Source organism: Agelaius tricolor, unplaced genomic scaffold (assembly GCF_023055355.1).
Source record: "Agelaius tricolor isolate 1412-34295 unplaced genomic scaffold, bAgeTri1.0.p SCAF_12, whole genome shotgun sequence".
In the NCBI taxonomy this organism is placed as follows: Eukaryota; Metazoa; Chordata; class Aves; order Passeriformes; family Icteridae; genus Agelaius; species Agelaius tricolor.
The window spans coordinates 14,692,930-14,828,074 of NW_027269272.1; the positions used below are offsets into that span (position 1 = coordinate 14,692,930).

Sequence of the window (135,145 nt, forward strand, 5' to 3'; positions counted from 1 at the left end):
TAAAACTATGAATAGTTAAAAGATTGTATGAGTCTTTATTCTTCCCTGGCGACCCTGCTTTGGTGGGAACTCTGCATCTCTCATCTCTGTGCCAGAGCAACCAAGGACCCCTGCTGCACCCTAGTCTGCTACTGGCACTAGAAAGAGCAAGGATGATGTTTGGGAAAGCAGCAAAAGCTGACCAGGCAGAAAAAGCGTGTGTGACCATCGTGTTTTCCACACCTGGCACCTCCCAAAATAATGAGTCATTTCCCAAAATCATCAGCCTGCCTTAGAAAAGTTACCTTTGCAGTTGTTCCCTTTTTTAGTTTTAGCTTGTACTGTGGCTCTTGTATAACAACTGGTGTTCCCTTTGCTTGGTCTCAGAAGAATAAAATGATAAATTGAGAGGCTCAGAGCAAGTTGCAGTGGGAGGAAAGAGGGGGTAGCACTGAAGTTGGGTCTGGAGAGAACCTTCTTCCCGCTTGATCTTGTGCAATAAATCACCCTTACACAGCTTAGTACAGATATATCTTTGTGTGTGCAGCCTCTGGCCTGGGCTCCTTTTGGAGGTATGATAGGTTTCAAGGCAGAACAACTTGCCTCCAGTGCTTAGCACCAGCATTTTCAAACACCTCTGTCCCTGTGCTGGGCATGGGTGCACATCTGTTTTTATTAACTAACCGAATTCCTTCATTTTCTCTTCTCTGTTTCCTGCATTTCTCTGTTTCAGATCCTCTGAGCCTGCCCACTGGAGGATAGGCAATGCTCTTTCCTGTTGCTTGAGATCTGGACTTTTACAAGTCCATGCCTCATGGCAGCAAAATGCTGAGGAAAAGGAACTAACTTGATACCTCTTGATCTGTTTCAGTCACCCTAGAAGTAATGCTTTAGTTTTCTTAACATACTTACTGGAAGAACAGGTTTGCCTTTCCTGACCTCACTCCTAAAATATTTCTTGTGTAACTTCTTAAAAAGTAGCAAAGTACAAGGAAATAGTAGTGGAATGGGAATGAATCACAAGGCTAATCAGCAAATGCAGCCCCAAAAAAAAAAAAAAAAAAAAAAAAAAAAAGAAAAAAAAGAAGAGGTGGCAAAACTCTCAGTGTTGTTTTCCTGCCAGCTTCCTTTTGGCTCTGATTTAAAGGTCAGAGACTGACATCAGTGGGAAACTCCAGTTTTCCCCACGAGTGAGTAAATAATCTCAGTGATGTCTCCCAAAGCTATATGGCGAGGTCAGAAGACATTCTATGAGGATATTCTCAAGAATGAATAAAGCTCCTGGTTACAGATCCTACCTGGCTGAATCCTGACACACAGTCAGTGTACAAATCCACCTGCACAAGCTGGGGCCCCTTTTTCCAGTGCCAGAGCTTGATTTATTTTCTACAGCTTATGTGGAGATCACTGCTGGACACTTAGCTCAGACTGGTTGCTAAGAGTGTTAACAACAGCAATGGCTATTTTGTTTCTTATTTGGACACACTCCTGGTTTCCAGTGATTCCATAATCTCTTGAAGAAAAATACTCCCCTCTTGCCCTCTCCTGAAAATTTTGTGCCAGCAGCGCTTGCTTGCACCTACCAGAGTTATGCTCTGGAGTCATATTGTGTCAAACACTTGTAAGATTGAACTTTTTCTTTCTTGCATTTTTGACTGAATTCTGCATGAACCCTCACAATTGCAAAACTGCAACAACAGAATGGAGGGAGGAGGGATAAAGTGTTACCTGCTAACCCCAGAGAGGGAGGAGCTCCCTACTTCAAACATCATCAGAATTATAAGGAAGGTGTGTACTTAGAGCACTTCCTCAATGCAGAAGTTCAAGCACACTATGCTGAAGACCTGTCCTGAGGGTGCTGTAGAAAGTCTCCAGAGGGTCATTTCATGGGGGAAAATCCTGCCAAGAACCATTATGCACAGCTTAACCAGGGAGAAGAGAATGAGATGGTGAGTTGTGTCTCTGTCTAGGTCTTTCTTAGCTTGAAGCAGAAGTGGCACGTGTTCTGCAATAAAATGCTACAGACTGTAATTGAGTTATTGCTAGTTGGGATGTTTCTTTGGCAGAAACATACAGTTAGAAAGGGATATAATTTTTTTTTTTAGCAGAAAGAAAATAAGGTTGACTGTGTCCATTGGATTTAACTGGTTATCCCCTCCAACAGGGGATGATGGCTCAACAGATTATTCATGTGGTGTTACAAATCTAAATGGAGATGGTTTAATATGAGCTTGAGGCATGGGCCAGACTGGCATCCCCAACCATTTGACAGCTGGGTCTCCAGGATCAGCTCCAGTTAGAGAACAGGAAACCTTGGCTTTCTCCAAAACATAACACCTGTTATGTTTGCATTAATTACTGACAAATGCAGTCTGTTGAATTGCCAACCCTATCTCAGAAGCTGGGATTCCTAAATACTGAAATACTATATTTCTTTCCAGAGTTTCCCAGGGAGAAATGAGTTTGCATGCATTTTGTAACATCTGGAAATAAGTCCAATGTTTACAGCAAATCTCTGGTCTCCTGCATGGCAATGCTCTTAAATAGTAAAGCCAGTACACGATTGAAGTGAATTCAGTGCTTCTGAGCTGCTTTGGCATTACTGTGTGTTATGAGTCAGCTATTCACATGGATTCTGTCCCTCTAATAGATTCTGCTGAAGATGTCAGATCCACGATGCAGCTGTACAAAAACAGGTCTTAGGCATATCTGGTAAATGCAGTGCTTCTCAAAATTCATGTGTGGCAGAGCCACTGGAGCACTGCTGTGAGTGCCTGCAGGATCTCAATAGCAAAGCTATTGAAACACAGTCACTTCCAAGTTGACACAACTGTTCACTTTCAGAAATCCTGGAGAAGTCTTCAAGATGTCCTCACTGACATTATTGTTCTAGTGAAAGAGACTGTGTCACATGCAAACATAGATGGATACCTGTTATCTTGCAAAGAAAAATGTAGATTTTCAGACAGCCTTCTCAGCCATCCAGGGAAGGGGAGATGCCCCATTTTGCGTAATGCAACCCTGGGGAATGCAGGAGAGAGTCACCCAGCACCATGAAGTGAGCAGTGCAGGAAGCACAAGGCAGTGGCTCCGCGGGTGGGGACTAATTAGCTCCGTGCAATGCAGAACCCGACTGGCTCCGCCGGCCAGTTACTAAACCTGCTGGCAGCACCCCGCTCCTGGCTCTAGCCCTGGTGCTGATGTGCCACTGCTCCCCAGCTCCAAACAGCTGCTGGGTTTGTGCCTCTGCTCCACCCTGCCCTGTCCTTCTAGGACTATAAACACCCTGTTGTGCTCTCACCACTATCGGTGCTGTCTCTAGCAATGCCAGAATTGAGCTGGAGCTAATTAGGTTTAAGTGGATTGTCTGGTGCTGTGCACAGTCACACTATTGTACCCTGCGCGTTCACTTCCAGCTGTGCACTGCTGGGACACCCAAGCTGTGCTTGTATGAAGCCAGTTATCCCAAAGATGTTTTTGTTTCTCACCAGTATCATACTGAGCCCATGTGTCCTGAATCTGGTGCTCAAGGATCTGTGAATCTGAGGTTTTCCATGCACAGCTACTGTGTGTGCCCAGTGTTGAGTCAGTCTTCACTATGAGTCCAGAGTGTCTGGTAGTTGCCATGCTCTCCATGCCTGCAGTGAGTAGGATCAGTGCTCATTCACCTGGGGTTTCCAAATGGAAATCGAAGAAAAAAGACTTGTCAAGCACTTGAGTTGAAAATGCTATTAAAACCGTAGCCAAATTATGCTAATTTAGGCAGGAATGCATGTGTGTTTGTTACATAGATGCAAGAGAGAAAAAAAGTACGAGACAGAGGAAGATGTCCCTGAGGATGTATGAGGTACTGTAAGACAAGAAAAAAAGCAATGTGTGTATAGAAAAAAGAGAACAGCTAATATGTGTATTTGTGTGAAAGGAAAAAATTAAGTAGTATGTAAATGGGAGTAGTTGTGAAGAAAGAGAAGTCTTTAAGTAGAGGAGTGAAGAAGAATATGTGAAGTAAAGAGAAGTTAAATTTTTTTAAATTCAAAGCCATAAAAAATATTTTTGATGCTGTTTTCAACAGTCAGTTTAATCTACCTGAACTAAATTATTAACAAGCAGTTTCTGATTTTTCAAACAAGATCAGATCTCTAACAGCTGATGCTGTGCAAGTGCCAGTTCTTCCAGAGTGGAATAGTTCAAGTAATTTGAAAGAATGTAAGCAATTCACTTGAACTCTGGATGTGCAATGCTTCCCTCTGTTGAACCAGCTGTCCTGTTTGCTGAGGAAATTTGGGGAACTCTAACAAAAGGAAATGCTTTGAAGCTTTCTTCTGTTATTTCCACTTCTTGGTACAGCTGAGGTGCTAGATAGTCCTGGATTTAAGAGTAATCACTCTGACTTAGGAAATCTAACCTGTATATCCTTGTGTATGTCTTTGGGATTACTTTACAATTGCTGCAGAACATTTGCTTGAATTAAAATTCACTATTTTGCTATGCAGCTAAAACTTAGCAAAGTATAGTCAGAGCATGAAATAAACTCTTTCTCCATAACCATTTATAGTACCAGAAAGATCTTAGTAGTGTGAGAGAACTCTGGGCACAGCAGCTTGCCTCAGAGAGGGCTAATAGTATGCTTCCCTTCAGAAAAATCTGCTTGAAGATTTTGAGAAGAAGTACATTTACTGTGGAATACAAAGAGGAAGTAAAACCACAGCTTTATGCTCTCTGCCAATTTGATGTTCTTCTCTGCACAGCTTGGGAATATTCATTCCCTTTGCACAAAACCTAAAGTGTGAACCTTAAGTCTTGCAATGCAAAAGATTGTGATAGACTTTGACAGGCTGCTGCTTTGGGAAGGATTTTCCAGCAGCCTGTCCTAAGCATATGTTCCCCCATTTCTTGGGCTGAAGGAATGGAAGAACTGCAGTCAATCAACTGGTGCACCCCAGTTTACTGCTGCATCTTGGCAGCTGTCTGCGTCCTTTGAGAGGCCACAATTCTGAAGGGAATCTGGTACAGGAATTTTATATACTTTGAATTTGAAAAATGTAACTTGAAAAATCGAAATAAAATCTGAAAGGTACAATCCTGTTCCTAATGGAACAATAGCAAATGTCACTACTGGTATCAGAGAGAACAGGGACAAACCTCTGATGAAACAGGTTCTGGTTGGTAAGACTGAGATTCAGTTATTAAATTGCTTGTGAAACTTAGCCAGTCTTTCAAGTCTAATCCTATTAACTGTTGTTATAGCAACAGGTTGCTCATAATAGGGTACCTGGTGTTGGGGTTGCCAGAAATATGACCATTCACAGCCACCATTTAGGTTCCCTGATGGTAGCTACAGGCTTTGTTTTTACCAAAGAAAAAGGTGCTTGAGTTTGTTTGACATTTGCATTTAAATTCTGCTGTGCAGATGACCTGGCAGTTAGAGGCAATTTTTATTTTGAGCATAAGTAACAAAGACTTGCTGGACACTAGAGTGATAAGCCCTTGAATGCTGTCTTTGTATGATTGTAAAAGCAGCTAAGAACCTTACTTGCCACTGAGCAGGTCTGGCAGCCTTTTCTGTCCAATAATCCTGGCCGCTTCTTAGACCCTTCACTCACAAGTCAAACCATTTTGTTACAGTCACTTTGTTACCGTCATTTTGTTACAGTTACTGTGACTGTTGTGAGTCTCAAGAGAAAAAGGATGTTAATAGATGAAGACAGAAAATTTTACTGTACACTACACTTTATTAAAAATTTTTCTATAGAGATGAGATGAAACTGTATACCAGCCAATTCTGTAGATGGTGTTACCTCCTATGAGGAGTCTTACAGACAGCTAATCTTCGTTTTATTTTCCACCATTTCCTAGTCTGATGCACTCAAGAACCCAGATTTTTGACTGTGAACTGTTTTATATGCCAAATGCACTCATTTAACTCCAAAAACTTGTTCATGCATTAGAAAAGTTGTCAAGGTGCAAATCTGTATTCATCAGATCCTCTTCAAAAGAAGCATGTCTGCATGAGTGCAACGAAATGAAACACAGCAAAAGTTATTTCCTTAACAACATAAAACTAACCTGACAGCCATGTTCTTGCTGCAGTCCTCTCAGCAGGACTTCTGCCAGCCTTGAAACTATTGTTTGCCATAGTGGACATGCATTTGCTTGGAGATCTTTTTAGCAGAGGCTGAGTGAATCAAGAATTCCTAAACCCTGATTACTATAAGTCATTCATGTGCCTAAACAAACCTGCACCATGTGTGTGCCTGTTCCTCCCTTCTTCATGCAGATTGTGGATATACTGCTGTTATGGGTCTAATAGTCACCTTTTTTGTGGAAGATAATAGTTTTAAGAATTTTTATAAAGAATTTCATTTTGACTTATCTGATGAGTGAGAAGTTTCTGCTTTAACAAGGAGTTATTAATGTATTATTTTTTTTTATGAATGCAGCATTCATTGCTATAATCCTTCCAGCTGAAAGCACAGGGCCAGAAAAAACTCCTCAACCTAACAGAACATTCTGTACTGAAGTTAAGCTTGAAAGGTTCTGGCTCAGAGAACTTTGGCACAAGTCAAAGTTGGAGCTCAGTCTATTTCCCTGCCTAGCTTTACTTCTCAGTGACGTGGCCCAGGTGACCCACTCCAGACATTTCCAAACTGTGGGAAATAATTTGCTTTGGCAGTAGATTCCTTCATGGACATCCAGATGCATCAGTTTACATCTGATATTTATTCTTTCCCAGATGTAGAACTCCTAAACAGCTGTATTCAGAAATGTCACACTCATCAAGACGTGAACCAACAAACCTGAACCAAAATGTCTGTTCATACGGCAATTCATGCCCTTGAAGGGTCAGAACAGCTCAATGGTATCCCTCTGTCTATCTGTCTCTCTGTCTCTCTCAGGAAAGTCCCTTGTGAGAAGCAGCAAGATCCAGCACACAGCATAATGAATATCTTAAAGAGCATGTCTTTTCTTCCAAGATGAGCTGTTTTCCTTGTTTCCCTCTCTTCTGTATTTCAAGATGAGGAATACTGATGCATGCTTGGTTCTGGGGAGTGTCTTGCAATCTATGGATTCAAATCACTTTTTGAGTTGAAACTAATCTGGAAAAAAGGCCTTAAAATATATGGTGGCATAGGGGGACTCAGATACATGTCTTCATATATTGGTTTGTGGTTTCCTAGGTAAAAATTCAGAGAAATACAGTTTGCTCTAGTTTTGTGGTTATGTTGTTGTGTCAGACTTGGGAAACCATTGAACATTTCAGTGAAGAACACTGCCAACTCCAGCACAGATGATCCCAAATGACTGCCAAACATGGGCAGAGAATTCACCCTCTCTCTTCTTAATTCTATTAGTACAGCCTTACTGACTCCTCAGACATTGGGTGTAAGAAACAAAAACTGAAAATTAAAGGAGTGATTCACGGGCAGAAGCTAGATGCACATGGCAGCAATCCTGCTCTTCCCCACCCTGATATTCATGCCCATCCCAATTTGAAAATACTATTCCAGTTATTCCAGGTCCAGCCATATACTGAAGGAAGTCTGAAGGCGTGTTCTTTTAACAGTTCTTCCCTTAGGTGTCTCTGTCTTCTTGGGAGATCCTTTGCCTTGCTTACAAGCTGTGAGGCCTGGATCCAAGCTAGTAAGCAATCTGGATCCTGCTAGTAAGCAATTGCTGAGAAGAGTAAGTTCACATTGTCCTGTGTATTATTCTGTATGCGGGTGCTGACCCTATTTCTTTAACCTTTTTGATCAGGTTATAGCTAGAGAGAGTTGAATGGAGACCCTTTACCTTGTTATAGGAGCATGTGAATATTAATTGCACAACTGCTACACCAACTGCCTCCTAGCAAGCTTGCCTGTTTGCTGTCCTCCATGGGCTTCCTTCTATCTGCTCCAAAGTTGTCTTATTATCTTGGCTGCTCAGAGATTATGGAAGCCTTTGAAAATGCAGTGTGTTTATCTCACAGGTGGTATAACCAGGTCCTCTGCAGTGCAGGCCACTTTCCTGTGTTGTTTACCATAATTTTTCCTCACAGTTGCCAATTTCTTCCCCTTAGAAATCTCTTGGAGATTGCCTAGGATGACAGAGTCTGTCTTTTGGAGAATGCCACAGAGCAGGTGTGCCGAGGCAGCATGTGGAACCACTGGGCAGGGCCTGCATTTCACATAACAAGCAAAGACTCCAGCACAGAACCAGGAATTATGCATTAGTCATCCTTACAATTACATTGCCTTTTCTTCTCACCTTATAAATGGATCTTGCAATATCTGTGGCTGTAGATATCTGATCCTCAGAAGCAGATTACACAGTTGCTGCAGATAGAAGAAGGAATTGAGGAACCTTAACCCTTATGCCAGCAAATTCTCCTGGTCAACTGATGTAATTGCAGCCATGGAATCTCCCATCTTAGCTTAGGCTGCATCTTCTCTATAAGGGCACTGTATATGTTTGATTTCACATTTACTGAGTCCCTGATAGCAGTACTGAGAGGAAATTTGGCCATGGTACCAAGACCTGCAGCTCTTTAAATGTAGTGCTGACAGACATGTTTTGGGCAAGTCACCTTGCCTCACTGTAACAATTTCCCCAGCTTTAAAAATGGAATAATAATACCTACTCATACAACTAAAATGAGTTGCTTCCTTTGGCCTTCTAAACAGGTAAAGCATTCTGCAAGGGTTCATTAGATGTTCTTTCTAACAGTTGTTGTTATTATTACTATTATTATTATTGTCATCATCGTCGTCATCATCATCATCATCATCATTAGATGTTAGGCCAATAGCACATTGACAAGCTCCAAATCCCCATACTGGAGCTGTCATGGAAGAGGGTAACAGCTCCAAAAGCTGTGTCTGTGCCAAGTTGTGCACAGCAGCTCCAGCTGGTGCAGGCACACAGTGCCATTCAGCACCAATCAGACACACTGGCTGAGTCTCTGAAGTGTATGTGCATTAGTGCAGATCACTGCTAGAGCAGAGATCACTTCTAAGGCAGCAGCTCTGCGCTGATCCCTCACCATCCCCTGGTGCAGATGTACGTAAGCTCTTCAGCTGTCTGACCCTTAAAAAACCTGATGGTCAAATCTGAATTCCTGACATGGAATAAAGGTTTGAACCTCTATATTTTGTTATCATTCCTGCTCATGCACACACAAAACAATGTCTCATGCTGAGTTTCACAACTACATAAGAATAGTGGTCAGGCTATAGCAATCTGGATTTTATGAAGGTGGATGAAAATTCACTTGAAGATGCAAATTTTTGATAATCATGCTTAGGATACTTAAAGTAGCCAAATACAAGTTCCATGGCTTGTTTTTCACAGTACCATACCTAACAGTAGCTATGGCAGAGCAGGGAGTGACAGGAAGGTGTAGAATTCCATGCATTTCTTTAGGAGGAATAGTAATAATTTTTGTCTTCTTTTTGCTGTACAGGAGATATTTGGCTACAAAACTCAAGGCTGTCGAAGGGCCTTGTGCATTGCTGGATACATCTTGTCCTGTGGGGCTCTGAGGCTGCTGTTTTACTGGAAGCCAGAGTGGGATGTGTGGATAAACTGTATCCAGTGCAGCTTGGAAGAAGCCGATATTGTTCTGCTTAGAACAACGGTAGGTTCCTACTTTAATCTTTTAATTAGTCCCTAGTAGGTGGCTATTTGGAAGGTGAGTTAACTGTAAGGTATCCAGTTGGCTGAAATCTCTTACATTGCTGGTTTCCAGCAATAATATCTTATGTGTACCATTGTTGATCTAAAGAACTTCAAAATATCCCACAAATTATGTGTGTGATGATGATGGGAATGGAGTGTAACAGCTGATCAGACAAGGTGAAAGACATTGGACTGAAACAACCTGTAATATCTGTGGTTTCAAGACTGTTCTCAGTCCTTCTTCCTCCCTTCTATCATCCCTGTGCTTTCTACATTGTAGCCTTGTGCTCCAGATTCTAAAGCGTCTGTCTGTTTGGCAGTAACCAGCAGGTCCCATTTCCATCACTTGGCTGTTCTGGCAAAGATGTCCCTCTCTGCCAAAATTTATCTACTGGGCCAAATTAAAGATTTGTCTAGCAATGTCCCAGCAGTGTCCAAGTGTGTCATGAGGGATACAGAAGTACACAGAAGAGGCCAAGCCTACACTGCTTGTTTTCTTGGCTCTGTGTTTCCGTTTCCCATCAGCCTTTCCCATGTCCAATAAGCTTGCAATCCTGCAGTTAATGCTTTCAGAGCTGGCACATTTTGCTGTAGTTTCCCGATACAGGTCACTCCCTGTTGAGGACTGTACTGAAGCACTGCAACATATGCAAACCCTTGGTTTTATTTCACTAAAGAAGTAAACTGAGACTTGGATCTAAATACCAGCTGAGCCTGAATACCCCAGGAGCTGGCAGAGTTGGTTTACTTCCAGAAATTTGATCTGTTCTGCTTCAAAGATTTCTGAACAATGGCATTTTCAATGTTTGCAATTGCAAAATGGATCACTTACTGCCTCTGTGTTTGAGCTGCCTTCTTAAATGAGCACAGCAGTGTGTAGTTAAAATCCCAGGTTTTGAAAATCACAGATCTGCCTGTTGAATACTTTATAATGAAACAATCTGCATCCGAATAGTCTGGGGGTATGTTTTTTCTTTTATTAAAAACATCGTATTAGGCTTAATATCCCTTCTTAATCTTCAATTCAGTTTGCATTTTTAATTGCCTATTCTTGTGTGTAATTTTAAAAAGATGTACCATGCCAAGCACTTTTCAAATAAATGAGTTTTTAAATGATCCTTTGTGTAATTAAACAGGAATTGAATCATATTGTATGTTCTTGTTATCAAGAAGCTTTCTCAAATGTGCTCCAAGTGTTTGAAAATTTAAGATTTCCTTCATAATAATTTGTGTTAAAATGACAGTTTTGTTTTGTTGTGCTACATTATGATTATATCAGTTCTCAAATGTGATGGCTACTGCTAATGAGGATACAAGTAATCTCATCAGCTTGATCCTTGGAATTATCTTTTGCTTCACATAAAACCTTAATTCTTAAGTCATCATTATCTCTGCATTTGCAATATAAGAGCCTATTAACTCACTTTTGTTATTGAATTTTGATTCACTTTAGTTCAAATGATGAGCACCTGTGTTATTCACTGGTTCCCATCTCAATCTGCATCCCAATGTCTACTCATTCTGAAATCTAAATTAAAGATAAATATCAGAAAATGAATGCCATTTTACTCAGAAAACCAGTTTAAGAAGAAAAGTGGGCAAATAAGATATATAAACATTATTAAAGTTCTTTTTTTTAACAATTAAATTGTTCCAAAGGGCTCATATTTGGTACAGAAATCATTTTTACTCTTCCCTTTTCCAATTAAAGGTTCATAACTGCAAAACTGATCACACACAGAATGTAAGTCAGTCTCATGGTTGGCCTTAATGCATGTAGTTCAGTGTTTGTGACTGAAACTTAGCATGAGGCTACTCAATACAGTAGTTCCTCTAATCTCTCAGACTGTACTACCAACCCGTGTCATCAGGCAGTTCTAATGTTCAACATGCTTTAAAAAAAAAGGGAAGGTCATGAACTCAGTTTGTGGTAAAAGCTTGTCTAAGGTGCCATAAGTGCTGACACTTCTTCCAATGAAGTGTTAACTCAGGAGTGGCTGTTAAAGTGCTGGCACTAAACATCAATTTTGCAGCACAGCACTGTGTTCCTTTTGATCTTCCCTTTACAGCACGGTCACTGCATCTCAGATTGCCCTTGCTGTTTGCCTGCCCTAGATCTTGACCTGGGTGTTCACATTCCATCCTTATCAGCCAAACACCAGACCTGTGGTCACTGAAGTGTTTGCAGTTCTCCGATTTTGACAGGACAGTGGTTCTGTTCCTGTTCTAATGATTTTTCTCTAAATCACAGCTGTTGGGAGGCTTCTGTTGGCTAATCCTTAAAAAAAGCCAGAGTAGTGCTCTAGAAATGCTGCTGTAATCATTGACTCCAAGGTGAAAGTGAATTTGGTCTGTGTTTGGGGCAAATTGTGACATTTTTCTTCTATACCCACTTAGGATGATTTTCGGACTTATTCTCGTAAGACTGTGACATGGATCTCTGTGTCTGCATTTATCAAAAGTAGATCAGACTATCCAGCCACTGAGGAAGACTCAATCTTCAGCAAAGCCATAATGAAGCCAAGTTTGCTAGTAAGTAAAGTACTCTCTGCAGCATCTGGGAGATGATGGCAAATCTCAGCCATGCTTCATGGAGTAAAAGTGAGCTGTGAAAAGAAAAGAACTGTATTCAACTGTACTCACCTCTGTAAAAATCCTCTTATTCTGAGGGGAGTTTTGAAATGAGAATTCTCACTATTTCTAAGAGAAAACATGTTATAAGTAGGAGAGCTTCAGGAGACTGGGATTTGCAGTGGGGAATCAGTTCCAAATAAAAAAAAACATTCTTGGCATAGGAATCAGGGAATTTAGAGGTGACTGTGTGTCTGAAAGGAAACTGTGCAGAACTGAATGCAGCTGCCCCAGTAACATGAAAACAGGGATGAATGCAAATAGGGAATAGAACAGAAAAGTGTCTGAGCTGGATCAGTATTTCCAGAAATGTTTCATCAACACATTTTGCTTCTTTGCCTTTCTATGCACCAATTTCTTCTTTAAAGTGCATTTGCTAGAGTTGGGTTAACAGGAGTCACTGTTGATAGTTCTTGCAAAAATGTATCCTGGTCTCTGCCAGTCCCATAGATTTGAGAACCCAGTGAGACAGTGGGGAGAAGATAGATGATGGATTGATCCAAGCAGATCTCAATGTCCCTCATCAGCTGAGTAAATGTAATTATCCCATGTCTAAAACATGTACCAGACAGTTCAGCTATGTGCCTTGCTTAGCATTACATGTTCAGTTTGTGTGAGCAATAGGAATCCAAAATGATACATTTGCTAAATATGGCTCTTGATTATAGATACTAGAGCACTGCACTAAGGAATCCAGATAAGAGCTATTTTCCCTTTCAGGAAATAAATTTCTATCTTACTAAAATTACTTTTAATATCTACAACGATTTTTAGTAAATATTTTCAATATAAACCTAACTTTAGCTGAGCAAAGCTGTTGCTATTTCTACTGTGGACATATGCTAATGTACATAGGAAAGTTTAGTGCCAACTAATTTAATCAACTGGCACAATATGAAAAAGGTGGAGACAGGTCTGTAACATTCTTTTGAGGATCAAATTACTAACAAAAAAAGGCCAAATATAGCCTCAAATAATAGGCCCTTTGAACACCATTTTCATATCAATCAAAACATCTAGATAGAAAGGATCAGATTTCAAAGCAGCAAAGAGAGAACATTTTAATCTCTCTGTAGCAATTCAAAATCCCCTACTTATAATTCAATTTCAAAGTGCTTTTTCCATTTAAGCTACCTGAGTGCACAGAGTTCTGCGTAGTGCCCAAGAGCTGTCCAAGGACCTCTTCCGATAGGGAGCTGAGCCCTTTGCTTCCTCCTCCAGATTTTAGCATTGCAGATATTGCAGCTCCTATTGCATGAAATCCTAACTTCAGATTTCTTGTTAAGTTAATGACTGTGGTTATAGCTCCATTTTGAGTTGGTGGATGAGCTGAGTCTAGATTTCATTGGCCTATAATAATGTTTATTGCTCTGGGCAGGGAGAGTTCCCTGGAGCTGATTTCTTTATCACTCATGTGTACAGGTGTATATCCCTGCCTTCTACCAGCTGATAGTGAGTGCCATTATCTTTAATAGGCTTTGTTATTGTTGTGCTAGACAGGACAGACTTCTCTTGCAAGTTATAAATGACAGCGTGTGTTCCTAATGTATAACTGCTCTGCAAGGGCTTAACATTAGCAGTGACTCAGTATCCTGGGATGGCCTTTCTTGTCTGTTGGCACATCTATTTAGCTGAAAGACTCAGCAACATGCTTGGAAATAGCCCAAAGCCCCCTGCTTTCCCCAAAACTAGACAGAAGACAAGGGAGCTGTTGGCTTTTTCAGCTGCTTGTGTAGCCACCATGGCATCAGTGATCTCTTACATTCATTCTATGAGATCGGAGTGAAGATTATTTCTTTCTTCAGAAAGAACACTGCCTTGTACTTGCTTGACCTAAAGATCTGTAAAGCTTTCTGGAACCCACACTGTTCTCCAATTATAGATTGGGGATCCCAATCTGTAATTCATCTAGGTTGTCAGTGAATGCAATCCTGTCTTCTCTCCCTCCTTGCCCCCATAAAATTTCCCTTATCTGTACTTGAGCCCAGTGAGGATGCCCAGTTGAGCTCTGTGAGCATATTTTTTGTTTGCTGTGTTGCATGCTTTGTTGTCCCTGTCTTCTTTTCCAGGTGAAAACTATCCAAGTGCAAAAAATCTGCTATGTCTGGAATGCCTATGCAAAACAGTTCCAGAAAGCTGGGTGAGTTCACTGCACTGCTTGCACAAGTCTCTGAAGAAGTCAAGTGTCTTAATGAATAACATCCTAAGGAATATACTCCCTTTCTATTTTAGAGTCCTAGAAGACCACTACACGTGCTCAGCTATACATGATAAATTTGGTTCTGGTCTCACCTGCAATGAACAGAATGTCAGGTACTCATTGTAAAACATGAACACTCAACATATGGATTTCAAAGATATGTAAATTTGATCTGTTGGTGTACTTCCCATGAGTTTTTTGTGTATTTATAATTAATATGCACATAATTTTAGATGAAACAGCCATGTATGGAAATATTGAATGAAAAGGGCTAGAGAATGTTGTTTTTTCCTTGTCAAAGTTTTTGAAGCGTGTCAGTATTCATCACTATTATTGTTCTCAATCAGGAAATAACTGTGTTCTGTAACTAACTTTAAGCAGTTCTTATTTGGAGTAAGAGAAAGTCTCTGTGGAAGAGTGCAGATAAGTTGTGTGTTTGCTTCTTCTCTGGAGCTCCAAATCGACTAGTTCTAGTCATTGAACTTATTCTCATAAACTACTGTATCATTAAGCAAGTTACAGAACATGTATTTATGAAATAGAGGAATAAATAATCTTCAGTTGATTGAATACTGAAAATCCAGCTCCTGACCTTAGCTCATGTTAAATCTTACATTCCAATCATTCTTAACTTTTTGCAAAATTATTTGGGTTTGGATCATTTAGTTTTAGATGCAGAATTCCTTTGTTTATGGTGTCGCAAAGCAATTCTTTTATGATGGATACATTTGCCTAATAGGTTGTGTTGCACCTCTTGTCTGCATAAGTAAATGTCACTGGTACAGCCATCTTTTCTGACATAAGCACTGTAGGGACATTTAAATTTCTTTTCTTGAAAAAATATACTCCTGGCCTTTAAACTGGGATCAACAGAAGCTCTCAGGACTACTGAAATCTGTATTTTCTTGAGCAAGTGACACTCTCACTGTTTTATCTGTAAGTGATGTATCTTTATCCCATACAGGAGAGTTATCTGTGGGCCAAACACTATTGATGTTCCAGTGATCCCTATTTGGAAACTACTAATCAAAGAGGTTAAGCATTTCTGTTGCTTTTATTTTAAGCTACTTGGGAGGCCATATGTGCATATAATTGATTCTATATCAGATTTAACTTCCCACTACTCACTCTTCAAGCACATTTCTTTTTCAAATCCTGTTGAAAGCTGTTCCATGAAATCATCATAAGTTCTTTCATTCTCCCTTTTTCCTGTCCTTGATCTCCATACCTGTGTGTCTGCTTGGTATTTCTATGTATCTGTGTCCTGGGAGCTCATTCTATTTGCCTTCTGAGGGCCATTGAAGGTTTCCAAGCTGCACTGGAGATCAAACCTTCCAGACAAGGGCTGTCTCTTAATTAACAGAGGTTAAGTGAACAGCAGTACCTGGTACATGCCTATAGCTGCAGAGAGTTCCAATGAGCTCATGAATTTGGGCACAGCACCACACAAAGCACCAATATCTCTTTCAAACAGGAACAGCCTTTAAGTGGCCTAAGCAGGATGTTTGTGGCAGTGTGCTTATGGAATGTGAGCTCCATGCTCACAGCACAATCTGCTCTTCTCTCACCTTTGTTACATTTCTTGTAGGAAGCAAACAAAACAAGGATGGGACTGAGTCATTCACGTCCCAAATAATATCCTATTGGTCCATATTATTTGACCCTTCTGTCAGATGAAGATGGTCTGATCTGATTAGACTAAAGTGACTGCTGAGAAAATTACTAAGGGGGTCAGAAGTCACAATACTCAATGTCTCTTATTCCAGACCTTTTCTAACAGGTTGGACTGTCTAAGTATATTGGGGCCATTTAAATGTGGCCAGCTCTTTACCACTGCTGTCTCTCCAAACAGGTTCTAAATCCATTTTACGTGTTCCAGCTGTTCAGTGTGTGTCTGTGGTTTGCTGAAGATTACATGGAGTATGCCATTGCCATCATTTTCATGTCTCTCCTCTCAATATTTTTGACCATATATGATCTTAGAAAGGTGAGACACCTCACATTTTCCACAAGGCAGATTTACTTTTAATGTCTGTGACAGGCCAGCATGTTACAACACGCACACAGTGCTACAAGACTTACTCAGAGGCTTACTCTTGTGACATTGTGTAGTAGCAGGTGCAATGGCCTGGCCTCCTAGTCATCATAATCTCTGTGTGGTACCTTACCCACATCCTCCCTTCCCCATTCCAGTGCTTCACCTGGTAACATTTTGTTACATTCTCTGTAATTAGGGTGGGGGATTTCTTTCTCTCTGGTGGTAGAGTTCCTGGTAGAGCTGGAGCCCAGTTTCTGAAGGCTCTCATAACCACAAATAACAAAAGGAAGTGATTGTTAGTGGACAAATTGCATCATGTAAGTAAGATGTTACACTTTTGTTTGTTCTTCTTTAATTTATAGCAATCCATTAAACTGCACAGACTGGTTGAGTCTCATAACAACATCATGGTCACAGTCTGCAGAAATAAGGAAGGTGACTCCTCTATGCTTCTTTTTTATAATGTGTTTTGTTTCTATAGCAATTTACATAAAGCATGTATAGTAACAGACTTATTTTAAGTGGTTTTCATCTTCTGTTTCTCAGCTCAGTTAACTCACTTCTGCACATAGAGTTAATTTGACTTGGAAATATGTTGTGGCATATCAAACATATTAATAATTGAGTGCAGCCTTAGATGAAAATTGTCAGGAAAATGAAGTCATTTTTCTTAAAGTAGTGCTGACATAGCCAACAACATACCCATTAAATGGCTGTGAGTCCACCTAATTGCTCCATGCAAAGTCTGTTCATTGTAAAGGTATCTAGAGCACAATCCAAAGAAATGAAGTCAAATAAAGAAATTTAGATCCAAGGCTCTTCAGTTAGGTCAGTGAAATGGAACAGTAACCAGTGTTTGGGATCTTGGGTAGATAAGGAGGAATTCTAGAATTGGAACTGATGCCTAGGCTTTTCTTAAATATTGGAGGTTGTATACATAGGTCCTACTGTAGTCCTTTTTTATCAGCCACTACAAAGAATTCTATTTAGCAATTAGTTCCTTGTATTTTTTCCCCTTGCTACAGAGAAATATATGAAGCAAAAAGTTTGCATTACTTTTCATTTTCAGGTTTCCAAGAGTTGGAATCACACTATCTTGTTCCTGGAGATTTGCTGATTTTGAAAGAGGGCAAAACCCTTTTGCCTTGTGATGCCATCCTGGTCAGCGGGCAGTGCACTGTAAATGAAAGCATGCTGACAGGTACAGCCATCCCTCCCAGGCTGGCCACCTGAACACCATCATTGCCCCATGGCTTCAGCCAGTGACACAGGACAGAGTTATCATGCACATCCCTTTCTGTGAGACAGTCCATAGCTGCCCGAGAAGGGGATTCTTTTGGTTCCATATAATAGAGATTGAATTGTTGTTAATTGTCTAAACAGACAATATGGACTTTAGGAGGGGCAATTTATCCTTTCTTACATTCATGGGGTGCAACATTTAGGAAGAGGTGATCTGATTAGAAGGGAAAGAGTGGACAGTGAAGAGGAGTGAGCAGGACAGGAGAAGAAAATGGATATGAAGCAAAGTTGTTCCTACACAGGGCCCACAGTCCACCTGGCTGCAGGGGTTTCTGTCACTTACTGGATGTCTCATCACTGCAACATCTCCTGTGGAGTGTCTGTCTAGCCCTCCAGACACTTAGCCTCACATTCCTGTGATAGCAGTGGAGGACACACCAGGTGGGAGAGGTTACTGGAAGGCAGGATTTTTGGTGCAGAAGGAGGTCACAGTTCCATTTCTTGTCTTTAAATTTGGTCTTGGTCTGAATCAAACTGAAACTTGACAGTTCTGAAATTTCATATAAATGAGAAATTCCAGAAACACATTTCATTTAGAAAATTTCAGCTGTCACAAAACCATTCTTCTTCACCTTACTGTCTGCTTTGACATAAATAGGATATTTGTCACCTGTCAAGCACTGAGCTAAAGGATCTCCTTTTTACTAGAGAGGGAGAATAGAGGATATCATGTTCCCATCTGCTTGAGGGAATGTGTAGTGACCTGCAGATGAGGTTCAAATTAGGTGAACAACTCGTGGCCGTTCAAAGGCAGTCATGCAACACCAGTTCATGCCTCTTTTCAAGTCTCTACATCTACAGCCAGGGTTTGGAGTCCTTGGACTGCTTTCAGTTCTCAGACTTACTGAAGTTAAGCTGTACTGATGCAGAGGAAAACTCTTCTCTGGCAGTCTGTTCATTTCCTAGGCTTTAAGCTCTATTCACTCTGAAGATGTCAAAATATAAAAATAAAAATTCTGTCAACTGGTTTCTCTAGTAAATACCTTTAACTTACCATCTAGATATCTGGGTACTTATTTGAAAGTCAGGAGGCTGTTATTAAGTGTACTGCAGTTTTCCTCATCTGAACTAATCTTCCCTAGGAGAAAGTATTCCAGTAACAAAGATCCACCTACCACAAGCCGATAACTTCAAGCCCTGGAGAGTGTACTGTGCAGAGGATTACAGAAAACATGTCCTCTTCTGTGGAACAGAGGTCATCCAGACCAAGGCAGATGACAGAGGAATAGTGAAAGCTGTGGTGCTGCAGACTGGTCAGTCAACACTTGAGTTCACTTTTCCTTCCATGATTTTTTTCCACTGGAACAGTCTGACAAAGTGTCAAATCACATTAAGTTAAAGAAACGAATCCATATTTACAACAGACAGATGGAGAATCATTATCCTGGGCTGGGCTAAGTTATTATGTATTGTTTCTTTTTGCTTGGCATAACTTCTAAAAAACTTCCAGCATATAATTACAAAGAATTTTGCTTTACTTCTGAGACATTGAAAAAATCCCCCCCCCCCAAGACAAAAATTACTCTTTTCTCTATTCTGCAGATAAGGTCACAAAATGAAATACCTGGGCTTTACTTCATAAGTTGCAGAAATTATGAATAATTTTGAAGCCCCCCCCCCCCCCCCCATTCTTTGCAGAGAATATTAAAAAATATTTTCCCTTTGTAATGATTTTGTCTTTCCAGGTTTCAACACAGCCAAGGGGGATCTGGTGAGGTCCATTCTCTACCCTAAACCCATGAACTTCAAGCTGTACAGGGATGCCATGAGGTTCCTGATGTGCCTCATAGCATTTGCAGCCATTGGAATGATCTACACAGTGTGTGTATTTGCACTTAATGGGGTGAGTTATTAATGCAGGAGAAATGGTTCACCTGAAACCCTTTTAAAACAGTTCACTCATTCTCGTGGATCAAAGTCAATGGGAGAACAGTTATACACTGTAAACAGTAGTTCTGCAAATTTTAAAGCCTAATTGATTTAGAACTTTTTCAGAAGCTTTCAAGAAATCATTTCATGCCATGATAATTATCTGCCAATGTCAAGTCCAAGTCATGAGTTGTAAGGTTGATTCTGTAATTCAGCTTTTGAATAATTTTTCTCCTGAGGCATAATCTACAATCAGTTGGCTCAGAAGATTATTTCCCCTTAGGATATCAAACAAAGTGTGTTTAAGAACATACTCTTGTGTCTGCTTTGCAGTTTTTCCTTTTTTTTTTTTAATTTAACTTCCCCATTGTAATATGTAAAATACATGCTGATGCTATCTCAATTGCTGAAATTGTCTTGTCAATCTTTTAAGATTGAATCATAGGATATACTAAAGGCTTTTTCTTCTGTGAGGGTTTATCTAAAGGTGGGTGGTAAGTACTTCCTTCTAACATAAAATAGATACAAAATATGATCAAACTGGTGTGTTTTGTGGTCTGAGACAATATCAATGAAGGGAGAACCAGACCTTGACAGAAATTCAGCACATCAAACACAGCATGATTTGTGGTCAAAGTCCCAAGCTCAGAAGCAGTAATAGTAAATCTCTATGATGGTTTGCAAGTACTTCTGAACTGCAACTTTACTTTAGTTTGCCGTGTCTCAGTCCTGGGACTCCAATTTGAAAAGCATTCAATTCTTTAGCATTCCTATCAACTGCCCAGAATAACGGTGTCCACACTTAGCGTCCTGGCAGTTGGTTTTACACTGACCTCTAAGCTCCCAAATTATAGATTGCTTTTACAAAGGTAACTGTTACTTCCATGTCTCTTCCTGCAGGTAAAAGCAATTTTCTTTCACAACTCCTAGAACATAAGGGCAGAAGAAATCATTAGCTCATACATTCTTCCCTCATTTTCAGCACCATTCCATATGTCTCACCTGTCACCTTAACATGGAGTCCAGAGCTGTGCCTATAGGCATTTGGATGAATGCCCATATAAATAGCAGATTCCTGTGTGCTGTGTAATGGGAAAATAGGTTTGAATGAGGGTGCAATGATCTAGCTGGCATGTTTGAACACATGTGTTTTGGAGGAGACTGTGAACCTGGCAGGTTCGTTTGCATAGAGAATGGATGAAGGCCTGGAGGCTGCTCTTTAGCAGTGATGAAGTTTTAAAGCCTCTGGTTAAATCAAGCCTATTAATTTCTTATGGAGATGAATATGTGGTGAACCACGAGCAGAAAACAGCATAGCCTGGAGCACCTGCAGAGGAGGGGAGGAGCAATGAAATGGGCTCAGTGCAAGCAGCACTTCTTCCCACTCTCTTCCTGATAACTGTCCTTGTTATTATGTCAGGAGGAGACAGGAGAAGTGGTGAAGAAGGCTTTGGATGTTATCACTATTGCCGTACCACCAGCTCTGCCAGCTGCCTTGACAACAGGAATCATTTATACCCAGCAGAGGTTGAAGAAAAAGGGCATCTTTTGCATCAGCCCACAGAGGATCAACATGTGTGGACAGCTGAATCTTGTCTGCTTTGACAAAGTAATGGCTGTGTGGTGGTTATGCCCTCATTGGTAATGGAGCTTTGCTGGGAGTGGGAGGCTGGGGTTTGATGAGCATTTCCATTGTATTTTAGAAACAAAATGACCAGTGGTCTGTACTTCAGTTCTTCTTGTCTGAACAGAAGCTGTGGCAATTTCTTGTTTTTCTTGTAATCTAGGAACTGTCTGGTAGCGCTTTTGCTCTGCACCATGCTGGTATTTTTTGGACAGTAACTTCTTAAAAGAAGTCTTGTTTTTTATTTCTATTGGAGCTTTTATGTGGGAAGTTAATTTAAATGTGCATTTTAACTTAGACCGGCACCTTAACAGAAGATGGCCTGGATCTTTGGGGCTTGCTGCCCTCTGAAAGAAACTGGTAAGGCTCCTTGACACACCAATGGCATCTACATTTGCTTAGTGATTGGATTCTTCTACTAGACAAAGGACCAAATCTGGAAGACAGTTATTGTTAAACAGTTAAGCAGTTGAAGTTCCCCATGTTTAGATTTTAAATCTTATTTCTATATCCTCTGGAAAATTAATTGTTTGCCTTATCCCAGGGGTCCTGCTCCAGATGAAAAGATACAGCCACTGTTGCCAGCATTTGGCACAGCATGTCTGGGCAGACACTGTTCAGTTGAAAACCTGGGTTAGGTCTCAAAGCTGCAGTGTAACCCGAACCCTTTATGACAGGAAGTCACTCTTACCCACAAGATTGATACTCTGTTCTTTCAGTGGCCTTGATTTTGCGCATTTACATTTCCAGAAATGTGCATACACAGACTTGCTCAAATTTATATCAGCTTCAGAACTCAAAGAATCTTTGCACAAGCCTCAAGGAAGATATTTTATAATAATCTGTTCTTCTCTCCATCCCATTGGATTCCCTAACTAGGCATCACACACCTGGTTTGAGCATGTGTATCCCAGCCTTTATAGGTACATGAAAAGCAGTTCATGTGGGAGGAAAGTCCCCAGAACATCCATGTTCAGGATGGGACTTTAACTGCCCCCAGTTTAGGATTTTTTTTCTATTATTCTTGTGTTGTTTGGTGTTCTCTGAGAGTAACTTTTATGCTCTCTTTTGCTTTAGCTTTCAGAATATTCACAGTTTCCCTGCAGACCATGGCCTGCCTTGGGGCCCACTGTTCAAAGCACTGGCAGTTTGTCATTCATTAGTTGTTTGGGAAGGCAAGATCCAAGGAGACCCACTGGATGTGAAAATGTTCGAGGCTACTAACTGGGTAAAGCGGTGATTTATTGTTATGCAAACAGTGGGGAGATCACCTTGCCATCTCAGGTTTAGCCAGGCATCTGTTAAAGTTATGAAAAACTCAGGAATTCTGTTAAATACCTCCTGTGAAACAGGAATAATTGACTTTCTTTTGAAATGAAAAAATATTTTTGTTCCTCACAATCATGTTGTGATGATAAAAAAATCCAGATGATTTGTGGAATATTTCAAGAACAGAGCTTTCTACATTAATACAAATCATTGTGTATTATTTTCTCATTGAGTCTATGTTATATCTAAAGATTTTCCTTTATTTAATTCTGTTGTAATGAATAAAGGATTTATTGTCTGTGAGAGGACATTGTCTATTTGCTGTGCAAGGGTACAGCAGTGTCCTAGTGAACCTGGTGAGGCTTTCTACTCGATTGCTAAGAGAGGCAGTGGATTTTCCATTATTGGAAGTGTTTAGTTTGACATCAGACAGACCCCTCCCAGGAATGAATAAGGTACCTTGTTTAGAGACAAGGAAAAGCTCTAAATGGATCCTTAAGGTTCCTTTCAGCTGTACTGGCGTTTCAGTCTGAAATATTTTTGTCTTTCAATACACAGGTGATAGATGATTCCAGCGGACACCAGAATGAAGGTCAAGGATCCACACATGCCACTGTTGTTAGACCTGGACTTCAAGCCACCACTGTAAGTTACTTGCAAGATTCACATCCATGTTCAAGTTAGACTGTTAGTGTAAGGGTTACCTTTCAGTATAGGAAAGCTTGGGTGTCCTTGTCCAAGAGAGCTCTTCCCCACTTTGTCTTTCCTGTACTGCCTGCAGAGAGATTGCCTTGCTCTATCTGATTGCAGACGCCTGGGGGAGCTTGCTGCTCACACCGGAAACAGGGGGATGCTGGATTAGAGATTGTCCAGCTCAGGGATGTACCTGTCCTCATGGCTTGAGACTCAGTCTGAATTCAGCTGAGTGGGGAATGCAGTGGAGTCTGCTGGCTGATCTCAGGGCCTTACTGGTGGCATACACTGGTGGGACACTTTCTGACAACCATTTTCCCTTTGCAAGACCAGTGTAAGACCTAACAGAGTCTTATTAAAGAAACAGGACTAGTAAATTCCTTTCAGTGAGTTACATTTTGTAGTCTGCTAAAATTGTCAATAAACTTTTCCTACTGCTTAAGCTAAATATTTCTGCACAAATTTAATCTCATCTTTATGTACCAGTCATTTCTAAGTGTGACAAATTAACCCATTATACATGGTTAGCATCTTACTATGGCTGAAAGGACAGACCTAAAATCCTTTGGTCTGAGTTCAAAATCCTTGCTAGAGTATATAATCCACTTGCTTTTCTCCTAGGCCCCTGTGGAAGGAATTACCATTTTACATCAGTTCCCATTTTCCTCAGCCTTGCAAAGAATGTCTGTCATTGCCCAGGAAATTGGTGGGGACCCACAGGCCTTCATAAAAGGGGCTCCTGAAACAGTAGCCATGCTGTGCAGAGCAGAAACAGGTAACAAACATTTATAAATGTATCCTAGAAACAGATATATATATAAGTGACTTTGGATGGTGCAATGAAATAGAAGGCCAAAATGAGATTTCTGTCTAAGACTTTATACTAAAGCCTGAAAAGTGTCTCTGTTGTTTTCCAAGTCTAAGGCTAATCTCTCACACAACCCTCCTCAACAAAGAAGGATTTTGAGAGAGATAAGAGATAAAAGTAACTACCAACTCCTATACAAGATGTACAGTCTCTGTCAGAATAGATATTTGGAAAAGTTGTCTACAGGTCCGCCTCCCTCAAAAATGTGGGGTTTTTTTCTCCAGATCTTGGGAGGGCATCTAGAGAAGCAGAGATCCTTCATGACACCCCGGAAAAAGGTAAATCTTTGCAGTTGAGGACTCACGTTCAGAATGATAAAGGAGAGGCAAAGATTTTCTTATTGAATAAAATTTCCTTTCTTTGAACAAAACCTCCCTTCTTTGACATGCTTGGCCTATCAGTAGACTCTAGGTGTACAGGTCCTCTGGGACATAAAGCTTCCATGCTACAAGGCTTCCTTTCATTAGAAAGCAGTTCAATGCTGTGATAAACTGCATTTTCCTCTTTTGCACAGTCCCATCGAACTTTGAAAGCAAGCTTCTGCTCTACACAGCCCAGGGCTTTCGGGTCATTGGCCTGGCCTGTAAATCTCTGCCGGCAGGGAAGCCGCCTGCTGCTCTAACAAGGTGAGCCATAAAAACCACAGCTCCTGGCCACGTTCAGTCATGGGCCAGGGGTGCCTCACAAAGCACCATCACCACATCACCCCTGCCAACAGCAGAATCATAGTACAGAGTTTTGTTAGATTCAGGCCGGTGGGAATCTGATTTAAATCTGGATATAGGCCTGGGACAAGATAGAGGGCACTCCTATGGCACATGCACAGAATCCTTACATATTTGTTCAATTTTGAAACTCTGGATTAACATAGGAAGCATAAGCCTATAACACTCTGAACACTAGCACATGCTCCCTCTTCATTCCATCATTTACACTAGTCTCCTTGCAGATTTACCCATGCTTTCAATTGAAGAGAAGTATTTTAAAAAAATTTTTCTCATCCACACTCTTCAATTCAGCAAAGAAAGTAGATGACCCCCAGTAGTGATCTCCAGCTCAGTCAAAGGCAGGAAAAGGCATGCCAAGGGCAACACAGAACTGCCAAGACGTGGCTTTCTCCACAGCTTTCTCCTTGGAACCAGCCTTGGCCCAAGGCTGCTTTTACTGCTCTGCCTAGGGTTAGGGTATTGAAAACCACAAAGCCCAGAGCAAACTGTCTTCTGCTGTTCTGTTAGTTCACTCATTTAGCTTTCTCAGTTTTACCCTGTTTAGTTTCTATTGAAGTTAGCAAACTCTTCTATTATGCTTGTGGTATTAGTTTTGTAAAAACTGTGCTTCACAAAGAAGCCTCAAGGTGAGGCTCACTTGCTTTTTCACAGGGTTTTTTGCTTTGCTGAAAGAGTTGATGACACTGAGGTAGAGTGCAAGTGGTTACATAAATCTTGTCACAGGTGTCATAACAGACCTTTCCACCCAACGAACAAATGTGTGTGAAATGGCCCAGATTTTGCAGTTGCCTATGCAGTTACAGCATGTGTGATGTTTATGCTGACTAGAGAAAGAAGAAAGCTTGTGGAAAGCAGTGACCATTCAGGCACCACCTGACTCAGCTATTCTGAGTGCCATGCAAGTGTTTGGCATCTCCTTGGTGTCTAAAATGAATGCTTGAAAGCTTTTCTTCTTTTCAGATTCTTCAGAGTCGACCTGTGTCCCTGAGAGACTTCTAGTTCATGACTCAGGGGTGGGGTGTCTACTCAATTCTGTTATCAGAAATACATATGTTCAACTGTAAAAAAGCAATAGCACAGGTGAAAAGAGAAATGTAGGGGAAAACAGAATTGGAGGAAATTGGGGAAAACAAATTGCCGCAGGATGTTTGCTCTTACTGTGAAGAGGAGCAGACACATTAACTAAGGTGTGTTTCTTTGTTGTACAGTCCTCAAATGAGAAGGTCTAGGATGCAGGGACTTTTCAGATCAGACCACCACATTTTGGGAGTCCTGCAGGAAATTCAAGGTTCTGGTACTGAATTAGCACTGCTGCTATTGAAATAGCACCACAAAAGACAGACATCCTGGGTCTGCAGAAAACAGACAAATTATTTTAATTCTTTTGAGTTAGGTGGGATGGTTGATAGTTGTAACTGGCTATCACCAAATCCAATGGTGATAAAAGGAAAATAAATAATTAAATCTGTCTGTCTCTTTTTAACTGTTAGGGAGGAGGTAGAATCTGATCTGACATTCCTGGGCCTGCTGATAATGGAGAATCGATTAAAGAGGGAGACAAAGCCTGTTCTGGAAGAGCTCAGTGCTGCCCGCATCAGGACTGTTATGGTCACAGGTATCTAAAAAAGGTGGATTGTTTTTGTGGTCACTGGCCCACACAGGGAGTCCAACAATGTTCAAGTGAAAAGTCTTCTGTTGTCAACACCACTGGTTGGAAGGCATGGATATTTAATCCAAGAAGCATCTGTGTTTTAAAAATGGCATAAGGTGAACCATGTTGTCCCTGGTAACTTCACCAGGCCATGTCTGATTCTAATAAAGGCTTGTCATGCAAGATCCTTTTTTAATAGGGCCGCCTGAAATGAGCAGAAACAGGGCATGCGTGCCCAGGACAAATCTCCAAACCTTTTGACATCTGTTAACTCATGCCTACCATTGCCTGTCTATCTTTTTTTCTTTTTTCTTCTTCTTGAAGGGCTATTCTATCCAAATCCAAACCAGGGTTTGGATAAAATAACCCCAAGTTTTTCCATTGTCCAAAGACTTGGGCCTCACCCCTTTCAGCCCACGTACACCAAAGCCAATCAATGAGAATCAAGGATACCAGCAGCAATTTAGCACTGAACCCCTTACTGTTTTTGTTTAAAACAAGTAATCCAGGAGCACATTACCCATATGGATTTCTTTGAGCTGAATATGAAAATACCTCATGTCCAGATCAAAGTGATTCTTTTTCAAATGAAAATATGTTTATGGATTGAGACAAACCTTATCTGCAAAGTTTTAATCTTTATAAAAAACTTTGTTATGCACAGACACTGAAATTTTAGTAATTCTGCTGGATATATTTGAAAACTCAGAATTCAGGCTAATGAATAAACAATTCCTCACTGCAGAAATGTTTAGATAACACTTCCTTTGATTTTTGTAGGGGACAACATTCAGACAGCTATAACAGTTGCCAAAAATGCTGGCATGATAGCTCCAACACACAGAGTGATTCTTGTGGAAGCAAATGAAGTGCCTGGATCTTTTTCAGCATCTATAACCTGGAAATCCCTAGAAGAAAACAAAATTGAAGACTACAGAAGCCTGGTGAGTATATCAGAAGCAGGTTTTGTGCACCAGGAAAACAAACTAGGATGGAATGCTTTAAACAAGGAGTGGGATTGTGGTAGTATAACAGAGAACTGCCATTCACCAGCAGAATATGTGCTAGAAGAGTGTTTATGAGAGGGGATCTTTATAAAAATGTGCTCCCCTAGAGCTTACTTCCTAGCATTTTATCCTGTGAACACATTTTTGCTAACTGCCTAGCTGGGTTTGAGACCAGCTTTGCAGAAATATCAGAAAGATTTGTCTCTAGCCCTCATGCTTAGCTGATGCCAGTTTAAATGCTTGCTTTTCCTGCAAGACAAATTTGATGGTATAATGTGGACCTAAAATCTGTGGAGCTGCATTGAACGAACCAGCCCTGTTCAAGCAGGTAGAGTGTTAGCAGTGTTAGCACTTTCCCAGACCTGCAGAATAAAAACACGGACCCACTGTTGAGAAATTGCATATACACAGTGAATCATAGGCAAGCCAGCCTAAGAAATTTATTTCATCAAGCATCTCCACAGAGAAGCTGGGAAAAAGGCCAGTTACTTTCTCCCTGAAGAGTTAGTCTGAAGGTGCTGAGCCTTCTCTGGGAGGTACAGAGTCGGGCAGATGGTAGGGAATAGCTGCAGTGGTCCCTCAGCCTGAGCAACTTCTGTCTTGTGTTTCACTGCACAAAGACTTCCTTAGATGTGGTACACATCTGCTGGCTTTAGTCCCTCTCACTTCCAGTGCAGCCCACCAGATTGGCACTGTTGCCTGAATTCTGCCAAATGCAACAATCCATTTGATCGAACTCATGCCACAAAAACCCAGTTAACACTGAAACTACTGATTGTATGCCTCAATCCCTTTACAAATCCAAGCAAAGGCCATGGGCCTTGAATCCAAGTTTCCCAGAGCCTTCAAAAGTATCCTCTTCACAGTATGCCCTTTGCTTTGTCTGTAGTAGTGTCTGTGTAAATGCAGAGTAGCTTTTGAGGGTCTGGGCACAGAACTCATTCTGTCTCTTTTTATAGGAGGATGACACTCAGACTGAGCCAGGAATCAGGCTGGCATTGGGATCAGGCCAGTATCATTTTGCCATGAGTGGAAAATCTTACCAAATTGTAGCACACCATTTCAGACACTTACTTCCAAAGGTAAGATCTGGATTATGTATCTGGAATGCCATTGCCATTCAGGAGATATGAATTGTCCTGGTACAATTAGCTGAAGAGATGTGTATCAGGACATCTTTGGGAATAATTGTAACCCTGAAATACTTATAGGCTGGATGAATCTCTGATATTATTATATGGGGAAGGATCTGAAAATCCCTGTATTTTTCTCTGCACATAAGAGAAGCAGGCATGCCTTAAGGTGTGAGGACATGATTTGAAACATTTGTGCCCAAATCCCTACCCCTTGCACAGCACTGGCTCTGATCTGTTTTGGAAAACAGGACAAAATGTGATATTACACATGGTGCAATTCAGCATAGCTGGTCTGTTCCATGGACAGACTATCATGAATTCTCACAAATTCTCTTCTTATAATTCCCTGCCTGGCAGCCTGTGTTCATCAGGTAACTCAAATGGCATACCAAGCCTCTTGTCCTTATTGTCATTGTTACTTTTTCAAAATATTAATTAAGATCCCCTTTACCTTTGTTTATCAGCCTTTTCCTCCTTCCAGAGTGTAGAATCAATTTTTTATAAATGTGATATTTGGTGATTTTAATTCAGATTATTACTGAAATCACTTACTTCAAATTTTTTAAAAATAATTTCCTATTTTTCTCCTTACAGCTCTTGCTGAATGGAACAGTTTTTGCTAGAATGTCTCCTAGCCAGAAATCCAGTCTTGTAGAAGAATTTCAAAAGCTGGAGTAAGTTCCTAATTAATTTGAAAGTGTTTGTTGAATTTACAGGCTTGTAAAGAGTCTAGTAAGAGCTAGCTTTTGTTTAGCATAGAGTTTCATGGAACTGCACAAAACTGAAACCCTCACCCATCTGCAAGTTGGCAATTAAATTCCAAAAGTCTGTTAAAAAAGAGACACCGAACTCAATTCTGGTTTGGCAACCTGTCAGAGATCAAATACTTCCATGGTCCTGGATTTTGTTTGTTCATATCATCCTTAATCTTTACTTCTCTCTGGGCCTGAAGGATTGACACTTGTCTTCCCAAGATTTATAAGAATCTCTCCCAGCACTGCAGCTTCTCTGAGCTTGCTGTCTTTTTACTGTGCTACTGCTGGCTCAATGTTGTGATGGGTTAGAAAATGTGTCAGGGCAGTCTGGATTGTTCACAGTCACAGTGATATAAATAAATAAATAAATATAAAGAGAGAGAGAGGCAGATATGTTTCTGAATCCAAGCATCTTGTTTCCTGTTGCTCAGCTGTTCCCCAAGTCTTTTGAAGACCCTCACCCTTATTTCACATAGCTAGCCTCAGGCCTTGTCCTAGAGCAAGGTGAGCTTTAGATTTGAGCATTTCAGATTATCAACCTGGTGTGTGAAGTTGTGAGCACCTCAACTACTGTCTGACCAGACAGGCTTTAAATTTCCAGAAAGGCTTTTAACAAAAATCTTCTATGACTTGCATAAATGACTTGCTTGGAGCAGGGTCTGATTCCTCATTTGCCTTATCACTTTATTTTTTAGTTACTTTGTGGGCATGTGTGGAGATGGAGCCAACGACTGTGGGGTAAGTGAAATTTTTTTACAGTATATTTTAAAAATGAGAAATGATTTGAAACATTTCATTTCAAACATTCAAATGCCAGTAGAATATTCCAAACTGAGCACATGCTGGAGATGGGAGTGTACCACTTATTCACAGAGCAGCTGTACTATCACCAGTATTGATTTAGACCTGATCCCACTGTGTGGTCCTTATCATGCAAGAGCTGTCCTAGGCAGAGATTTTTGCAGTTTGTTATCTCAAAGACTGGCTCATTTTCCTTGCTAAAACCACCAGAAGATTCTCCTGGGGGGAGCAAGCAGAGAACCCAGACTACCTGCATAAAGTGTGGGAACAAACAAGTGCTAAAAAAGGAGGCAGAGCCAAACATGTCTTTTGCAGCAGGTAGTGGATGGCTATGGGTCTGTGGAAAATGAACTTTCCCATGCTCTCATCCCCATTCTTTCCCTGGACTCGGCATCTCACTGGAGGAACCCTCGGGGTGGAACACACCCAGGGAGTGAAGAGGGACTGCTGTCACAGAACACATCCTGTAATAAGGGGTCACTGCTTGGCTGACATGTAAGATGCTGTGTCTTCCTGGTGAGCACTGAGGAGGAATGTGACTTTCAGGCTTTGAAAGTGGCACATGCAGGGATATCCCTGTCGGAGCAGGAGGCATCTGTGGCTTCACCTTTCACATCCCGAACGCCCAGCATAGCCTGTGTTCCAGAGCTAATCAGGTAGGCATGGGGTTTTCTTTCCTATTTCATAAAGAAGGAAGTTCCCACTCCTCTCAAACATTAGGCTTGGGTGTTCCCATCAAGTCACAATATGCATATCTAGAGAAAAAAAGTCTTTCACCTTGAAATTGCCATTTGCCTAATCCCAATCTGAAATTCCTTTAAGATACATTAATTATCACAAGAGGAAGACATTTACAGTTGAGCTTTGTCATCAAAAGTATTTTAAATGCAAAAGAAATAACAAAATTAACAATGGTCCATAAAGCTGAAACAAATGTCCACCAGCCAACCTGTAAATGAATTTTAGGTCCTACCTCTGATACCCTATGCCAGTAAAATATGGCATCTCTTATGCCAGGATCCTGGTTTTTCTTACTGGGGCGTTTGAGTAGCCAGGGAGAGAGCATTATCCTGACTGGATATTGTATGTTCACTGTAGGAGGAAAAGACTTGTTAGTTCTGAACTCAATGAGCAGCTGCTTGGCTCTGTAAGTTTTTCCTCATACAGAGTTTGCTACCTACACTATTAATGTCAGCAGAAAAAGTTGCTGGGGTAAATTGTAGTCTACAGGTGACAGGAATCAAGCCCATTTCATTGGACAAGACCTCTGCAAGTGAAGATTTTACTTTTATTTAGGTCAGATTTTATTTATTTCACCTCCCAGCAAGATACTGGTAAAGGCCTCTCTGCTTGTGACATGTGCCTTGTTTTTCAACAGCCTTTTGGGAGCACTGGCACCAGGACAGACCCACCACCTAATTGCTGTACTTTATTTATGTCTTCACACAGGGAAGGCCGTGCTGCTCTTGTCACTTCCTTCTGCATGTTCAAGTACATGGCACTGTACAGCATCATTCAGTACCTCGGTGTTCTCCTGCTTTACTGGGTATGTATTGGGAATACATTGGCTGGAAGTGGATAAGCTTCTATTTCCTTGTAGGAGAAATAGGGCGTAAAAGCCACGTGAGACTGGGAGATGGAGATTTACCTTTACCTGAGCTGCAGAATTCTGTGGTGTGATCATACGGTCCTCCAGTAGAAAACTGGCAAGATTCTTCCCATTAACTTCAGCCAGAGGGCTCGAGATCCAAGCTGGGCAGAAAGAAAGCTGAGATACTGAATGGTGTTTTGGATGAGGGCATATGTCTGTGAAAAGGAAGAATCTGGTGTAAGCATATGCTGTTAGAATTTATTCAGCATTTAAAACATGAATTAACTTGACAGTAAGCAAATCCCCTGGAGTGCCTTAAACCACTTTTGCATGGCTTTTTCCCAGATGGAGAGGAGGGCTTTGTGTTCAGAAGTAACCCAGCAGTGAGAAAGCAGTCTCTTCAAATATTCTTCTCTTTTATTGCCTGGAGTGAACTGAAAGTGTAGTTAGTCCAAACAATGTGCAAAATGAGAATATTCACCACAGGCCCAATGGTGAGGAAGCTATTGGCAGGGTGGTGAAAGGTGTGGTCTCCTTAGCTGCAGAGTAGCATTTCAGAACAAACAGAGCAGGAGCTCCATGGATATAATACGGCTTTCTGGAGATGATATAAACATGCCCATGGCAAATGTCTGATTTGTGATATTTTTTTCTTTGTTTTCCTCTTTTCAGCAACTAAACTCCTTTGGGAATTACCAATTTTTGTTCCAAGATCTGGCTATTACCACTGTAATTGGTGTGACAAGTAAGCCCCTTAGACATCCTATATATTAATGAGAGAATCATCTCAAATACTTTTCTCCTCCTTGGAAATACATAATTGTAGATAGAGAAGGGAAGAAAAGAGAGGCCAAGCTTTCTGCAGACTAAACTTCCTCTATGTAGAATACAGGATGTTTGGATTAGTAGAAGAGGGGTCTTGTTTGAGAAAAGCCCTAAATATGGAAAGTACTTAGTGGTGCATTTGCTGAGCACGTAGGTTGTTGGTAACTGGGCTGCTATCTTTAGGACCAAGGAGTAAACCCACACCAAGTGCAGTGGAAAGTCTATTCAGGCACTTTCCTGTTGACTTAGCAAGGCAGATTAAGAAGACACCTGACTCCATGGCCAAATGAAAAAGTAGGGATTAGCTTTTATCAGCTTACATTTGAAGCTATGTAAACCCGAGTCCTGAAAGAAAAGAGAGGTGAAAATTGAGAAGAAAGAAATGACAGATGTCAGACACTACAGAGCAGGGAGCTGTAAGCCAAGAATAAGAGGGGAAACCAGCGCTGAGGCAGAAAGACAATTTTATTGGGACAGAATAAGTGCAGGGGAAGTTTTAGAAGCAGGAATGGAAATGACAGGGCCATGAAAAGCATACAGCAAAACCACATCCTGGTATGTTCCATCCTTGCTGGAACACAGACAGCAGGAAAAGACTTTGATGAAATCAAGCCTAAAAGGTCAGCCACAACAACACTGCATGCCAAAAGCTACATTGCTGTAAGTAGTTTATCTGGAATTGCATCAAAGCTTTGTGCCTAACTCTTTTACTCAAAGTCTGGATAATTTTTTTAAACTTAAGAAGAGAGGTAAACCTGTTGTGTCAGGTAATGCTGTCCTTCTCCAGCTCAAATAACCTGGTTAGGTGTTTAGTTCAGGAGGATGAACAGAACACGGGCAGCAAAAAATCCCAAGCCACAGCTGACATGTGACAGAAAGAGTATAAAAGAGCATATGTCCATAATCTTGGGCCTGACAGTAGCCAAATAAAATAAAAAGCCAACATTTTATTTTTAAAAAATACCTCATGATAGATGACATTAGTTAACCTCTTCTGTGTCAATACGATTTTGTAAGAAAACAATTCTGTGTTTTGTACTTGATACAATCTTCGTATGTTTTATGAAGAATATTACAGACTGCAAAAGTGCCATTGATACAGTCAGTATTACACAGCATCACTGTTTGTATTTTGGACACACTAGTAAACACATATGTGCATATTTCAGTGAGTTTCACACGTGCCTATCCAAAGCTGGTCCCCTACAGGCCTCCAAGCCAGCTCACCTCACCCCCACTGCTGCTCTCTGTTGTGCTTAACATCCTCTTCAGCCTCAGCATGCAGATCTTCGGGTTTGTGGTGGTCCAGGAGCAGCCTTGGTATTCCCAGACCGACATACACAGGTAGGATCCCTTTCTGGGACTCTGGATACCACAGGGTTGACCTAGTGGGGCAGTTCTGTGTGAAATTATTGATCAGCTGATGCAGGCCAGATGAGCAGCTGCAGCCAGCTGCAGAGAGGGTGCAAACACTTTAACCAGTGCTGTCTGAGGTCCCTAAGCTCTCCAGCGACCTGCCACACTCAGTTCATATGGTGAGAATGCTTCTGCTGAGCACAGAGAGGAGGATTTGATTGCAGGAGAGAACAGGTCTGAGCTCAAGCTCCAACAAGTTCAGCAAACTCAACCAGTGGTGAGATTGTGGGCATTGCCAATGACCCATACCATGCCTGTGAGGGAGGATTCCTGATAGTTAATAGTGGAAGCTGGGGGAAATACCCAGGACAATGATCATTCCCTGAGCAGTGTGACACTCTTTTTCAGTGCCTGCCTGTCAGTGAACAACCGTGAGAGGAATTCATCCTCCAGCCTGGGGCTCCACGGAGTGAGAGATGGAGCCCATGAGCAAACAGACAATGGCTTCAAGAGCTATGAAAACACCACAGTGTGGCTGCTAAGTACCATCAATTGCCTCATTGTAGCACTAGTGTTTTCCAAGGGAAAGCCTTTCAGGCAACCCATCTACACCAACTGTAAGTATGGGGAGAGAAATTATATATAAGTCCACTTATATAAGAAGGTCAGTTTAATAGGGAAAAATTAAACTTGACCAAAATTATGTCAGCCAAAAAATCAGGAGAGAGACTGTCGTGTGAAGGGAAGATGAGCACATATGTTTGTGACAGTTCCAGAAAATTCAGTGAGTCATGGAAGAGCTGTTCTTTTTCTCTTTGGGACAAATACTGCAGCATGCTCTTAGACAAAACTCTCTTCAGCTCTATTTTATTATTTTTACTGAAGAGTTAAAATAATGCAGCAGGTTTCATGGCTTTGATGTTTCGGTATAGTAATAGTGAGGAGGGGACATTCCTTGTAGAGAGCAGAAAAGTGGGTCATCAGTCTCCCAGAACAAGGCAAAACACAAATGAGTAGGTGGAGGATGAAGTTTGGGGCGTGCCAGCTGAAGAGAAAATTAATTTACTTATCATTGGAACATTTACCTACAGATGGAGAAGACAATAGGTTCTCCATTACTTAGATTCTTTAGATTCTGATCAAGACCAAAGTCTCGACATCACTGAAGTTGAAGGCAGCATTCCGAACCATATTAAGAAGATCAAGACTATATCCTGGCCATTTTTCTGAATCACACAATATACTGTGATCAGAGAGACTCACTGGAAAGCTATAAAGCTTCTCAGATATAGAAGGTCAAATCAATTGCTCAAAATACCCATTTGGCATTTTAAATCTGTGGCTACAATGCTTGTCCCACACTCGTGTATATCCACTTGATTTAGTAAAGCTGGGGTTATACTCTGTTCATTTTTCTCTTGCTGAAAATTCCTTTATATCTCATGGATTCTTTTGATGACTGTGTAACCCAGAAAATACAGTAAAGGCAAACAGCTGAAAATGCTCATAAACCTGTGGGTTTCTTTCTTTGCTCTTATCCCTTCAGATATGTTCATACTGGTGCTCATAGGGCAGCTGGGCATTTGCCTCTTCTTGATGTTTGCTGACATTGATGATCTCTACTCCAAGATGGATGTGAGTATTGTTCCAAAGGGGATTTTCTTCCTACTGCCAGTCCATTATAAGCACACTGGGATTATTTCAACAAAAGGCACAGACTTTTGCAGGAAGATACGGCATCTCTAAAAACAAATCATATTTAAAGAGGTGGATTTTAGATGATAGGATTGTAGAAACTTCTGGAAATACAGTGACTCCAAACTGTGCATCTGTGCATTCAGTGGGACAGCCACACATGTAATTTTGATTGTTTCAGCACATTGTCCAAGCAAAAGAAGATAACATCACTAAGCTTTTGTGTGGTATCTTGGTGGCTTGTGAAGCCAGGAGCAGAACAGGGCTGGGCTCTGTGAGTTTAAAATAAAGCACCATGTTCTTGTGTTTCTCAAGCTGTGCTACTCTGAACAAAGGTCCTCTTGCCAAAATCTGCCAGTTGGCACTCAGAGCAGCTCTCAGTTCCAGTCCCCAACCTTTTCAGGCTCCCCATTTAAATTTTAGGTAGCCTGCAGTTTCCCAAAGTAGGATTTGGGTTTAGAACAATTGTAGGGAAAGAATAGTGGGGCTGCCATGGCAAGAGAGGATCTGTCTTGATCCTTGATTAATAAATACCAATAAGGCTGGACTTATGTCATCTGGCAGAATGCAAGCTGGGAGTTGTCTTGTGCAAATCCATTCCAAGGGCAATGTGAGGGAAGGATAAGATCTACATCAGCTGAAGGACAAGGTTGTCAGTGGAGCTCACAATTAGTTTGTTGAGGCTGGGAGGTGTTAACCTCCTCTACTGAGACACTCTCACAGTCTTGCTGTAGGAGTCACAGGAACAAAACATGAAAAGCACCACACAGCTATTTTTTTCCGTACATTTGCAATCAGAGCAGTGGCCTTGAGTCACAAGTGCTGAACATAATGCTTCCAGTCCTGTATGTTTGCATGTCAGTTAGCAAGTCGGTTTAGATATGGGATTAATGGAATTTGTAAAAAAAAAAAAGTTAGTCAAAGGGTCCAGGTCTCGATTTTAAATGTCAAACAGCCCACTTCTCACTCTTGCCTGTAACTATTTGCAGAGCCCGGCTCAGCAGGCAAACCCAGTTAGAGAACCTGCCACGAGATGGCACTTTAAAGCAAGTCATCGTCCTGTTGTGGACTGTGGTGGCACAGGACATTTTTCAGCGCTGCAGCTGCAAGGGGATAAAATGCATTTGGGGAGAACTGCAAAACTCCCAGCCCAAGAAGTCTGGAGGGAATTCACTGGAATCGCTGAGAACATAAAATGAGGGAGTAGCAATAAAAACCTCTGCAATAGCCTAGCCCTGGAGAAACTGCTGATCCAAACAGTGGATCTGAGCTGCATCTCCAAAAGCAGGAAGAAAGCCAGTCCCATCACTGGGAAGCTGGAACTGGGTTTGGGGCTGAAATACTCAGTTTGAACTATTTCTTAATATTAGAAAGTAAAAAGGCAGTTAGATTTTCTCTTGCAGTTCTAAAGAATGGTTTTCTCTACTGCATCATAGATTTAAAAGTATCTTTATCAGTAATTCCTCAAGACAAATAGCAGTATTAGCTTATCAGCAGGGTAAGCCAGTTTGGGAGTTTGGCTTTTTATGACATGAAGCTGCTGAAGATCTGGAACATAAGTCATGTAAGGGGTGGCTGAGGGAGCTGTGTTTGTTTAGTCTCAGGAAAAGGAGGCACAGGGGAGATCTTAATTCTACAGTTACCTGACAGGAGGTTGTAGCAAGGTGGGTGTCACTTTTTTTCTCCCATGTAACAAGTGATAGAGAGGAAATGGCCTCAGGTTGTGCCAAGGAAAGTTTAGACTAGACATTGAGGAAAATTTTTAACTGAAAGGGTTACAGACAGGAACAGACTGCTCAGGGAAGTGGTTGAGCCATCATCCCTGGAAGTATTTAAAAGAAGTGTAATTGTGGCACTGCAGTGGACTTGGCAGTGCCAGGCTTATAGTTAGGCTTAACGACCTTTAGGATTTTTCCCAACCTAAATGATTCTGTGTTCTATTGCACATGTGCCCACCAGTGTTTACTGTGGATTCATTGCTGAATAGCTTCTCCTGCTTTTTCCCCAGCTCGTTTGCACCCCTACCACGTGGCGAATCTCCATGGTGGGAATGCTTGCAGTCACACTGGCTGTGTCCTTCCTTGTCGAGGTGAGTGTGCATCCTTAGATGTGCTGGTCAGCACTACTGGAGAGATAAAATTGTCAAGTCTTGCTCTTTCTCCCTCCTCCTCAGCTCATTTTGGGAATATCTAGTAAAACAGGAGTAATTGCTGCTACCTCACCCTTGCTCCCTTTTCTTAAAGCACTCCATCTGAATGATAAGGGAATGCAAGGCATAGCCACCTTTTCTTTCCTCGGGTGAGTGGGAACCCTGCCCCAGGTTAGAAAAATATGGGCAGTCTGTGGTGTTTTCTGCTCAGATCCTGAAGAGTCTCAGGAGGAGCTGGTCACAGTTCTCTGGGGAGAACTCTGGTGGAGCTGGTGTGAAATGTGGTCAATAAAATGCTGTTTATGGGACATGGATGAGCAGGGCAGGTGGGAGATCTGGGTCTCCATTGTTTGCCCTATACTTGTATTCTGGATGAAGAGTAAATGGCTGTCCAGGTCCTCTTAAACCCTCTTTTTGCTTTTACCTTTACAGGAAGCAGTCATTGAGAACAGACCCCTGTGGAAGCTTCTGAAAAAGACATTCCGGTACCACTCAAAGAGCCACTACAAGAGGCTGCAGCAGGTGTTGGAGCAGGACTCAGCCTGGCCACCTCTGAATGAAACCTTCTTCTCAGATTCTGTGGCAGTAACAGTAGAAGGAAATATGGGAGGCCATAGCAATCCAACATTTGACAGCAATGAGGACTCGCTCTGAAAGAAACTGCAGTGAGCACGTCCAGGACAGTTGAATTTGATCTTAAAAGACTCAGTGACTTAAAAAGAGGAAGGGCTGACTCATTACTGCTCTCCCATCCTAGAAGTAACCAGCTCTTGCTTACATCTAAATTAACTGGAAGCACAAAATCTTCTGCAGTAACATAAAGCCACAATGATGTTTCTCTGTCCCCTTGCCCATATACAAATGGCTCCCAGCTGAGTATTGGTAAAGTATTTGTGGTTGAAACACCCCATTGCTGCGTCCCTCTGTTGAACTGCATTATGGGGTCCCTAAGGGTGGGAGGTGCTCCAGATGAAAAGTAGCTAATTGCAATAGCAGCACTCCCCTGGGCAGATCTCCTTTGAGAAAACAAGTAGAACTTACTCCTGATAGAGGCTGCTGAGCATAGGTGTCTCTGGGATTCTTCGTGGAGTTTCAGATACTGCTACTCGGTGTCTTGCTTCTTTTTGGAAGTTTTAACCCTTCTGGCAATACTTGGCTTCCAGAGCTGAAAGGAGCTACAAACAGCCAAAGCTTTCTGGAAGTGTCCACTCCCAGCACCGTTGTGCTTTTCCCATGATGGGAGCAAGAAGCACTCTCTTGCTAGCTCACTGGTACCAGGAAACCTGTTTGCACTCTTAGTTTTTAGCAAGTGATATTTGCATTTTATGGGTAAAAAATTGTTGACCTGCAAAACAGAATGATTTCATTATTTGGTTTTTTGGCAGGAGGTATTTTTTCAGGATGTCCATTAAACTGTAGAATGGAATGTATTAATTACAAATTATGATCCTTCAAGGACATGCTGTCCCTTGTGGGGTGAGCTTTCTTTACCAGGGCAGGTTCTGCACAGCTGGCTGCCTCCTGGCATCAGTTTTACCAGCGCCAGAAGAAGCAAATATTGAAGAGCTTATTAACCTCAAGGACCTAAGGCTTGAAATAAAAGATGTGGAGCCAGTTAGGCCTCAAAATAATTTTTTAAAAAATCTGTGGCATGCTTTTAAGTTGAACCATCTGAGGTTTAGTCTCTGGTTTCTCCGTAATTGTAGATGCAATTCAATCATCAGCTCATATCCCTCATCTGTTAACCTTTGATATAGAGTTCTGCTCACTTTGCTGTGCTGTATTTGCCATACATAAATGCAACAATACTTCACATTCCTGCAAGTATTACCTACTAAGAAAAAAAGTAGCTTCTACCTGCACATACTCTCTTATCCCACTGATGTTAATCTGCCTTTCTCCTCACTGCATTTTGCAATTTTTGTCCCCAGCTGGATAAAACAACAAGATAGTCAATCAGTAGGGCTTTGGACCAAGAGGAACTCTTCCTTCCTTGGATAAGATGTGCAGAGGAGCTGTGCCTTTAGAGTTGACTTCACAGCTTGTTTTCCACTCTTGGAGCTAACCCATGTTTTTACTGGGTGGGGCTGAGAAGCACTTTATTACTGGAGACTGTATTTTCCCACCATTGTATGCTAAAGCACTCATGTGCTGCCACAAAAAGCCAGGAAAGAGGCAAGCTGGGAATCAATTGGGAAAGACTTATTTGGGTTTTAGATTTAAAAATCAGCTTGGGGAACAGAGAGAAAATCCGAAGAAATCATTAATTGTTTTGAGTCAACATACCTGCACCAGAGTAGAGTCTGAAAATAATCTAGCCTGAACCTAAAAATAACTAAGAAAATAAAAAATAATAGCTAAGAATAAAAATAAAATACCCAACAAACTTAAACAAACAATATTTCAACTTGAAAAAAAATTTATTTGACTCAAAGCAATTTTGTCATCTTTTTTTGACAAGTTTGACATAAGCAACTGGAGTAAATACCTTCCTACCCACAGTAGTTTACCTAATTGTAAATGCCTGTCACACAAAGCCACACAACTTGACACAAACTAGAAATATTTCATAATAATTCCTCGAAATGTCTCCCAGGTTTTCATGGGTTCCCAGTTCACAGCAAAAGCCTCGGGAAGGGGAAGGCTAGATGCTCTCTGCGTTCCTTACAGCTGGAGGCACCAAAGAGCAGCTTTAGTGAGGTACTCCTGACATCCTGTCTTTTAGGTACAGTAACATTTTCTGAAGACAAAGTTCACTGTCCTGTTACAAACTCCCTGACAAAACTAATATGTTGCTGCATGTGATACAGTGACAGCAGCAGTAGCATTGCAGTAGCATCTGCAGCAAGGCATGGGATTTATGTTTAGATATCACTGACGCTATAAAATCATCAAGTCTTGGTAAGCCTGTGGTAATTGTTGGGTTGAGGAGATAAAGAACTGCTTGCCTGCAGCTGAAATACAGCCTTACCTGCAAGAGAGCCAGGTAATGTTTAACCTCTGCCACTCTAAGCACTGTGATCACCTCTGCTCCTTTTCAAAGAGGTCAGTGAGTCAGGCCAGCACTTGGGGGGACAGTTATGAAGATTTCACCTGGGTGCTTTGGGATGGGGTGGCTGATACTTCATAGACATAATCCATGGTGGAGAGCTGGTGAACCTCTTTTTTGGCTATTAGCACACATTCCTGGCAGAAGGTTGCAGGGAATGATAGGAAGCTAAGGAGGTGTTGCATGCTTGTAACAGCTAAATATTTCCCTTATGGTGACTGAGTCTCTTCCTGGAGAGCAGTACTGCCAAAGACTGATGTCCTTCTCCTCTGCTGTTGGCCCTCATTCCTGACAGAACTTTTCCTGTGAACAGGGACATCTTGCATCCTGACTGAGCAGCAACACAGACCTGGAATGCTTGTGCTTTTTGCAGCTGCTGGAACCACAGCCAAATCACAACTGCCCTTTCATGGAGGCTCTTGCTAATGATCTTTATTTTAGTCCAGCTAAGGCACACTTGTTCCTCTTTAACAGCCTTGGTTTAGTAGTCCAGAAACTAAAAATCACCAGAGAAATGCTGCTGCTGGGATTGCTTGCGGCCTCAACAGCAAAGCACAGAGGGAAATATTTGCAAAATTGATATTTTTAATTTCTTTTTCACCTCATAACTTCCTTTTCTCCCACGACATAGACATGGGATGTGTTTTCCTGAATAAATAAGGAAATACTGCAGGACTGATCTTCCTCTAGAGAGGACAAAACAAATACATCTTGTGGATAAGAGGGGAAATAGTTATGGATACTTACTTGCTGAGTGTGGATATAGAAATGCCAGGCATGTGTTTCTGTATGCAGGATATTGTCATGCTATCTGTGTTCACTTTACTGGGCTATGGATGCCACATGAGTGTCCTTAAAATGGGAGACACCTATGAATGCTGGGACTCTAGACCAGTATGTTCCTGAACTTTTACTGAAGTATTTTTGAAACCCTACAAAATTCATGAAAATTCCAGGGCTCTTGAAAAGGGTTAGATTTGATGTTACCAACCTTTCAGTGCCCTCTGGAGAGAGGTTTTGAAGAGAACTCCAGTGTGGCACTCTGAAAAATTTATTTAATTTAAACTTTGCATTTTCATCCAAGGCTGAAACCTCATGTTTGAAATACTAATGGTAGTGCCTGGAGGCAGACTGGTCCTCATAAGCTTGTGGTAGTTCAGTCCAGATACAACTTCAATGTCCAAGGGCTGGCACCCTGATTTAGTGTCTTTCTCTTTGTTCTAGTGAATGTTGAAGAATGCATTAAATTTTCAGTGAGGGACCAAATTTGTCAGATGAATAATTCATTTAAGTTCCAATCCTTATGCAGAAAACACTTTCAATGGCTATTTTAGTTCCACTAGCTCTCCAGAATAGTCTGTCACTAGTTCAGAGAATCCGAATGGTGAGTAAATCTCCAAAAAAACATCATTTAAACGTTTTGCTGTTATTTAAGTTCCACAATAATAAAAATTGTGCTCTCAGATATCCGTGGGGCTTGTGGCCTGTTTTAACATAAAACATAAAAGTGAGTGATGACTGTTGTCATAAGGCTGACAGAATGTAGAGCAGCTAAAAGTATGCAAGTACAAGGAAATCAAACCATTATTTTAGCAGTAGTCTAAGGCTGACTACTGCTGACCTCACAGACCATCAGGTTTTCTTTCTTCCAAATAAATATCATATCCACAGTGACTTTCTTAAATCATAAAAGATCAAAGATTTTTATGCTAACTCAGTCTTCTCCCTCCCCCATATTTGTGTACTGTGTCCTGAGTAGCAGTTCTGTATCATCAGAAATGCTGCCTCTGTTAGATGGCTCTGCTGGGAAATCACACGACTTACAGGCAGGACTTACAGTCATGACAAAGTCTGACGTTCAACATAGTTGCTGCCAAAGAGAATTGTCTGCCAACATTTTCTAGCTACAGACATGTGTGAGCTGATAAGCTGTTCCCTAGCCAGGAGGAACAACCCTGTCCTGAGGTGCCCCTTGCACAGCATCACCAGCCAGGCAAGGGGATTCCTGACTCCTGATATGTTTTATTAATCTTTAGGAAGACATAAGGCTTAGAGGTCAACACTGAGAGTTGCAATTGCTGAAGATGGCATGGTGTGATTAGAGGTGGTGGAGGGAGTGAAGGGATGGCAGCTCTGAGGTGCACTGACCTGTTTGTCAAGATCACGTGCTGCTTAGAGCCAGGCACAACTTATGTTGCCTCCAAATTCACTGCTAAAATCATTGTTTCTGAGCTGAATTACTGAGCAAGGGCAAGATTCAGCCTTTTGAGATGTTCCTTGGGAAGCTGAAGTGCTGTCTGTGTAGTGCTGCCCAGGAGAACTTTTATTGCTGCCTCTCACTGATCTTGGCAAAGTCCATGTGAAAAGCTGAGGCTTTTACCTGCACAGGTGTGTTGGCTGCACATCACATTTTTGTATCTCCAGTATCTGTAGGATGAGTAGCATTCCCATGCTGAACAAGTGCTCAGAGATGTCAGTGTACCTCTGTACTTAGAGTACTCACATCCATCATTATGCAATTGCAATTTTTAAATCAAGATAAGGCATTCTGTCTAATGGACTTGCAATGACAATTAACTTCATCATTACCTCAGGAGATCCAGCTGTATGAATTAAATTGCAATAACTGCCAAAGCTCAGACACCCAGCTAAATTAGAATTTCTGTATTTCTTCTTGCAGGCAGTTTTGTAATGATAGTCTTTACAGCTTGGTGGTTCTGTTGATATCCTGCAACTGTTGAGCACAAATAAACCTTCTACTAAGGGACTGCAGACAGCAAGGCTGCATTTAAGTGTGCTGACTCTGGCATGAAGCAGGAATTGCTCCTTGAAGGCCAAGGAAGATACAGGGGCATGAATTGGAATCAAACAGAAAACTGGATCCATGTTCCCACCACAGCTTGTTCTATGTTAACTCAATGAACTCACATCCAGACTTTTATTGAGTGATGTAGCACCTCCCTAAGTAACTCTGAGTTCAGTTTTTTTGCTGTTAGCACAGAACTATAACTTTCTGTTTCTTGTTGACTACTGGTGTCTTGCTGCAGTCACTTTCCCATCCACAGCAGCCTCCCAAGCTGCACCACCTCGCTGAGGAGCATAACAAAGTTCAGGTTACCATCTGCACCAAGAGCGGAGCGTCACCTGCATCTTGTTTTCCTCACCACCCTGTATAATGAACTAACATGTTGAAATGTATCTGGAATTGCACACCAAAGGAGGAATGGGGCAGAGGGAGGTGAAGTGCGCAAGGCAGCAAGAAGTGTGGTTACAGCCTGTATGATGCAGTAATGATGCATCTGTATCTGCAGCATCTGTCATTATACAGTGGAAACCGGTAATTTGTGTTAAGAGTCTAGAACAGCTTGGAAATTTAATTTCACAGACAAACAACTGGATAACAATTCTGGCCTTCCAAGACCTGCTTCCTGCTTCCTGGCTCTGCTATAGGCTGATTACACAAAAATCTTGTCAAGCAGTTTGCAAGTGGTTTTTAAGGAGTCTAGACACATGGCTCCCATCTAGGTATGTGCTTTCTTTCCTAGCCTCAGTTCCTCACCCATGCTCACTTGGAGAGAGAGGTTTAAAGGGCTGATCTTTGAGCTGTTGTTTTTCAGCCAGTATTATTTCTAAGAAGCACTGGTTTAAAATAATACAGTGGAGAAGGCTGCTAATACTGTGTATGTCTTGAGACTTTACCTGCCCAAAACTTGTGCATAAGTAAAGTTCATTTTTGTATGTATGGTCTACAGGAATCTTGTTACTTACTCCCTGGAGACACATTCTTTTAGGTGGAAAAATGTTCTGTCTCCCCTGTGATGCTGTCCTGATTGATGGAAGCTGCACTGTGAATGAAGGGATGTTCTCAGGAGCAGCACAGGAGATAGAAATGCAAGGGTTCTCTGAAAGGAAGGTGTCTCTATCTGCTCTGACAGCAAATTATTTACTATTTATTAGTGTAGTTTGCAGCAGAAGGGAGAAAAACTGTGACTTGAGTAATTCACAGTTGTCTTAAGCTTTTGGACACTGTCAAGGTGTAATATGACTTTCTTATCCACATTAAAAACAAGTAGCAGTTATGTACTCTTAGGAGTAGAAAGTGAAAATGTATACATAAGTAAATGGAGTTACTTGACAGAATATGTATTTCTTTAGTTTTTGGATTCTGCTGTTGCAGCAGTTCAGCTCAAGCACACAGAGCAGGGAGGCCAGTGTTGGCCCTAAACATCAAGACACGGCAAGGCATAAACTTGGTTCAGGGACAAAATGTTCCCAACCTCCTCATACATAATGTACAGAACCTATTGTACCATGGATGGGAGGAGGCAAGAGAAGGAAAGGAGCTGCTCTTCTCTCTGCCATGCCCCAGCCTGGGGTGGTTCTGGATCTCTACAGTTAACTACCTTGTCATTTCTTCTCCTTCCTTGTCAACCTTTTTCTCAAGAGAGCTACCCAAGTGTTTTTGGGGAGGCAGAGTGTGATGGGTGTCACTGCTTCCTACTCAGCTCCTTCCCTCTAAGGAAGACACCTGGGCACTGCTGTGGCAGGTGTAGCCACGAAGGAGGCTGCTAATTCAAGGCAAACAGAACTCAGCAGCAGCCTGAGCGCTTTTAATTACCCTGAGGGCATTAGGAGAATGTGCACAGGGCTGTTCAATTATGTCATTCTCAGCACAGTTAATAAATATTCTTAATCTAGTCAATAAACCTTTCATCTTGTAAATGTTAGGATAATGCTCCTTCTGTTGAAATTAAGTCTTGCTGATTTTGGTGCTTGTCAAATACCACCTACCTTCTGCAAAATCCATGAGACCACAGATCAGAGCTGCAAAGGTCACATGTCTTTAGGGACTTTCCTAAACCCTGGCAGGCTAGATCTCAATTCCAAGCCTAAAGATCATTGAAATAATAAGAAAAACCATATAAACATGAAAGTTGATTATATTAAACATTTACTATTTAATTCGTATTGCAAAATACAATAACAGACTTCAGCACTTCAGTGCATGTGATGCCAAGCTCAAAGTGTTAATCTTTTCCAGAGGCCAGGACAAATCATACACCCCATATCAACTCCCAGGATCATTAGTAGTTATTAGTACACCAGATACTTCAACACCACAGAGATAATTATGCCATAATGAATGAAAGAAGAAACTCATTGCAAGAGGAGAATAATCACATTCCCAATACTTCTTAAGAAAGCAGAGAGGAAATTACTATCTGATGCAAATTAATGAGATGAAATTAATAAGTGTCAACCAATAAAGAACTCCTCCAGTGGGACCAGACTGCAGGCACGTAGTACAATCTCTTCTTGGCCCTCCTGCAGTGCTCTGGTGAGGCCCCACTGAGGAGGTGCATGTTGAACAGGCTCACAGGGCACCACCACCAAAGGGCAGGCAGCTCAAGCAGTGCCAGAGGGATTTTCACCAAGGGTACCCTTGCAGGCAGTGTCTCACATAAGCAGCAGAACAAAACTGGATCCGTGTGCCAGAATAAATTCATATAATTAAATCCATCCTCTGGAAGGCATCACAACATAAAGCTCTTTTTGTAGATGTGTCCAATGTGCATCCAGCTCAGAAGGTGCTGGTAATCTCTTGCCAAGAACACGAGGAGGAGCTACTGCTGTGTGCATGGATCTCATTAGTCTATTTGCATAATTACCCTTTCCTAAATGTTCACATTTTTAAATGTATTGTAAGACTAGCTGTCAGCTAAGCTTAAAACTGTGAGCAGTAAAGGAATTTAATTCTACTTACAAAATATCCTATTTTATGTTTAATAAGATATAAATATTTGTTGGTTTTATGTGATGTTTAGCAGCTTCACAGTGTCTCTGAAGTATTAATTAATTAATAAGCCAATTATGATCAGGCTGAGAACAAGGTATAATGTGCTGGAAACAGAAGAGGCTTTGATGGCCCAGAGGCACAACAGGTCCTGGATTCATTGTGCTTTGTAATAGAGCTGCTTGCTTCCAGATTAATTTCACTGTGCCTGTGCTAGTAACAGGGGATGCTAGTGGTGATCAAACATAAATACATCTATTTAAAGTTCTCCTTAACAGGCCAGACTAAATGGTGATGGGCCTTGTTGTGGTGTGGCAGACACACCTTGTCAGCCAGCAGCTCCTTAGGGGGGAATTAACTTCCATTATGACATTACAGTGTCTTCACCCAGCTCAGCCTTGAGTGTCTTCAGTCTGAACTGCATGCCCAGGAGGGAACAAACCTCAAGGCTGGGCTGAAAGACAAAAGAAAGAAACAGAAAGAAGTTTCTTTCACAGAAAGAGTCTGGGGCATGAATCTCGGAGTTATGCTGAGGCATAGTGTCAAAAGGGTCTAATCAACTTACCCATTTTTAACACCAAGGTGGGAGGGACAAAGTGCCTGTGGCTATGCAAATATAAAATCTACATCTGGAAGTGAAGCTGGGGCTCCTTGTGGCTTTCAAACTGCTCCAGGATGACTGGGAGCAGGCTAGCAGTGCTTGTCCAGCCCTGTGAGTGAGCAGCACCAGCCCAAGCAGATGCACTCCCTTTCCACACTGCAGCCTCACAACCCTTCTCCAAGGGCACATCACCAGGATATTTTGAGAACCCTGTTGTGAGTTGTTTCCTCTCCAATAGCATGGTTTCTTCTCACACAGCAGTTGCTAAATAAGATTCCTGTCACAGCCCACCAGAGTGTTCTCCCATCTCAGTTACTTCACATCAAGATAAACTCATGAGAATTAATCATTGAGTACTATTTGGCACTCTTAAAAGCAGTCCCACCAACAATATGCTTTCAATATTCAAGTTTCAGAAAATCCCTAGGTTTCCATCCTCTGCCTGGGGAGCTGTATGTGAAGGCATGGAGACCTGTCACATACTGGTTGTTTTGGATAAGGACATTCAGGGAAATCCCCTGGATCTGAAAGGGTTTTGAGTGACTTAGGGCTGCCTGCATTTGCTCTCTTAATTTGACTTGGAAACACTGGAGTCTAAGGCAGGGGAGGGAGATTCTGGTTGTTGCTTGCTGAAAAATAATCAGACCACACTATGGTCTTCACCTTCAAAGGCCCTTGAGAAGCTCTGTGTTCTGACAGCTGAAAATCTATACCCAACCAGCTTCTTCCAAGCAGAAGGAGCAGGATTTCTTGTAACAACACCAGGAAGACTGTGCTATGGCAACAATGAAATCAGTCTTGTTTCAAAGGCTGCTCTGTTCCCATGACAATGTCACTGTAACTCATCAAATTTCAGTTTCCAGTTTTCCAGGACTGTAGATTTAGAAATATTGCATTAATATGTGTTTATTAAGAGAAAGGCTGGGACAAACACTGGAAAACAAGTGAAATATAAAGAAAAACACCTGAGATATAAAGATTCCTGAGGAGTATGCTGAGATGCCAGTTGTTGAGACGATGGTTCATAAACTTGAAATCAGTGGTCTGATTACACAGCTAGAAGACAGAGAATGTGAGTTTGTCAAAAACAAAACAGTCACCTGTTATTAATAATTCACTTTATCAAGAAAGATGCAAAGTTCAGGATGGAATTAGTTTGGGTAATCAATGACCCAGAAAATATCTCACTTTCCTGACCTCTTCTGGTTTCCTGTGGAAGGAATTGCAATCCTACCTCAATTCTCATTTTCTTCTGGGCTGTGAAGAATAGCCATTGTTTCACAGAAGATCAGGGAGGAGCAGTACAACATGTACAATGAAAGTACTACCAGAAATATTTGCAGACAAAACACCCATGTGGAGTTTCTACAGTCATACAAAAAGCGCAACTTTATAGTGGTTTTGACCTTAATCAAAACTTTAATCAGAGCTTATGTTGGAGCTGAAATCCTAAAAGGATTTCCACTGGCCCCACTGCAACTGCATATATGTGATTCCTCCCACAAACAAGCCTTGGGCTCATTAAATGTCATTAGTTAATTCTACAAACAAGTTTTCATTGCTTGTAAGTTAAAGATGCACAGAGCCCAGCAACTAGAGAGATGCACAGCCAGAAGTTCAGCTGCTGTCTATCTCTTAGCTGACTTGCATCTGCTGAAGATTTAGTGCATAAGTAATATTGATATGTCAAAATATCCAGAGCAGATGTAGGATCACAGTAATTGCCTGTGTCACATCAAGTGTGTTGTGCTGCACAAGTTCCTAAATATCCTCCTAACTTACTGCCTTGTAAATTCAGCATTGAGTTACTGACCCAGCTAGTAAAGGCTTTAAATCTTAGCAGTGCAAAGCTCACTGTGGACATGGAAATTACTGTTATTAAGGATAATTGATGTTAATACTCAAGCCAAGGCTTCTGTCCTCTTGCTGCAATAAGCACAGGCTTTTCTTTTTTGTCTATCAAGAATATTATAGGCTTGTACTCAAATTTGTCTGCAAATTTGAAACTCAGGTCACTCCTGTGACTCACTGAATATCTCAAAATAATCCCAAGCAAACACAGGACCAGTGATCTGTGGCTCTGTGGTCTGTTATTTTAGGTGTCACTGACCTGCAAAGAGGTGAAGAATTCCTCAATGCAAGAAAGACAACCGGTTTCATAACCCGGAATGATAACAAAGAAGATGTGTTTGTTCATCAGTCTGCTATAAAAGAGAATAGTCCCAAGAAATACCTCCACAGTCTAGGAGATGGAGAAATTGTGGAATTTAATATAATACAAGGAAGAAAAGGCCCCCAAGCAGCCGATGTGATGGGACCTGGTGGAGTTCCAGTGCAAGGTAGTAAACATGCACCAGACTACAAACCTGTGAGATATTATCCACATCATAGAAGTCTTCCACACACCTACCAAAGAAATAGAACCCAAAACCAACAGCCATCAAGCCCCAGCAACAGTCTAAAAGCAAGAAGAGCACAGAACACAGGTGAGCTGTCCTGCATCCAAAAGCCCATGCCGATAATGAAAGAACCTTCCAGTCCGATAAGTCCCACTTTTTCTAATACCCTTCCCCAATTCCTGTGGCCTTCCTGCCTACCTCCCACTTTCTCCTTTTCCTTTCCATTGTCCTATTACCCCTTTTTTATGTTCCCACAAATTCCTACCACCCTTTCCCCTCTCCCATGGTCTCCCTCCACTAATCCCCTCCCCCAGAGTTCCTTTGTAATACCAGAGGGAGCGTGATTAGGAGGGAAAGAAAGGAAAGTTTCCCTAAAGTAACCATTTTTTCTTAAAGTAATGATTTCTATTTGGAGTTTCCAAGAGGCAAACTACCACCTACACTACCTTGGGCAGAGTCTATCACAGCTGACCACTTTACCACAGGAGACAGAGAAACAGCCCCTGCTGAAGAAACTTTCTCCTGACTCAGTTTCCTGAAGAACCGTGCTAAGAAAACCCCGCATCCCTCCTGCCAGCTCTAAGACACCCCAAAAAGTCTGCTTGGACATTGGGGACTCAGAATTGTTTACATTTTGAAAATTGTCTTATAGGCGCTTTTGATTGTTTTTGTCATTTTGAGTTAATTCAGTTGATCCTTCAGAAAAGCTTTCTTAATAATGTAAAAAATGGGGAGTTGTGAAGGCCCTGGAGGGGCTTCTCCTAAGTCACACCTCATTGGCTGCTTTCCCTATTCCTGTGCCTGAACAGAGGTGTTCCTGAGGCTCTCCCTCCCTTTTCCCTGATTGGGCCTCACCTTGATACTGCCTGGAGACCAAGGTCAGCTGGGAGGCCCCTGGGGGAGAGAGCTGGACCTTGGGGGGGTGTGGGTCTGAGAGCAGAACATCTCACTGAATTATACATCTATGGATATTATGCAAAAGTCTTTTTTGCTTCTTCACCCTGGACTTTACTAGCAGCAATTTAGGCTGTAACAGATTAGATTTATGTGAACCCACCTGCAAACACAGTAAAGAGAGTGAGGTGAGACCCTAGAGTCAGGCTCAGGGCTGCACGATGCTGCGGCTTCAGCCCAAGTTTTCATCTTCTGATGTGAACCAGATTCACATGGCTGACATCCCTGCAAAAGCCTCTCCATTTAGGGAGGGGCTGCATCAGTCCTGGCTGTGCCTCAGAGCACATACATTGATATTTTTTTCAACTTTTGAGAAAAGAACAGCCTTGACTGTACTCATTGCCAGCTGTAAAACCACCTGACTGGTATAGCTGCAAAAAAATTTTTGATTGCATTTCCAGGAATCCAAGAAGGAGTTTCAGTTTCAGTTTGGTTATATCATGTTTTCCTGTATTAAAACTAAAAAAAAATTGGGAAGGATGTAATAACAAAGGATAGCAGAAAAACAACAGGAATTCTCGGCTGGATGATTTCAAACATTGAAAAACTTATGTTTAACAAAAGCAAAGAATTAATTATTTTTCTTTTTCTCAAGCTTCAAAGTTTTCACTTCAACTCTTCTGATTCCCTCTCTGATGGGGCTGCCAGGGCAGTGAGTGAGCAAGTGGCTGCCTGGTGCTTTGCTGCTGGCTGGGGCTAAACCTGGACAACCTGTTCAGAGCAGACAAAACCAGCCAGCCTCTCACACACAGCTCTTCTGCTCTCACCTGTCCCTGCAGTCCAGGCAGTTGCCTGTAAGAAAAGCAGCACAGACTCTGTGTCTCACAGGTGGGATGCAGCTAATCTGCTTCCAAACATTCAAGGCAGATGCTCCAGGTAAAGGACAATAAAGCACACTTAGCCTGAAGAGTTTTCTTCCAAGACAATGCACACATCAGCTTTGTGACAAGGAAATGGTGTGGCTCAAGTACACCTGGAGATGAAGCATAGGTGCTGCACAGCTCATTCTTCACATCCCTCACCCCCAGCACTGCAGGGACCCTGGCTTTGCCTTCCTGCTGGCTGGGGGAAGATTGATCTGGTGCTGGGACTGTGAATGCACTGGAATCAACATTTGGTCACTGAAGTGACTTTGCCCCAGCTCTGGCAGGCAAAGTCCCCTTGCTGTCCTTGCAATTCTTTAAGCCTCAATGTTTTTTTAGAAGCTGAAAGAGCAGAATCCTAGAATGGGTTGGATTGGAAGGGACCATAAAAATCTCCTGGCATGCTTATTCAGGTCCAATGCCAGCAACCACTGCACTTACAGGGTGATGGGAGAAAACTTCAATGGTACAGTGGAACAAACAGCTGATAGAGAGAGACCCCACTGGGTTTTCCTGTCAGACCTCCCCACACTGGGGGGTCTGCTGCTCCCAAAGGGAGTCAGAAGAGCCTGGGAAAAGTACACTTTATAGGCAGGGCAAAAGTGAGTAAAACTCCATCATGCCAAAATTAGAGCATGCCTGTAAATCACTGACTTTGTTTCTCAATGGGATAGCAGGGAGAAGCAAGGCTGTACTGCTGAACCTGCACACAAAACTATATTCAGATAAAAGAGGATTTTAGGACAATATGATTTTGTATTGCAGACATTTTATTAAGGATTGTTTATTGTTTACAGTAAGGTTGGCACAGTTGCAAGGAATCCTTGATGGCAGGTGTTGTAAAGCTGGCCAGTGACCGCTGTACCCAGGGACTCTGCCTGACTTGGTCTGAGCCCTTCCTGAGAGCCCATCAGTAGCACTACCTCCTGGATGTGCTCTCAGACAATGCCATCCCAACAAGAGCAGCTCCAGCAAGAATGATACCTCCTACAGCTGCTAGAGCACTGCCAGCAGCTGCTTTTCTGGCCTATAAAAGGGAAAACAAGACAGGTTTTGGAAACATGAAGGGCATTTATATTTACAACGCTCTAGGATGATAATCTAGAAAAGGCAGGGATATTCAGGGTAATAAATCAGTGAGAGCCATGTGCCCCATTAGCAGAAGGGGCAGCACCCAGGTTTGTACCCCAGGAGGTGGCACTCAGTGAGAGGGCACTGCCAGGTGCAGACAGAGCACAGGGACCCTGCAGGGGAGGCAGCGCTGCTTTGGAGCCCACGCCGGGCACTCGGCTGTCCCCTGCAGGCTGCAGGCTGTGTCCCAGCGCCGGCTCACAGCCAGCAGCCAGGAGCTGCTCTGGGAGGCACCCGGCGCTCACCCCTGGCACTCACCTGGTCTGAGACTCCGTCTCCGTAGCGGAGCATTGTCACAAAGTGCTCACAGTTGCTGGTAAGCACATCATATGGCACCTCCCTGTCAATGCACAGCTCGGCACGCTGGATGATCTCCTCCACAGGGAAAGGAGTGCGGAACAGGTCATACTTGTTGTTGACACGCCATTTACAATTTTTCACCACATCCTTCAGGAGCTGCTTCTTCACCTTGGCTCTTGTGGCACGTATTGATGAGCTGCTAAGCAAAATGGATGAGGCTTCTTCATCTGCGAAACCCAAGGAGGAGATAAGGCAGTCAGGCAGACCCTCTCTGGCCCCTCCAGGACTTTAGATGGGTTTCTGCCTGCTCCTGGAAAGGACAGCTACACACACAGCATCCACCCACAGCCCATGGAGGGAGACAGGGCTCTTGGGGCATTCCATCACCCGCTCTGCACCTTGCCAGGCGGCACAAGCCTTACCTGTCACATGAATGACATATCCATTCCCCACGTAGAGGGCCCAGTGCTGGTAAAGTGGCCGGTCTATCTCGATCAGGTCTCCAGGCTGGGGTTTGCAATTGTCCTGTCCCATGCCGGGCTGGTGCAGTCAGGCCGTGCAGGCGCAGCTGGGCTGGCTGAGCGCAGGGCAGAGCGCAGCGGGCAGGCGAGGGCTGTGCAGGGGCAGCTGGCGGGAGCGCAGGCACGGAGGGTGTCAGTGGCGGGCGCCGAGGGCAGCGGCTGCCGGAGCGGGGGCCCCGCTGGGCCGGAGCCGGCTCGGGGCCGCTGCCGGCGCAGGGCGAGGGAGCGAACGGCCCCGCTCGCAGGCAGCGCATCCGCCCGGGGCCGGGCCGGGGTCCGGCTGCTGCCGCCGTGCCCGGCTGCCCCCGCCCGCCCGCCTGCCGTGCCCGCGCTCCCCTCCCGGCCCCGCTCCGCTCGGGGCTCCGCCGGGAGCTCCGGGCCCGCTCCGGGGCCGGGACGCGGCTGCCCGGGGCTGCCCCGGTGCCGAGCCGTGCCCGGGCCCTGCGGCACCTCCGGCCGCCCGGCAGAGCCCGGAGGGGCCGCATCCTGCTGGAAACGCCCGCTCGCATCCCCCGAGCTCCGCTCACCTCAGCATCTGTCCCGCTGCTGCCGTGGCCCGGCTCAAAGTTCCCTCTACCCGCTATAAATAGGGAGCACCGTGCGCGTGGGTGTAACCCGCAGGGCTCGCTGCCGGCTTTGGCCCGGAGCCAGCCCGTCGGGGCACACCCGCCGCCTGCTCCAGGCTCTGCTCTCGAGGTTGCTGCCAAAACCACCGCTGGATGAAAAAGCTCGGTGGTTGCTGCCAAAACCACCGCTTCTGGTCCTGCCACCATGGAAGCTGGGCCACCTCTTCTCTGCCAGATGCCCCTGCCCTCAAGGGGTGCTTCGGTTCCACGGCAGGAAACAACCCTGACACCGCTTCTGTACAAGTGGCAGGATATCATCTTGTAAAAGAGCAGCTCCAGGATCAGGTTTATAGTCTGGCTTGTGTGCCAGTCAACCAAACCCAGAGAGGATGTAAATGGCCAGTGCAAACGGCCTTGTGTAAATGCAAAAAACTTTGCAGCAACAACTTGATGGATTAGATTTACATTATCCCACCTACAAACAGAGTGAAGAGGACCAGGTGAAGCCCTTGAGCCAGGCTCAGGGCTGCACAATGCTGGGGCTTCCCTGTCTTGTACTGAATCAGTCCAGGTTTTCATCCTCTGATGTGCACTAGATTCAGATTGTTTAATGTCCTATAAATTCCATTCTTTTTAGGGACTCACTGTGCCTGTGCTGGGTGTGCCCCACAGCACAGGCAATGAGAGTTCTCTCAGCTGTTAGGAAAAGAGCAGCCTTGACTCTACTCCATGGCAACTTGAGCAGGTCTCAGGTCTTGCCAGCATTTCCTAGAAAGGCTCAGAAGTGCAGAATGTAGCAACTGATGGATTTTGCTGCTCCTCCTCACACTCTCACCTTATGGTTTGGGCAGTGTTCCACCAAATCCTGTCAATGCACCCACCAGGCTCAAGGAAAGGCATCCCACAATGAACAACATCACCCTGACTGCAAAAGATGCCTGGTACAACTGCCAACTTCTGCATTCTATGAAATGTTGCAGCTTTCACAAACAGCAAGACAATTCCCCAGATAAAATAATGCCAATTCTCTTTATTGTAGGATGAAGTAGAGATGTGAGAGGTCCATATGCTGCCCTCAAACGGTGCTCACTTGTCAGGGTGTGCAGAGAGAATGCTCTGAGAGCAGGAAAGTTCAGAAGTTCTGTATAACCACCTCAATAGCTTAGCCATGACAGAGGTTTTGATTCCATTTCCAGGAATCCAGAAATGAGTTTCAGTTTCAGTTTGATTGTAAGGTGTTTCCCTGTGTTAAAACTAAGAACTTTGTTCAGATGTAGTAACAAAGGGCAGTACAAAATACAACTGGAAACTTTGCCTTGGCTATTTCAAACACTGAAAAACTGCTGCTTAAAACAGCAATGAATTGATTCCTTGTTTTGCTTTGTTGCATGCAAAGCTTTTGGTTTACCTACTAAACCAACTTTTCCTCAAGTCACAAGTTTTTAATTTCAACTCTTCTGATTCCCTCTCTGATGGGGCTGCCAGGGCAGTGAGTGAGCAAGTGGCTGCCTGGTGCTTTGCTGCTGGCTGGGGTTAAACCTGGACAACCTGTTCAGAGCAGACAAAACCAGCCAGGCTCTCACACACAGCTCTTCTGCTCTCACCTGTCCCTGCAGTCCAGGCAGTTGCCTGTAAGAAAAGCAGCACAGACTCTGTGTCTCACAGGTGGGATGCAGCTAACCTGCTTCCAAACACTCAAGGCAGATGCTCCAGGTAAAGGACAATAAAGCACACTTAGCCTGAAGAGTTTTCTTCCAAGACAATGCACACATCAGCTTTGTGACAAGGAAATGGTGTGGCTCAGTACATTTGTAAACACTTTGTAGGCAGGGAAAAACCATGCATAACACCATCATGCCAAAACCAGAGCACTCCTGAGAAACTCTGAAGGGTATAGCTTATAAAACCTGACCCTTCCTCCGAGCTCCCAGGAGTTTCTCAGTTTAAGCAGCACAAGTACAGATTCAAGACACTGCACATGCCCTGCCTGCTCCTTTGCAGACATTGCAGCCAGGGCTTTCCTACCTACATTGACTCTCAGCTGGAAAACCCTCAATAGTACTTTTTTGACTTTTTTGGAAAGTTGAGGTTAAAATCACAGATATACAGAAAAAGCCTACAGGAACCAATTGATGAAAAGGGATGAAAAGCCTGCACCAGTGCAAATGTGCCCAGACTACCACAAAAATCATCATAGGCAAGGAAATAAAAGTAGAAATGTCAACCAGGCTAATGCTGCCAGAGGTCACTTTAAATGGTGCCAATCCTGACTTTTTATTTCTTAATGATATAGCAGGAAAAACCAAGGCTGAACAGTTGAACTTGGATGCAAAGTTAGATAAAAGAAGATTTTTTGGCAATTAAAGTTTGTATTTCTGACAATTTATTTAATTAAATATTAATTGTTTATTGTTATATTAGTATTATTTAATGATTACAGCAAAGGTGGCAGAGTTGCTAGGAAGCCTTGATAGCAGGAACATCAAAAGCTGACCAGTGAATGCTGTGGCCAGGAGATCCCCCTGCCTTGCTCTGAGCTCTTCCTGACAGCCCATCAGTAGTACTTTTTCTCTCTCTTGGATGAGTCCCCAAACAAGCCCTTCACAACAACGGTGGCAAGACCAGCAAGAATGAAACCTCCTACAGCTGCTGTAGTACCAATTACTGCTTTTGTGACCTATAAAAGGGAAAGTAAAACACAGGCTGGAAATATGAGGAGCACATATGTTTAGTCCCCACCCAGCAGGATAATCTAGAACAGGCAGGGATAATCACGGTAAATAAATCAGAGAGAGGCCCACCTCCTAGGGCCCCCAAAAACAGAAGGGGCAGCACCCAGGTTTGTACCCCAGGAGGTGGCACTCAGTGAGAGGGCACTGCCAGGTGCAGACAGAGCACAGGGAGCCTGCAGGGGAGGCAGCGCTGCTTTGGAGCCCACGCCGGGCACTCGGCTGTCCCCTGCAGGCTGCAGGCTGTGTCCCAGCGCCGGCTCACAGCCAGCAGCCAGGAGCTGCTCTGGGAGGCACCCGGCGCTCACCCCTGGCACTCACCTGGTCTGAGACTCCTTCTCCATAGCGGAGCATTGTCACAAAGTGCTCACAGTTGCTGGTAAGCACATCATATGGCACCTCCCTGTCAATCCATTGCTCAGCACGCCGGATGATCTCCTTCACAGGGAAAGGAGTGCGGGAGCGGTCATACTTGTTGTTGACACGCCATTTATGATTTTCCACCACCACCTTCAGGAGCTGCTTCTTCACCTTGGCCTTTTTAGTGAATACTGATGTGGTGCTCACCAACAGAGATGGGGCTCCTTCATCTGGGGAAGTCAGGGAAGAGATAAGGCAGGCAGGTAGACCATCTCTGGCCTCTCCACAACCTCAGATGGGTTTCCTCTGCTCCTGGACAGGTCATCCACACACACAGAGTCTACCAGCAGCAGCACATGGAAGGAGACAGGGCTCTTGGGGCATCTCAACATCCACTCTGCACCTTGCCAGGCGGCACAAGCCTTACCTACAGGTGTGACGTTGATGACATATCCATCCCCAACGTAGAGGGCCCAGTGCTGGTAACCTGGCCGGTCGATCTCGATCAGGTCCCCGGGCTGGGGGTCGCGGCTGCCTTCTGCCATGTTGGGATGGTGCAGTCAGGCCGTGCAGGCGCAGCTGGGCTGGCCGAGCGCAGGGCAGAGCGCAGCAGGCAGGCGAGGGCCGTGCAGGGGCAGCTGGCGGGAGCGCAGGCACGGAGGGTGTCAGTGGCGGGCGCCGGGGGCAGCGGCTGCCGGAGCGGGGGCCCCGCTGGGCCGGAGCCGGCTCGGGGCCGCTGCCGCCGCCGGCGCAGGGCGAGGGAGCGAACGGCCCCGCTCGCAGGCAGCGCATCCGCCCGGGGCCGGGCCGGGGTCCGGCTGCTGCCGCCGTGCCCGGCTGCCCCCGCCCGCCCGCCCGCCGTGCCCGCGCTCCCCTCCCGGCCCCGCTCCGCTCGGGGCTCCGCCGGGAGCTCCGGGCCCGCTCCGGTGCCGGGACGCGGCTGCCCGGGGCTGCCCCGGTGCCGAGCCGTGCCCGGGCCCTGCGGCACCTCCGGCCGCCCGGCAGAGCCCGGAGGGGCCGCATCCTGCTGGAAACGCCCGCTCGCATCCCCCGAGCTCCGCTCACCCCGGCGCCTGCTGCTGCCGTGGCCGAGCTCCCGGCCCGCTGCTCCCGCTATAAATAGGATGAAGATGGCGCTCGCTCCGATCCTGTCGGGCTCACGGGCGAAGCTGACCGAGAGCTACCCCATCCCTCTCCTCTTCCATCTCGTCCCGTCCCACCGCCACCGCCTTCTCCCTCCCACCGTCCCTCCCATCCGGACGCTCCGCTCCCGAGATTGTTTCGAAAGCCACTGGTTTAGTGGAGTATCCGATCCTGTCCCCGAGGAGGACGAGCCATTGCCACTTTCCCGGAGCCTTCCGCAGCTCCTCGAGTCCCTCCAGCCGCGGGCTGGGTCCGGTCCCGCTCGGCCGAGCGGTGAGTGAGCACCCCTCAGCAGGAAACCTTTCGAGAGAAAAATGGGGTGCTGCCGTTCTACTTCTTCACCGTGATGAGAAACAAAGGAGGTGGAGCTCTGAGTGAAATAATTTTAGGGCAAAGGGATTTTTAGGATGTGTTTTTATAACGTGGCCTGCGCATTTCCTTTGGGACAGCAAAGGAATTTCATGATTGTGCCCTGCCAAGGTCCCGGTCCAAGAAATATGCACAGCTGAGCCCGTACAGCCATCTCCTTTACTGCTGCTGGCACAGCGTGCTAAAACGAATGAGAAAAGTGTCCTCTGGGTAAGTTGAACTAAGCAGTATTTAAAGCCTTGCATTTCAGAAGTCAGGCAAGCAAGCTGGTTGATATAAAAGATGAGAGCAGTGGAAGATTTGCCATCTTTCTGTCTTCCAGTGACGTGGTTAATTCAGAGGAGCATTGAACAACAGTTCTGCTTTCTCTATCATCCCCTTCTTTAAATCTGAACTGTTTGCAGAGATTTGCAGAGGAAATTTAATCACCAAGGCAATTCTTGTGGTATGGAAAAAACCCCAAACATATACATGGAAACCCAGATATCTGCTTTACCTGGGCACAGCAGGGTCCTGTTGCTTAGGGGAGCCTGGGCTGGGATCCTGCAGGGGGAGGACTGGCCTGTGCTCTCACCCAGGGCAAAGGGAGGTGAGTGTGGTCAGCACTGCTTGGCAGTCACAGAATCATGCTGTGGCAGGCACGAGAGTGCAATAGAAACTGCCACTGAACAGGCAGCAAAGATGGTATTATAAACACAGTGAAATTCCAGCATAAAGTTGACAGTTCATTTGTGCACGAGTAGGCTTCTCTCACTGATTCATTTTTATTGTGTAATGAGGTTGAAAGGCCCTTTCTATTCATACTCTTTCCAAAATAGATGTAGCCTGTGTGTATGGACAGCTGCTGTGCTTTTGAATAGCCCAGAATAACCTAACTCACCACAGAGACTGCAAATACTTCTCTGGCTAACAGTACACATGGGTTTAGGGACACAAGGGAAAGGAAAAAGGGCAATTAAATAATAACAAGCATTACAGAAGAAAAAACAGCAAGTCCTGTTAAGGAAATCCTTCTGTCCAACCATCCAGGACCCACTCTGGCAGTCTCACTTGCTGCATTTGAGCTGGGATTGAGGCCCTGTCAGAGTCCCTTTGAGGTGTCCCCCTTGACTCCCTGTACACTTCACACTCACACATCCAAAGTTTTCTCACCTGCACAGCCCCACGTTTGCCATAGCAGAGTCTCAAACATCTGGATCCTTAAAATGAATTAATCATGGTGCAACAACAAAACAACAGCTTGAGCTTTATGTCTCAAAGCTCCACTCATAGCCCTGCTAATCTGTTCTGGGCTTGGACAAGGCTCAGGCAATGCTTCAGTCCCTGAGCTTTGTGAGTGGTCTGTCATGGGGTGGGTCTCACACACAGCATGTAGGTAGGCATTGCTGCAAATACCTTTGGTCTCCTGATGTAGGGGAGTCCTAGGTATGGTCTGGGGCTGAGTTGATGCAGAACTCCTCTCACATTCATCAGTGTGGCAGCTTCTGAGTTTGCAAAGACCCCCATGGAGATGTTATGACACGATCTCATTCTTCAGAAAGTTTTTGTTAAGTTATACTCTTATTTAGTCCCCACAGACTGGGCACTGATGACAAGCCTGCTTCTTGTCCCCTTCACTCTAAGAGGAGAATGGAGCTCATCCTTTTTATTACATCTGTCCTCAGGTGAGCTCAGTGTCTTGTTTCTTTCTCTCCCCAGTTGGACATGCCTTGCCAGAAGAGGGGTAAAGAGCTGTGTCCATGTCGGTCAACTAATCCCCACCCCATGGAAGGATTTGTGTAAGATCTCATGAAGATCTGCCTGGGATGCTATAAATAGTTCATAGAATCATAGAATGGTTTGGGTTGGAAGGAACCTAAAGATCATCCCATTCCAATCCCCTGCCATGGGCAGGGACACCTTTCATTAGACCAGATTGCTCCAAGCTCTGTCCAACCTGGCCCTGAACACTTTCAGGGACAGGGCATCCACAACTTCTCTGGATAACCCATTCCAGTGCCTCACTGCCCTCATAGTAAGGAATTTCTTTCTAAGATCTAACCTAAACCTGCTTTCAGATATCTAACCTTTACCTACTCTCTTTCAGTCTGAATTCTGACCATCAGCCTATGGTTTGTACATGTCTCCAAGGTGTGGATGTCATGTTGTGCAGCACATTTGTACCATCAAGGTCTGTCTGGAATTTATGCTTTTCAAACTTCCTTTGAAGACAACAGTCTCCTCCGTCAGTTAGAACATATTTCATTTTGGGCCTACAATGTAAGATCTGAGAGCTATTTTAAATGAACAGTTACAAAGGTTTTCAACAAATGCAATGATAAATTTATTATTATTTCTTCTCAAAATATTAGAAATATGATTAAATACAGAGTAAAAAGTATGACAAATTATTAGGAATAATATTGTTAACTATAGAGGTGCATTTGGGGATTCATTTTGATCAAATGCACTGTTCACAATGCAGCCATAATCTTGCTCACGTACTCTGGCATCCAATGTGTCCCTGGACCCTTTCAAAGAAGAATCCCTTGTTATAACAACTGTATCCACCTTTCTCTTCCTTCTGTACAATGGGGAAAAAAAAAAGAAAAGAACAACCTATTTTAATTTCAATTCTTATTTATAGTGAGAGATCAAACAATGCTGTGAGCATGAACAGAACTGGGTTTTGGAGAAGCTAGAGTTTTATGATAAGGGATGCATATGCCCTGTGTAAAAGAAATGGAATGTGTTCACTCCTGATAAAAAAAGTTAAGTTTTTCCTCACATTCCTCAGAAGAGATCCCCAATGCTGTGGCTCCTTTCTGCTCTTGCAGGTATGTGACTGGTGAGAGTTTTGAGGTTTACAGGAGCTAAAAGAGGTGTCTTTGCTGAATGTAGCAAAGCTGGGAAAAGCCTTACCTGAACAGGTACACTGTAGAGGAGATGAGAATGACAATAACAGCTACTCCTGCCACAACTCCGATGACAATGGCAATGGTGTGGTCTGAATCCTCTGTGGTAGGGTCTTCAGCTGAAGAACAAACAAGAGCCCTGTCACTGAAAGCTAACCATGCTGTGAACAGAAATGGTTTTTCTCCACCCTTTTCTGTCTGTTTGTTATTTTTTGTGTTCTCTGTGGCTTTCTGGAGTGGTGTCAGACCCAGGTCCTGTGTGCTGTACCAAGCCCTGCTGTCCTGCTTTCTGGTACCTCTCCACTGGATTTCTGACCCTTCTCTCTGCTTGGAGGACCACAGGCTCTCACCCACTGGGTTACTAACCTACATCATGAAAATGAAGAGTGAGCCCAGTTCTTCTCCACAACAACATCCATTTTAGAAAATGATGTGTTTAATGCAGACAGAGAAATACAGAATAGTTTTATTACCTATTTTTTCAGCCTCACAGTTTGGTCCTGTGTAGAGTTCTGAACATTCACAGAAGTGGAGGGAGGTGCTGTTGGAAGTTTCAGAGCAAATGCCATCATTCTTACAAGGATTTGGCATACATGGGCCACCTGGGAAAAAAGGAGAAACACTTGACTCTCAGACAATCCAACCATGAAGAGAACTGTTCTTGCTTAGATTATGCTGACTCCTAATGCTGCACATCCCCTGTATTTTAGCATGTTTCTTGTATCTGACAACATGAATAAGGGAAAGAAACACTGTTTCTCCAGTGAAGCAACAGAGCAAGATGCCTTGCATGGTTTTCTTCTGTACACTCTCTCTTGCAACTACCCCTAACCCAATGATGCTCTTTAAAATTGGTCAAGACTTCATAGCATCAAAGACAATGTGATAGTGGTTGACTCACTCCTGTAGCATCCACGAGTGTAGTTTGAAATGTCACAGATTTCTCCAGACCCACACACTTCATCAGAGCAGAAAACAGTGGAGCTTTCTGTGCACTGGCATTTCTGAGAGCAGTCATCAGTGGTGAATATTTCTCCAATCTGAAAGAACAGGAGTTAGATGTTAAAAAAGATCAAATAAAATCAGCCAGAAAAAACATGAATGTAGCCCTGGAACCTTCATTATGCTCTCTCTGATGCTTTCCTGATGAATGGCAATAGGGCAGATTGATTTTTTAAAGTAGTTTGTAAAAAAAACAAAGCAAGAAGCTTATTAATGCAGCTCTCTGAAACTTGAGGATGGCTCAAGAAAGCAAGCAAAAGAAGAGTTTGGGGCATGTGATCCTATCCCCAGGCAGGGTACATGTGCAACCAAAAATAGGCAACTGTTGCTTGGGATGAGTGGCAGATGAACCACATCGTACCTCCAAGGCAATGTGGAAATGCTGTCTGCCACTTCAGAATTTCAGAGGGAGACCAAGAGATCTTGACCTCTCTTCCCTTTCTCCAGAAACCAGGATTTTATTAAACAATTTCTCTTTGTTTCTAATGTTTCTACCGCAAAATTATATGCTGAGGATTATGAGAAGATGGTCAAAATAACTAACAAGAGAAAATACTGTTTAGTGGGAGCTGTCTGACCCACAGAGAGACCGTACCTCATAGTATTTGTTAAGGTATGTGCAGCCACACTGTTTGTAAGGCACACATTCAAAGCCACTAAGAACATAACCAGGGAGACATTCACAGCCTTCAACACAGGGTGATTCACACTCAGAGGGGCTGGCCAGGTCGTTGCAGGATGCTGGACATGCAGACATGCACGAGCTGTACTTGCTGTTGGGAGGACATGACATACCTGTAAAAATAAGGAGTCCAGTTATACCAGGCTGCTGTGTGTTACTTCCTTACGGAATTCCCTTTCTGATCCATTGTGTAGGAGGCAATATGATAAATACACACAAAGATGTGCATGCATATATAATAGCTCTGAAGTTGTAAGTAAGGCACTCCAAAGCCAGGAAATGCATCATCCAAGCTATTTGTATACTGCACTCTTGTTCCTGGTATACACTGCTCTCAAAACAACTTCTCACACGTTCAGGGTTGCCATCCCTGCAAGTGCCAGAGTTGTTCCACAACTGTGGGAACTTTGTTTCACCAGAAATACAAAGTCATATAACCATAGCAGACACAGGGAAAACATGGTTTGATGAATCTCCAAATTTAAATATAAAATGAGGAAAAATAAGAAAAAATTGAGATGATTATAAGTCTTATTTCAGCATTTTTTTAGTCTGAGAGTTTTGAGTTTTCAGTTGAATCTTTTTTTTTAATCTTGAAAAAGATAATTTAAATATTTTGTAGCAATTTTGTAGATTTAAAGAGAGTGTGAAATGCAATGTTTTGCCTTCAGATTTGTAGCTTGTGATGGTCTCCAAAATTGAAACTTTTTGTCCTATTTGGAATGGAGACATCTTTTTGCTCACAAAACTTCTGATGGCAGGGAGTTGACAGCTCTGATTTCCCAAGTATCTCTCAAAGCTGGGGTTTAAATGCAAAAGTCAGCATAGGACACAGAGGAGAGGCCAGAAAAACAAGTGTGCTTAATTGTGAATGAGTGAGTGAAGTGTGAATCAACATGTTTTTATTCCCTGAGAAGATATGATAAAGGAAAAGGCTTAAACTTCAGATTTTGAGTCCTGTAGGTAGAATCTCTACTTTCTGTTTCTTCCTGTGCTTACCACAGTCTGTCTGCTGCCTCCAGCCATCCATGCTGACTCCCTGCTGCTGGCAAGCCAGCACATATTCCTCCAGACTGCGACACAAGATCTCATCTCCTTCCACACAGCTATCGAACAGGCAGCTCCTATGAGCAACATGAGAAAACATTAATTCCCAGTATATTTGTTATTGGTGGTTTTCATCTGCTTTTCTGCCTGACTCTGAGTTAGTTTTGTTTTCCAACAAAACTATCTGGCTGACAGGAAACAGAGGAATACCCCAAGCACGTGATTGGAAAGATCAGGTCATTTGTTGTGCAGCTGCTGCTGCTATGTGAGGTGTCCAAATAGGATCATATCATCATTAAAGTTGGAAAAGGCCTCTAAGATCATCAAGCCCAACCTTTAACCTAACTCTACCAGGCCCACTACTAAACTGTGACCCTAAATTGAAAGTTTTCCTCATATGCAATCTAATAAAGTAATAAACAGTTACCTGACTTAACACAGTAAGTTCTTTGCCCTCTGCTTCTGTTACAGGATACATCTTGCTTATACAGCACTTTTTAGTCCTGCTAAGTCTTACAGCTGAACTACATGCCTCTTTCAATACATGACTACCCTCCCCATGTCCATCTGTCTTGAATGTTGACACAGAATTCTGTTTTATCCAGTGTTTGTCTGCCAGTACTACTTTCTCAGTTTTGCTCATCATTTGAGTATTCACGGCCTGATTTTCAGAGGCACTGAGATCCAAGATGAATGGAATCAGCAAATATTCAGGACCTCAGAAGAATCAAGGCAACCACTAAGCAGGTAGAGCAGGATGCCCAACCAAATTCTAGAGTGAGGAGAAAAGTAGGCTTATGTTAAGAATATGGATAGTGGTCCACTTTATTTGGCTTAAAGTACTGTAACATTCTTCTCCCAGATAAGAGGGACTTTGGGGTGAGCATTATCTGTCTTTAAATATTAGGCACAACCATGTAACTAAAGAAAACTGGCAGCTACTTGGCAAAGTTGTGACTGATGATGGATGAAGCATGAAAGATGAACGTGGGGATGAATACAGCTCAGAATTAGGTGTGTTGGAATTGTATATGTAGGAGGCAGAGCTACCTTGAAACACAGCAGAGGGAACTTTCTTGAAGATATCAGGTTAGTTAATCTTCACTAATCTGGTTTTTGCACTTCTCCATGAAAAATTCATAAGTGTCACTGTCAGCTTCAGCCTTTGGCTATGGCACAATACAAATTTTATGAAGCTAGAACTGCTACCCAATAGACCCAGGTTCTAAAATCTCACTGAATGTGGATGAGAACTGTAAGCACATTGGAAATTCTAGGCTCAACACTGCTGCTTTATCTGGGTGGGAAAAGAGGAAAACTACTTTGTAGAACTAGCAGAGAAGTGAAACACTGAATAGATGAAAGAAAGATAATCACAGCTATTTAAAAATAAATAAAGGGATGTAAATATATCAGTAATGGAATCACTGGGCCCAGTTCTTCAAAGATACTATCCTTAGCTCCTATTAATAGCCTGGAGACTCCAGATGACTGAAGATAGTTCTTGTCAGAAGATATTGCCAAAATTATTTTGGAAGTGGGGAGGACAACTGTCTGCAGTAGACACTTACGTGAAATAGAAATCTGGTTGGACTGCAGAATGACACTTGGCAAAAGGACCATTCAAGCCAGTCAGGATTTGACACTTTGAAGTTGTGTTTTGCTGCTCCAGCTGATTTTCATTGCAGCCTTGGAAAAGCCCTGGATCTGGCTCCTCCTCAGATTCATTTTCTGAGTTGACATCTCGTCTGTAAATGAAGTAATTATGAAATCATCAGTGTTCTGTGAGCATCCAGCATTCATGGTACTATGCTCTGAGCAACACTGCAAGAATACTTCTGCCTTGTGGTGTAAATGTAAGATAAATGTATTTATCTTTCATGTTTTATCCTGAATGGGAAGGAGATATAGCAAATCAAAGATGTACTGAACACTTCCTACCATCTCAGAGATTTATGGATATTTAAAGTAAATGGGATATCTGTGGTTATCTCTTTGCAAACTCTGAATGATACATGTCTTATCCATTTCTTCCTCCATCCCATCTATTCAACAAAAGTTGAATGTTAGTCAGAAGGATGCAGCTGGAATAAAGCTCTGTTTCTTGGATATATGCTCACTTTCACTGAACAACTCACTGTATGCCTGAAATGCCAGAATTTTCCTATGGGCACAGACTCCAGGGCCCCTTTATGCTCAACACTGCCCTGTATACTGTTTTCTGCTATTCTAGCAGGCAAATTTTGTTGCCAAAATATATCTAGACAGCTAATACAGTTCCATTTACTTTCTGAAAAAGCAATGTGTTAATGGCTAAGCAATTTCCAAAGGGCTTTCAAAGCAACAGGGATAAAGGAAGGAGGGAAACCTCAAGGAAGCAAGAAAAACCTTTTTGAATGTTGTGTATGGACTAATTATCACAGAATTTTCCTGACCACAAATATTATGCTCATGTATGGTGAAAAGAACGTCCTTACTTTTTGTGTACGAGCAAAAAACAAAATAGACAGCCATGAAAGCAAGAAAATCAGACTCTTCAATAACCTTTTATGGGAGGAACTGTGAATTTATGTCGATGGATTTCAAAGCTACATTCATGTTCCAGAGGAAAGACTGACATTGAATCAGGATTTGCACTCACTCAGGCCCATCTAGCACACGTATTTATCTTTGTCAGGAACCACGAGTTTGGCAAAGATGTTATTCACCCCTGTGCCCTAACAGTTGTAATGGCTGTAACTCCAAAGAGGGATACTGAACTGGAGTCTTGCACTGACAGTTCAGCCCTCTTTTGGCCAAACTGATAGTTCACCTTAGTGATGAGCAGGAAAAGTCCATACACACAAACAATGGGAAGAAGAAAGATTAGAGAAATGAGACAGTGTAGTTACTGGAGGTTAACTACGACTTAATTCGCTCACTTCTAGTGGCAGTGCTTGCTGTGGATATTAAATAGAAAATCAAGTACCTGAGACGAGAGCTTCTTTTCAGAGGAACTTTCCAGCTTTCACCAAATACATTCACATTCCTCACCCAAACACCATCTGGATTTTTGAAGTCATTTCTGTATCTCCCATCAAAGTCACCACACAAGCCTTCCACTCTGCCTCTGTAGGTGGTAGCCAGCTTTATGTCTAGACAAAGTCAGAGGGAAAAAAAGCTGTTACACAGAAATTGTTGCCACTGAGTGTATGGAGGAGGTAGAAATCATGTCAAGTGCCAGATGTCATGATTCAGATTGCAGGTGGTAATATGACATGGCTTTAATATGCAGCATAAGGGCATAGCCCTGAACATATCTGTTCATACAGGTATTCACAGTTTCTGTGCTCTGCAATGTGGATCACGAAAAAGTAATTTTTCACAAGTTTTTCTATAGCATGATATCACTGCCTGGGTGCTCTTAGTGCATGCTTACTGCTTTGCAACAAAGGGAATGCATCACCCACTTTTTGCCCTTCACTTACAATCCACTTGATCACTGAGAAATGGAATTTCTATAGACAGACATTTGCTTTCTGCACTTGGAATTTCAGGGTTTGGAAAGATGCCCATGTAAATACAGAGCCTGGCACTTGCACCATGTACTCAGAAATACTACAGCTATATGCTGTTGTAAATCAGGAGTAGTTCTGCTTTGAACAGAGGAAGTACCATGTGTCCAGCTGACATGAGTGACTTGTGTATAGGCCCTGTGAAGTCCTGACAAACACTAAAGAATGGGATTATCTGGAGTAGGCCTGAGAGGAAGCATGCAAAATGATACACTCACAGTCTATAGCTTCAGGATCTCAGTCCTACAACTCCTCTGGCTGGGTTCAGCTGGCATGGGGCAGATCCAGATTTTGCCCCATCATCCCAATTAACAATTTAAAGTGATTTGCTATTGTTCTTATCATTCAGACCTTACTTAACATGAAACAACTATATGACAGTCTATATCTCATTTCTCCTAAGTTCAGTGGGATCCAGATAGAGAAATGCCAGTTTAATGTTTTTTCTGGCTACTGGGAAACACTTCTTTCTGGTATTTTCTGGCTATTTTCTGGTATTTTATAGAACAAAAGACCATAAGAGCAAAGAGTGAAGATTTCAAGTTTTGCCTTGGGTTTAGACCTCCTCTGGAATGAGAACATTTTTGGGGGCTGTGCATAAATATTTCTGCAAAGTTTTATAGCATCACTTACCTGCATTTTGACTGCCATCAAAGCTCAGGTATAAGCCAAAATCTGTCTCCAGGTAAATTCTTGTTGTCCTCTGATAGATACGAATACCTTCATGAGGTCGAACAGGGGGCCTCACTCTCACACCATCCAACTAACAAGGAATGAAAAAAATAAAATTCATTATAAATATGGCAAATTAAAATCTGATTTCTGTACAGGTCAATGATACAATCCAACACTTCTCTGGTTTTAGGATAAATATATTGGATAATTTAACAGCATTTATTTTTTTAAGTTAACAAAATCATGTATTGAGGAAAGTGATCTGAACACAGTACTTTCATATCATCCAAAGAAATATCTATTATTTAGCTAAAAATGTAATATAGCAGCTATGCATGCTCTTACACACCAATAAAGAGGAAGGAAATTAAATTATCCTAGCATAAAACAAACCTTTCCTTACCACTGATAAAAATTGGTGTGGCTTTATTGTAAGCCTTGGGATATTTGGAGTTTCATTGCTAAAACTATATCTATTGATTTATTTGTTTGATGTAGAATTGTATCTCTCATAGCTATGGAGAAAAAAGACTCCACATGACTGAAAATCTCATTTGTGGTTGCCTCACGGTGCTGTTGTAATAATACAGTTCACTTTAATACTTTAATTTTTCAAAAAAAATGTCCATCACTCAAAAGTGTTTTACTCCAAGGGCCTTCCTTGTGCTCTGCAGTCAGGGAGGGACTTACCAGAATTTGCTTGTTCTGCCTGAATCGCACTGTGTGGTTGTAAACATTGATGAGCATCTCTTTCAGGTAGGTAATGTGTCGACTTCCACGTAAAGGATAGTTCACGCCCTCAATGCTGAACTGTGTCAGAGTGTCAGGTAGGTCAGGGGTGCTCTGAGCCAGAATATACGTGTATTTCCCTTGGAAGTGGTGTACCAGCCTGTCAAAGGTGATGTAGTGTGGGTCGCCCATGACCTGGCATCTCCCAAAACCTGCAAGGGAAGAGCTTCATTACTCTCCAGTCTAAGTGTGCATGTGCCAGACGACATGCCTGGAGTGGTCCAAACTGTTAGATAAAAATGATTGCTGCTAGCATGCAGGTCTGAAAGCAAAGATGGGTGCTCAGGCTGCACTCTAGTGAATAGAAACTCAAATGGAGAGATGGACAGAGAAACTCATTCCTCTGCTGAGAACCACTGTGAGCCAACTGAGCTGAAGCAGAACATTAGGGTTTATAGAATTTATTGAGTCTAAGTTGTGCACATTGGCACTCTGCAGAGGAATGACTCTGACACAAGCACAGCTTGAACTGGCCTAATAAGAGAAGTTGTTTTCATAACTTCTGCCATGTGTTGTTACATAATTGAAAAGCAATGTTTGATTTTGGCTGACTCAGTGCTGTCACTGATTTCTGCTGACGTTACTAAATTGATCATTGGGTTTACCAGACCTAACAATCAGATACAGTGACTATCATCTATGTACTCTCCTCAACCACTGAGCACACAGTAAACCATTATTCCAGGAGCAAGGCATAGGAAGGCCTATTACATTATGTATCCTTAAAACTGCTGGGGTGCCTCTGCTCAGATATTTTGCCAAAATGAACTGGGGACACTGAATTTGCCTTATGCTTTTGTATTGATCCTCAATACAGTAGGACTGATGCCATGCTATTCTTCAAAACTGAAGTCTAGGGACACTATGAAAGAAGCTCTCTCTTAATTAACCCAACCTACCTAGAGAATATGGGATTAACTTTGCCTAGCCAACACAAATGTTGAATGAAAAGCACCAAAGTCCTCTGACTGGCCTATCATATATCTGTCCAGATCTGCTCTGTCCTGGTTTTGCTTATTAGTTTTTGTGTTGTTGTTTGTTTTTTTTGTTTTTGTTTTTGTATTTTTTTTTTCTGTTCTCAAATCAACATGCAATGGAAAAAACAAGGTTATTGTGATGGGATTCACAAACTGGGTTCAGTAGATACAGTGGGATTTTTAAAAAAGAAATTTCAGTCAAACTAGTCAGATTGAACTGTCAAATTTCTAGTTATAAGTAAATTATACCGAGGTATCCATTTCCCTCTACAAATTTTCTACATGGAATAGGAACCTTCTGTTATGAGAACTGAGGTCTTTTGTTATTCGATAACATGTTGTCAACAAAACAGCCAGAGTTTCCTTCTTTCCCAGTGAAAGAATGAAATTCCATGAAAGAAAGTATGTACACCCACATCCTCCCTCCTTCTGCAGCCCTCAAGTGAACCCAAGTGAAGACCTGCTTGCACATACCTGTTGGATTGCACTTGTGTTTTCCATCTTTGATCACGCAGGTTTCTCTAGAATCACAGCTGTAGCTCCTGCAACTGATGACACCGTTCTTCTGGCACTGGCATCTTTTGGTGCAGTGTGGAGTTAGCCATGTCTCCCCAGCCTGGACACAAGTTGTGTTAATAACACATTATCAAGGTGCTCAGCTTTGCAGTGCAATGGAAGTTCAAAAGACAAGGATGTGGACATTATCTAGGTGCAACCTTGCCCAGTTGGCAATTCCACGACTGCTTGGTTAAGTGTAGTCTCACCAAGAGCCTGTGAGAGGGGATCTCAGTCCATTTATCTTACTGTCTTCAACATAAGAATTTGAACACAAAACTGGACTAGGACAGACTGCCTGAATAATTCTGATCAATTGACTGTTTTAAAATAGGCTTCAGTTTTGGCCTCAGGCACAAAGTACCAAACAAGCGTCTGTATCTCCTAATACCCAAGGCAGCAGCTTTTACTAATCAGATGAAAGGTATTTAAGAGGTAGATCCTGAAGTCTTTGATCTCTCTCTCTCTCATACTAAGATGGGCAGGAGACCAATTTTCTACAAGTTCTGAAGTCAGATTTGCTCCTTAAACTACTTACACTGTAGTAATTGTTGTCATCATCCCTGCAGCCACAACTGCTGAGAGGCACACAGTTGCCATTGCTGAGCACATAATTATCATCACATTCACAGCCCTCTGTGCACTCTTCTGTCTTCTCACAAAGGGAAGAGGCAAAAATGTCACTGCATGTTGATGGGCAGGGAGAGACACAGTCTTTGTAGTGGCTCCGGGATGGGCAGGGCAATGCTGTGGGGAAGAACAGAGTCAGCCTTATTAAATACACTTACAAAGTGCACTGCAAACACTGAAAGCTACACCTTGGCCTATGGAATGGTAGTACAGAACTGCCTTTTAATAGCTGATTTTTATCATCAGCTGGTTTTTATTTTAATGTTTTACTTAAAAAAACCCTAAACAACAAAACAACAAAAACTGTAACAAAGAATGCTCTCTGGAACTGCTTATTCAGTTTTATTACAGGTATGACTGAACCACCTGGCTCCAGATTTAGTATTCCAGTTCAGCTGCACTTTGGGCACTGCTAGAAATGAGACTCTAAAAGGCAAATTCCTTAAAATATTCAACCTTCCATTGATGCAAACCAGATGTAAATTTAGCTTAACTACAGACATGCAAGAGCAGCAGATATGCACATGTCAGACTGCAGGTTCATCTAGCTCTAAACCCTATTTCTGCCAATGACTAGACATGCATAAGGGGACAGGCCAAGAAACAGTGTAACATGAGAAAAGGTTTGTTAGTCCAGTATTTTCCTTCACTCTTGGCAAGGAGGCAACTAGGGATTTCTGATGGATCTCTTAAACATTCATCTGACTTGCTTTTTAACCACTTAACTCTTTTGTTCTCCACAACATTGTTTGATAATCCCACAATGCAATACTAAATTGTAAAGTAAGGTCACACAGGAAAACCACACAGGAAAACATCATCTATACTAGTTGTTAGATCATTTGTAGCTTTGCTGAATGGGTGGAGTGAAGCATATACCCTGGAAATTAATCTGAGAACAGGGTCTATAATAAATAACTGGGCAAATTGACAGTTTTTGTTCAAATCACAGTGAGTGGGATTGAGCCCTGTGTCCTAACACAGTATCCCTCTTTCTTTTAGTCTTCTGGTTATATTATTTCTCCATTTTAGGCTGACTACAATATCTCATTTTGCTACCAATGCCATTCTAACTCCACATTAATATCCATAACTTGTCTAGTTCTGGGTTATCGCTGTGTTTATCTGAATCTGAACTCAGTTCAGTGCAGCAGTGGAATCCTGATAGTAGAATTGCATTTTGTGATAACTTAGATTCAATTTTCTTTTACTTGTTCAATGAATTCTGCTGATTTTTTCCTGCTATCAGTAATTCAGGTTTCAGTTTTTTCACTTGCTTGTGTACTTACGACAGAATGTGCTATTTCTCCATTTAATGGTGATTCCATGATTCTTGCAGGTGTCCACATAGACTTGAACTATATCACAGAGAGCAGACTTCATACCATCATACTGGCACATATCATAGATGCAGATCTCTATGAAGTCATCAGGGTTGACTAGACTATGGCACACTTTGAACTTGTCTGATTTTAGAACATTGCACTGTCTTTCAATGACTTGTTTATTCTCAGCAGTGCAAGGAGGCTCATCATCTTCTCTTAAGTCTGGCAAACAACTGCAAGAAAGCACAGACAAAGCTGCTATAAGACAGACTGAAACTGAGAAGTTTCTTTCCAATGAAAAGTAGAAAATGCTGGAGACTCTGATTTCCTTCTCTCAATGGATGAAAGACTGAGCAGAAGTAGACCTGCCTGACAACCCCCATGCTGTGTCTGACACCTATCACTCTCACTGAACTTGACCCTGACTAGAGGACTGACTTCACAGCTTGACCTTGGATCTGTCTCATCACTATAAATTTCTGTGTGGTGACCTGAACTGAGCTAGGCTGACCTTAGCTTCCTTCTGTGGGACTTCCCTGCTTGCCTGCTCGAGTAGAGTGGGATGGACCCTGGCTGCTGAGGCCACAGTTTTTTCAGCTGTGTTGTCACATATGTATGGCTCCCTGTCAGCCAGGGAGCAGCTGGCCCTCACCATTCCCCAGTACCATTATCTTGCTCTGGGTGTTATCAGTGTGAAATAAACAGAGTCTACACTGTGGACTGCCCCAAAGACTCATTCTCCATGTGTGTATGTAGATTGATAGAACAGCTGTGATATTCCTGTGCAGTGGTTTCCTGTGAGAAAGGGTTTCCTGTGGGGATGGCTGTTTTCTGAGCTACAAATTCAAGAAGAGAAAAGTCTGGTATACAGTGCTTATATGTTACAAAGTAGCAGACAGTCAAAACAATTGAAAACAATTCACCGTGTTCCTGAAGCAAGATGGGAGGTATGAAAATTATTTAACATTTACCCCTTATCACTGTCTTCCTCCACTTCCCAGCTATTTCCAAACTGTGGGGCAGTGACAGCTGTACCATTGGTCAAGGACAGATCATCTTCACGATTACCATTGAAATTGCCACACATGCCATGCACCTGCAGATGGAAAAGAACCATATTCTAAGCATGACCTCTTTGCATCAACTTCCCCGATAACTTCTTATTGTTGCCTATGAAATAATGTGACCAAATCACCACCAACAACCAATCCTGTGCCAGACATTTCAGACATTCTGACTGTACCCATGGAGAAACAGAACAGAAATTACAGTAAATCTGTGATTCCCTAGGGCTTCAAGCTGTTTATTTCTCTAAGTTGGAAGTATTCCCCTAGACAGGTAATTTTCTTTAACTACCCCCTTGGAACACAAAGAAACTGTTGTGAATAGAAAAAAAACCAGAAAGGAAAAAAATTACATTTGGTACAATACAGCTACAAAGAAAGATGCAACAGCAAAACACAAGAATAAAAGAAACTAGAAGTAAATGCACAAACCAGCAGTTTTCAGTTTTGAAACAACTCCTGATGTTTGTTAAATCTTACCTGTGAGAAATAAGAGCGTGGGAGGGTGATTTCCAGATGGTGATTGCCATCATATTTCACTATCACACCAAAGTCAGTTTCCACTACTATAAATCTGCCAACATTTCCAATGGACACGCCTTGCAGTCGGTTCTGCACTGGAGTGTAGACTCTCTCGTTGTTCAGCTGGAGAGATGTGTCATTTGTCAGTATGGACATTCTTTCATGAAAACTCACAGTCTATATTCCTAGCGGTGCTGAAAATTTCTCTGTGACAGTTTAAGCTCTTTACATTTCCACCATTGCATACTCCAACTATGGGTGGCAGGAATCAGCCTTTTAGCTGAGGAGGGCTGGGCAGGACTCCTATGCTGTGCCTTTAACAGGGAGCTGGAAAGATCCCTGGTTGTGAACAAGCTCTTTCTCACTCTTGGGGCAGATTCCCTGCCATGGCTCCCCATGTTTTTCTAGGCTGATACATTATAATTTGCTCTCTATAGATGACTGGGTTGATAAAAACTGTTAAAGTGGGGAGTCTCATATTTTAATTCAGGCAACAATTCCCCAGTCTGAAGACCCTGGGTTTAATCTCTAAGATAAGGACAATAGGTCCATAAACCCAAACCAGAAGCCTTGGGAACTAGTGAGAAATTTCCTCATGACATCCACTTTATGGGGGTGCCCACAATTGTTAAGCATATGCATATATGTTCCTTAGGACATATATGAAGATCCTTTTTCCTACAGCTATTCTAAGCGAGCTAATTTTAAGATATTTTTTTCCAGAAAAAAGAGCCACTTTTTTCTGGAAAAAAACACCACTTACCAGGATTCCTTGGTTTTTCTGAAGGGTGATTCGTACACCATACACATCTATGTAGACTTCTTTCAGGTATGTGGCCCCTCTTAGTCCTCTGTCTTCATTCTTGCCAAGTATGGTTATAGGAATGACATTGGTGGCAGTGTTGACAACCTCAACCAAAGTGTAGGTGCAGGTTCCCACAAAAGTGTACTTCATTCCATCAAAAGTGAAATAATGGGGATCTCCTACCACTTGACATATTGCTTGACCTGAAGGCAAAAAAAATAATCTAAGAGTTTTGTACCGGATTTCACCATGGACACAGGTGACCAAAGCAGTTTGCATTAGTATAGCAACCTCATCCTGATCCTTATTATATGGGCAAACTTTCAGAGAGGCATCTCAGGTTCATGCCAATGACATTTATTTATAAATAAGGAGTTTCCAGAAAGCATCTCTTAAATTTAATTTGCAAATTGTATACAAAAGGACAACTTGGCAGCAAATGAACTTCTTTATATGCTTCTATATGCTGTTGTAGCTATGTTTTATAGTTTAGTTGAGAGTAATACAAACCTTTTCTACTTATCTATATAAAAATGCATAATTAACTGTATAAATACAGATGTAAACAAAGTAAATAAAATTGCATCTATATACATCAATACATAATGCACTTGTCATTACGCAGGCCCACAGAATACAATTCTCACAGAAATGCAACCAAATTTAAAGCTTGCAGCACTGGTGATGTGGGACTTGAATTTTCATTATCAGGACAAATAGAATCCAAGCAACCTTGCAAACTTTTGGGCAGCATCAGTTTTTGCTGATATCCACTACAACAGGAGGGCATCTGTGCTTGCATGACAGAACATCATGCATTTTCATCTCTTAACACTGGCAGCAGTCAGTTGGGACTTTTTACCATCCCATATGAAAAGATATTTATAATAAAGCTAGAAGAAGAAGAGGATCTACTGATGGAATTGACATTGGGGTGGTTTTCAGGCAGGACTCACCATTGGAATGACAGCCCAGCACACCATCCTGAATACTGCACTCCTCTTGGACCCCACACTCCCAGGATATGCACTCAATGGTGTTATTTGCCCTGCAGGTGCAGCGCTTATTGCAGGGGTAATGAGGGAACCAGCTTTCATTCAGCTACATGGGAAAAAAAAGGTGTAGAAGTATATATTGTAAGATAAGTAGGAAGGTAAAACCATAGGTGACAATCAAACTATTAGTATTTAAATGTTCATGATATATAATCATTTGGGCAATTGTAGCCATGTAGTTTATGGACCAAGAAAGCTGGCAAAGTAAGCCTATTTTGAAATTATTAATGGTGTAAATATGAATTGGGTAGTATTATTAACATGGTTTTTCCCTCACAGTGGCAAAGAATGAGACCCCCTGTTTTTGGATTTTTCCTTTTTTTCTTTAAATATCTGATGTAACTTGCCTGGTGATACTGGTTTTTTTCATCAACACAACCACAGTTGCTTTCTGTCACACATTTGTCTCCACTCAAAACATAGCCTTCCTTACAGAAGCAACCTTCCACTGGCAAAGAACTGCAGGAATCAACTGCTGACATGTTCAAACAGGTGGAGGGACACCTAGTACCACAGCTCTTGTAGATGCTGCCTCCAGGACAGGACATTGCTAAATAAAGAGAAAAGAAATGATCACTCAAAAGGGCAAAATCATAATAAAGTTCTTCCTGATGCTTTCACTGTTTGCTCCTGAAAATATACAAAATGGCTGTTAGAAAGTCTGACAGGAGAGTGCTAAGTAAAAACCTTTTTCTGCTGATTTAAAGGCATAAACTGACCCAGTTATGGGAATAGAAGAATATTTTCCCATACCAGCTGGTATGTCCCCATTACTGTAGTTACTATTTGAGCATCTGCTATATATTCCAAAATAGAACTAAAAATCACATTCTATGTTTCACTGATACTCCTTGAGAGCAATATACTTTCACACCCCTCCTGCTTATGGTAGAATTGGGCTTCTATTGCTTAAAACGTGGTCCCCAGGGATAATGTTACATTTTACAGAAATCCTGTAGTATTTGTCCATTTCTGTTGTCTAAAAAAACACAGAAAAACATGGGTTTGGCTGGATTCTGTTGTAAATCACTACATATGATTCTCATTTATTTCTGTCCTTACAACAGGATCTCTGAGTCCTGTCAGACAATTAATTACAGCTGACATCTCCAGTCATCTAGCCAGACTTTCTTCCCTTGGTCAGGACTTTAACTGCATTTTTATTTGCATCACTGATGAAGAGAGCACTTGAGAGTCAATCTTTCTAGTGTTACTGAGTTTTCTCTATTACTACAATGAAGCCATAGATATTTAGGTCCTGGCCTATAGCCTCAGACTATGGAGTCTGGATGTCCCCAGCTTTAATTTAATTTGGAGGGTTAAACACTCATTTCTTGTTCTATCTTCTTTTTATATAAAAATTCTCTGTGCTCTGTCCTTCTGTCCTCTTAGGGCTGACTTACTGGGTGCTTTATCACAGTAATTCTTTTTCCAAACTGACCAGCTCCTAGAACCTATCCATTTTTTTATGGTTTAGTTCAAATGCAGAGCTAATTGTTGATCACACCAAAAAAAAAAAAAAAAAAAAAAGAAAGAAAAAGAAAAAAGGTGCAGATCTGCAGAAGGTAATCCAGTGGTAACTGGTATAATAAAAATTAGTGTAAGGCAAAAAAGCATAAAGAACAATTACGGTTTATTTAAGTATGATTTAAAAGACCTTTAGAGGACCTTTTTTTCTCTCCAGGTGTGTGGTTTATGGACTTAAATGCCCTTTAGAAAATGTTGCCCAGAAAAATTGGGGATGCCGCCTTCTTGGAATTATTCAAGGTTGGATGGGGCTTTGAGAAAGCTGTTTTAATGGAGGGCATCCCTGCCCATGGCAGGAGGGTTGGAACTATATGATGTTTAAGGTCCTTCCCAACCCAAACCATTCTATGATTCTATGACTGTATGTCTGAAAAGCAGAAACCTGTCCAGTGTTGCTTAGAATCAGCATCAGTGGAACCCCTGGAAAGCTTTATTCTAAGAAATATGAGTTCATTATATTAAATTTGCCATAAATTCATTGTGAAGAGAATTAATTGAGACCTGACACTACTTAATTTCTTTGCTTTAGAGAGAAATAAAGCACTTCCTAGAAACAGCTGCTTTTCAAGGTCTCTTTTTTTTTTAAAGGTCTCTTTTCTTTTTCACCAAAGGCCATTGATAAGCATGTTTTATGGAGGACTACCAGCTCCACTTACATTGAAGATGGTAGATTTTCACTGAAGGAAAGGAACTTATTTCTTCAATGCAGAACTCACATAAGACACAGTTGAATGTAATCAGATTTTTCCAAGAAACTAATAGCAAATTATAAATATTATAAAACTTAAAGGATTTAATACGCATGTATCCTAAAGTTCTCTAAATTAGTGGCTTGTACGAATCCTGGAATGGTTCTGAATCTGAAGCAGGCTCAAGACATTATAAGAGAGAGACTATGTTCAGAACATTACGTAAAATGAAATAACATGCATGGAGAAGGGAGAGGACAACGAAGTTAAAATTCAGAATATATTTTTATATCAAAACACTCACGGCAAAGAGTAGCATTCCTCCACTCTATGCATATCCCAGCATTGACACACGACTCAGCATAGGCCTGCAGTCCATAGCATAAGGATGTTGCCTGTCCCCCAGTGAAACACATGTCATAAACACAGTTTTCAAAGAAATTCTGTGGAGGCACCTTGCTGTGACAGTCCTTGAAGATTCCTGTATAAATCAAGGAAGACATATAAAAGGATAGAAACAACCCACTGGAATGTTAAAACTGACCACCATGTATTTTCTGTCACAGCAAACACATTGTAGGTGTTCCAGGCTGTGTTAAGTTAATCTAGTACTTGAAATAGAGACACAATGCATATTGTAAGATTGGGCTCTCTGGATCAGGTTTTCTTCCTTTTGCAAGGTTGATACAGCATAACTTAAATAAATTAGCATTAGTGCCTAGGGAAACCACTAATTCTGTGCAACTGCAGGGAACACATAGAGAATTTCAGATAAAGTGTCTGTAATACACACACTGACTGTCCGTCTGAGCTGCTTCTCTAGCAAGCAGAGTACAAGCCACTATAACACAAAGAGCAGCTATGGTTCTCTGATAAAATTCATGGACACATTGGCATTGTCTGAACAGATGGTACATTCTAGCCAGGCAACTATGGGTTTTACGTTGGCCATTCACACCAGAGGCTTTATATGCTTCCAATATAAGCTCAGAAAAAGAGACTATAGAGAAGGGACAAAACAAGCTAGACCATGCTCCAGCACATGGCTCACAGAGATCTACCAACACACTACCTGTTGGATCTGTGATCATGCCACATGCTGTGTTTTTCTTTGCTTCACTTTCCAACACAGGATCACATTGCTCTTCTTTCCCACCACTGGAGCATCTGGGGGAAGCAAGCAAACCAAACATGTGTTTCACATTTCTTACTATCATATTATCAGTGGAAAATTAATAAATCACTACCCTGCACAAAAGAGCACATTTTATTTCTGTCACAAGACTTTATCCAGCTTCTTTGAAAAGCTGATGTCAGCCCTCTCACTGAATGGGCTCCTTTTTTGATCTCTTCTGGGTGATTCAAAGGCTTATTCTTAGCTGGAAAAAAAGGAGCTATGGGATCCAAACAGTTATGGTTTCCAGTCAAGGAACTGGACTGATGTACCATCCCCCCTCCTACTCAACAAACAGCTCCTACTTTGGAAAATGAGGCTTAAAGAACACAAGCCCTCTTTTCACTGGTTTATGTAAAAGTCCAGCTCCCTACTTCTAATGGGCAGCTGCAAGATGTAGAATGGTACTGGGGAAAAAGCCAGCAAGTAGATGGATGTTTGATTGTAAGAGTTGGTACAGCAAATGCCACATGATGGAATGATTTTACATACATGGTGTTATTCTCAGGCACCAGCCAGCTTTCTCCAAGATCAGTGGAATCACTTGCAATGTCACCATTGGACTTGATATTATCATCATTTGGATCACCATTATAATTACCTGTGGGGGTAAAAAGAGATTTATGGGACACATGAAGTTCAAACCTGTAGAAAAAACCTAGGTTTCAGGTTGCAAAATAAATTCAAATGAGAGAATTTTAATTCTAGGGAGAATATGCATGTAACATCAATCTGTACTGAGCAAAATAAGAGGATAATTGTGTTTTGATTACTGACAAGAGCTGCTGCTCAGACATTTGAGGCAGGAAGTCTGTAAGTTGCTATGTAACTAGATTACGTCCAAGAAAAAATTTATTTAAAAAACCCTACTCATTTTCTTGCATCCTACATGTAGAATGTTGGACTAAAAATTAAGCAGTGCTATTTGCACCATTATATTCTTAGGCAGATTTCCTGCATTGAAAGTGTGAAAAACCCATGAAGAGATAATTGAACTAGAAAACTCCAGATGATCCAAACCAAATAATCAGAAACTCACAACACAAACTACTCTTGTAATTTCTACATGCTAAGAAAAAAAATTTTAAGTAATCAACCACGACCACTTACCACAGAGGCCACAGAGCAGACCACTGAAATTAGAGGGCACAGAGACTTCTGCAAAGTGATTTCCATCATATCTCACCCACAGTCCAAAGTCAGTTTCCAAAAGAACATATCCACCACTGCTTTGAATACTGATCTTCTTTTCAATAAATACAGGCAAGGTCATTCTGTGACCATTCACCTGTACAGCAAATTGTGAAAGTCAGTGTATGGCTCTTGGGACTCCTACAACTACCAGCAGCTAATACAGATTGCTGAAAGATAGATTCTTGTGCATAGGGGAACTGGAACTGATTAAAGAACATCTGAGCAAGTTTGTTGGAGATCTCATTACAAGAGGTATATATAATTAATAAAAAGTTAAGTTTTGTCAGAAACTCTACAGTGATAATAATTATTGCATGTCAGTTAAAAATTATATATGTCTATTAAATAGTATTTTCTTACATTCACTTTCTTGTTTTTCAGCAGAGAAATCTGATTTCCATAGACTTCCACATGCACTGACTTCACATAAGAGACTTTGGTGTTGGCTCCTCTGTGCTCATTTGTTGTAGACACATCAAAGTATGGAAGACTCTCTGAGGCAGTGCACACTTTGGAGAGGGTGTAAGTGCAATTTCCCATGAAATTATGGACTTTGTGGTCAAAAGTGTTGTAATGTGGGTCTCCAGAGGCACTGCAGGAAGCACGACCTGTGAAGAAGGATAAAGTCATACTCAGTCTTCACCAGACTTTTGCAGCTGCTAGGATCCCAGATTGTTTGTTTAATGTTGTATTTGTTGCTCAGATGTAACAGTGATGACATCACTCCACAGACTCCAAAGGCCAACCCAGCCTTCTGTCTTAGGACCCACAAAGAATCTATGCTGGCATATCTGAAATCTATGCTAGAGGTGGATGAAGAAAGTTGGGTAAAAGGCATGATTAAGACATTGTTATATAAAGGGAAGCAGAGTTTTTAGTGCTACATCTAAAAGGCTTTTTCTGATTAAATAGGAAGAATTAAATCAGAAACAATACAGAGCGGATTAGAAAGAACAGACTGCTGCACTATCAGCTGCTCGTTGGCCGCTTCCACGTTGAAGTAGGGCAGGGAGCTGTTGCTGTCACACAGCTTGGAGAGGGTGTAGGTGCAGGTGCCCATGAAATTGTGTAACTGCTTGTCAAATGTGTGGTAGTGAGGGTCTCCTTCCACCACACAGGTGCCTGACAGTGGAAAGACCAGAGGAAACTTTCAGTTGAGCACCTCCTACTGCCTCTCCTCCCCAGTTCACTTTGCTCCAACAGTATCTAGTGCATGACTGGTCTATTGCCTTTCTGGACAAGCAGAGGTATTCTAGATCTGTATCAGGATAGTATTAATTTTTCCAGACATACTGTTCAAAGCTACTGAAACAGCCTATTGCTGGAAGCACAGCTGTCCCACACATACCCTTAAAAGGGGAAGAGGATTCAGTGCATGTCTAATTATTGAGGGAGACTGAAATACATCAAATAAGAGCCCTTAAATGCAAATGCACCATGTTCCCAGTCTGGGTTTTGGAGAGGACTCAGAAGTCTAGGAATAATAGCAGTACCTGAGGTCATTCCAGGTGTTGTTGTTGGTCTTGGTGTTGACGGTGTTGTAATGTTAGGCAGCAGAGTAGGGGGTGTAGTAGGAAGTGAGCCTATGGAGAGACACAGGAAGAAGTGGCAAGTGTCAACATGGGCCTCTGTTGTAAGCAGCTAATCCAGCCTTCCCCTAAAAGCAGACACACGGACCTGAGAGACCCAGGGCAGGGATGGCCCTGTTGTATCTCGGCAAAAATGCTACCACCAGCAGCAAAGCTGGGAGATAGGAGGAGGCACGCCCTCCTTTGGTACAGACACTCCACCCCGTGTCATGGGCCTTGGAAGAAGCAAAATGCAAAGTTTCAACAAGCAGAATCAGAAGGGGATGGGAGGTGGCAGTACTCAAGGTGGGTGTGGGTCTGGTTGGTGAGGTGGTGAGTACAGGCTGCATTGTGGTGCCTGGCACAGCTCTCATGGGTGTTGGTGTCAAAGGACCTAGCACGAGGGAGAGTTAGAAGAGATGTGCACCAACAGGGGAGTTTGGTTGCAGGCACCTCGTCCACTCATCACAAACAGCCAAAAAGCTTGACCATAAAGGCTCAGGATGCCCAGGACAGAGACAGAACAGTGACTCCACATCAAAAACTCTTCCACCAGCAGAGATAGAATGAAGGAAGAGACAGACATGCCCCATGGTGATGGACATGGAGGAAACAAAATGAACACTTCTAAGGAGCAGTAGGAGACAGGGATGAAACATGGCAGTACCTGAGCTTGGAGTGGGTGTGGTTGGTGAGCTGGTGAGTACAGGCTGTGTTGTGGTACCTGGCAAGGGGACCGTGGGTGTTGGTGTCGATGGACCTAGCGCAAGAGAGAGTTAGAGAGATGTGCACCAACAAGGGAGTTTTGTTGCAGACAGCTGGTTCCCTCACCCTTCTGAAGTACCCAACACCATGACCAGGCATAGCCAGGACAGGGATTGAAGAGTGTCATCTCAGGCAGAGCTGTCCCACTCCATGGCTCTGCCACCAGTTTAGCTGGGTCACACCAGCAGTTAAGGCATTTCTGTACCTGCGGCCAGAGTCTTGTCCGTGCGCCTTATAACATGTGAACTAAAAGAGTGACTGCAGGCATTGCCAGTGCCCCAACCTCCCAGAGGAGAGTAGACTTGGGCACAAGGTGCATCAGTGCCCAAAGACAACCTGTGCTCCTGCCTCTAGCACAGCTGTGCCTCTAGCACAGCCTGCCACCTTGGTCAGTGACATGTCTCAAGCTGCCGTTCCCAAAGCCAAGCCTTGTACCTGGACAGGCTCCCTGTACAACGGAGAGATCATCCAATGCTACGTTGCTCCGCACATCTTCACCCCATTCTCCCTCCAGCAGGATCTAAGGGAAGGAATGGTTCCCAGCATTAGCTCCAGCTGCTTGTGTGAAGAGCCATTCGAAAGCATGGTTCCGCTGAGGTGACGCTGAGAGCCTGTGGCCTTACCAGCATGTTTCCTGTGGTGTGCACTGTGACTTCTCCCAAGTGCCACTCGTCTCCATGGTTCCCAACTTCTTCCCAGACCATCACTTGCTCCTCACCCTTCTGCACGTACACCCGCAGGGCCATGGTTTGAGCAGTTCCGTACATGTGGTACCAGAAGCGGAAGCAGAGGGTTCCTTCCCAGCTGCACACCGGACTGAGCAGGTGAGCCACAAAACCGGCGAGAGTATCAGCCCTCCCTTGCAGGAAGATGTAGTAGCCATCTGAAACAAAGCACGAGCCACGCTGTCACAGATGCATCTGAGCTACCCAAAGCAGCCTGGGACAGCCCAAGCACAGCCCTGGGAGCACCCCAACTGCAGTTTCAGGCAGGCAGAAGGAGGGGAGAGCAAACACAGTTCCTTCACAAGCTACAACCCTCCCCAGAACGATATGAATGTGCTCTCAGGGCCACGGCAGATGAATGCTTTGGACTGGGACATGGCAACACGTCCACAGTATTGTCACAGTCCTCACATGGCTCTGCAGACTTGGAGAACCCTCATCTTTGCCTTCTGGAAAAGGCAGGATCTCATAACAGAGTCACAGACTCATTTGTCTTCCCAAGAGACCAGCAGGTCATCAAGCTGTGCTTTGCATTCTCCCCTGCATGGCAGGCCCTTGCTTGCTCTGGGGGCAGCACAAGCCGATTGCCAGGGCTGGAAATCCTCCCAGAGGAATCCACTGACCCTCAGGGACTCTGGACAAAGTGCTCTGGAGGAAGGCCAGCAAAGACGTGATCCGTGTTTGGTGTCAGAAGTTTGTTGCCATCTTTGTGGGGATGCCCCTCAGCCCGTGTCCTGGTTGCTGTTCCTACCTCCTGTTGTGTGGTCAGAGGATGGGCCAGTATTTGGCGTGGGCGTAGGGCCTTTGTTCCTTATCCAGTCAATGCTGCTGTAATCTGCCTGGACCCACCCACAGAAGTCCTCTTCAAATGTGCAGGCAAAATTGCAGTCTGTTGGTGGAGCTGAACATGGGGCAGAAAGAGAAGCAGAGGTTTTAGAGTGAGGGTGGGGCCAACTTTTCCCCATCAGCACCAGTAATCAGGTACATCCGTGCACATCCAGGGCATGCCTGTGGACAGGCAAGGGTGGCCAGCCAAGGGGGAAGAGGTTAGCACAGCCCCTAAAAACCTCAGATGTGAGACAGCAGTACCTGTGCTCGTTCCAGGTGACGGTGATGTTGTTGTATGTGGAGGTGGTGTTGTAGTGCCTGGAAAGGGAGGCAAGGTTGTAGGAGCAGGTGAATGAAAGAGAGTGAAACACAAGTGGAAGAGCTATGTTTGATAACGGAGATTTGCTCCCAAATGGGGATGCTGCACACTTCCCATAACACCCCCCACACCAGTGCAAACAAAGTGCAGGACAGGGTTTCCACCTGTCCAGAAGAGTCTCCTCACGCAAGGGCTGGCCCACCAGAGTGGCTAGTTATGTGATATATGGGGAAATCTCTGCCCCAAGACCTGCCCCCAGAACTGCCCCACTCCTTGTCCCTGAGATTCAAGGAAATCAGAGGTTGGTCAACAGAAGGCTTACCACAGACAGTGCCAGCACTCCAGTCTCCCAGAGCAACACCCGCCTCAGCACAGGCTGCAGCATAGGCCCCCAGGTCATTGCAGAGCTGCTCCGTGCTGCCACCCGTGGCACACTGGTCATAGACACAGCTCTCAAAGTATGTCTTGGGTGGCAGAACTGCATGGCATGGCTGGAATGGGCCACCGAGGTGTGTGAGGATTGAACACTGCTGCTTAGCTGCCTCCTCTTCAGCAGGCGAGCAGGATGCGGGTGGGCTGATGGCTGGGTCACACCTACAAAGCAGACAAACAGCCCTGAGTTCCCTGCAGCTTGCTGACAGCAGCCACTGCATTTCCTGACCTCCTCCTCAGCCAGAACCTCAGCTTCTGCAGTCCAGATCCCTCACTAAGAGTGGCACTCATGGCCGTCACTGGAAAGGGTGGAACACATGGCCCACAGGCACCATTGCCCTTCCTGCTTTCAGGGAGGGCAATGGTGGACAGAAACAGCCCGCTGAGGCAGTTGCCATCCAAGCAGCTTAGGAAAACAATTCTGACAAGGCTCAGCCCACCCTCCAAAGGGTCAGGAAGCGGCCTCTTCTCCCTTGCCCCACACTTGCCATCACCAGCCCTCCCTCCTGATGTCCCTCAGAGCTCCCCTCTCCCACACTCCCTTCTGTGGTTCATGTGCATGGTGGAACAAGGACTCACGGCCACTCATCGTCCGGCACCATCCAGCTGGTTCCAAAGTCGTTGAAGTCCGGTACAACCACCCCATCGGGTCGCATGAAGTCATCCTGCTGGCTGCCAGTGTACGTCCCGCACAGCCCACAGAGTTTGCCCTTGTGCTTCTCAGACACCTTCACTAGGAGCTCGTGGTCCCCATTGAACTGCAGCTGCAGGCCCAGCTTGGTAGAAACCCGCACGTAGGAGCCGCTCAGGGAAATGGTGATGCCGGGGGCAGGAGAAGCAGGCAGGGAGACCAGGGCACCGTTGATCTGGAGAAGGGGAACACAGGGAGACAGAAGCATTAAGAGGTGCCCTCCACTGAGAGGTCACTGTTCCTCACCGGGTCGGTGCCAGTGCCAGTGCGCCAGAAGCACTGCTGGCATGAGAAACGCTGCCCAGGCCTACGAGGGCAGCAGCAACGGGACCAATGGCACACTGAAAGCTCAGGAGAGCAAGCAAGAATCTGTGTCTGCATGAGCCACCATATGTGGCCCCATTCAGAGCTCTCCCCTGATGTTCTGTGAGCACGCTGCAGGCTCAGGGAACAGCAAGCTCTCCCTGGGGACAGTGGGATATTTTAAGAGTGTCCAGTGTGTCTGTTGTTCCCAGGTACCAAAGTGAGAGGCTTACGTAGACTGCCTTGTGCTCGCGCAGTGCAATGTGGAGGCCTTTGAGGGACAGTGCCACAGAGTTCAGAGCTGTCCAGCTCTGGCTGCCACGGTGTTTGTTGCGGGTGGTGACGGTGAAGCCAACAGAGGAGTTGTCACAGCCCGTCACCACTGTGTAGTTGCAGGAGCCCTGGAAGTGGTGGAGCTTCCCATCAAAGGTGCTGTAATGTGGGTCACCGTAGATGTGGCAGACGGCAGTGCTGGCTGGGTAACAGCCCCTCTGGCCATCCTGGATCTTGCAGACCTCGTCCTCGCCACAGGACAGGGCAGAGCAAACCATCTGGCCTTTGCCTTCACACCGGCACCGGCGAGTGCAGTTCTCATTCACGAAGGATTCCCCTTGCTGCGGGCAGAGAAACACCAAACCTCAGTGTGTGAGGCAGGAAAGTGCAGGCAGAGGCGTTGGCCTGGCAGGGGTCTGCAAAGCAGGGCAGGGTTTTCACTCACAGTATAGTAGTTGCCCTCAAAGTGGCAGCCGCAGTTGGCCTCGGGCACACAGGTGTCTCCGCTCAGGAGGAAGCCAGAGCTACACGCACAGCCCTCCACACAAGGCTTGGAGCAGTTCTCTGGGGCTTGTTGGTCAACACAGGTGGCAGGACAGCCAGTCATGCAGGGGTCATAGTAGCTGTTAGGAGGACACTGCAGGGCTGCAAGGGGAAGGGGAAAATTAGGACCAGCAAGACTTCAACCATGGAGAGCCTTGAGGGAAGGGAAAGATCTAAGAGACACATTGGCCACAGGTTCAGAGCAGAGGGTGTGGCCCATTTTCCTTTCTGGCAATGGCAAGGCAGGTACTCACGGCAGAAGGTAGCATTCCTCCAGGGAAGAAGAGTCACACCAGCTGCCTGGCACGCGTCAGCATAGGCCTCCAGAGCAGCACACAGGAACTCCTGGCCACCATTCAGGGCACACAGGTCGTACAAGCAGGTGTCAAAGTAGTCCTGGGGGTTGATGACACCATGGCAGTTCTCAAAAGAGCTAGGCCTGGTGGTCAGGAGGCCACAGAACTGCTCGGAGCGGTAGAGCTTCTCCTCTTCTGCACTGCAGGGTGGGGAGGGCACAGGGACCCCGCAGGAGGGGTCACTGTCTGGCACCTGCCAGCTCTCCCCCAGAGCATTGGAGTCTGCGGCTTGCTGCCCGTTGGGCATCATGTACTCATCATCTCTGCGGTTGTTGAAGTTGCCACACATGCCACAGGTCAGGTTGAAGTAGGTGGTGGGCACCTTCACCTCCACCGAGTGGTCAGCGTCGTAGGACACTCTGAGGCTGAAGTCTGTCTCCAGGACGATGTAGCGACCGCTCTTGCTCACCGTGATGGCCCCTCCTGCTGCGCTCACCGGCAGCGTCTGGCGCACGTTGTTCACCTACGGCACACACACCACAGTGGGCCCTGGGCCTGTTCCCAGCCTCCCTGGCTGCTCCTGCCCTGCCAAAGCAGCTGCCAGCCCAGGCACAGCAAACAGCTGCCTGGGATGTCCCCACACCCCAACAGCCCTGCGGCTCACAGAGCTGTGTGCTGGGCTCTGCACTGTGCTCAGCATGCCCCAGGTTCCCCATTTGACTCTCCCTCATCAAGCCCATCCCAAAAGGGGAAAAAAATGCGACCCGGTGTCTTCAGGGAAACCCACCCATTCCTGGGACTTTTGGTACTCGCCAGGCCCTGCCAGCAGTAACCAGCCCTGCCCTGCAGCTGCACCACGCTCATTGCAGCCTCACTGCCTACCAGCACGTGGCTCGTCTGCTGCTTGACGATGACGATGCGCTGTCCATACACCTCAACCACCACTTCACGCACGTAGGACACCCGGGTGTTGCCACGGTGCTCGTTCTTGGCCTCCACGTTGAAGTAGGGCAGGGAAGTGGTGTTGGAGCACACTTTGGCCAGGGTGTAGGTGCAGTTGCCCATGAAGTTGTGCGTCACCTTGTCAAAGGTTTGGTAGTGGGGGTCCCCGTGGACATGGCAGATGCCATAGGAGTGTTCAAGGCACGCAGGTTTCCCGTTCTGCACCCCGCAGTACTGGCCCGCAGGGCAGGAGGCATTGAAGCACTGCACTTTGCTTCCCCGTGCGGGACAGGTGCACTTGGAGGAGCAGGTGTTGTCCGTCCAGAACTCAGAGCCCACGGGGTAGTGCTGCCCGTTGTGCCAGCACCCGCACTGCTGGCTGGGCACACAGCGGTCGTTGTAGAGCAGGTACCCACTGTCACACACACAGCCCTCCACGCACGGCAGGCTGCAGTGGTAGGGAGCTGTTGGGTCAACACAGGTGGCAGGGCAGGCTGCAGCACAGGGCTCGTAGTGACTGTTGGCCGGACAAGCGATCGCTGCAGAGACAGATGACCCACCAAATTACTTGGGGAACAGAACACCTCTTTCTACTGAATATCCCCCTTTGAAAAAGTTGCTCGATCTCTATTTTCTCCTTGGTGTCTTTGGCTCTACATGTGTTCTCAGCCCTACCCAATCAAAATGAAACAGAAAATGGTGCCTCTAATACTGATATCTACCTTTACATGCCCACAGCTCAACGGGAGAATAGTTCTTATTCCCCAGCTCACTCTTCCAATCCAGTCCTGTGTTTTCCTGAGAGTACCAGCCCCAGGTCCCATGTCTGGACTTACGGCAGAAGGTTGCATTCCTCCACACAGGTATCTGGACACCGAGTGACTGGCAGGCATCTGCATAGGACTGCAGGCTCTTGCACAGGGTTTCATGGTCCAGCCCCAGCTCACACAGGTCATAGCTGCAGGTGTCAAAGTAGCTGCTGGGGCTCAGCACTGCATGGCACACATGAAACGGGCCACTGGTGTCATTGAGGAGCCCACAGAAGTGGCTGCTGCCGATGAGTTGCTTGTCGGTCTCATTGCAGGCTGGGGTGGGCAGAGGTCCGGCTGAGCAGCTGTGGACAGACAGGCAGAAGGGCCCCTGGGTCATTTGTGGACTTCTCCTGGTGCCTCCTCCTCCTGCCCTTGCCCAGTGTGTCCCCAGGCCTACTGGGGGCCATACTCACCTGCTGTTGTTGGACACTTCCCAGCTGTTGCCCAGGCTGGTGGAGTCTGGCTCCATGGTCCCTTCTGGGTTCTGGAAGTCATCTGCTGCTATCCCGTTGTAGTTACCACACATGCCACAAACCTTCTGCCCAAAGGCGCTTGGAAGCGTCACCTCCACCCGATGCTTCCCATCAAACTTGACTCTCAAGCCAAAGTCTGTCATGACCATGGTGTAGAACCCGCTGGACAAGACCTCCACGCCCTCGGATGGGCTGCAAGGCAGGATCTCTTCCACTCCATTGACCTGGAAGGACAGGAACCCCGACCAGATTGGAGCAGCCCATTTGGCACAGTTCTCTCTGCTCACACAACCCCACAGCATCTCCCCCTCAGGCTCACCGTCACCACTCCGCCCTGTCCCAGCCTTATCCGCTGGTCAGCCACATCAACGTCCACGTATCGCACATAGGACACACGGGTGTTGCCTCCCCTGTGCTCGTTGGCCGCTTCCACGTTGAAGTAGGGCAGGGAGCTGTTGCTGTCACACAGCTTGGAGAGGGTGTAGGTGCAGGTGCCCATGAAATTGTGTAACTGCTTGTCAAATGTGTGGTAGTGAGGGTCTCCTTCCACCACACAGGTGCCTGACAGTGGAAAGACCAGAGGAAACTTTCAGTTGAGCACCTCCTACTGCCTCTTCTCCCCAGTTCACTTTGCTCAAACAGTGTCTAGTGCATGACTGGTCTATTGCCTTTCTGGACAAGCAGAGGTATTCTAGATCTGTATCAGGATAGTATTAGTTTTCCAGATATACTGTTCAAAGCTACTGAAACGTTCTATTGCTGGAAGCGCAGCTGTCCCACACATACCTGTAGAAGGGGAAGAGGATTCAGTGCATGTCTAATTATTGAGGGAGACTGAAATACATCAAATAAGAGCCCTTAAATGCAAATGCACCATGTTCCCAGTCTGGGTTTTGGAGAGGACTCAGAAGTCTAGGAATAATAGCAGTACCTGAGGTCGTTCCAGGTGTTGTTGTTGGTCTTGGTGTTGATGGTGTTGTAACGTTAGGCAGCAGAGTAGGGGGTGTAGTAGGAAGTGGGCCTATGGAGAGACACAGGAAGAAGTGGCAAGTGTCAACATGGGCCTCTGTTGTAAGCAGCTAATCCAGCCTTCCCCTAAAAGCAGACACACGGACCCGAGAGACCCAGGGCAGGGATGGCCCTGTTGTATCTCGGCAAAAATGCTACCACCAGCAGCAAAGCTGGGAGATAGGAGGAGGCACGCCCTCCTTTGGTACAGACACTCCATCCCATGTCATGGGCCTTGGAGGAAGCAAAATGCAAAGTTTCAACAAGCAGAATCAGAAGGGGATGGGAGGTGGCAGTACTCAAGGTGGGTGTGGGTCTGGTTGGTGAGGTGGTGAGTACAGGCTGCATTGTGGTGCCTGGCACAGCTCTCATGGGTGTTGGTGTCAAAGGACCTAGCACGAGGGAGAGTTAGAAGAGATGTGCACCAACAGGGGAGTTTGGTTGCAGGCACCTCGTCCACTCATCACAAACAGCCAAAAAGCTTGACCAGAGAGGCTCAGGATGCCCAGGACAGAGACAGAATAGCGATTCCACATCAAAAACTCTTCCACCAGCAGAGATAGAATGAAGGAAGAGACAGACATGCCCCATGGTGATGGACATGGAGGAAACAAAATGAACACTTTTAAGGAGCAGTAGGAGACAGGGATGAAACATGGCAGTACCTGAGCTTGGAGTGGGTGTGGTTGGTGAGCTGGTGAGTACAGGCTGTGTTGTGGTACCTGGCAAGGGGACCGTGGGTGTTGGTGTCGATGGACCTAGCGCAAGAGAGAGTTAGAGAGATGTGCACCAACAAGGGAGTTTTGTTGCAGACAGCTGGTTCCCTCACCCTTCTGAAGTACCCAACACCATGACCAGGCATAGCCAGGACAGGGATTGAAGAGTGTCATCTCAGGCAGAGCTGTCCCACTCCATGGCTCTGCCACCAGTTTAGCTGGGTCACACCAGCAGTTAAGGCATTTCTGTACCTGCGGCCAGAGTCTTGTCCGTGCGCCTTGTAACATGTGAACTAAAAGAGTGACTGCAGGCATTGCCAGTGCCCCAACCTCCCAGAGGAGAGTAGACTTGGGCACAAGGTGCATCAGTGCCCAAAGACAACCTGTGCTCCTGCCTCTAGCACAGCTGTGCCTCTAGCACAGCCTGCCACCTTGGTCAGTGACATGTCTCAAGCTGCCGTTCCCAAAGCCAAGCCTTGTACCTGGACAGGCTCCCTGTACAACGGAGAGATCATCCAATGCTACGTTGCTCCGCACATCTTCACCCCATTCTCCCTCCAGCAGGATCTAAGGGAAGGAATGGTTCCCAGCATTAGCTCCAGCTGCTTGTGTGAAGAGCCATTCGAAAGCATGGTTCCGCTGAGGTGACGCTGAGAGCCTGTGGCCTTACCAGCATGTTTCCTGTGGTGTGCACTGTGACTTCTCCCAAGTGCCACTCGTCTCCATGGTTCCCAACTTCTTCCCAGACCATCACTTGCTCCTCACCCTTCTGCACGTACACCCGCAGGGCCATGGTTTGAGCAGTTCCGTACATGTGGTACCAGAAGCGGAAGCAGAGGGTTCCTTCCCAGCTGCACACCGGACTGAGCAGGTGAGCCACAAAACCGGCGAGAGTATCAGCCCTCCCTTGCAGGAAGATGTAGTAGCCATCTGAAACAAAGCACGAGCCACGCTGTCACAGATGCATCTGAGCTACCCAAAGCAGCCTGGGACAGCCCAAGCACAGCCCTGGGAGCACCCCAACTGCAGTTTCAGGCAGGCAGAAGGAGGGGAGAGCAAACACAGTTCCTTCACAAGCTACAACCCTCCCCAGAACGATATGAATGTGCTCTCAGGGCCACGGCAGATGAATGCTTTGGACTGGGACATGGCAACACGTCCACAGTATTGTCACAGTCCTCACATGGCTCTGCAGACTTGGAGAACCCTCATCTTTGCCTTCTGGAAAAGGCAGGATCTCATAACAGAGTCACAGACTCATTTGTCTTCCCAAGAGACCAGCAGGTCATCAAGCTGTGCTTTGCATTCTCCCCTGCATGGCAGGCCCTTGCTTGCTCTGGGGGCAGCACAAGCCGATTGCCAGGGCTGGAAATCCTCCCAGAGGAATCCACTGACCCTCAGGGACTCTGGACAAAGTGCTCTGGAGGAAGGCCAGCAAAGACGTGATCCGTGTTTGGTGTCAGAAGTTTGTTGCCATCTTTGTGGGGATGCCCCTCAGCCCGTGTCCTGGTTGCTGTTCCTACCTCCTGTTGTGTGGTCAGAGGATGGGCCAGTATTTGGCGTGGGCGTAGGGCCTTTGTTCCTTATCCAGTCAATGCTGCTGTAATCTGCCTGGACCCACCCACAGAAGTCCTCTTCAAATGTGCAGGCAAAATTGCAGTCTGTTGGTGGAGCTGAACATGGGGCAGAAAGAGAAGCAGAGGTTTTAGAGTGAGGGTGGGGCCAACTTTTCCCCATCAGCACCAGTAATCAGGTACATCCGTGCACATCCAGGGCATGCCTGTGGACAGGCAAGGGTGGCCAGCCAAGGGGGAAGAGGTTAGCACAGCCCCTAAAAACCTCAGATGTGAGACAGCAGTACCTGTGCTCGTTCCAGGTGACGGTGATGTTGTTGTATGTGGAGGTGGTGTTGTAGTGCCTGGAAAGGGAGGCAAGGTTGTAGGAGCAGGTGAATGAAAGAGAGTGAAACACAAGTGGAAGAGCTATGTTTGATAACGGAGATTTGCTCCCAAATGGGGATGCTGCACACTTCCCATAACACCCCCCACACCAGTGCAAACAAAGTGCAGGACAGGGTTTCCACCTGTCCAGAAGAGTCTCCTCACGCAAGGGCTGGCCCACCAGAGTGGCTAGTTATGTGATATATGGGGAAATCTCTGCCCCAAGACCTGCCCCCAGAACTGCCCCACTCCTTGTCCCTGAGATTCAAGGAAATCAGAGGTTGGTCAACAGAAGGCTTACCACAGACAGTGCCAGCACTCCAGTCTCCCAGAGCAACACCCGCCTCAGCACAGGCTGCAGCATAGGCCCCCAGGTCATTGCAGAGCTGCTCCGTGCTGCCACCCGTGGCACACTGGTCATAGACACAGCTCTCAAAGTATGTCTTGGGTGGCAGAACTGCATGGCATGGCTGGAATGGGCCACCGAGGTGTGTGAGGATTGAACACTGCTGCTTAGCTGCCTCCTCTTCAGCAGGCGAGCAGGATGCGGGTGGGCTGATGGCTGGGTCACACCTACAAAGCAGACAAACAGCCCTGAGTTCCCTGCAGCTTGCTGACAGCAGCCACTGCATTTCCTGACCTCCTCCTCAGCCAGAACCTCAGCTTCTGCAGTCCAGATCCCTCACTAAGAGTGGCACCCATGGCCGTCACTGGAAAGGGTGGAACACATGGCCCACAGGCACCATTGCCCTTCCTGCTTTCAGGAGGGCAATGGTGGACAGAAACAGCCCGCTGAGGCAGTTGCCATCCAAGCAGCTTAGGAAAACAATTCTGACAAGGCTCAGCCCACCCTCCAAAGGGTCAGGAAGCGGCCTCTTCTCCCTTGCCCCACACTTGCCATCACCAGCCCTCCCTCCTGATGTCCCTCAGAGCTCCCCTCTCCCACACTCCCTTCTGTGGTTCATGTGCATGGTGGAACAAGGACTCACGGCCACTCATCGTCCGGCACCATCCAGCTGGTTCCAAAGTCGTTGAAGTCCGGTACAACCACCCCATCGGGTCGCATGAAGTCATCCTGCTGGCTGCCAGTGTACGTCCCGCACAGCCCACAGAGTTTGCCCTTGTACTTCTCAGACACCTTCACTAGGAGCTCGTGGTCCCCATTGAACTGCAGCTGCAGGCCCAGCTTGGTAGAAACCCGCACGTAGGAGCCGCTCAGGGAAATGGTGACGCCGGGGGCAGGAGAAGCAGGCAGGGAGACCAGGGCACCGTTGATCTGGAGAAGGGGAACACAGGGAGACAGAAGCATTAAGAGGTGCCCTCCACTGAGAGGTCACTGTTCCTCACCGGGGCAGTGCCAGCGAGCCAGAAGCACTGCTGGCATGAGAAACCCTGCCCAGGCCTACGAGGGCAGCAGCAACGGGACCAATGGCACACTGAAAGCTCAGGAGAGCAAGCAAGAATCTGTGTCTGCATGAGCCGCCATATGTGGCCCCACTCAGAGCTCTCCCCTGATGTTCTGTGAGCACGCTGCAGGCTCGGGGAACAGCAAGCTCTCCCTGGGGACAGTGGGGTATTTTAAGAGTGTCCAGTGTGTCTGTTGTTCCCAGGTACCAAAGTGAGAGGCTTACGTAGACTGCCTTGTGCTCGCGCAGTGCAATGTGGAGGCCTTTGAGGGACAGTGCCACAGAGTTCAGAGCTGTCCAGCTCTGGCTGCCACGGTGTTTGTTGCGGGTGGTGACGGTGAAGCCAACAGAGGAGTTGTCACAGCCCGTCACCACTGTGTAGTTGCAGGAGCCCTGGAAGTGGTGGAGCTTCCCATCAAAGGTGCTGTAATGTGGGTCACCGTAGATGTGGCAGACGGCAGTGCTGGCTGGGTAACAGCCCCTCTGGCCATCCTGGATCTTGCAGACCTCGTCCTCGCCACAGGACAGGGCAGAGCAAACCATCTGGCCTTTGCCTTCACACCGGCACCGGCGAGTGCAGTTCTCATTCACGAAGGATTCCCCTTGCTGCGGGCAGAGAAACACCAAACCTCAGTGTGTGAGGCAGGAAAGTGCAGGCAGAGGCGTTGGCCTGGCAGGGGTCTGCAAAGCAGGGCAGGGTTTTCACTCACAGTATAGTAGTTGCCCTCAAAGTGGCAGCCGCAGTTGGCCTCGGGCACACAGGTGTCTCCGCTCAGGAGGAAGCCAGAGCTACACGCACAGCCCTCCACACAAGGCTTGGAGCAGTTCTCTGGGGCTTGTTGGTCAACACAGGTGGCAGGACAGCCAGTCATGCAGGGGTCATAGTAGCTGTTAGGAGGACACTGCAGGGCTGCAAGGGGAAGGGGAAAATTAGGACCAGCAAGACTTCAACCATGGAGAGCCTTGAGGGAAGGGAAAGATCTAAGAGACACATTGGCCACAGGTTCAGAGCAGAGGGTGTGGCCCATTTTCCTTTCTGGCAATGGCAAGGCAGGTACTCACGGCAGAAGGTAGCATTCCTCCAGGGAAGAAGAGTCACACCAGCTGCCTGGCACGCATCGGCATAGGCCTCCAGAGCAGCACACAGGAACTCCTGGCCACCATTCAGGGCACACAGGTCATACAAGCAGGTGTCAAAGTAGTCCTGGGGGTTGATGACACCATGGCAGTTCTCAAAAGAGCTAGGCCTGGTGGTCAGGAGGCCACAGAACTGCTCGGAGCGGTAGAGCTTCTCCTCTTCTGCACTGCAGGGTGGGGAGGGCACAGGGACCCCGCAGGAGGGGTCACTGTCTGGCACCTGCCAGCTCTCCCCCAGAGCATTGGAGTCTGCGGCTTGCTGCCCGTTGGGCATCATGTACTCATCATCTCTGCGGTTGTTGAAGTTGCCACACATGCCACAGGTCAGGTTGAAGTAGGTGGTGGGCACCTTCACCTCCACCGAGTGGTCAGCGTCGTAGGACACTCTGAGGCTGAAGTCTGTCTCCAGGACGATGTAGCGACCGCTCTTGCTCACCGTGATGGCCCCTCCTGCTGCGCTCACCGGCAGCGTCTGGCGCACGTTGTTCACCTACGGCACACACACCACAGTGGGCCCTGGGCCTGTTCCCGGCCTCCCTGGCTGCTCCTGCCCTGCCAAAGCAGATGCCAGCCCAGGCACAGCAAACAGCTGCCTGGGATGTCCCCACACCCCAACAGCCCTGCGGCTCACAGAGCTGTGTGCTGGGCTCTGCACTGTGCTCAGCATGCCCCAGGTTCCCCATTTGACTCTCCCTCATCAAGCCCATCCCAAAAGGGGAAAAAAATGCGACCCGGTGTCTTCAGGGAAACCCACCCATTCCTGGGACTTTTGGTACTCGCCAGGCCCTGCCAGCAGCAGCCAGCCCTGCCCTGCAGCTGCACCACACTCATTGCAGCCCCACTGCCTACCAGCACGTGGCTCGTCTGCTGCTTGACGATGACGATGCGCTGTCCATACACCTCAACCACCACTTCACGCACGTAGGACACCCGGGTGCTGCCACGGTGCTCGTTCTTGGCCTCCACGTTGAAGTAGGGCAGGGAGGTGGTGTTGGAGCACACTTTGGCCAGGGTGTAGGTGCAGTTGCCCATGAAGTTGTGCGTCACCTTGTCAAAGGTTTGGTAGTGGGGGTCCCCGTGGACGTGGCAGATGCCATAGGAGTGTTCAAGGCACACAGGTTTCCCGTTCTGCACCCCGCAGTACTGGCCCGCAGGGCAGGAGGCATTGAAGCACTGCACTTTGCTTCCCCGTGCGGGACAGGTGCACTTGGAGGAGCAGGTGTTGTCCGTCCAGAACTCAGAGCCCACGGGGTAGTGCTGCCCGTTGTGCCAGCACCCGCACTGCTGGCTGGGCACACAGCGGTCGTTGTAGAGCAGGTACCCACTGTCACACACACAGCCCTCCACGCACGGCAGGCTGCAGGTAACAGGCGCCATCGGGTCAACACAGGTGGCAGGGCAGGCTGCAGCACAGGGCTCGTAGTGACTGTTGGCCGGACAAGCGATCGCTGCAGAGACAGACGACCCAACAAATTACTTGGGGAACAGAATACCTCTTTCTACTGAATATCCCCCTTTGAAAAGGTAGCTCTATCTCTATTTTCTCCTTGGTGTCTTTGGCTCTACATGTGTTTTCTGCTGTACCCAATCAAAATGAAACAGAAAATGGTGCCTCTAATACTGATATCTACCTTTACATGCCCACAGCTCAACGGGAGAATAGTTCTTATTCCCTAGCTCACTCTTCCAATCCAGTCCTGTGTTTTCCTGAGAGTACCAGCCCCAGGTCCCATGTCTGGACTTACGGCAGAAGGTTGCATTCCTCCACACAGGTATCTGGACACCGAGTGACTGGCAGGCATCTGCATAGGACTGCAGGCTCTTGCACAGAGTTTCGCGGTCCAGCCCCAGCTCACACAGGTCATAGCTGCAGGTGTCAAAGTAGCTGCTGGGGCTCAGCACTGCATGGCACACATGAAACGGGCCACTGGTGTCATTGAGGAGCCCACAGAAGTGGCTGCTGCCGATGAGTTGCTTGTCGGTCTCATTGCAGGCTGGGGTGGGCAGAGGTCCGGCTGAGCAGCTGTGGACAGACAGGCAGAAGGGCCCCTGGGTCATTTGTGGACTTCTCCTGGTGCCTCCTCCTCCTGCCCTTGCCCAGTGTGTCCCCAGGCCTACTGGGGGCCATACTCACCTGCTGTTGTTGGACACTTCCCAGCTGTTGCCCAGGCTGGTGGAGTCTGGCTCCATTGTCCCTTCTGGGTTCTGGAAGTCATCTGCTGCTATCCCGTTGTAGTTGCCACACATGCCACAAACCTTCTGCCCAAAGGCGCTTGGAAGCGTCACCTCCACCCGATGCTTCCCATCAAACTTGACTCTCAAGCCAAAGTCTGTCATGACCATGGTGTAGAACCCGCTGGACAAGACCTCCACGCCCTCGGATGGGCTGCAAGGCAGGATCTCTTCCACTCCATTGACCTGGAAGGACAGGAACCCCGACCAGATTGGAGCAGCCCATTTGGCACAGTTCTCTCTGCTCACACAACCCCACAGCATCTCCCCCTTAGGCTCACCGTCACCACTCCGCCCTGTCCCAGCCTTATCCGCTGGTCAGCCACATCAACATCCACGTATCGCACATAGGACACACGGGTGTTGCCTCCCCTGTGCTCGTTGGCCGCTTCCACGTTGAAGTAGGGCAGGGAGCTGTTGCTGTCACACAGCTTGGAGAGGGTGTAGGTGCAGGTGCCCATGAAATTGTGTAACTGCTTGTCAAATGTGTGGTAGTGAGGGTCTCCTTCCACCACACAGGTGCCTGACAGTGGAAAGACCAGAGGAAACTTTCAGTTGAGCACCTCCTACTGAGTCTTCTCCCCAGCCTGCCCTTCACAGAGGCCTGTAGTCCCATTGCAGGTCTATTCTATTTACCTGAATCTGGCATGGGCGTTGATGTGGGTGTCTCTTCTGATGGTGTTGTGATTGTGGGTCCTGGTGGTGTTGGAGTAACATCTATTAAAGAAACAACAATACAAATGAGATGAATTCTCCTTGATTAACTTTGGTTGAAGACAGCAACTATGGTTGAGGACAGCACTTGAACTTAGTGCTAGAAGAAGCATAACCTTTTTCAAGGTGTCCTCTCCCCAGCCATGGTTTGTACCTGTGCATTGTCCCTTTACAATGGACAGATCATCCAAAGCTACATCACTCCGGAGATCTTCACCGATCATGCCCTCCAGGACAATCTAAGGGAAGGGATAGATCCTGTCATTAGCTCCAGCCACATTAATGAATTGCCATTCAAATGTATGGTTTATCTCAGTGAGAGTCAGTGAGAGTCTGTGTCCTTACCTGCATATTGCCTCTGCTATGTACCGTGACTTCTCCCAGGTTCCATCTGTTCCCTTTGTTTCCAGCATCTTTCCATTCCAGTGTTGATGTCTCATTGTGAACTACATACACACGCAGAGCCATAGATTCAGCTGCTCCATACATGTGATACCAGAAGCGGAAGCAGTGAAGTCCTTCTGAACTGCACACTGGACTGACTAAGCGGGCTACATCAGCTGGCTTTTGCATGCTTCCTTGTAGGTAGATATAATAGCCCTCTGGAAACAGCAGAATATCAGGTTTCACATTAATGGGCCAGGATAAGACAAAGTCAGCTCATTTACAGAGTGTGTACAGTAGAGCATTACTTTACCCAGCACCTGCATTACTCTTCCCAATATTCAATTCCCAATTGGACTACCAGGAGATTACACCTGTCTTGTACTTAAGAAAAGGAGCACCTTCTAAAGGAAAGGTCAGCTGCCACAGTGATCCAGTGTCGGCATGAATATACCTTTGCAGAAGCCTCCTTACAGGAACTTATGCTAAGAGGCCACATGCTCATCAATGTTCTGTGTTGCTCATCCACCCATACCAGATTCCTGACTAATGCAGAAGACCCTGGATTAAGCCTAGAAACACATGGCCTGGATTTGCTGTTATAAGAGGCTCCTTGCATTCTTCCAAGAGAAGCACAGCCCAGTGCTGTTCGCTGTTCTCACCTCCAGTTGTGTGGTCATGGGAAGGGCCAGTATTGGGTGTGGGTGTGGGTCCCTTGTGCCTTATCCAGTCAAAGTCATCATTAGTTTCTTGTTTCCACTCACAGAAGTCAGCCTCAAATGTACATGACATATTGCAGGCTGGTGGTGCAGCTGTATATGGTGAAGAAAGAAAATCAGAATTTCCACAATAAGGTTTGGAATCTTGTCTCTGTTTGGAAATGCCCTTCTAAGTCTAACAAACCCACGTTCATGAAAAATTTGAAGATGCTACAATGGAATGGGTAGAATTGACCGGTACTGAAAAATTGACTATAAAATATGAAATTGTAAGTGTCTGAGAATGCATGTTAATTTACAATTCCCTTTCTCATGAGTCATCATAATGCACTAAGATCCTGTAATTTTACACTATGCGACAGTCATAATCCTTTGCCATTGCAAATTGCTCAAAGCTGTGCTATTTGACAAAGTAGTACTCCGCTGGCTCTCAAAGTGCTTTTTAAGTGGAATTGTAAACTTCATAATAAGAATGGTCTGACATTGCTTTTTACTGCTTATAAACTGGAATGAGAAGTATTGTCTTGGAATTGGAAAGCATTAGAGAATGGCTTTTCATGTAATAGCCTCATTTTTAGGCTGCTGTTTTTTGCTGGCTTTGCTTATTACCTCTGGTAGCTCCAGAAAAAGCAATTTAGGGATAGAAGGAAGAATTTTTTTACCATGAGCATGGTGAAATCTGGGAAACATTTGGGGTGAGCTTAGATGGTGAATAACCTGATCTAGTGATTGATGTCTCTGCTTGCTGCAGGGGAATTGGACTAGATGACCTTTGAAAGTCCCTTCTAATCCAAACTATTCTATGATTCTATGAATGTCATGCCACCCACCTTACCCCTGGGTTAACAAGTCTACCTAGGTAAAAACGGCCCAAGGCTGAATGGACCTCAAGCTGCAGGATTCTTCTTTACTGATTTTAAAGCTCTGGTTTATATACTTAGGAATTTACTTTGCATGTTTGGGGAAAATGTGGAGCTATAGACAGGTTGGTTAAGTGATATGTTAACCCTTCTCAAAAGGACAAAATATTTTCTTAAAGCCAAAATGATGATTTAGTAGACAAGTGCTCAATTGTCCCTTGCTGAGCCCTTAGCTGACAGTGCATGCTGTCTCTTACAACCCCATTCTGAACAATACTCTTGGATCAAATGTGTTGAGATATCACATTCTTAAGTGAATACTGGAAGCCCATTAAAAGCTTAATTAGAAGCCAAATTTACAGAGATGCTAAGCACTTGAAAGCTTCCTGTATTTTGTTGAATGCCCATCTTTGAAATTCTGCTTTATTCCTTAGTTACTTGAACTTACGTTTGTAGCATGAGGATTTAATTAGATGGTGATTTGCTAAATGTCCTAATGACTTACCACAGATGGTATCCTCCCTCCATTCACCCAGATTTACACCTTCAGCTTCACAGGCAGCAGCGTATGCCTCTAAAATCTTGCAGTACTGATCAGAATCCCCCTCCGTGGCACACAGATCATAGACACAGCTCTCAAAGTACAGTTGTGGGGGAATGTGTGAATGGCAGAGCTGGAAAGGTCCACCAGTTTTCAAAATAATTTTGCAGAGTTCTTCATATTCTTTCTCCTTTTCTGTGTCACAAGCAGGTGGTACAACTGAAACTTGATTGCACCTGCATGAAAAAAACCAGCAGAGTGGTTATATAACAAATCTTTTTGTTTTGTTCTATCCTGCAAGGCATACCCCAATTATAATGAAATGTTATGCCAAATTTTGAAGATTTGTTATGTATAGGCATTGTTAGCGTGTCAAACTCAAAAGTGAGAAATACTGCAATTTAACTTATAAATCTCCATCAAGAATATAGCTGCAAATTGTGACTGTCTATCCACAGAATGAAGTCCAGAAGAAACAAAAAAATCAGTTATCCAGCACAAGAAAGGTAATTTCAAATCATTATTGCATATAGTAAGAGTAGTATGTATGTGAGAGTAATATGTATGTGAAAGCATTAATAGATAGATAAATACCCCATACTTATGTTAATCTACATGAAGTTAGGAGCTGAATCTGAGAGATAGATTTAGACTTTCAGTAGCAGGAAGGAGGAATATTTTAGGGTGATATTTTAGCAATATTTTAGAATAGGGAAGTAAGGAAAAATTCAAGTTATATCCATAAAAAGAATGCCAATCACAAGTAAAATCTACAAAACTCTTGTGGAAAAGCTCTGAAGGTTGTCTGAAATTTTGAAATTTCAATGCTTTCTATTGAAAGCTGAAGTTACCCAAAGGTGAACACACTAGCGAACAAGTATCAAAAGAGGGCAACTATGGAATGTAAATAACGCATGCTAGACCGATAACTAGATGATCTATGCTTCAGGCATTTTGCTGTTTCTAAAAGTATTATCTGATACTTACGTCCTGTTGTCATCCTTCACTATCCAGCTGTCACCAAATTTATTTGGATCCTGTTCTAGGACTTTATCTGGGTTTAAAAAGTCATCCTGTTGGTTGTCATTGAACGTCCCACAGAGACCACACAGCTGTCCTTTGAGACTTTCATCAACCAGAACGAAAAGCTCCTGGTCACCATCAAACTTAACCTGGATCCCTAGAGAGGTATCAATGACTACGTAGTGTCTTTGTATGGATATTCTGGCTTCATGGTTGAAATCCACAGGAAGATGAACCCGATCTCCATTCACCTAAAACAAACCCCACAGAAGCAAGAGTCAGCTTTACCCTAATGAACAGTACAGATAACAGAAGACTGAGATAAAGCAGAGACTAAAGGTGTACACTTATTTCAGACCTTGAATAGTGCTTTGTGGCACAATTTCAGCTTTCTGCTGTCTCAACTACCCACAAAGCAATTGTGGAATAGTTAGTTTAAAGTTAGTAAAACCTTTCTGTTATAGATGAAGACAGAGATGAAGCTGTTTTATCCTACAACCGCATTGAGGAAAGATACAACTGGACAAAAAAGTTATGCTGATTTCTGCCTTTTTTAGAAAAAGAAATAACTTCTGTGACTTCTTGCATGTGCTGTCTTGGAGGTGAAGAATTCAGAGAAGCCTGATTCAGTTCTTTTGGGCAGAAATGTAAAGTGCATAGATGTGATGGATTGTTGTGCTTAAAGTAGAGCACTTACATAGGTCTCTTTGTTTTTCTTCAAAACAATGTGCAGATTTTTCAGTGTGACAGCAACCGAGTTCAAGGCTGTCCAATTCGGATTTCCTCTATGTTCATTTTTGGTTGTCACTGAGAACTTTTCAGAAGAATTTGTGCATCTCTCAACAGCAGTATAATTGCAGTCTCCTTGGAAATGGTACAGTCTCCCATCAAAGGTTATATAATGTGGATCCCCAAAAATGTGGCAGGTGCTGGGATTCAATGGATAACATCCCAGGAGTCCATTCTGCACCTTGCAGACTTCGCTCACTTCACATGTGTCTGAATTGCAAACTACAGTTCCATTTCCAGTACATACACATTGGCCTACACAGTCTGGTTGCCAAAAAGATTCTCCTTTCTGTTAGAGACAAGAAAATAAAAATAAATAAAAATAATTAATGGTAGTGTTGAGTTTTGAAATAAGCCCCGCATAAGAATTATGTTCCAGAACAAACCTCATAATATTTGCCATTCTGAAGGCAGCCACAGTTGCTCATGGACACACACTGTCCTCCGCTGAGGACAAAGCCACTGTTGCATTCACATCCTTCTACACAAGGTCTGCTGCAGTTCTGTGATGCAAGAGGGTCAGTGCAGGTTGCTGGACAAGCACTGGTGCATGGATTGTAATGACTATTGGGAGGGCATGCAACAGCTGAGAAACAACAAAAAGCAAGGCATTAACAAGCACAACCCGCATGAAACCACTGAACCCACATGAAAACGCTATTCAATAACATTATTGTTTTGAGCTAGGGGCAATTGTGGGGGTTTTTTGAATCCTGAAATTCCATTCTTATTTTGCTATCAGAAAAAAGAAAAGAAAATAGACAGCATGAGAAAAGTATGTTTAACTCTGTATCCTGGCTATAAAGTATCTCTAAATCCAAGGAAAACTAAGCCTTTCTACACTAGATCTTAAACAGAGATGATAAATTTCCACAAGTATAAGAATTGCTAAAACCAATAGATGTAACAAGAATATAAAAAGCAAAATATCACTGAAAACTCAGAGATGAGACTACATTAAAAGGGGCATATTGCTAGTGGTTTACCAAAGATTTTGAAATAATCAACAAAATTATCCATTGTTCACTACCAGAAAAAATTAATGGCAGGAATTTTGAAGAATTTTATGTCTCAGTGTTTTTTGTAATTATGTGAAGAAATCATGATATCTAAGCTATGACAGTTACTGACTAAGTACATAGCCAGTAAAAAAGTCTCTTAAGACAAAATGGAGCTGTTCAAAAGCTCATTTTTCTATGGCAACTCACGGCAGAAGGTAGCATTCCTCCAGGGAAGAAGAGTCACACCAGCTGCCTGGCACGCATCGGCATAGGCCTCCAGAGCAGCACACAGGAACTCCTGGCCACCATTCAGGGCACACAGGTCATACAAGCAGGTGTCAAAGTAGTCCTGGGGGTTGATGACACCATGGCAGTTCTCAAAAGAGCTAGGCCTGGTGGTCAGGAGGCCACAGAACTGCTCGGAGCGGTAGAGCTTCTCCTCTTCTGCACTGCAGGGTGGGGAGGGCACAGGGACCCCGCAGGAGGGGTCACTGTCTGGCACCTGCCAGCTCTCCCCCAGAGCATTGGAGTCTGCGGCTTGCTGCCCGTTGGGCATCATGTACTCATCATCTCTGCGGTTGTTGAAGTTGCCACACATGCCACAGGTCAGGTTGAAGTAGGTGGTGGGCACCTTCACCTCCACCGAGTGGTCAGTGTCGTAGGACACTCTGAGGCTGAAGTCTGTCTCCAGGACGATGTAGCGACCGCTCTTGCTCACCGTGATGGCCCCTCCTGCTGCGCTCACCGGCAGCGTCTGGCGCACGTTGTTCACCTACGGCACACACACCACAGTGGGCCCTGGGCCTGTTCCCGGCCTCCCTGGCTGCTCCTGCCCTGCCAAAGCAGCTGCCAGCCCAGGCACAGCAAACAGCTGCCTGGGATGTCCCCACACCCCAACAGCCCTGCGGCTCACAGAGCTGTGTGCTGGGCTCTGCACTGTGCTCAGCATGCCCCAGGTTCCCCATTTGACTCCTCTTCAAGCCTGTCCCAAAAGGGGAAAAAAATGCGACCCAGTGTCTTCAGGGAAACCCACCCATTCCTGGGACTTTTGGTACTCGCCAGGCCCTGCCAGCAGCAGCCAGCCCTGCCCTGCAGCTGCACCACACTCATTGCAGCCCCACTGCCTACCAGCACGTGGCTCGTCTGCTGCTTGACGATGACGATGCGCTGTCCATACACCTCAACCACCACTTCACGCACGTAGGACACCCGGGTGTTGCCACGGTGCTCGTTCTTGGCCTCCACGTTGAAGTAGGGCAGGGAGGTGGTGTTGGAGCACACTTTGGCCAGGGTGTAGGTGCAGTTGCCCATGAAGCTGTGCGTCACCTTGTCAAAGGTTTGGTAGTGGGGGTCCCCGTGGACATGGCAGATGCCATAGGAGTGTTCAAGGCACGCAGGTTTCCCGTTCTGCACCCCGCAGTACTGGCCCGCAGGGCAGGAGGCATTGAAGCACTGCACTTTGCTTCCCCGTGCGGGACAGGTGCACTTGGAGGAGCAGGTGTTGTCCGTCCAGAACTCAGAGCCCACGGGGTAGTGCTGCCCGTTGTGCCAGCACCCGCACTGCTGGCTGGGCACACAGCGGTCGTTGTAGAGCAGGTACCCACTGTCACACACACAGCCCTCCACGCACGGCAGGCTGCAGTGGTAGGGAGCTGTTGGGTCAACACAGGTGGCAGGGCAGGCTGCAGCACAGGGCTCGTAGTGACTGTTGGCTGCACAGGCCAGTGCTGTGTAAGGAAAGATCCAGATATAAATTACTATTTTTTAATTACTCAAGTATTGGGGTTTGTTTAATATCATATTCTGATTTCTTTTGAAATGTTTGTGAACATCTTGGAATTAGCAGCGTTTTTGTGCATGCTTTTATTTTCTTACACGCTTGAATTTTTTTTTGAGGTTTGTCTGTCTAAACTTTCACTCAGAGAGAGCATTTCCTAGGACATGAAGATGATTTCTTGAATTAATGCATTGGACAGAGGATATCAATGTCATGTTAGCTACTTGTACTAGACATACTACATTTAGTCTATAGTTCTGATAGTTAATCCCAGGCATGTTTTAATGCCTTAATTCTTATTTTTTCACTTCACTGAGGTCTTTAAGGTTTGTTAAATAATCAGGATATGGACATGTTCTATTTTCATATTTTGTTACATGCATGACATATAGCTACCTTTTGAAATTAGATCTTTTAGACACTGTCATATTCTGATGAGAAGGTCTGAGAACTGGAGCTTCCTGAGCAATCTTTTTTCAGCTTCCAGATGTTTATATGATGTGGGGCAATTTTTAATGACATATTTCCTCACTCTGTTTTTAGCCTACTTTTTTTAAGGAGACAGAAATTATACAACGATTATGTACATTTCTCTGCCCATCCTCCCACTTAATTTGACCCAGGTGCTCTACAGGAAATACCTTGGTGAGGTTGGCAGAGGACAAAAATATACACAAGTTCATGAAAGCAAATAGGAACAAAGCAAGGAGAAGGGATCCTGCGAGCTCTTTCAGCAGAAAGAAGGGATGCAGAAACAGCTCAATCCTGCTTAGAAACCCTAGAACCTCTAGGAGAGAAAGCCTCAGTAATGTCCCCAGCCTAGAAAATGTGCTCAATGGAGACTGAAGTCAAATGGGAAACAAAAGTCAGAAAAGAAATTAGGCTTCAGTAATTCCAATGTTTTCAGATAAGCTTTTTAGTCTCTCCATCTCCTTCAGTGCAGAAGGCACACAGATCACTAAATTACTATTTCCTGTTCCTTTTATTGTTTCTAGTGGGAACAGATCTGTTCAAGCATTTCAGACATTAAATTTGTATTTAAATTCTGTTCTAAAAAGAATATGGATTTTTTTCCTATAATATATACCTGAATGCTTGAGAAATGTTCTTTATTTACTCTTTACCAATATTTAAAAAAGGAAAATCATTATTCCTACTTACTCCTTAGCACAGACATCCATCTATTACTTCAACACTTGACACATTTTTTCTTGTACCTCTGTGTATTTCTGTCTTTTCCATCTCTTCCCTACTCTCCCTGTGTTCTCCACACTCAGTAGCATTGTTACAATATACATTTCACAGACTTTCAACTTCAGTCCTAGCCTTTAATTCCAGGCTTTCTGGAATTGGCTGGAGTGTTGGCTCCTCTCCCATCTGAAACCATGAATGACTATGCCTGTAAGGGGCATAGTACACTCTGATGCTTTCCTCCACATCCAATTGGGAAGAATGGTCAGCACTCTTACACATGTGGGACTCTGTGCCACTGACAGTGTTTACAGCACTCTCCTCCCTTTATCCCAGATCTCCCACTCAGCTTGTCAGGAGAGTTCCTCCTTCAACTTGCTCTCTTTGCAGAGAGGAATTCCAATTCAATTTTAAGATGGATTAGATGGATTTTTTTTTTCCTTTCATTCAAAGCAACTGAACTATTTTCCCTAGCATCTTCCCAAAGGAATCAAATTGAGGAACTACATATAACCTTGAAATCTTTAGCCCGATCAGTCAAGATTCTCAGTGCTACATGAATTCAAAAGGGGCTTATAAAGCTCTGTCTTCAGGAAATCCTCATTAAACCCTCCTGACAAGTGATAATTTCTAGCAATCTTTGATACATACGGCAAAAGGTTGTGTTTCTCCATGGTGCCAGCTGGACTCCTGCAGCTTGGCACACGTCTGCATAAGCCTGTAGGCTTTCACAGAGGGCTGCATTGTTCAAGTGAAGTTCACAGAGATCATACTGGCAATCTTCAAAATAACTCCGTGGATCGACCACTGCATGGCAGTTCTGGAATGGACCGCTTGGATCTGTGATCAGGCCACAGTATGCATTACTTTGGATCATGTGTTTTTCATCATCAGTGCAGTTTGGAGTATGGCCATAATCTGGTGAGCAACTAATGAGGAAAAAAAAGAAAAAATATGTGGAAAAATTAACAGATCAACTCTGGGTTCACTAACACCTGAGATGCTTTTGAAATCACATCTACCAAAACTACAGATCTCTTCCCAGACTAAACATGATGTAGTTACAATCCCTCTATTTCAGACTCTTAGGAGAGAAATTCAGATTTTAATATGATCTCAACCTCCTAATCTTTAAGAGGCCTGGATGGTTTTTATTTTTGTCTTTCTGGTAAATCAGGCTGTTTACATGGAAGGGGGATTAGAAAGTGAAAGCATTCAAAGTTCAAATCCTACTGTCATTAAATAACATACTGTGAAATAATTAACAAGTCAAGTATCCCAGAAGAGTTGAAACAATGTCTTCAAGTATTAGCATTCATAAACTAAAACAATAACTGAAATCTTAGTGGGCACCTTCAGTGTTTCGTTCAAATACTAAAATGTACATTTAAATGTACAAAAGGAATTTAGCCAAGTCAATGCTAAAACTCACAGATCATTCTCCCTGTCTGGCCTGTGCTTGTATTTAATATACTCCTTCTTTGTGTTTGCTCAAGCAGCACCAGGAGACAAAAGAAGACCCCATGGCCTTTCTCTCCTATCAGCAAGGCAAAGCAAATGAGAAAGGCAGTGTCTCTTTTATGGGAGTGTTGTTTGCTTGCATCTTTGTGCCCTGAGTTGCATCAGGGTGCCTGAAGAGACCATTTATGGAGACATTACAAAATATATATGTTTTTCTGATTTAATTGACCACTGTTCCTGAAAACCTTAATGTGTAAGTAACCCTAAAACTCAGGCCCAGGAGTCCCTCCAGAGTTATGTGATGTGAAGATATGGGTGGTGTGTATGCAGTGCCCAGCACCTGGCAGGATCCAGCCCTGAACAACAGGGACAAAAGCCCTTCCCCATGGTGAGGCTGCAGGGGTGGCTCTGGCTGCCTGAGCCCAGCAGAAGCCTGAGCTTTTCCTGAGGAATCATCATGATGTGAGGGAACAAAAACCCTCCTCCCCTCCCCACCCCAGCTGGACTCTCTTTGGGCACAAAGCATATGTAGAGTAAGATTTCAAGGGGGAAGAAGGAGGAATCACTCCCCTGTCCTAGGCACTGTTGAGGCCACGCCTTGATTCCTACAATCCCTTTTGGCCTTTCACTACTATAAAGAGGTGCTGGACTGTATCCAGAGAAGGGCAATGGAACTGGTCAAGAGTCTAGAGAACAAGTCTTCTGAGGAGTGGCTGAGGAAATTGAGGTTGTTAAGCCTTGGGAGAGGAAAGGCTCAGGAGACACCTCCTCACTCTCTGCAGCTTCCCAAAAAGAGGTTGTAGTGAGATGGGGAACAGTTTCTTTTCCAGGAGACAGGGTGAGAGGAAGTGGCCTCAAATTGCACCAGGGGAGGTTTAGATTCAGTATTAGGAAAAATTTCTTGTCCAAAAGGGCTGTTGAGCATTGGAACTGCCCGGGGAAGTGGTGAAGTCACCATCCCAGGAGAAATTGAGAAGATGACTAAGTGTGGCATTTGGGGACATGGTTTGTTGGTGGATATAACAGTGCTGGGTAAACTGTTGGACTCGATGACATTAAAGGTCTTTTCCAGCCTAAACAGTTCTAAGAGTCTAAGAAATGCTCTCCTTTGTAAGCACAATTAAATTTTCTGTGAAACTTTACCCAGATACATAAAGTAAGAACACTGACAAGGTTAGATTTTATCCCATATGTCAGATATTTTTGGCCTCCAAAGAAGAGTTGCATAAAACACTGGTCATTGCACAGCCAACAGGTAAGACCTGACATCCTGGCAGGAGTCCTACCTGGAGTCGTTGTAAACCTGCCAACTGTTGCCAAGGCTGGTTGAGTTGGCCTCCATCTCTCCATCTGGGTTGAGAAAGTCATCTGCTTTTTCCCCGTTGTAATTTCCACATATTCCACAGACTTTAGACATATAGGTACTGGGAAGAGTGATTTCTGCTCTGTGGTTTCCATCAAACTTGACTTGCAGCCCAAAGTCAGTAGTAACCACAACATACTGCCCGCTGAGGGAAATACTGACACCTGGGACCAAGGTCACAGGGACCACCTGGCTGACTCCATTGACCTGCAGGCATAGAGGAGGACAAGTATTGTAAGCACTTGACAATAAGCATTTTTAATGGCGACCCTCTTATATATTGGCACAGTGAGCAGTAAGAACTCACTCAGGGCTAGTATATGTATGTATATGGTCACATAATCTAGGGTTTGAGGGCATAACAGCATGGCTACAATATAACTTACTAGCGTGGTCTTATTGAGCCAGACACAGCTGGCAAAAGTCCAAGACTTAGTGTGGTCTGTCTGCAGCAACTGCCTACAGACCTATTGTTTTTATAATAAAACCAGCGAATAGAGGGGAAAGGTAAAGAGAGGCTGTTGGACAAATGAGGACATATCAGTTCTCCATGTCTCTAAGATCAGATGGGAAAGGTTTCAGTGTACCTTTAATCCTTTGCCTCCTTTAAACCACTGTTGTATTTTCTTATAAGAAGGGTAATAATGAAGCAAGGTGACCTGTTCATATGCAGAGAGTTTGGCTCAACCATTTCTACTGTCTTGGCCCCTTATGGAAAGGATCCAGAAAAAAGTCCTAGGATGCAATAGCAGGCCAAGTGTACAATCCAAGCGTAAGGAGAGTCATGAGATTGTCACTCCAGGACTGCCCCTGACTCTGCTTTTTGGCAAAGGCCAGGTGTTAAGTGAAGTTAACAGTGAAGTGGAATAAGTAAAAATCAGGGAGAAGTGTTCAGCATTACAGGCTACCACACAGGATTGGGAAATTACTTACCAGCATGAACTCAGCTAGTTCAGAGCCTCTTTGCTCCCTGTTACATGCCAAGCTTGAGCATGGGGGAACAGGTTAGAGAGGCAGTCTAGCCCACCAACCCCATCTGGATTGTCAGCTCTTAGCCCACCTTTCAACAACACAACACAGAATTCTAGCCTATGCTTTCAGTTTTGAAATTCCCATGTTTCAGAACTCCACAGCACTCCTGCTCCTAAATATCTGACTGCCCTCTAAGAATTATTGTATAGGTGTTGGAAATTTGTAGTCACTGTACAACATCTTCATTCATGCTATGGGTTATGAAGGATAGACAGTGGGCTCCAACCTCACCTTAACAGCTCTTTTTTGACCAAGGTTGATCCTGTAGCCATAGACATCAACATCCACGTATCGCACATAGGACACACGGGTGTTGCCTCCCCTGTGCTCGTTGGCCGCTTCCACGTTGAAGTAGGGCAGGGAGCTGTTGCTGTCACACAGCTTGGAGAGGGTGTAGGTGCAGGTGCCCATGAAGTCATGACGCTGCTTGTCAAAGGTGTTGTAGTGGGGATCCCCATGTATACTGCAAATAGCTTCTGGAGACAGGAAAAAGGAATATGCTCTCATTAACATACAAACACATCCCAAAAGCCCATCTTATTGTGTCCTCCCACTGCAAAATCACCCTCATTTTGTAGATTACACCTGGAAGAACTGAAATAGAAAAGGCTGATTTGTATGGCATAAAGCAACATCGTAGACAAATACCCATAGAAATTAACAGAAGCAAAGAAGCAGTGCAGCTAGTAAAAAATCTAAGTGTCCTAGTCCTTCAAGCCATTGAGTAGTATATGTGATTGGCTAAAATTACCTGTCACTGGAGCTAGTGTAGGTTCTGTTGGTGTAGGTGTTGGTGGTACAGGTGTAGGGACAGCTTCTGTTAGTGGAAAAGACAAAGCAATGAGCTTTAACATTACAGGGTGAACACTATTTACACACCAACATACAGGAATTTTCACTTACTCCTCACCAGCATCAAGTTAGAAGTTCTCCAGTGAAGAAAGTATAACTGCCTGTGTTTCAAATCAGGGATGTGTGGGTCTTTTTAGCTCTTAGGAAAACTCGTCTGATTGTTAGTTAGATCACGGTGGCTGAGCTCGGGCTCCTCTCGGGAGCTCAAGTGTAGTTACAGCTGGGCGTGTGACTCCCTCTGGTGTGTGTTAAGACACACGAAGGTCCTACTGTCAGCAAGTGCTGGCAGGTATGAGAGTGAAATGAACAGAGAAGCCCTTGTCTCTTGGAATTACCTTTGTGCACCATCCAGTGGCTGAATCATGGGCAAATACAACTGGGAAAATGAAGAACTGGCTCTGCCTAGCCCTCAAACAAAATAAAGCCCCAAGTCTTTTTCGTGGAATTTGAAATAAAATCATATGATCAGAGAATGTGGACCTGAAAGGAAATCTTTGTCACAGGTATTGTACATTTGAAACATGTTATGTCATTACCCTAGTAGTATTTCACAGAGAACAACACCTATTGAGACCTAATGAAATTTTCTGTAAGTCTTCCAGAAAATTTCTTGGTCAATTCACATTCTGTAAGTATTTCATACTTGTCAGTAAAAATGGATCCCAGGCACGAACAGCTTGTGCTAGTCTTGGCTGATCTGTTACAGGATCAGAGATCAGGCTCAAATTGCTGATTCATAGTCAAAGCTGGTAGTGCAACTCAGTGCTATTGACTCGTTGTTATTTCTTTTTGTGACATGAGGTTGTACTGTGTATTTAATGAGCTGGCATGAACTGATATTTGCTATAAAATGCCAATTAGGACCATTTAATCTGGAAGCCAAGATCAATGTGCAAAGCCTCGTCTAGGTTTAAAGACGCACTTCAGACTTAGAAGTGAAGGTGAATTTTGCTGGACCTGGTGAAAAAGGTCACATTTGCAGAGAAAGGGATAGCTTGTCTTGGATGTTGGAGGTGATGAGGAAAGATTTAGGAAGAAATTACAGCAAACCACATAGCATAGAAGTGAAGTGAGCTGTAAAGTTTTTGCCATTTCTCTTTTGTGGTTTGAAGTTCTGAGGGGTTGCTATATTGTATATGGAGTAGAATTATGGAAATTTGTGTTCAGCTCTAAACACAGAGGAGAAAGTAGCACAGACTTGGTTGCAAACACAGACTTACCACAGGGTCCATCCCTAACTCTCACATTGTCCAGTGCTGTATCCCCATACTCTGTCAGTCCTCGAACAGCCTCAAAAATTACCTAGGCAGGACACAAAGTGATCTCTGCATCAGAGATGTCTGGGCAAATACAAGACCATTTGTCATAGCATGTTTTCAAACTAACCTGTCTGCTTTTTTGCTAAAAATTGCAATGAGCAAAATGAGGTTGTAACAGCTAAAGGAATATGTGTTCTGTAATAAGGTGAGGACTGCAAGAAACCTTGTCCTCTATTTCACTGACTAATAAATGATTTATGAGAATTAGTGGTCTGGATTCTTCAGAGGAGTCCAACAGGTAGCATCCCAAAGTTCAAACCTTGAAAAACACAGCTGATAAACCTGCATTTAATTATGACATCTAAAGTCTTTAACTTCATGATAAAATTAAGGAGGAAAGGAAGGAAAAAGAGAGAAAACTAAACTGAATTTTATCCCTTAACTAACAGCACTAGTGAAACTAGGAGGTTGGTGGTTTCTTCTCTTAGTTTGTTGACAGAAATCATGAGGCCATTCTATTTACAAAATATAAACCAAGCAAATCTTGTGTTATATTTTCTAGCTTACATGCACAATATTTTGCAGCCTGCAAGGTGAGAACAAATGCTGACACTGTACAAAGAAATGTATTCTGCAAATCTATTACCTTTATCTTCCTCTGTGTTGGAAAAGTGTGAGTGATGGCACCATATTTCCACAAGGAACTCTGGTTTCCCTTCCGATGCCACACCACAGACTCCCCTGAGCTATCTTGGACAATCACTCTCAGCTCATTCATCTCTTCTGATCCAAACATGTAGTACCAGAAGTCTATGCATATTTTTCCAGAAACTACAGTATCTGGGCTCTCCAGCCTGTTAGTGTCGAAGGGGATCAGATTACTCGCTTCTTGGTAGATGAAATAACCTTCTGCAGAGTGAAACAAAAATTAAAATATGGTTGAAGCTTCTGATAACTTATTAGGTATCATTTAAAACTGAAGTACAATCCAAATCTGGAAAATATTAAGGCATCATTATCAGTGTAAAGAAGCAAAGCAAAGGATGTTTGGACTTCACATTGCAATGGATAACTAATGTAGTTATACAAAGTAGAATGTGAGCCTGAGTGCAAAGCAAATATATTTCATCTCACAAGAACAGTTATTTTGGGATCACAATTAAAGACGTGGGACTCTTTCATGAGACAGCACTTCCAGACACTGCCACACTGATCTGTGTTCAGTTTCCACTTTTCCCAAAGGAAAATAAGGCAATCTTCTTCACCTGTTCTTTTGTGGGATATATTTTTTAATAAATATTTTAGTCTCAAGATGAGTAAATCCTTGCCACAACGAAACTTCTAAACTGTCAGCATTTTGTTTTGTCTCAAAATAGAAGAAATAGAAAGCAATGATAATATTTCCTTAAAAATATTTGAATTTGACATTATGAAAAGAAAGGAAATTTATCAAAATTCAGGAACTTGCCGTCTTTCTTTAGGATTTGAAATGCTCTAATCTGATTGGTTCAATATGAAATCAGATTTTGCTTTACTAGGGCTGATCTTTTGCTTCACATGGGCTAAGATCAAAGTTACCTTTCCCCAGTGCAGCTAAATTCAAGTCTCTCCCATTTGACTATGGAAAAGAATGAAGAATAAATGAATGACCATTTCTGTCTGGTAAAGTATGGCTCCACACATAGCATCTAACATTCAGTCATAGGTTTAAGTTGGCAAGAAAATCTAAGTCACATTTAAAGTTATATGGTCTATGTTAATTTAAAAAGCAGAACATTACTATTTATGTTAATCCAAATTAAAAATGCTTCATTTTTTTCTTCCAACAGAGAATTTCAATTGTTATTATCAAAATAGGAAAACCGTAGAAAATTATTTAGCAACGATCCCAACTAATCTGTTCTAATCTGCTTACTGTACTACTGTACTACTGACAGTAGCTGACCTTTCAGTCTTGGGATAATTACAGGAAGCCGTATGACTGCAGACTGATCTCCCTAAATGGATCTTCTGGGGCAAGGATAGTGGTTCAAACACACAGAGATGGAACTGTGGAGTATTTCTTTGCTACTGTGACCATGTTAGACTCCAGTTTTTAAATCACAGGTATCAGAGGACAAGGTTTTAAAAAATTTTCTTCAGTTTCAAACTTGATTTTGTAACTAGCTGGTGTGAACTTTATCTCATGCCAGTGTAGTAATCATTACATTTGTTGCCATAAACTGGTATCAGTGGAATTTGGCCAGAAGTCCTCTCATGAAAAATAATCTGTTCCATGTCACTATTATTCTCTATGAGGCCTTAAGTGTGATACAATTTGCTTTCTTTTACTTCCATGCACTGATAAAGATATCCAATCTATGATGTGAAAATCAGTGTAATAAGCTCCTGTCTGATACAATGAAAAGTCAAAGACAGGTGTCAGCATGAAAGACACAAGACACATTTCAAAAGGCTTAATGAATCTCTTTTCTCTTTCAAGGAAAGAAGAAATAAAGGTAGTCAAGCTGTCTTCAGAAAAGGAGAATCAACGAGGCCACAACTGAGCACTTACTTCCATCAGGATAGTCTCCATCAGGGCCTGTTCCATCAGTTGGAGTGTCATGCTTGGTTCGTATCCACATTCCCTGGTTGATATTGCAAGGCTGGGTCCAGTCACAGAACGGCCTTGAGTTATTGTTAAAATCACATCTGGTGAGGTAAGCTGAAATGCAACACATGACAGTGAGGAAGAGGAGCCAGCATGTCCAAAGTGAACCGTGGATGGTTATCAGCACCAATGCCATGCAGTTACCTGTTTCAGGATCCCATGTCCTCAAGCCACCTCTTGGTCTTTGCTTGATCCTGTCAAGAAAATAACAGAGTGAAACCCTTGTGGAATTAGTGACTCAAAAACTGGTAAAGAAAGAATGTTGGGACCTCAATTTACGCCTATGGGCATTTCACTGAATAACTGAAGAGACCCAGGATTTCCCCCATGTCTGAATTTCTCTTCCCATATCGAAGGTACTCATTCATGGCAAAGCTCTGAGAGCAAAGGTGAGAAGGATCTTCAGCTCTCTATCCCACTGAACTGGAATGAGGGGAGTTCTGGGCACAGAGAGCTGCAGATGGATACATCTCAGCTCAGACAGCACCAGGATAATAGCAAAGACTTTCTAGGAACTTGCTCAAGGCTTTATTATCCCCACTGTTGCTAAGCAAAGGGTATCAAAGCCAGTAAGCCAGTGCTCTGTGTAACTTGGTTACTTGCTGGAAGGCTACTTCCTTTAACCCCTGCAAACCTCTCATGACACAAAGGTTTCATTTCATGCAGCTCTTCTAATTTGCCCTGAAAATGCTGCAAAACAAAAGGAGTTACAAATACACAGTCCTTGTGTGCTACAAAGTCTTGCAGAGATGAGTTGACCCAAGATCAAAATCCCACTGCAGATCACAACGTAAATGGCTCTGTTCTTTGGGTGTTTTGCATAAGAAAGGGATGATCCCCAATATCTTGAGGCAGAGTTCTGTTCCAAACTCTGTGGTGCTCCCTCCTTAATTATCCTTATTGTACTTGACACAGTATAGAGAATCTGTCCTTAAGTGAATGCAGCACAAAGAATGTCTGCACTGCACAAAATCCAAGCAATGACATTCAGAAAACTAGGGAGATTAGGAACAAATATCATAATTAATTTATTGTGAAATGATGCAATGAAATGCAGCAAGAAACTGGAAAACAGATCAATCTCAGGCTAAGGAGGAAAAAGAATATGTAAAGACAGATAGAGTAAGAAAGTTTTCTTCATTATTCTTCTTGGATTTCTTCTTCCACCGGAAAGGGAAAACCATGAAAAGTTGCCACTCAGCCTCTGTTAAGTGCTATCTTAAAACTGTTACACATCAGGCAAATCCTAAAGCAAAGGTTACTGTAGGTATATTCAGGGTCAAGAGAGTTTTATAAGTATTGTGGCTATTTGTGCAGATCTCTTCTTTTCAGGTGTTCCATTAGAAATCCAGGTGTTAAAGGTTTCTCTCTCAGACAGAAGCCAGAGCAGAATTAGGTAACCACAAATTTAAAATATTTCTTTTAAAAAATTACATGGTTCAATTGTACAACATTCATAATTTAAAAAAGGAAGAAACATTCCACATTTGAAAAGTGAAGAAAGGATATTAATCATTAACAACTAATCTTCCTGAATTAAGCTACATTCAGTAGCGTGCTACTTACCCTGTGGTACTCAGCACTGAAATACAGAGTAAAATTAAAATGCACTTTAAGTGCCAGGGGGTCCCCATACTAGAAGACAGAGTTAAATCTTCTGTGTAGTGCAGCTTGCATAGTAATCCACCTGCTGTACTGAGCAAGGAGAAAAAGGGGGTGAGCTACAGTGAAGCAGGTGAATATATTGACAAGAGGGTGGAGGCCATTATAAAAATCTGTCCATCCATATATCATGTTTCCTGGGCTGTCTACCTTGAGAAAAGCACCTTTGAACTGAAGACTCATACTCTGAGTCACTTTCTTTGACACCCTTTGCTATTTGCTAGAGAAATTGATGTGATTTTGGAAATTTTTCTTCCTGCTCTTGTATATTAATGAAAGTCTGGAAATTTAAAGGGATTTTTTTCTGACATAGATAGCAAGACAACTTTTTCCATTTTAAAACTCCTGCCCAGCTTTTACTGCTAATCTAAGTGAGATTTCTCACTCTGACTGAATTTTCTCCCTTTCTGAAACTAGCAGTCAGCAGAGCAGATAACATTTCAATTTACTCACAACAGTCAAGCAGTCATGGGCATAATTCAGGAACTTGCTGAAATATTACTGATACCATATCGGTCCTGCTTAAAAATAAGGGATCATTTTCTAGGCTTCCATGAAGTCTCTGTCACTTGCTGGCAGTCCAGAAAAAGCAGGTGAATCATTCCCACTGAGACTTGGGCCTTTGCTTGTTCTTTTGCAGCATTTCTTGTACTGGGGTCTGCAACAAATAGCTCAAAGGCAGATAAATTCCTACTCCTTTGGGTTTCGTGAGTGATGAGAGACAAAGGAGTCTCATAAAGTGTACAGTGCTTCCTTGCACTGCCAGGAAACCCTAGACCATGGCTCTTTTTTTTAATCTAGGAGGAGTATGTGTCTGGGAGTGGGCCTTTCTGTAAAAGTGGCATCTTAGTTGCAACCACTCTCTCTTTTCTATTATATTCTGATGATTAAGATAATTCAGCCTTTTTAAATTAAGTCTGGAATTCCTTCAACTCCTTTTTGCCTTACTCGTTAAGTTAGATGTTAATGGATTGTGTTGACAATTTGCCTGGGCCTGCATTCTGCCACAATTTCATGCCCCACACAAGCCCCTCCCAAGCAAGAGGGTAGTGCTCATTTGACTGGTAATAATCTCCCTCCAGTGCAAATATTTTCCTAGGAAAATGTGTGTACCTTGGCCACACGGTAAAGAGGGAAGAGGATTTCTGTGATTTAGAGACAAAAGAGACGCATTTCCTGCGCAAAACCCTTGACCACACTTTCCAGTTCAGCTGAGGAGAGCTCAGTGGGACAGGGAGAATACAAGTGACCACCAGACACAGACGCATAGTGCACACTGCATTTTCAGCAGGGCTGAAGGAATCCCTTTACCACCTGAGATGCTGGTCCAGCAGGTGGAAATGTGGGCAATAGAAGTGCTTAGCACTGCTGTGGGGAGCAGTACTCCACGTACTCACTTGCTTTCCTTCTGCAGACAAGGCGTGTGCCCTGAATCTGGTGCTGCTCTGTACAATTCTGACAAGATGAGAGTCTCTCTTGGAAAGAAAGCAGCTCTCCGATAATACCATCCATTCATTCACACATTCTTTGACTATTCCTCACCCACAGTAAGTATGAGGCCCTGCAGCACCATGAACATCCCCCCAGCCTAGCTGTGTGACTTTTCCTGTGACTTTCTGTCACTCCAACATACTGACAACTCAGGTACTCTGTGAAAGGTGAACTGAAGTACAGATTAAGGCTTTTCAGTGAGGGCCAAATATTAATGACTGTTTTTCCGTATGGAAAGGATGACAAGGAAATGACCTGTCATTTTATTCCAGTGGGATATGACAGTATCCCACATTCCTGAGAATCAATCTGATCACTTTGCAAGCCCACTATTTCTCTCCTCTACTTGCACGCTATGTATCTCTGAAAGGTGCCTGGGAGACATTGCCCTTTGTATAAAAATACTGGGCTGGACTGCCCAGTAACCAGAGGAAGGAAAGCACCCTCAGTTTTTAATTGCTAATACATTGAAGCTAAAATTCTTTCTAAGGAAGGGCATTTGCAGGGAATCTCACCAACAGTTTATGTTTTACTTCTGCCTTAAATCCGGAGTACAAGTGATGCACACCTGGTTGGTAATGCCTATGACTGGCTTGCTAGTGCTCTGTACTGCTGTGTTTCCTTCTGACTGCAGATTTCACTCCATCTGCAGCCAGCATTAGATACCTCACCTGCTGCCTGTTGACAAGGCACACGAGGTTGATCATGGGACTATTTGCCTTTAGGTGATATAAGACATTTCCCACATTAAATCTGCAGCAGAAGATGCCAATAATAGGGCTTGTCAATGATCAGTGTGACATGCAACACCCTCAAAATGACAGATAATACTCCATGTTTTACTTCTGGCTGGTGGTCAGAAAGGGTCACTTCAAGAGACTCTCTTAATTTTTGCAGGATGAATTTATGTTTTCCAAGAGACAGAATTAGCTTGATATGCGCACAGGGGGACAGCAAAATTAAGAAAATAACAAAACAAAACAGAACAAAACAACAACAACAAAAAAAAAGCCCAAGCAAGATAAATCAAATTATAAAAGAAGCAAACTCAGCAGTTCAGCCATTTTAGTGAGTGCTGTCTAGTGCAGCTTTTGCTGCACAGTTACTCCAATAGATGTAATTGTCCTCAAGTACCTAAATCTGGTTCCTCCCATTTTCTTGAATGCAAGTGTTCTCTGATGAATAGCAATTGCAATTCACTGAATAGCTAATGCTCAGTCTGTGGTGTTGTAATCAGCTGAAAGCTAGGGAGCTTGAAAAGCTTAAAGAATGGAGGAAATTACACAAAACCTCTTTCTCCTAAGGCATCAGTTTGAGGCCAGTTGAGCCTCACAGTGCCACTGCAGGAGGCTGCTTACACTTCTACCTAGCACAAAGCAGAGAGGTGACTGCCTGATATGAAATGCTGCTGTCTTGTTGGGATGCATTTGAAGCGTGTGTATCTTAAGACTTATTTTTTCTGAGGCTCTATCTAGAAAAAATTTTAAAATAATTAACTAAATGACTGCTCTTAAATGGCAGAACTCTGTGCAGATTCCCTTAATTTAGAATATATTAGGTTCTGTAAATTTGCACATAGAAATGACAGATCTTTCTCTGGTTTTCAGACAGTGTAGCTGTATCTCACTGGGCTTTGCACTGATTTAACTGCAGTGGTTTTTTGCATCAATTTCAGTTTAATTGATACAACTTGTGTAAGTAAAATCATTCTCCTGTTGTTTCTGTTTCTGTTCAGCCACTAATTTCTTCCTCTGTCCTCACAAATGACTGACTCAGATTTTGGAGCCTGTATTATCTCTGTTCCTGTTTCTGGAATTCTCACTGACCTATGGCTCCATTCTGCTTTACTGACATTGTGGGTGAGAAGGCACTGATAGATGTCCAATTCCTTCAGAGATCTTTCTATGCTGGACTCCTGTTGGAGCTACACTCAAGTCACTACTCTGAGAAACATTCACCAAGGAGTTATAAATCAAGCAGTCAGCACCCATAAATCTATAAACAGATAAATTCAGATTATACAGAAGTGTAACTAATCTCGCTTTTGTACTGTTGAGCAATACATGGTGACAGGCTGATAGGACACAGAAAATGTGTCTTAGAACTAGATTTTTGCTTGATGAGTAAAGTGTTTGTGTTCTATTGAGCACAAACTGAGGCTGTTTTTTTAACTACTGGCTCTCCAAATTGAAACTTCAATTTGAAATTCAAGCTATCTCTTTCCTGGTCTGATATCTATAATAATTTTGGAAAGGAAATGTAGCATTCTTACTAGAGTGCAGACGCCAGATTCAGATTTCATTCTCTTTCTTATGGTTTGAACAATGCAGAGATAATAGAAATAAAAAGAGAGCAGCTTTTTGGCCAGTATTTTCTGTTGTCAACTGCCTAGGGCCAAAATTCCTGAGGGCAAATAGTGTTCTTATACTGTGATCTAAAAGAAATGTTTTTTCAAAGTAACATTCATGAATTAATTCAGTGCTTACAAATGTCTACTATATGGATAACTATAATTAAATCTACAACTATTATGGCCTTTCTTATCTTTCAGCTGAAATATATCTCAATATATTATATTTCCAGGCTACTGAGGTAAAGACCATAAAATTCCTCCCAATTAATGCAAAAAAGAGGGTTTGCTGGTATTCCAGTGGATATTTGAAGAAAGAAAAAACTGTAATAGGCAAAACTCTTCTTCATTTTGGGGGGGCTATGCTTACAATCATAAGATTACTAAATCAGTTCAGAAAAGCCCAGAAATTTTACAAGTCTGTCTCTTAATAATAGATAAGATGCAAAAGACAATTTTGAATGTGTGTTTTGGGAGTAGATCTCTGGCAGGAGGAAATAGATTCTATTTATCTCTTTAACTACCTTCTTTATACAGGGTTGGGGTTTTTTGGTTCAATGATAATCTAAGCAACTGTCTCTGGTTCACTGGAGTTCAGTAATTTTATATCTGCACCTTTATACATTTTACATTTATCATTACATCTATGCTGCACAACATACCTGTGGTAAGCAGAGACTGGATCCTAATGTCATTTTCTTTCAGAGGCAGAGGGCTGCTCTTTAATTGTCCATGGTCTTGTAAATCCAAGTTACCTACAGAGGCAGAGGTCTGATTCCACTATTACACTCTTTGAATTTCAGTATTCTGCTTTTAAAGCTGGTGGTGCTGGTCCTAGTTCATTGTGATCTAAACAAATAGGGCTCCTGGCTCATTCTTTGTGGAGGGATAGAATGTAAGAAAATAAAGATAGTGCAGAAGGTAATCTCACCCCTGAGGAGTTGCAGCTGTACCAATCACCAAAGATTAGGAATAGGCCTGCCCTTAACAGGCCACAGCTGTGTCCAATACTGATGAGTGCTATAGAAGAGTGGGTTAGCTGGGTGAGGAGGGAGTTGAAGTTTGTTGGCTGTGTTGTGCAGAAGGAGTCAGTGTTGTGAGGGGCTGCATGTGAGAAATCACTGAGGAGGTATGGGACTTTTGAAATAAGATGCACAACAATTCTTTAACTTGTATTACAGTAGCAACTGTGTCTAAAATTAACAACCTTGGGCTTGGCTTAACGAGTGCTAAGGTCTGAATTTTCAGCTCACCACTGCATACTCCTTTAGTGCTGATGAAGCCTGTGTTGTCTCTCCTCTCATCAGCATGCTGGCTTCAGCAGGCCTTTCACTTACTTGACCATGATTCTAACCAGCTGTCTGTGTCTACATGATTATTTTTGCTACAGATCCCCAATGAATTGGGACCTTTTCCTTCCAACCCTGCTCCTCATGAACTGAGTAATCCTGCAAGCCTCTTAACTCTTCTTGGTCATTTCACAGAGGATGACTTCTCCCACCTCTTGTCTTCTGGTTAAATCTGCTTCCTCTCAAGTCCCAGTCCTAAGGTATGGTCACTTCTTACAACCTCTTCTGTAAGACAGCCCTTTGAATAGCAAATGGTTTGTGTAATTAAGCTATTATAAGTTGTTACTACAGTTGCTTCAGAAAAAAATTATAATACAATTTTGGTTTTATGTAAATTTTTAGAGATGTAAAATTATAAATGACTTAAACACTTAGAAACTTGCCAAAATCTATTTATATGGCCTTTTCTGATCTAAATCCTACACTTCCCGTGTCTACTGGAGCTATGCAGTACTCTCCGTTACCTGGATTACAGACAACTCCCTGCTCACTTTATAGAAAGACACACTGAGAGGTGGCTGAGTTCAGCTAAGAAAAGTCTCAGTCCAGCAGCTCCTGCCGCTTTTACAATCAGAGAAAGAGGAAAGTTAACCTGTTGCATAGTCTGCCCACAGATCACAAATCAAATCCCCTCTGGACCCTAGCAAAATATGAAGCTTGTGGAATGCATTGCTCCTTGCACTTTTTTCTGCACCTGAAATGAAATGAACACCTGAAATGGAACTCACTTGTGTCATTGATGGGTTCAGAGCAGAGTGATTCTGTTGTTTGCTTTGGAGTGAACTATATTTACACTAGATTACTTGAGTTTGGAGCTATACAGGAAAACAAGGCTTGTGTCTCTTGAGGTACACAGGGTTCCTTATCAGCAAGGCATTTAGTACTCCAGCTGACACCTGGGTGTGTTTGCAGGCTTATATACTCATAAAAGTTTGTGTGAACAAACTTTAGGGAATGTAGCTGGCCTCAGAAAATGATTTTTTTTTTTAAAGTGAATGACTGTGATTTCCATTTTCAGAAACCTAGACAGTTAGACAGCATTTTTTAACATATTGAGTCCACTCAAAGCGTAACATTCTAGATAACACAACTGTATTTTGATCAAGAGAAAATGTTTCAATTTGGGTTCTGCTGGTCAAAATTCAAAGTTTACACACTTCTTCTAAGCTTCTCTGTTTGCCATTGAATCTTAAAATCAAATGCATATAGATAAAAATGAAGACCATTAACCACCATGATGCTGTAAATTGAGATGTTAATTATCAAAAAGAACGCACGCATATAAATTGCTTTTAAGATGGAGATTAAGAAATTATCTTTCAACCATTAAAAACAATATAATCTGTGGAGAAAGAGTGCCTACAGCAGTGGCTATGGACCCAAGAGAAAAGCCACTGGCTATGTTATTTCAGTATTTAGTAGATAGAAGGGGTTGGCAAAGTAGTATCTCACTGCTGAAAGAAAGCCTGAATGGAGGATGTGGGTTGGGAAATGAACATCAAACCAAGGAAACAAATAGTTCTTGGAAACAAGGATGCCAAAGCCATGGCAATCAAGTCAGTGATTTATTGCATACCTACTTCTTGCAAAGCATCACTGTGTTATACTCATAAGAACAAGAACATAAGTCGCTATTAACATGATTCAGAAAGATAAATTGCCCTTACAACAAAATCATATATGATCCAAGAAATCTAGAAGCTTCCATGGAAGTAAGCAAATTCCACAGACTTTAAAATGCAGAGCTGGAAAACTCTTTACAAGACCCCTGCAGAGATGTTTCATTGAGAGCAGATATGTCTACCACATGCAATCTGTTCTTCTTACTTTTGTTGTACATAAGAAAATTGAACAATAATACTACTGTTTGCAGACCAGATCAATAGTATCAGAATATTCTACCCTTATTTCAGGATAGTATGCCCATATGTGTAATTGTATGAGTAAAACTACAGCAATGCCTTGATTCATCTGGAATTATATCAGTCAAGGTTCCCTAGTTGGGCAGGCCCATGGCAATGCATACAAATTGCAGAATTATTAAAAGAAGAAGGAAATTCTAAAAGTTACCTGGTTCACCCTGCTTAAAGTCTAAGTACCTCCAAGATTACATTAGGTTGGTCTGGCCCTTGCCCAAACAAGGAGGAAACACCAGAACATATCTGGGTCCTTCTGTGATTCCTGTGTTTGACCATTCCCATTATGAAGATTTAAAAATATAATTAGGAGTAGATATCCATCTTGAAATGAGCTTCTCTTCACACCTGCATTCAGCAATGCATGCAGAAGTGTCTATAAATGTGCTCTAGTCAGGAATAACAAATTACAGAGCAGACAGGCCTTTCTCTAATAGCTGAACCAGACAAGAGAGGACATTATATTTACTTGGATAGTACATAGTGCTACAACTCTAAGTGTCCAGATTTTGTGTTGGGCTTCAGAAGTAATTGTGTGATGGCTTAATAATCACAAAGCTCACAACTCTGCTTTTTCTTCAATGCCCAATGCTCTGAGTTTCCAGGTCACCACTGCTGGGTTATGTTATCAGATTTTCAAAGAAGTAGAATTCTTCTCTCAATTTTTTTGTTTTGTTTTGGTTTTTGTTTGTTTGTTTTTGTTTATAAGCAAAACACCCCCTGTAAATCAAAAATACTCACTTCATTCCACAATTTTCACTTTACGAAAATAATTTCTTAAGACTTGGATCAAAATGGGAGAATTAGCAAGGTTAGAGAAACATCCAATAAAGCTGGGAAACAGAAGCAGAGGCAATTCCCCTCTCACTGATAATGCTGGTAGTACACAACTTCGAAGAAAAGCAAAGCCATAAATCTTTCTTGTAGTTTTTAATAAGCCTTTTAGAGGCGGAGAGCATGACACCCCCAAGTCCTGGCAAGTTCTCTTTATTTCAGGCCTGCTATAGAAGCATAGCAGAGGATAATCTGTGAGAAAACCTTTGTGAAAAAAAAAACCCTAAAATAAAAATTAAGCATACAAATCAGTTAAGATTTTACTATGGAAAATGGCTTTCATTTTATCCCACAGTTCTTCTGTTGCTTTATGTTAATGTGCAAATCCAGGAGAGACATAAAATGAAGAAAATAGTATGATAATATACTTAGAAAAATCTTTTATGCAACCATGAGCTATAAAATGTTTCTCTGGGCTATCTTTGCATGCTGACATACAAACAGGTCTCTAAACCACTGTGCTTAAGGAACTAGGTGCAATAAATTACTGCAGTTGGTTTCACCCAGTGGAACCACACATGGTTTCCCCTTATTTCTGATTTTCTTTTCCTCAAGCTGAGATTTCAGAGCTGCTGCTTTGTTCCTGGTTTTCAGGGTGGAACAGTATGAGATTATAGGGCTTGTCAGACGTCACAGACTGGAAAGAAAACCTGCCCTTTCCTTTATCTCAAATGTCTGTTCTGCAGGGTGAGTTCTTGTACCTTGGTCTCCTGCATCCCATGTGAGTCAGCCTAGATTTCTGGACTGAGGGTATTTAATTCTTCACAGGAAATGAGCGAGTCTGTAGAGGAAAAATGTGAGTGAAATTACCTGTTTAGCTCAGGGATTGGAGCACTCACACAACTTGTAAAACACCTAGGTTTTACCAAAGTGAAACAGCAGCACTGATGGAGCCTGTGGACACACGAGCAGATTACAGCCTTTAAGGCATGAAGGTGACCAAATTGCATTGTGGTAGCCATAGGGGAAATGAAAACCTGTGGGTTAGAAGGATGGTGAAGGGTGAGGCTTCTCTCCTTAAGGCAAATGGCTGAGGCACTGCCAGGCTTCCCTGGTTCTGGTAGGAGATGATGTGCTTTGGGAGGCACAATGGTCAATCGCTCTGAGAGCCACCATTGTACACCCCGGGCTTACAGCTGGCCTTGCTCAGGACATTCCCTCTGCCTGCCAGCGGGCTGAGGCACGAGCCAGAGATACAGGAACAGAAGCTGGAGTTTACAGGTGGTCACAGAAGCAAGGAGTTGATTTTGGTACTCAAAACCTGAACTAAAATCAGCCCAGCCTGGGGCCACTCTCTGGCCTTGCAGCAGCCCAGCCCTGCCTGGCTGTAGGCTGGGTCCTGGCTGCCCACAGAGCCTCTGCTGCATCCAGGCCCAGCTCCCGTCCCCAGGCCCGATTCCCATCCCTGGGCCCAGGGGTCGCATCTGCTGCATGAGGGGCCTGTGCTGCAGCCAGCTGGGGACTGTGGTGTGGTGCCCCCACTGACAGGGAAGAGGCTGGTACATGGATGGAAGCCATGGTGGACAGGTCCCCAGTGTGTCACACCAGCTCTCTCCTCACTGGGAGAGATTCTTCAGGCTGAGATGGTTTTACCTTTTACACAGTCCCCCATGGGGCTTACACATTCAGGGCATCCTGCAGTAAAGCCATAGCAATTTTCTGTTTGTGCCAGAGTCACTCTTTAGTTTGGTTTCTCGTGTTTGGTCTGATTTTGAGAAGTGGGAAACTCAGTTGTTGAGTAAGCTGATGGCATTGATTTCTTCCTTGATTCCAAACTTCATTTTCACAATACCAGGTGTTAAAAGAATGAACTTTGATGTGCACTGTGACAGCACGGCCTGGCACCTAACTGGCTGGGGTCCAGCATCTGTTCCTGTTTGTGGACCCGTGGAATTACTTCTTCATTGCAAGCCACTTCTTGATGACTGTACAAAGATGTCAACTGATTTAATATTTTCAGACAAAATGAGAAAATAATTGTTTCAGTTAGCCCTCTAGATTTGCACATATTCTAGATTTGCTTTAGATTTGAAAATCTTGGGCTCTTTTGTTAAGCCAAATATCCAGCTACTATGGCCTTTGGCTTTTGATTAATTTCCTGAGATTGATAAGCTCATATTCGTCTTTCAGACCAGTTCAATAGGAGTTTTAAGAACATCTTCTGGCAGGCCTGTGTTTTGCCCTACTGACCTTGGTAAGCCTAGCCAAGGCCTCAGATGCTTTTGAGCTTCCTTGAACATTTTGCTGACTCCACACTTGGAATTCTATGAAACTGAGGATAAAGCTCCTCAATGCTTGGCAGACAATTTTTCTTCTGCACTTGCATATATCTTTAGGCATAGTCCTTTCTTCCTAATCCTCCAAACTTTAGGACTGAATTCCACAAATAATTCTCTCTCTGCACTAGATTGAAGCAAAACTCATGGAGTTAAACACCCTGGGACCAAAACTGGGGGCAATAACAGTAGAAAGACAGTAGTTTCTCTAATCTTGTTTGATGCTATTCCTGCTAATTTTTGTCACCTCTATATCCAGACACTGAGAAGGCTGCCTAAAATGAAGCAATGGTAAAAGTGTGAGGAGGAGGCAACCATTAGGGCTAGTCCATTATTCCACTAATGCTTGAATAATCCCAGTGCTGCACATGATGGCTGTGGTCAAACTGTGCTGTCATCCTTTAATTAAGGACTTGTTGATGCCTGAACCTGTAGAGATGTCTGAGGATGTTTTCAAAGAGATGCCCTGCTTCTGTAGAACTGACGTCTAAGATACCTGTGTGTGGCCATTCACACACACTGAATACCTGAGTAAACCTCCTTGTAAGTAAAAATATTTTTACATGGTCTCTACCTGGCAGCCAGTACAGTTGGAAGTCAATGCAATTCTCTAGAAAAGCCACATCCTATCCACTGTGCTAAATGTTTTTGTGAGAATGTTTTAATTCTTGAGGAGCTTCTTTCCCAGCTGAATTATTTGCTAAACACCAGTGTGTAGCTATAAACAAGGGGTTATTGCAGTCTGGGTGTGGAACTTAGGCTGATTTCTTGGGTGTATGCTGTTTCATAGTCTGAGCAATGATATGGAAGAAACCATGAAATCATGACTGATAGGGTGTTCAGATGAGACATTATGGATATATTAGATAAGGCAACCTAGAGAATGGTGGTACAGAGATCTGTAGTGCTTGTAATATACATGGATGTTCACTTAAGGGAAATACACAACTCTACTCCTGTTACCAAAATACAGGCTAAAATTTAAGGAAGGTGACAGGGCTAAAGAAGCTTTCCAACAGACTGGATGTTCACAGTGTAAAATCAGCAGAATTCAATATCATAAACAGAAGGGCTGCTCTGATTTGGGACTGGGAACACTGAGTCAGCTGTAGCAGCTATCATTTGAAGCATGCTGTATTAGTCTGGAGTCAAAGGTTCAAGAAACCTGCTGAGAACATTGAAATCATTTGGAAGAGAGCAGGTAGAAGAAGCTAAGAATACTGAAAAACATATTGTTTGATAAATCAAATTTAAAAATGTTCTTAAATGGCATAATGCCTACAGAGAATGAGAGTACAGTGAAGGAAGAGGCCCAGGAACTTTTAAGTTATGTCATTATGAAATTACTTAATCTTGGAATCTATAGGCTGTATAAAGGCATGAGGTTTCCTTGGTTTGTTTTTGATTTTTTTTAAACACTGTTTTGCTGGTGGTGGAATAATTTTCTTGTGTGTAGTAAGTTCCTCTCTTGTTAAAACATGCTAAAAAGGGAAGTATTTCCTCAGCTTTGTAATGATACCTTAAAGTTACCAGTGACATGAGACTCAGTGCCTCTGCTGCCTCATGGCATTACCAGTGGCTTTTATTAGTTTCTCACACTTCAGCTGTTTCAGTACTTGCAGGTGATCTATTTGATCTGCCACTGCTTTGGCTGCTGCTTTCTAGGAGCAGAGCACAGCACTTTGTTCCACCTTCCATGTGTCTGAGCTGCCCTGCTGTTCCTGTCACTTTGACCAGGCTTCAGGCATTCTCCTACGTGTCTGTGTCCAGGAATTGAGGCAGCAGCTTGATAGTGACGAGGAAGCAGGATGCCAGATCTGATTCCTAATAATTTACCTGTTTAATCCTTGGCAGCACTTTGGTGCTGGGTAAATGAGTCTTTACTCACATACAGCTGGTCCAGAGCTTGCTAAATGCACTAAATGGAGCCAGAAGAGGAAACTCAGTTGTAGGAATCTGACTAAACTGTAGTGAAGTTGAACAGATGTGGTGTTAAAAAAGCACAGTTCTGTTAAATGCACTTCTCAACAAGCAAATTAGTTATTACTTTTTAAAGAGAGAACATAATAGCCTTTAACAAGGAAAAAGTCACTAGAATTTTAAAGCACAAGCCAAGTAAAATTTTTAACTGATTTTGGGGGAGGTGCTTTTAAATGACAAGTGTTCTGCTTGGAGTAACCCAGAAAAGCCAAACCTGAGGCTTAGGTTCTCCCAAACTGTTCAGTTTGGCTATATCATTCATAAATAAAGATAGCAGAAGAGTCCTACTTTTAATGCCTCAAATTCTCAAAAGTGTTTGTTCTCATTGCCTCCATTTCAAAACTTTCAGTCTGAGTTGCTGATGGTCTCTGAAAACCAAGTTTCTTCAGGGTATTATTAGGATAGACAGAAGTGAAATATCCTGAAGACTCAATGCAGTAAACCAGAAGATTGTCAATTTCTACCAGTTATCTGTTGGTCTTTTAGGCTGCCTTTTACTAGGAACTACAAATGCATGTCATTTAAATGTTTGCCCACACAGAAAAATATTTTAACTCTTCACACCTAACTAACAAAGCCTCTGGGACTTTGAAGATGCTGAGAGATCTGAAGCCTTGTAACAGAATTTTTATCTCTAGAAGCTGTGCAAAATCTCATAGTTTTTAATGACTTCTGTGAGTCAGAGGAACTTCCACTATGGGATGAATCAGTGGTAGCTGAAAATCTCTGCATTGCACTGCATTGTATAGACATGTCTTGAGTCATGTTCTTTAATTGCCTCAGACTGTAGCTGTAGAAAGTCAAAGATGAGTGGTATACTCCAATTAGTGCCCTTTGACATTGTAGGACTGAGAGTGTTATGTAAATGAAATCTTAAGGGTTGTCTGGTTCTCAGGTTAATGGTGCAGAGTAGAAGCTGAACAGGGGCCTGTAGTCATTCTCCTCTGAAAGTGACGCATGGTGCATCTTAGACAGCTTAATATTTTCAACATTTCTAGGTACAACAAGGTAGGATCCTTAGATAGTAGCACCACAAATCACAAACCCTTCCTGAAACCTGTGGGTAAAAACTAGTCTCAATACAGAAGAGACATACTCTGAGGTACATAGGGACAAAAGATGGTACCTAAAACACTCTTTAGGAATAAAGAAGGCCAATTAGGAAATTCCCTCAAATTCCTGAAAGGATTTTAAACTTCACAGAAAATTAACTTTTTCTTCAAGGTTGTTTCATCGTCTCTCTATATCAGGATTCTTCGAGTGAGTTATGGGGTGGTGAATGACACTGAACAATGAAATCTATTTATGTATTCTTACTGCGGTGGTTACTAAAGAAATACCACAGTTTTATTGCCCACAGGTACCCTGAATCTTCCTCAGACTGAAATAAGTAGGTGGTGAAATGTGTGCAACTAGGTGTCCTCTGCCAACTCTTCAGCTTTGAAATACATGAAGGGATTAATGAAGGCCTTTTACCGGAGCCAACATGAAAGTTTCTTTTCAGTTAGGTACTGGACAGAAGACCCAAGGTTAAATGCTGGTCCTTGCAGTCTGTTCACATAGAGAAGGGTGGATGTTCCAGTGTGCATCCAGATGTTGACTTGGCCATGCTAAATCTGATACTAGGAGATTAACAAAACCTGGGGTTTGGAAAGGCAGAGTGGCTGTGCAATCACCAATTTAGTCTGGAAACAATCTAACTGTGCTCACAGAGTACAGATCTGGTAAGTCTGCTCCATGTGGAAAAGAGAAGGCTTAGAGGTGACCTAACTGTGATGTTCCAGTACCTGAAGGGAATCTACAACAAAGATGGAGAGAGACTATTTACAAGAGCATGTAGTGACACGAGAAGGCGGAATGGATTCAAACTGACAGAGAGTAGATTGACATTAGATATTAGGAAGAAACTCTTTACTGTGAGGGTGATAAGGCTCAGAAGTTGTGGACTCCCCATCCCTGGAAGCGTTCAAGGCCAGGCTGTATGGGGCTTTGAACAATCTGGTCTAGTGGAAGATGTCCCTGCCCATGGCAGGAGGGCTGGCACTAGATGATCTTTAAGGTCCTTTCCAATCCAGACTGTTCCATGATTTTGTGAAGATGGGATGAGAGGTGTGCCAGCTCAAGGTAATGTCAAAGGGTGCTGCCTCTGCCTGTCCAAATGATGATTTTTAGTAACACCAAGTGTTATCAGCTGGTTCAGGGCCCTGAGCAGCAACATGCACTTTGGAGATCCTCCATTGCCTACCTCTAGCATAGAGACAAAAATCCTTTTTTTCTCTCATCTTCATCTGTCAGGACTCAAGGTCTTTCAGGCCCTGCCCATCTATCAATGCCCTTTTGTACTGCCCCTTTTCTGACGTGAAGCCTGATCTTAGCAGGGACACACAATGTGTGGGTGGCAGTAAAACCTTGTCTAATTAATGTCATTTTCCTGTATCCTGTCATGACTCAGTAAAATGCACCAGCAATTTACCCTCTGACTTTGATCTCAGGAACGCTTAGGTCCAGACCCATTCTGCCTTCCAGAGCACCTATCTGCCAGTGTGTCATCATAACAGACATCAAGCAGAGTGTTTCCCCTAGACTCATCCATTTGGAAGCCAAAATAATTTTACTGAGGGCCCTGCCTTTGACTGTCAAAGTCTCTCTTGCTTGAACAAGACTGTCTGCATTGACAGGACAATGAACATGGATTATATTTTGGGTGAGGCTTCTGTCTGTGGGTGGGATAGAGTACAGGTCATTGGGTGTGGGGTGCTTATTTTTGCAGCCAAATGTTAATATTTAAATCAGGTTTAGCTTGTTTCATGAACAGGAAAATGTTCCATCTACAAGATGACTGAAATTTTCACTGTCTATCAAGAAATTATGCCAACAGGAAAGGAGGAGATGACAAAATTCATTGCCTAAAGATGGGGAAGGTATTCGGTGATTGCAGCTGAAGGTGCTGCCAACTTCCACAAATTCCTCTTTGCCCTGGAGCCAAGCCAAACCAGAGAGCTGGAGTGCACAGCAGAAAGAGCAGTTCCTTCCTAAAGAAAGCAATGCCAGATGAGTCAGGCAGGAATTGATTGCTACTGTGGGACAGAGAGCTGTAGCTGTGTTATGGTTGTATTTCCATTCTGACAGCAACATGTGTGGTGGGACAGCTCGTGGCCACCTGTCTCTTTGCTGTAAGGATTCCTTAGGGATTTCCTGTGTGGCAACTTCTGTAAGAATTCTGCTGTCTATTCAGAAACAAAAAACTTTGCCATATGGCTGCTTTACAATAAATCAAGACACATATCGATGTTATTTCTGTTGTCTGATGCTCACCACCCCACAGTACTTCCTTCATCCACAATATAATGAAAATATCTAAAAGCCTTGCATCTCTGGGCTTCATTAAGTTGGTCTTTTTCCAGATGGACTTGGACAGGAGATGCATGTTAAGCAAATCAGAAGTAATGTCTGAGTGCATACAACTGAAACAGATTTGTTTTCCAAGTATCGGGTTTTTTATCACTGCTGGCACATATATTTCCAAAGTGTTATACTGCAAGAACTCTTATTCTAAGGCTTCTTTGTAGCAGTAGTTGAAGGATTAAGACCTGCTTCTTGGAATATATTTTTCTCTAAAAGAAATTTGTAACCATAAGAAGGTGCTGGCTATGTAAGCCTTGGACAGAGGCAGACATTTGACAGACATTTTTGTAGTCAGGAAATCTTCTCTCTTGGGTCCCTGGTGGGAGATGTCAGCTCCTTCAAATAAACTCTGTTCTACAACCTTCCAGTCAATGACTGTTATGTAATAACAAGGCAACAAAAGCACACCACTACATAAACAAGGCATATGGCTACCCCAGCCTCAGCTGCACCTGCTGATGCTGCAGTAAAGTTGCATGATGTTGGATAGCACTCTCTCTATCACTCTGTAGAGGATAGGCCAGTGGGATTCATTCACTCACAGAGAAGTGGGGATGCACTGAACCAGCAATCTCCTCTGCATTGGTAGAGATGATTAGTCTCAGAGTAGGAGAAGAGGAAAGATGAAGTCTCATAATAATAATGATGTGAAAGGGATTCAGCCCACTTCCAACTAGGCTCTGGTCTCCCCATATCCTGAACTGGCCCAGTGGGAATCTCTCCCAAAAATGGTGATGGAGGCATGGTGAAAAAAAAGGAGTCCAAATTGTTGCCAGACTGTAGCAGGCCAGCACATTTTCCTGCAAGAATGTTTGGAGACCAGTTATGGGAGACCTTTCACCAGGTAGATTGCTTACAGGTTTCACAGTGAGGCTGGGGAGTCCCACTTTCTGGAGAAATTAAAAAACTGTCAAGACATAGCCCTAAGTAACATATTCCAGGAGACCCTGCCTGAGCAGGGAGGTTGGACTAGATGACCTCCTGTGGTCCCTTCCAACCCTCAACCATTCTGTGATTCTGATTGTGACAGATGTAATCATCATTTTCATTTATCTCAGGCTGCAACAAAGCACGTTCATTTTCCTAGAAAACCTGTTGCCATAACTCCTTCTGACTTTAATTTTAGACAAATAAAAGATCTTCCCTTTTCACTGAAGGGCATTTAGCCAAGATGGTTTTAATGTTCTGGTATATACTTTTTTGCCTGCACTATTTATGATTTTAATTTAAGATGGACTGAAGTCTTTCCCCCAGACTCTTGGGAGCAATCAAATCATGGTCCCTGCTCAGCTGCACTGGGAGGTGACAGTGTGTAATCCTCACTGGGCTGGGACTGGCAACCAGGGACCATGGGGCTGCCATAAGGAATAGCAGCCCTGCAGTTCATATCCTCTGAAAGGCCACTCCCACAACAATGACCCACAAACAATCCTTTGTTATAGGAACTTCCAAGCTTCACAGGCTTGTAAATCATAATTGCATTTATCTAGAAGATAACATTATTACTAAGCTACTATGTAGCTTTACCTTTGCACCTGCAATACTGTAGAGTGACATTTTCACCAGCTATAAAGACAGTCCATTCAGCTACAGCTAAATTTAATTTTAAATAATAAAAAATGAAAAGGCTCAAAAAATTATGGACCTTTATATAGAGCAAAATGGATTCTGAGCTCAGCCCAGTGAAAAAAAGAATTTTGCTGGCTTTTTCTGAAGGCTCCAAGATACAGCTTCCAGTACACCACCCTGGGATGCACACTGACTACTCTGATGCATTCATAAGAAACAAACAGAGCAAAAAAAAATCTGAATGCAAATCAGACCTAACAGAGCAGATTAAATGGTGTCTCAGTTGAGACTTGTGATTCACACAAGATACATTATTTGCAGAATCTTGCCAAGAATGCAGGAGTAGGTTTTGGATACCCACTGCTACAGTCATGCAAGTTTAGTTTCAGTTTTCCAAATTTCATTTTTTCTCAGCAACAGAAAAAGAAACACTGGCATGGAGAGAGCCTCAAAGTGACCAAACCCAGTGTCTCTGCAATCACAGCAACTAAGCAACCATTGAGATACCAGTGTCTGCCACCATCT

General features: G+C 43.8%; 4 protein-coding genes across 5 annotated transcripts; 2 read left to right on the forward strand and 2 right to left on the reverse strand.

The window, feature by feature from the left end:
- Nucleotides 1-1,865: 1,865 nt before the first annotated feature.
- LOC139594726 (probable cation-transporting ATPase 13A4) lies at nucleotides 1,866-38,610 on the forward strand. Its single transcript, XM_071437083.1, has 30 exons — nucleotides 1,866-1,928; nucleotides 9,422-9,595; nucleotides 12,034-12,168; nucleotides 14,337-14,407; nucleotides 14,500-14,580; nucleotides 15,432-15,501; nucleotides 16,320-16,454; nucleotides 16,868-16,940; nucleotides 17,575-17,706; nucleotides 18,890-19,060; nucleotides 19,493-19,650; nucleotides 21,097-21,285; nucleotides 21,599-21,660; nucleotides 22,378-22,528; nucleotides 23,128-23,214; nucleotides 23,884-24,037; nucleotides 24,645-24,756; nucleotides 26,349-26,473; nucleotides 27,290-27,453; nucleotides 28,479-28,598; nucleotides 29,247-29,326; nucleotides 30,103-30,145; nucleotides 30,755-30,864; nucleotides 31,658-31,754; nucleotides 32,472-32,544; nucleotides 33,794-33,968; nucleotides 34,389-34,597; nucleotides 35,527-35,615; nucleotides 37,684-37,764; nucleotides 38,257-38,610. The coding sequence occupies exons 1-30, from the start codon at nucleotides 1,866-1,868 to the stop codon at nucleotides 38,476-38,478; spliced, it is 3,606 nt and encodes a 1,201-aa protein (XP_071293184.1). The 3' UTR covers nucleotides 38,479-38,610.
- A 13,623-nt stretch (nucleotides 38,611-52,233) lies between these two features.
- On the reverse strand, nucleotides 52,234-54,871 carry LOC139594979 (phospholipase A and acyltransferase 1-like). The gene is made up of 4 exons (XM_071437763.1): nucleotides 53,964-54,871; nucleotides 53,338-53,542; nucleotides 52,874-53,142; nucleotides 52,234-52,511 (listed from the first exon to the last, which is right to left on the reverse strand). The coding sequence occupies exons 2-4, from the start codon at nucleotides 53,447-53,449 to the stop codon at nucleotides 52,404-52,406; spliced, it is 489 nt and encodes a 162-aa protein (XP_071293864.1). The 5' UTR covers nucleotides 53,450-53,542; nucleotides 53,964-54,871; the 3' UTR covers nucleotides 52,234-52,403.
- Nucleotides 54,872-56,362: 1,491 nt separating this feature from the next.
- On the reverse strand, nucleotides 56,363-58,305 carry LOC139594978 (phospholipase A and acyltransferase 1-like). The gene is made up of 4 exons (XM_071437762.1): nucleotides 58,157-58,305; nucleotides 57,519-57,729; nucleotides 57,053-57,321; nucleotides 56,363-56,679 (listed from the first exon to the last, which is right to left on the reverse strand). Exons 2-4 carry the CDS (start codon nucleotides 57,634-57,636, stop codon nucleotides 56,557-56,559), a joined length of 510 nt encoding a protein of 169 aa, XP_071293863.1. The 5' UTR covers nucleotides 57,637-57,729; nucleotides 58,157-58,305; the 3' UTR covers nucleotides 56,363-56,556.
- LOC139594976 (uncharacterized) lies at nucleotides 58,216-62,595 on the forward strand. Of its 2 annotated transcripts, XM_071437760.1 has the most exons (4): nucleotides 58,216-58,507; nucleotides 58,684-58,813; nucleotides 60,172-60,267; nucleotides 60,690-62,595. In XM_071437760.1, exons 1-4 carry the CDS (start codon nucleotides 58,216-58,218, stop codon nucleotides 60,808-60,810), a joined length of 639 nt encoding a protein of 212 aa, XP_071293861.1. In that variant the 3' UTR covers nucleotides 60,811-62,595. The 2 variants fall into 2 exon arrangements, with proteins under 2 accessions (XP_071293861.1, XP_071293862.1); XM_071437761.1 differs by lacking the exon at nucleotides 60,172-60,267 and having other exon boundaries at nucleotides 60,302-62,595.
- The last annotated feature ends 72,550 nt before the right edge of the window (nucleotides 62,596-135,145 follow it).

Excerpts from the sequence above, each read along its gene's own strand:
- LOC139594726 (XM_071437083.1), top strand. The coding sequence starts at position 1,866 with ATGGGGGAAAATCCTGCCAAGAACCATTATGCACAGCTTAACCAGGGA. Across the intron at positions 16,455-16,867 it reads CCATATATGATCTTAGAAAG|CAATCCATTAAACTGCACAG; the intron begins GTGAGACACCTC and ends TTTAATTTATAG. Across the intron at positions 32,545-33,793 it reads CACTGTAATTGGTGTGACAA|TGAGTTTCACACGTGCCTAT; the intron begins GTAAGCCCCTTA and ends TGCATATTTCAG.
- LOC139594979 (XM_071437763.1), bottom strand. The coding sequence starts at position 53,449 with ATGGGACAGGACAATTGCAAACCCCAGCCTGGAGACCTGATCGAGATA. Across the intron at positions 53,143-53,337 it reads ATATGTCATTCATGTGACAG|ATGAAGAAGCCTCATCCATT; the intron begins GTAAGGCTTGTG and ends TGGGTTTCGCAG. Across the intron at positions 52,512-52,873 it reads GAGACGGAGTCTCAGACCAG|GCCAGAAAAGCAGCTGCTGG; the intron begins GTGAGTGCCAGG and ends TCCCTTTTATAG.
- LOC139594978 (XM_071437762.1), bottom strand. The coding sequence starts at position 57,636 with ATGGCAGAAGGCAGCCGCGACCCCCAGCCCGGGGACCTGATCGAGATC. Across the intron at positions 57,322-57,518 it reads CATCAACGTCACACCTGTAG|ATGAAGGAGCCCCATCTCTG; the intron begins GTAAGGCTTGTG and ends TGACTTCCCCAG. Across the intron at positions 56,680-57,052 it reads GAGAAGGAGTCTCAGACCAG|GTCACAAAAGCAGTAATTGG; the intron begins GTGAGTGCCAGG and ends TCCCTTTTATAG.
- LOC139594976 (XM_071437760.1), top strand. The coding sequence starts at position 58,216 with ATGAAGATGGCGCTCGCTCCGATCCTGTCGGGCTCACGGGCGAAGCTG. Across the intron at positions 58,508-58,683 it reads CGGTCCCGCTCGGCCGAGCG|CAAAGGAATTTCATGATTGT; the intron begins GTGAGTGAGCAC and ends CCTTTGGGACAG. Across the intron at positions 60,268-60,689 it reads TTTATTACATCTGTCCTCAG|TCTGAATTCTGACCATCAGC; the intron begins GTGAGCTCAGTG and ends ACTCTCTTTCAG.